General features: G+C 41.3%; 4 protein-coding genes across 10 annotated transcripts in view; all 4 read right to left on the reverse strand.

Annotated features, from left to right (window-relative positions):
* The window catches only part of LOC139753305 (NAD kinase-like), a 266986-nt gene extending 264140 nt beyond the window's left edge, over positions 1-2846 (reverse strand). The window contains exons 1-2 of one of the 2 annotated variants that reach the window (XM_071669605.1): positions 2786-2846; positions 1-167 (exon numbers count right to left, since the gene is read on the reverse strand). The exon at positions 1-167 is cut by the window's left edge and continues 69 nt beyond it. In XM_071669605.1, the coding sequence (XP_071525706.1) occupies positions 1-29 (29 nt within the window). In that variant the 5' untranslated portion in view covers positions 30-167; positions 2786-2846. Of the gene's footprint in view, positions 245-2785 lie in introns of those variants that run through there. The other variant, XM_071669606.1, reaches the window with a different exon arrangement.
* Positions 2847-15576: 12730 nt separating this feature from the next.
* On the reverse strand, positions 15577-35921 carry LOC139753307 (uncharacterized). The gene is given in 11 exon segments (XM_071669608.1): positions 15577-25270; positions 25389-25509; positions 25796-26075; positions 26363-26505; positions 26508-28812; positions 28930-29324; positions 29477-29834; positions 29987-30187; positions 31370-31503; positions 31830-31898; positions 35799-35921. Coding segments are annotated over 11 exon segments (13584 nt in total). The 5' UTR covers positions 35848-35921; the 3' UTR covers positions 15577-15741.
* Positions 35922-43941: 8020 nt separating this feature from the next.
* Positions 43942-73349, reverse strand: LOC139753308 (uncharacterized). Its single transcript, XM_071669609.1, is given in 12 exon segments — positions 43942-44292; positions 44295-54400; positions 54801-54925; positions 55096-55383; positions 55572-56218; positions 56325-58371; positions 58490-58884; positions 59041-59398; positions 59547-59747; positions 63117-63250; positions 65015-65083; positions 73213-73349. Coding segments are annotated over 12 exon segments (14658 nt in total). The 5' UTR covers positions 73262-73349; the 3' UTR covers positions 43942-44053.
* A 57763-nt stretch (positions 73350-131112) lies between these two features.
* On the reverse strand, positions 131113-141006 carry LOC139753309 (dnaJ homolog subfamily C member 4-like). 6 transcript variants are annotated; one of them, XM_071669616.1, is made up of 6 exons: positions 140955-141006; positions 139266-139415; positions 138087-138180; positions 135423-135604; positions 132587-132760; positions 131113-131364 (listed from the first exon to the last, which is right to left on the reverse strand). In XM_071669616.1, exons 2-6 carry the CDS (start codon positions 139367-139369, stop codon positions 131208-131210), a joined length of 711 nt encoding a protein of 236 aa, XP_071525717.1. In that variant the 5' UTR covers positions 139370-139415; positions 140955-141006; the 3' UTR covers positions 131113-131207. The 6 variants fall into 6 exon arrangements, with proteins under 6 accessions (XP_071525717.1, XP_071525716.1, XP_071525715.1 ...); XM_071669615.1 differs by having other exon boundaries at positions 140720-141006; XM_071669614.1 differs by having other exon boundaries at positions 140771-140994.
* Positions 141007-144179: the final 3173 nt, after the last annotated feature.

The raw sequence follows: 144179 nt of genomic DNA on the forward strand, positions 1-144179 counted from the left end.
TGGGCCAGCTGCATCTCATCCTCGTTCATGGTGGGGACGATCTGGACCCGTAAGAACGAGGCTCCTGTTGACTTGCGCCGTTGATCTTCACACTCCTCCTTATCAGCAGGGTGGTAATGTCACTCTCTGTGCTGTTATCTCGGCTGTCTCCTGTCGGGCGCGTCTTTCTGTGGACCGCAGCACAACAACATTGCCATCTACTCTTTATACTCACTACTGAGTTACACACACACAACCACACACACCCGCTGTTGAATACTGTACCCCACCCTACCTTTCTGTACTTCACACTACCACCCTACACCCCCTGTTGTATACTGTGCCTCACTCTACCCTTCTATACTTCACTCTACCGCTGTATACTTTACGATTGTATACGTCATCATACCAATGTACACTTCACCCTACCGCTGTATGCTTCACCCTACCATTGTGTATATCACCCGCCCGACCACTGTAAACGTCACCCTACCACGTCTCGCAGGATGCTGCTTGCTACCACCACCACCACCACGCTCACACACCTCAGCCTCACTTGGATGTCAAACCAGAGTTGACCCACTGTGGATCGTGTGGTTGAAGTCTATGGAAGTGCGACAGTCGGACTGTGGTGGCTGTCTGACTAAAGGTGCGACAGTCGCATTGGGGTGGGTGTCTGAACAGAAAGAAGTGCGACAGTTGTACTGGGGTGGCTTACTGTCTGGGGATGAGGCACAGGAACCAGGGTGGGTGTCTGTCTCGGGGTGCGGAAGTTATGGCAGGGCAGGGGACTATCGAGGGGGGCGACACTTGCTGTGGGGTTCGTGTCTCTCGGGAGGGGGGGGGGGGCTGCTGCTGCTGCTGCTGCTGCTACAGTTGCAACGGATGGGGGATGTAGCATCATGTGCGTCTCCCTCAGGGTGTGACATCTGTAATGAAGTTGGTGTTTGTTGTCTGGAGGTGCGACGTTTGCATCGGGGAGGAAGTCTGTTTTGGAGTGCGAAAGTTGTGCCGAGGTAGTTGTCTGTCTGTGGGAGCAACAGTTGTACCAGAGTGCGCCGTGTTTTGTGGGGTGCGACAGTTGTATCGTGGTGGGCGTCTATATGGGGATGCGACAATTGTACCAAGGCAAGCGCCTGTCTGGGGGGTGCGACGATTTTACCAAGATGGGCATCTGTCCTGGGGGGGTGCGACAGTTATACCACGGTGGGGTGGGAGGTGGAAGTGAATCCTGGGATAGTGGGAAGAGTAGTCCAACCATGGAGCTATAGTTGTCCCCTTCATGCAAATATACGGACTCCTCCTCATCGTCTTCTGTTCCCTTATGACTGGCGAGAGGGGAGGGTAGCAGTCTCTCTCGGGAACGAGAGGTTGACCTACTTGGAACCTGAAGTGGTTGCCAACGAGAGCATGAAATCTCTTCACAAGACGGTAAACGATTCTCGGTCTGGTAGACAAGTCCTGCTGAAGGAGAGACGTATGTTTCCTAACGGTGGAGCGGGGACTGAAGCACCTTACAATGTGATACGGGGAACCCTTCTATCATGCCCAGCTAAAATAGCTGCCAGAGGGGCACCGCCAGGGATACCTCCTGCAGTGCCAGGGTCGGGCAGGGAGCACCGCCAGGGGTATGTGCAAGGGCCAGGCAGGAAGCACCGCTAGGGGTACCTCCTGCAGCGCAAGGGTCAGGCAGGGAGCACCGCCAAGGGGTACCTCCTGCAGCGCAAGGGTCAGGCAGGGAGCACCGCCAGGGGTACCTCCTGCAGTGCAAGGGTCAGGCAGGGAGCACCGCCAAGGGGTACCACCTGCAGTGCAAGGGCCAGGAGTGCCATAGACGGACTACAAGAGTTTTTAGGGTGCGAGAATCAGGTGTTCCCTCATGGCGACGGACTGAGACCTGACCACACAATGGGAGCTGCGACAAATGGGTGGGGCAGGTGACCTACAGTGGGTGGATCAGGGAGATTACTACTAGGGTGGGGCAGATGACCTACGGTGAGTGAAGAACATATTATTAAGATCAGTACAGAGAAATGATGACCTATGAAGCCATTCACCAGACCGTATGAACCCACACGCACGAAAAAAAAAAATATATATATATATCCCTGCGACGTACGAATAGGAAATTTATGAAAGCTCTGGTCACAGTCGTTGATCAGGGAGTGTTCTAAAACAGGATGGTCGAGGGAGAGCCGTGCATCCCTCATCACAAACGGAGCGATAGTGTCAAGTGCTACCACAGCATCAACCCGTACAGCTTACCTCACCACCTCATAATACCCAGTCAAGAGCTCAGCGCATCGTCATCACCTTCAAAACAAGCAGTGTCCTTATATGTAAAATTCCTCATCATATAAACATACCATTACTTCGGCTTTTATCAGTTCACTTGACGGTTTGGGTATAAATCAACAGCGTTACTTTCGGTTCGAAGACATCGCCAGTGACTTCACTTTTTCATGGCAATAAATAAGACATCAACAAAACGACCCCGTGGTACATACTGTAAGATAGCATCGCATACTCCGTTGCTGTAGTAAGTCTGTTCAACCTAAATGTAGTCAGAAGGCCGGACAAAACTGATCACACTAATACAGAACTGATCTCACTAATACAAAACTGATCACACTAATACAAAACTGATCTCACTAACACAAGACTGATCGCACCAATATATGTACAAAATCTGATTCACAAATACATCTGATCAAACGTGAGGTGATCCCCACCGCCCTAATATTTCCTAAACATTAGCCAAGTCAGGCAGGCCGGTGGACCCCAGGTGCAACACACGCACACTCACACACACACACACTACGTGGAGACACCGCGCGTGCGTACTCTCTATCGCTCCAATACACACTGTTGCGTCCGAGCTCTCCCCTCTCCACCTGCCGCGCAGGTCCCGCCTACTGACCCAAATGCCCCACCCCCTGACCCACAGACCCCGCCCACTAACCCAATATCTCCACCCATTACCTGCCTCTTGGCTCCGCCTTCTCTTCAACGCTCTCTCTGGCTCTGTTAACAACGAGAGGCCTAAACCCTTTATTTATTAAACGCCCATAAAGGTTGATTTTGATCAACTGAACCGAACAGAAATATTATTTATGATCTTCCTTTCTCAACAAGATGTTTATCTGAACATTATTGAAAGATAAATGGCGACTGCAACAACCACCTGACTCCAAGGTACACGACCAGCGAAGGTGTGTGATGAGACGGGAGGAGCTGACGAGGCTAAAGACCAAGAGCTGTGGCGAGTCGGTAGGCACTTTTACTGACACTAAATCTAAACATATATTCATGACTTGCACACTGTTGTTGTTACGTGAAAAATAAAAAAAGAAATAATAAAAAATAAAAAAATAAAAAGAAATGACCAAACCTGGATAACTGGTATGGAAGTGAAAGGCAACCGGTTCACGTGTGGAACTGGTGTATGCTGGAGGCAGACTCTGGCAGCCTACCCGCTATGAACACACACACACACACGCACACGAACCAGGACCCCTCGGTCTCTGCTGTGGTCTATAGGATGACCTCCGGCCCTTGCTATAGGCTGCGGACGCCCCCAAGCACACCCAGGGTTAATTTTAACATTACATTGCACTCGGAACAGAGACCATCCTGGAGGAGTTACTAGTGACTATGAATGGTAATTATGAGCCCAGCTGATGAACGGTGGACGTCAGCTACCTTATAGTATTGGATCACACGCTTATGTACATCGGGATCTGAACCGATGCTTCTCAATTGGCGACTATGCGGACGTGATGCTCCGCTGCAGAACTGGGACGGCGCCATCGGTCGAGAAGGGCTGGGTGACTTCCAAGGGTTCTTCCAGACCGGCACATGAAACTGCAGAAAATTATAGATAAAGAAGTGATCAGCGATAGAAAGTAGGGGATAACAGGAGAAATGGGTATGAGGATCATCTCCCATTACTGCCTCATGCTTGTCATACATATGTACAAATGATCGACTAACGTTTACAAGCGATTATAGTTACGAGGGAATCAGACATATTCATCCAGGAAGAATTCGAAAGGAACGTCAACATTAGATGAGCAGTGGGGGCGAGTTCATAGCTCCAAACCATCACCTGCTATCTCCCGTCGTGTGCCACAGCCTCAGCCAACACCTGCCACAGCACCAGCTAAAACCTAATGACGGTAAGGGGTTAGACACATTGCCACCTCAGCCTTTTTTCTCACTTCTTCCATCTGCTGTGAACTACTGTCGTAGTTTGGTTGAGAGCTCCTTCACAAAGCCCTCCAAGACACACGGCAGCACACACAGGAGATTTACTGGTTCCATATCACATCCTTTTCGGCTAATATCTTTCATGCCTTGTAATGTTATATAGCATGAAGCCGCCACGGCACCTGTTAAATGTCTGGTGATATACGTATCGTCATACAGTTCTTATCAAAATTTTTGTCTCATACATGTTTTGCTTATGTCGCAGATGAATCTTGTCTGTTAACGTTGATTTCAAATCACATGAAAAAGGTCATATTTTCAAAAGCGTCATCTTTGTACCTGAGATCAGCATGACAAAAACAGAGATAGCATAGACGGGCAGAGCTCGGAAATGACTGGGAAAATGTACGGTGATATGGTAAGTAAAAATACACCACGAATGATTAATTTCACCAAGTGTAATTCATAACAGTAACTTCCCTCAGTTCGAATATGTTTAGCTTTGGTGTCGAAGCAAGAAAATTATGTGCAGTCGTTCCTCTATAGACAACAGAATATGGGTATTCACCTTAGATATGAATACTTTCAACACTCTTGAATGTTTTGAAGTCGCATCGCAACTGCTTCAGCCTTACCGTTTGCCTTTACTTGGTAACTTTTGGCAATAACATGGTCAACATTAACCCAATTTTAGTTACATCACCTTCTTACCCTATTCTTTTTCTTATATTCTTTGTTTTTTATGATTGACATGCAAACCATCCAACCAAATAACGATTACAGAGCCTAAAGCGAAAACTCTTTGTACACATTGCACACTTTTTCACTTCTCGTACGCAAGCCACCTGACGAGGGAATCTTTCAAGAACTGGCTTATGGGTCCTTCTGGATCTTTTGAAGCGATTTCTTTAAATGTCTTCCATGAAAATTTCCCCACAACTTTTAGTGTGCATATTCTCTCTGATAAGCTCTTTCATAAATATCTTGCAGTCAATCAGACATTTTCTTTTTCTTCAGCAAAAACTCACAGCATCCTTTATCTTATAATATATATATATATATATATATATATATATATATATATATATATATATATATATATATATATATATATATATATATCATACTTATACTTTGTCGCTGTCTCCCGCGTTAGCGAGGTAATATACTCTGACGGTTCGAGGACTGAGCTTGCTGGAAGGTACGACGCATTCAAGGGATAGGTCTAGCGATGTGGCATACAGATAGGGACGACATGGTGTCATTGGGTTGAACCTGAGTATATGTATGAAGCGGTCGCTTGCAGAATAAGATCTTGTACATATATCTGGAGAAGGTTGAAAGTGTTGGCAATGCTAGGTTCTAAATGTCATGACTATTATGTATTAACATTCTTACTGTATATCTATGCACTTATTCTATGTTAGCTGAGACGACGCTATATCTTAGCCTAAGCTAGTTACCCATTTTAACGACCAACCACTAGGGATGGATGAACAGATGGGTTGCCTAGGGACCGACTGCCGCAACCAAGATTTGAACTTATGCGCACGATCCTGAGTGGCCCATGAATGCGTTATGGCCAAGAAAACTAACCGTTACACTCTGCAAGCATATTCATAGTTATTGCTTGATTATATATTTGAAATAATCAATACTCTCAGCACATAACGTAAGTCATTACAATCTTCTTTACATCTAATTACACGTTTGTTTAGTCTACATAAATCATTGCGACCTTCTTTACATCTAATTACGTATTTGTTTAGTCTTGTTTTATCGTTTGAGCGTAAGAATTTAAATAAGCGGATTGCCAATGTTGCCGGCAACGTCTTGTTGACTTTCTAGTCTTTTTAAGTGCTCTGTTACCAGAACGGTAGGATTTTAACAAAATACAAAATACATCAAAACATGATGAACGATAGAAGAAAACTTAGGAAGGATTATAGACTTTCCTTCATGCATTTGATAGATCAAAAACGAGTCTACCCATCACGCTCTGCCTGTCTGTGATTGGCTGCTGGCAGGCATGGCATGGCTGACTCCAACCTGCAAGCCGCTGCATCACAGGAGGTTTGGACACGTGTCTCCACAAGCAAATTGTTAGAAAATTACCATTTTCTCATCAAGTATGCCTTCACTGTTATCTTCAGGTAAATTCTACAAAACCGATTTAGGATAAGTTACATACTTAAGAGGTGATGTTAGCTTGTTATTGTTTCAAACTGCTGTGTTGATGAGTTAGTGCAAAATACCGCTTTGTCAGCAACGCGGCTCAATGAACTGGAAAGGCAAGTGTATATGATTTGTTACCCATCGCTCTGCTCCAAAATCTACCGGCGAAGTGGTTGATTATTTAGCCTGGCTGCAATCATGAGGATCGACAGGCGAGTCTATATAAGAGTACATTTAATAGACCAGAATATTTACGTCTGGAGCCCCAGTTTAAAATCAAGGTACATTTGTAATAGTTTCTTTATGTTCGGTCTGCGTTGACGGTCGTTTCGCTACTGAAAGAAGGTACGTGTTAGTTTGTTCAGTCGCAAGACGCCACCGTTGGGTGAAATACTATTTTGCCGACTAGCTATTCGCCATTATGTTCAATTCTTTACTGGATTTATATGCTTCCCTAAAGAAGAAAATGCTTTGCACATACCACCAAAATCCATTAAAAAACTACCAATTCTGATGAGATTTTTTTCTATTTTTTTTTTTTTACGTGTCCACTGGGGTTACAGGAGCTCATATGCGTCGCCATCTTGAAGCCTAGGTAAAAAGTTAGCTTGAAAACTATCTGGTCATCCATGCAATACCCCAACGCCATCTAACTCGTAACTTACCAAGACTTGTTCCTTAATGTAACACGAAGTTGGTGCCATGGGATGTAAACTATGTCGACCACGAACCACTTGGTATGATAATGAAGACATCACGGCGCCGACTACAGATGAATTATATGCTTATTTGGTAATACTGAAACTACCCAGTCATCATTTTACGAAACATGTTGCCTTACCATTTAGAACAAAAGTGTAGCATTCTTCTAGAATCGGGCAGATTTGGGTAATTCAAAATAATTTTTCCTTCAGCTTTCAATGGAACACACCACATAAACACTCGGTCGGCCACTTTGGCGCCAATCCTTTGTGAAGCATCATCCCCACAGGGAGTTGCACTTACTATATCTTTGTTGCCCTTTTATCTTTTAGGCTAAAAAAAAAAGGTGATGTATTATCTATCAAGATATTCAACAAGTTAATTGTGATAGTACGTAATAGTTTGATGTTTTCAGCACACTGCTTGAAAAAAAAAATACTGGAACATGTCGCGTCTGCGCATTGCGCAGGCGCGACACTCAACACTACTATAGAAAGCCAACAAGTTGGGTTCGGTTGCTGGGAAGACGACCAGTTTGGAAAGTTTTTAGCCTTTCAGTTTCGTGCTGCGTTCATATCAGTGTGTGAAGTTTAAGTCAGCGCAGACATTGGAGAAATGTTATGGATGTGAGACGGACTTATCGCTGCTGGCGTTACTCTCCAAAATGGTTCGTCCGTCTTGGCAACATCCTTCCCATCCAGGTAGTACAGGTGACGGTATACAGTTATGATCTTTCTTGAATTAAGTGGAGTAACGGGTTTTGGGGTTTCTGAACTAATTGGGAGGGAATTGTTGGAAGATTTTTGGAAGTGCGGCGAGAAGTGATTTCCCAAACTATATTGGCCAGCTTTGTGTGGTTTACAGATAATGGGAAAGTGATTAATTATGTGCGTAAGCTTTTGTTAGATATAGGGTTTATGGGGTGAGGCTTAGGTGAGGCTTATCTGCTATGATTACACTGGGGATTTAAGGTAGATTTTCATGTTGAATTCACATTTAAAGAATAACACAGAACACTTGCTAACAGTAGTCTGCTAACACTCATGACCGGCATGAGACCAAGATACTTAGATGTGTGGGCCAAATTGCCAAAGAAGTTATTACTTTACATTACTTCAGTTTGTTATGATGGCACTGCTGTTTAAGAAGATACACGTATGTGGTAATCTTGTGCTGATGTGAATTATGAATAGCGTGGAAACCGCTGGTATTGATAACGTACAAAATTGGCCATGCTATTCTCTACAAAGTAATGATTTACATAGTTGATGGAAAGATATGTTGTCTTTTTTTTTTTTTTTAGAAAGTTAAGTATATACTATAATGTTATTGCAGCCCAAAGAATTCTAAGTGCATAACGAACCAAAATGTTTCTGCGTAGCGGTCATCTTTACAGCTGGCAAGAATGGTTATCAAAAAAGTATTGAAGTATTAAATCCATTTTAGTTCTATGAATGGCTAGATAATGAATAAAAAAGATATTTATAGCAACATAGAAGCGTCAAAGAATGATATTTCTCCAATACTTCACGGTTATTTGATTATACCACAGTTCCAGATTAAACTGACTTGTTTACTAATGAGAATTTTAACTACTTCATCTCCTTTTCCATTACTGATTCAATAAAGAAAGATGCTACAGGCTTTACAAATATGACTGAATATATGCGATATTGTAGTTTTATTTACACAACTTTTCTGTACTTATTTATTTCAGATATCTTGTATTTTGTGTAGTCAAGTGATTAAACCATGTTATAACATATAGACAACTTTTCTGTACTTGTTTATAACAAATATCTTGTATTTTGTGTATTCGAGTGATTAAACCTTATCATAACATATTAATCTGCTAACCTTGGTATGTTTCGCTGAGTTTCCCAACGAGATAACACTGACAGAGTTACTTTCTTGAAACATTTTTTGAAATTCTATCCCAAGTACTCATTCGGCAATTCTCATGAGTACTTACAACTATTCATACACTAATCCATTTTGGCTTGGTTGCAATCTGTTCGCTGAGCGTATAAACGGTTTCTTGTTCAATTTACCACTTGCCTTGGTTCCTTTCATTGACGTTACGCATTTCGAGATTTCTTAAAATTGGCCATCTCCCTACTACGATTCTTTTGCCTTACATTGTGTAGAATATAACATTTTCCTGCTTGTAAAGTTTGAATTGTCACAAAAAAAAAAAAAAATGCACTTGTATTCATGTATTCTTCATCTCTGGTGATTGATGTTAGTACTCTTCATATATTTTCTTCTTTACTTTTTCTGGTAAGCTAGGGATACAGATGGTTGTGTCAAACAATTATTCGTGTATTTTTTCACTCGATTATTGCACTTAAGATATTTCCTTATCAGTGTTTGCTGCTCCACTTAAACACTTGCTTTCACATTCACCTGGTGAGATTATTTGTTGATGGTCATATTCAACACTTTTCACGTATTAAATAAGAGAACTGCCTGTTTGTAAGTGTTAACGGCACTTATGAGGGGGAATGTGTGCAGATGTTGAAGCTATCTCTTGAAGCATGTTCAAGTCACATAATTGTGATGTTTTTGAGAGTAGAAGTGTATACTTGTGCTTTTTCTTTCCACTTGTTTAAATCTTGTTTCTGCATTGCTTGTGAACAGACTAATGCTATATGCATTTAACCCCCCTTGTAATTTTCTTCAGGTAGCTAATGAGCATATGAACGATATTTGCAAAGTGCGCCCATAACCTATTCCTTAAAATGCAGCCCTGTATGTGTGTGAAGACTCTGTTACCTGAGGTAATGTAACTGTTTTCTTGCATTAACCATGCCAGCTGTATGATATACTATGTGCATTTATTTGTTTATATCTGTTGGTAGAACTTTCATACTAAAAGCATGGTGTTAATTGTGCATGTATTCCCTTATATCCATTGGTTATACTAACAGTAAAAGCATATTATTACTGGATGATTCCTTCAAGTTGTTACATTGCAAGCAAGAAGTCATTACTTAGACTGAATACTCAGTCTTTTCACCATTGCCACTTTCTTTGATTCCAAATGTGCAACTTGCTCAACTAGAAATCAGTGCAGTATTGCATAATAGCTTTATCTCCAGTTTGTCACCTTCTCAGCAAGTTCATAAACACATGCTTGTTACAGTTACAATTGTTTCCATATGAAGCTTTGAGTATGGTTTTGTATTCAGTGATTCCAATTCATCAGGCATTACAAATAGACCAGATCATGTTTTTCTAACCCTTGTTAAAACTGACTTCCAAATGAATATATATATATATATATATATATATATATATATATATATATATATATATATATATATATATTATATATATTTTTTTTTTTTTATACTATTCGCCATTTCCCGCGATAGCGAGGTAGCGTTAAGAACAGAGGACTGGGCCTTTTTTGGAATATCCTCACCTGGCCCCCTCTGTTCCTTCTTTTGGAAAATTAGAAAAAAAAAAGAGAGGGGAGGATTTGCAGCCCCCCGCTCCCTCCCCTTTTAGTCGCCTTCTACGACACGCAGGGAATACGTGGGAATTATTCTTAATCCCCTATCCCCAGGGATATATATATATATATATATATATATATATATATATATATATATATATATATATATATATATATATATATATCATTCATGGGGATAGGGGAGAAATAATACTTCCAACTTACTCTACAAGATGCTTCATCCCATTGTATGTTAAAATCTGGTGTGTTTATGGAAAGTTGTTAGCCCAGGTTTGTGGTGTGTAGAACACAAAACTGAGAGGCAGTAGCCAATACGGCTAACAAAATTAATAGCCAGTCCTAACTATTTGACGAGAGAATTTATTAGTCTATGGGGGGGCCATGTGACACTGGAAAAATAATTTTGAGGACGTTTACTCAGTTTGGTTGAAATTATAACTAGTGATTCTTATAGTGTCAAGATTAGATGCTGCATGAATGTAATTTCAAGAAGGAAGTAGGGGCAGGGGGGTTCCAGGATTTATTTTTCAGACTTCAAATACTGGATCATTAGGTGTCATGGCTGCACATAAACTTCAGTGAAATTGATTCATGTGCACAGTTGCAATTATATCTGTAATGACATGAAAAGGATTTTGCAAAATTTATCACGTACCTCGTATAATGTGGAAAGTTTACTGCTCCACAAAAACTGCATTTCCGATTTTTTAGTTACCTCACACTCCTGCTCATTTTTTTGTTCTCTTCCTTTTTTTTTTTTTGGAATCAATTAAGTGCTGAAGGATAATTTGTATTAACCATTATAGTGAAAGAAAGTTTTCTTTTTTAAGGTAATTTTCTTGTGAAAGCCATTGCAATTTGCACATTCAGTATGAAGTGTATATTTCTCCATAACTGAATACGAAACATTTTGAACATCTTACAACAGAGAATGCAGGGTGTGGCTTTTTGAAACCTTAGATGGTAGTAGACCTTGGACTTCAGTTCAGACTAAGGAGGTTAATGAGAATCTTATCACTAGTATGTCTGACAACCCGTCCTCACTTCATGATTATCTTTACCTTCAAAATCTTAATCCGTATTACCTAGAGGCCATAAACTTTTTATAATTTCTGTGAAATTCTGGTAGATAGACCAAATTCTGCCATAAGGATGCATTTGCCCCTTCATGAGCGGGAGAGAAAACTTACCCTGCGATTTGCCTGTCTTTTTATTCTGACTGATGAATAGTGGATGCTTACCTCGGATTTAATTGAAGTTCCTGTGTTAAGTTCTTTAGGTGACTTTTATATGATATACTTTGACGACGGGTGAGGTGCTGATAGCTCTAGTCACTTGGTTAGGATGATTGAAGTCTTTCTTCGACTTCGCCATGATGACAGCCTACCGTTCCTCTTTTTTGGACGCTTTCATATGACTTCAATTCCTTCCGTCATAGTTAGTGTTGACTTGGATCTGCTGGAAGTCCGGACGCCGGTGCCAGACGCAACCCCTAATATTTACCTCGATCAGCTGGGAGACCGCAGTCCGCACGCTAGTGCCAGACGCACAATTAAGTCATAATTCTTCATTACTCTGTCTAATTTAGTCACAGTATAATACTCAGTGTGGACCCAATGTAGTTGAGATATCGCAGGCCTGGTGGTTTTCTTGGGGTGGGGTATTGTAGCCTCGTTGTCACTGCTATGAGCGCCCTCCAAAAATGTTCTCGGCTCTCTTGAAGATAAGACTTACCGCCATTCCGTCAGACATTAGACACCAATTAGCACTTCACTGAACTTGCCTTAGGATGACTGAAACTTGCAGTTTTGTGGCCAGTTAATTGGACTGTGCCTGGTTGGGGAGGGGGTCATGTTCGGCACTGGTGGAGTCGCCTCATTAACTGTGGGGGTGTACATTCTACCGAAAGCATTACTGACATCACCTGTTAACGTACATCTAATTAAAGGTCCCATCTCCTTATGTAAAGGTATCCATATTCAACTCAGTAGTTACAACATGGGACATACAACTGCTGAGCAAACAACTGCATTGTTCCTAACCCTCTGGTCTTTTAAACGTGGACAGACCGTGACTTGACATCTAGCTAACCCAGGGTTGGCACACAGGTCCCTCGTTTCTAGCCTCAGCCATCCCAACCTCGCTTGGTGTTACACTCTCCTCTGAACAGCTTAATAGTAAAATGTACGCAGTTTAGTAGTATAGTAGTGTACAGGACTTCAAGTTTCACAGCACAGTTGGTATTTAGGTATACAAATAACTACAAATCGCGTATCTCCCACATGACAGATATTCCACAAGAGTGTTAAAGACATCTTCATACCATTTAACCTCTTCTTGGTTAGTAAGACTGGTTAAAGATATCTGAATATTATTCTCTCTCTCTCTCTCTCTCTCTCTCTCTCTCTCTCTCTCTCTCTCTCTCTCTCTCTCTCTCTCTCTCTCTCTCTCTCTCTCTCTCTCTCTCTCTCTCTCTTTCTTTCTTTTCTGTGGTATAGTATGATTCAAAGCCAAGTTATTCCATGTTATGTTTTTTTTTTTCCCAAGTGGCTTTGTATATGGACGCGATATGAATTTTAGCTATAACTTTTACATTGGGTAAATTTGCTGAGAAGTAGATTTTTGGTAGTAGGTGTGTTGTTCTGTGTGTAATACAGAGTTCATTCTAAGATATAGTTCATTTGTGTGAAACGTCTGGTTCTATTTCTGATGCTTGATAATTCCTCATAATATCCCCCAAATTTATGTTATCGTTTTTTATAAACGTTTATGAATGGTGAGCTAAAAGTTAAGTTGTTTTCTATGGTTTATTGTCTGTTTTCATAACAGTGCTTCTGTCTTTTCTCATTTACATGAAAATAAGTCTATTATAGACCAGATTGAGGTAATATTTTGGTAAAGGATGGAAACAGTGTGTGTCCCATACTTTCGAAGTTTCCAGAGTTAATGATATTGCTTAGTGTAATAGCGTTAAATGTCTTTTGTAGTAAGTCCGTGTTTGATTTTAATTTTTACTGCTAAGGGCTGATGCAAAATCAGTTAACAGTACCCATGACCTAACGAGAGAATATGAAAATATTTTGGAAAGGGGCAGGTGATAAGAAGTGAATACCAGAGCAAATGGTTGCATTAGTGAGTGGAGCAGATGTTTAAGTGGTGACATGTGTTTGAAGAGATAGAGTGAGCGGTTTGACAAAATGTTCAATATATTAGACGATGGGTAGGCAGATATGGTACGGTTGGGGCAAGATGGCATGTGGAGTAAGAGAAACCTGTTGAGTGGTATGGTGAAAAAAGAGGAAGTGATGAATACCTATCATAGGACGAAGGGTGTTAAAGCATGAGTGGATTGGACCTCAGTTGAGGTTCTTAAGGACGAGGATGGCAGTACTCTTGATCGGGTTGTCAGGTCACTCAGCGTTTTGATTGGTCCATGATAAGGTGCCCCAGGACAAAAAGAATGCATGTTGAGTGCCGATATTTATAATGGCAAGGGTGACAGATATGAGTGCACGAATCACAGATGTATAAAGCTGCTGACTATACCAAGTAAACTGTATGGGACTTTGGTGATGGAGAGAGAGGGTGGTGCCATGCGGGAAAGTGTGGCCTTAGGGAAGTTAGAGGATGTGTGGACTAGGTGTTTCCTTTGAAGGATATTGGTGATAGATATATAAAGAGACTGAATAATATGTAGCATATATGTAAAAGAAACAAAAGCCTTATTGAAGGAGATACGAATATGAGATAATTGGAAGTTTTTCTATGGAGAATAAGTTATGTGTGCGAGTAGGAATGGGGGAGGGTGGGTGGTTACCGGTTGAAGATGGGTCTGAGTGAAGGGCACGTGATTTCACCTTGGTTGTTTAGTCTGTTTGTGGACAGGATGGTGAGTTAGGTGAATGTAGAAGTCTGTGTGTGTGTGTGTGTGAGAGAGAGAGAGAGAGAGAGAGAGAGAGAGAGAGAGAGAGAGAGAGAGAGAGAGAGAGAGAGAGAGAGAGAGAGAGATCTACAGTATACTGGAGGGAGCATGTTCTAGAGGAGGTGAATTAGTTCCTGTTTGCAGATGATACGACTCTGGCGGCGGACTCCAGAGAGAAACTTTAGACGCTGGTGAAAGATTTTGCGAGAGCGTATGTTAGGCGAAAGTCGAAAGTAAATGGGAACAAGATCAAGGGAATGAGGTGCAGCAGGGGAATGGGGCAGGATGGTTTGATTGTAAGTTTGGATGAGAAGAAAGCGAAGTGCTTTAGTTAAGGTGGGAGTGAACATAATAGCGGATAGGAACGTAAGGGTTATAGTGAGTGATTGGGTGGGGGGCTAAGGGTGAGGGTGCAAAAAGGAGTATATGGAAGAAAACGTCTGTCTGTTAAGGTAAAGAAAACGTCTGTCTGTTAAGGTAAAAAAGATTTGTTTAAAGGGATTGTAGTGTCAAAGGTGTTGTATGGGCGAGACCCTTGGACCATGAATGCATGAAGAGCATTGACGTGTTGAAGTGAAATTGCTTGAGGTTAGTATATGGTGTAAGGCAGGTTGATGGTGAAAAATGACGATTGTTAGAGAGATTTGTGGTTGTAAGCACACTTTGATTGAAAGAGTTGACCAGCCCGTGCTGAAAGGTTTCGTACTTAAGAGAGAATGAATTAAGGAAGAATGACTTAAAAGATCAACGTGCCAGAAGTGGAGATAGGAAGGGGAAGGGAGAACCAAGAGGGAGGTGGAAGGGTGGAGTGAAGGAAGGTTTTGGGCATAGTGGGCCTGAACATTCATGAGAATGAGAAGCGTGCATGGAATAGAATTAATAGGATCGATGTGGTGTACAGGGGAAACGTCATATCACTGGGATGATCTAGGACCTATAAAGCGGTCAAAGTAAACCACGGCATAATCTGCGGTCTTGGCTGCCGTTGGAAGGCTTCTAGTTATTCTTGACCGCTTGAGAGTAAGAGAGAGAATGGATACTTGCGTTTGATTTAACAACGTTACTCCGTTCAGATGGGTGAGGAGAATCAGGTGTGCAAAAACACTGGTTTGTTGAAGATGTTTAATAGCTTTATGTACATTAATATGATATGAAATGACCTACTTTTACATGTGATATGAGGGATGAAACATGTTTGAAAGAGGTGTTAACTTCGTGATGAGGAAGTACGAAGAGGATAGTTTCAGATACACTACCGGTGTCAAATATCCTCTTATGAAAGAACCGTAAAGAACGAAGAGTCTATCCTGAGATGGAACTTGCTTTTGAACATGTTAGCGTCGTAGTAACCTAGACTTAGCTCATAGGGCGGCTTGATCCTCAGACCCAAGTTAGCGCCATAAGAAGCATTGTGAAGGTCCACGTCGACTGACACACTTGGGGCAAACACGTTAAGGGGAACTGTAATCTTGGCATTAACCCTCTCAATTTTTTCCGTCGGAGTTTCGACTCTTATATCGGCCATGATTCTGTCTTGGGTATTACTCAAGTGGGTCTCAACAAGGAACTTGACCGGTCCATCAAGACTGAGCAAAATATTGGTAATGTCATCCTTCACGTAATGAGCAGCGACGTTTATAATGTTGTATCCTTTGTAGGGTGTTGTAATCCTTAGGCTGGTGTTGACATTATAAGGAGATGAGAACTCTACACTCAGGACGCCACCAATGGTGTTCTCGCCGTAATTAAGAGCCATCATGAGCTTCATATTTACGCCCATGTCACCAGTAAGGTGAGCCTGTACGCTGACCTGACCACTCGGAATGAAAGGAGACTGTACTAAAGCCATTATTCTCCTCTCTGTTGTGTTGTAGGTCATTTCGAAGGTGTTGACGTCATCAGCGTGTGTTGCAGTGATGTGCATTTCAATAATTTCTCCGAACTTCATGGCAGCTGCGAAATCAAGTCTGTTGATATCCTTGTAGGGCGTTTCAATGTTAAGGGAGAGCTCTCCACCAACTTCCGTCATGACAATGTTGCCATCAACAGCATGCCTGATTTCTCCCATTTGAAGCTCAGCCTTAAGCAACAAATTTGCTCTCTCTCCACTTAGCATTATATTGGCGACGTAATCTTCTGTAAGAAGGGGAGACGCCAATTCAAGTGTCACCAAGCAGTCGGCTGGCAAAGCGTAAGTCAAACGCCAAGTTACACGAGCCTTGTGGATCCCTTCAGGAGTCTCAACGGTAAGTGATGCGACAGCTGCTGCCAGTTCTATAGTAGCATTTATTTTGGGGAGGATTGGGGTGTCGACCTTTAGAGTTCCAATGATGCCAGCTGTTGTATCCAGCTCGAGGAACAAAGAGTAAGTCTCTGAAGTGGTGAGAGACACGTCGAAGGTAATAAGATCGTAAGAATCATTTGGGAGTAAGATGTCGAAGTTAAGTTTACGTGGTCCTTCCACTAGATTCGACTCCAGTTCCATTCCTCCCTGAATGCGATTACTAAGTATAATGAAATTTCCATTTATCTTGTGGGCTTCTTCTCCAACCATGACGATAACAGTGCCTTCGATGTTATCCAGAGAAGGATATTTTGCTTCAATAGAGAGTTGGCGGTGCACGGCTGCCAGTAAGGTATCGAGGTTGAATTTGAAGGTAGAATCAGCCTTGGTGAATTCAGCAGTAATCTCGCTGTCATTAATGGTTAATTTAGCTTCTAAGGAAGTTGGTTCTACCATTTTGATGCTAACATTCACAAGAAGACTCGGTACAGCTTCGAAGGGTGTGACTATTTCGACTGTTCCCTGGTATCCTTCAGCAAGTGACGTGCCAGCTAGGTTGCATTTCAGCACAAGTTTTGTGTTCGAGGGAAGGAGCGCCTCAGCATGAGCCACAATACCACTGTCTGCATTAGACAGTGTGAATAATCCTCCGATATTTTCCAACTGAGGGAATGGTGTCTGTATGATAAGTTTACCTTCAGAGTACTGCAGCCCCTCAGACTGGAAGAGGAAATCGATCAGGAACTTGTTGCCAAAGATGTCTCCTTCTAGTAGTAGTCCACGCTTAGTGTCCTCATCCTTAAAGTCACCACGAAGTTTCACGTTGTAATCATCAATACCGGCTTCGACTGAGATACCTTCCTCTGTGACAGATCGTCGCACACGCAAGCTATGTTCACCGGTGAAAGGCGAAGTCAAACGGGCTCTAACACCTGAGTCATAAACAAATTCGGCTTTGAGTTTTTCGCCCACCACACCCAGTAGAATATCAAGACGGGTAACAAATTCACTGTTACTCTCGAATCCGTAACTTATGTCGTAGCTTAGTCGTTCGTAGCTAAAATTAGGGATCACTAATGAGCCAGAGAACCCTGACTTGAACTTATTCTTCCCCCGGAGAGAGAAATTAATCTCGCTGGCCTGGCTGTATCCCACAGTCACAACATATCTTTCATCATTACGACGAAATGTCATTTTTATTGGGTGTGACATGCTACTACCCTCTAACTTGACCCGTACGAAAAGAGCCTTTCGTGCCGGCTTTTTAAAAAGATTGCTTATCTTCAATCTAAATTCATTTAGTCGTACATCAAAGTCTACTTCCAATGCTTCGGAACTGAGTCTTGCATCCATTGTAATTCGTAAGCTTTTTAGTCTGTCAAAGGAAGTATCCCCTACAATGTCAAAATACAGCCCATCTCTTGTGAGTTGTGCTCTTAGATTAAAGTCGATTATGATATCATCAAACTGAAAGAGAAAGCTTGCGAGTGGCCTGTTATTATTAGTCCTACGGTTGAAGTTCCTATTGTAAAAAGCGGTAATTTGAATTTTTTCCCACCCCGGAGCTCTGAAAGACAAGTGAAATGATGACCTACTAGTCTGAAGATTAAATTTGCCTTCCAAATTATACTGGATATCGTTTCTCTTAATAGTAACAGTGGCAGCGTAATTTCCCCATTTAGCTTGGACGTGTAGGGACTTCAGCACTTCGAAAGGTGTCGTTAGCATAAGTTCTAAGGAGCCTTCCCATATTCTTTTAGAATTGAGTATGAACTCCATATCAACCTTTCTTTCACCTCGCGCGTACTGGAGATGAAACACCTTCACCTTACCAGAGCGGCTGAATTTTGATTGTTTTCCCATGGATACTTCGAGGCATTCAAACTTCTCGAAGGGAGTGGTAAGCTCAGCTGAGATTTCATCAGAAGTTATATCGAGAATGAATGCTATAATGGTGTCATTCCATTCAATTCCAGAGGAGTGGTGGAAGTATTCAGTGTAGTTAGAATTAACATACACTCTAGCATGAGAGAGCACGTTGAAGGAAGAGTCCATGATAAGCTCACTTTCGAAATCTTCGGGGGTCGTCTTCCTGATCCATTTGATATTCAGGTTTTTAGGTTCGGCGTCAGGGACAACTCTGGAATATTTCGCTTCCACATGATTGTCGGTATCGTTGGAAATATCGTAATTCACTGTAATGTGAATGTCAGCAAGATATATGGCCTTTACCTCAATGTTTCCATTTAGGACGTCATAGTGTGCACTGTGGCCCCATTGAACTTTGATATATTGTTCTGTTTCACCAATATTTGCAACTGCTGATATAGACCTGCTCGTTATATCCCTAAAGTCGTGTTTAAGTGTAAACTTGACAGTTGGAAGACCTGGGATGTTCAATTCTGCTGTATTTAAGGAATCCTTAGGGTAGAGGCTGGCAAGATTTATGTCTATTTTAGACTCCATGCCCTCTATCTTAATCAGGCTGTAAATGACGAATTTATCATTGAAGTCGAAATTCCCAACTACGGAAAGTGAACTGAAGTTGGGAATGTTAGAGGATGCCGACCATGCGAATGTAACAGAACGTCTTTCAGCATGTCGACTGAATTCCTCAAGGTGGTATCTGCCTTGATATTCTCCGTACATAAATGTTCCTTCAATTGTGAAAATACCGTCAACTCCCATGTTCCATTGAAATGTAAGCAATAATTCATTTGCCATGAAGGGTCCAGCTTTGAAACCTCCTTCAACAATAACATTTCTAGTACCACTGAAAGTGGCTTTCAGTTTTAACATTGCGTAATTAGACTCTTGTCCTACCTTTATGTAATAGTCATTTTCCTCCCTTAGGATTCTCCATTGAAGGAGAATATTTTCCGCTCCTGTGTTTGGAGTCAGCAGGAGATCAGATTCATATATGCCAAGCTTACCATGAACTATATATTGTATTTCTCTAATTGTTAGTTCAGCGTGAACTTGCTCCATATCCTGCATGTTCCAATTCCCAGAAATACGTTTCCAGGGAGACTTCATCGTATCAGGAGTTGTTATTCTCATATCGATGTCACCCACTATGTTGCTGTAAGCAAAGTCCAATTCAAGTTTATACAGTTTGCTTGGTTCAGGTGTAAATTCGATCATGAAGTGTTTACGTTCCTGAGTCGTGTCCAGCTCAACGCTAACATTCATCGTCAGTAGTGTGTTTAGGACTTTGTTATTAGATACGTCATCCAGTGTTCCTTGTGCTCGTAAACCTGTTTCTGATGCATCAGCCCTAAATTGTTGGTCCGTTGAGACTCCCTGGTTCCTGACACTGAAGTTCACAGAAGAATATCCATCTTGTTGGTAGAAGATTATTGTCTCATGATCATCTCTGCGCGCGTCGATCTGCAGGTGAGCCTTATTGTTAGCGATGTCACCGGTAAAGTCTAACTTTAGAATTTCTTCGTCGTTAATTTTTGTTATGCTGAGTACAGTTAATAGTGGGTGAGTCTGAATGTGGTATTCACTATGGAAGTTCCTGAGGATCTCAAAGCGGGATGTGATTGTGATTTCTCCCGAATAGATACCCAAGTTGACGGATCCTTCAGTATTTTGATGTGCATTAGGAACAAGAAGATGACTCTTAATGCCTTCGTACGGGCTGCATTCAAAAAGAAAATGGAAATTAGACGATGAGGATATATCTAGTTTTGCTAACAGCATCATCATATTATACTCAAGATTTATATCCACGGTCCTGTACTTCTCGGAAGGTGTTTGAATGTGCAGATGCATTTTACCCAGCGCACCAAATGTAAGTGAACTGTTGATAAGTATTCTTTCTTCAATAATATCCCCAGTAGAATATCCATGCAAGGTCTCCTCATCCAGTATGCCTGCAAGAGCCAAATACTTCCCTCCCTGGAATTCGCTTTGAACTTCAACACTCACAGCATTTTCTGTGTCTTTCTTTTCCACTGAAATGATGACATAGTTATCATTCCTTCTCCACTCTGCCTTATAAGTCCTGTCGTTGATTTTTGTGATTTCCATTGAAAAATCTTTTGCTGGTTCAAATGGAGTTTTCACTTGGAATCTCACAGAATTAAAGCTTGTGAGTAGTGAGGCCTTTGCTTCCTCACTCATCATTTTGAATTCAAGAGATCTCTTAGCACGGTCTAGGGAACCAAATAAACCTAAATTATGAAGACCAGTGATTGGAGTTCTCAAATTAAAGTCTATTGTGCTTCCAGTCAGTTTACCAGAAATTGCGACTGCCCTCACATTTTCATCTTTTTCCAAGGAAATTTCCAGCATCTTCTCGTCGTTAGTAAAATCTGCTAAAGCTGCAAGCTTAACATTAGTCCATCCACTGAACGGAGATGTGAGGTCCAACTTAAAGTTTGCAAGTTTTTCTTCAATATAACCAGCCACAAAAAAGTTATACACTTGCTCCCCAAAAGTAATATAGGCTGCAACCAACTCATCCCTATTGTCGATATCATATTTGGCCATGACGGACGTATTTTCCAAGGAAGGGAAGGGTGTAGTTGCTTGAAGGTTGAAGTTGGAGGCTCTGGCCGACGTATTGAGAGTTCCCGTCAGAAGATAGTTGTTCTCATTGTAGATCGTGTGTACGGTGATATTCTTGTTGCTTTCTGTCCAGTTGTACGTAGCAGCCAGAGAAAGTAACTTTAAGGTTTCAAATGGCGTTGTCAGCTCAATCTTAATGTTCTCTATGTCATAAAGACCATGAGCTGAGAATATCCAATCTTCTGAAGGTAAATGGATGTTAACACTAGCGTCCAGAGTCTTGTTTTCTTCGTCCACACGTAAGGTATATTCAGCACCTAAAACTTCAAAGCCTTCAATTGGAGTATCAATTTTGAAGGAGCCACCCTCAAGTTTATGATATGCTTCGACCCTGACGGTCTTAGCTAATTCATCTTTCAGAAGAGAGATCTCAGCAGATTTAATGTCAGAGATGAGGTCATATTTGACGTCAAGCATGAGCCTTTTCAATCCATCAGTTGAAGTTTCTAAATCCAGGCGGAGGTTGGAGTTTAACCGAGTGAAAATGGCATTAACTCCAAGTGCAACTTTGTTTTCATTTTTCTCAATGTTTAGCAGACATTTGATGCCATTGTTCATGACATCTAATTTGCCTCTTACTTGAAATTTTTGTATTGTCGGAATAGGAGTTGACAGCGTTAAGGAAATAGATTTGTTTTTAAGGGAAAAATCGGCATAGAAATCAAACCTCTCCTTTCCATTTTCCAAATTGACCTGAACTTTGTGTTGATCCTCAGCAACTGTGTAGTCACCTACCATTTTCACTGTCTCAAAGCCTTCAAATGGAGTAAGAATGTCAAGTTGGACGTTGTTGTCGTTAACTTTTGCAACGACAGAGAAGTTCTGGACTTCGCCCTCAATCTTCACGTCCATATCAGCTGTTTTAACTCCACTTGTGAAGTCATATTTAGCATAAACCTCAGCGGTAGTGTATCCTGGGATAGGAGAACTTATTATCACCCTCACGAATCCTGTTTTGTGAATTAACTGACTCGTCACATCAGCAGAATATGTAATGTCGTTTATTGTGAGTGTAACGTGAAGGCTCTTTTCTGTATCGATGTTTGACTCCAAGATTAGTTCAACATTAGCAGCATCGGCAAGTGGTGTCTTGATGCTTACTTTGAGCTTGGGTTGATTGTTGAATAGAACATCACTGCTAATCTGATAGCTGTCATCTCCATGCAGTAACTCAGCGTTTGCAATCAGGTGGTTATTTTCGTAAGTGTAGTCACCGTTCAGTGCAGTCTTTTCCCACCCAACAATTGGTGTAGTGATTTTACCAGCAATAGCATTCTCATCTATGTTGAACTGGGCCTCATATGTGTTTACAATTCCTTCCTTGTCGTAGACAAGGACTGCCATGTAAGGCATGGCGGTAAAGTCAAAGTTTCCTTCGACAGAAACAGCAGTCCAGCCAGTAATAGGGGTGGCAATTTTGGAGATGACATAGCCTTTCAGAGGACTTTCGGCAGCAGCTTCCAGTTGCCAACTGTAATCAACATCGTTGACATAAGCCTTTACTTCTGCAGTTTTTATAGCACTCGACATATTCCAGTGGGCTTCTCCGCCTAGCATCTGCACACCTTCGAATGGTGTGGTGATATTTGCTGTCATTTCATAAGCAAGAGGATCAACAAATGCTCCACTGAAGTTAAGTTCTGCGGCACCATCGTTGAAATTGATATGAATTTTTTTCAAAGTCTGAATATCGTACTTAATGCTGATATTCATGTCACTATTTTCGATGAAGTGAGAGAAGAACTTTATTTCAATATTAGCCTTTGTACTTTGGTAACTCCAGTTACTGGAAAGATTCACCTTTTTTCTGTCTATGATTATGTCGAGAGTAAATTCATTCTCATTTAGTGTACTGTTAAGCGCATACTTTCTCGAGTCGATCATGAATATAGAGTTGACACTGAATGGTGTAGTCGTGACATTATATTCACCGGCGAATGAAATATGCCGTGCAACATCGAAAGGCAGCTCAATATCTAAAGACCACATTGCCGCCAACATATGACCAGAGAAGTATCCCGTCAGTCTGTATGTTTCATACGTACTTACTGCTAAATGTACCATTTTCTTATTGGAAACAATATCATAAACGGCTTCAAACGTGATCGGTTCAACGAGGTAAGTCGAATGGATTTCAGCACGAGCTCCCACCTTTCCCTCTTCCCATCTTCCACTTACATCCACCGTTGTTCTGTTAGTTCCGTGGATAACCACGGCAGTAACAGCCTTTTGCGGTTGGAAGTCGATATTAAGTTTATAGCCTAGAGGCTGCCAGAATGGAGTAATAAGATTAGATTCGGTGTAGAAATACGATGTGTCAAATTTGGCTACGGAAGCGATTTCAATAATACTTCCTGGTTTATACTCGATTGTGAGAGTCGGCTTGTATTCGATCCCATCGTCTTCGTGGTGAAGGTCAACCATGATAGTTTCAGTCCATGATGTTCCAACTATTACCTGAGCGTGGAACTGACGGGAGCTTTCAGAGATCCTGGGATCAATGGTTCCTGTAACATGAACAGCTTCGGTGTCCCTCGTGTATTCCAGCTCATGTACATAAGCAGTATCAGCGTGTGTCATTTTGTTTCTAAGCTTATATACATCATTAACGATAAATGAGTTCTCCCAGTTGAGTAAGTCGATGTAGTTAATTATGTGATCAATTTGCACAGACACAGTGTCTTTGACAAGTGCAACCTTAGAGGCCCAGGTGTTTTCGCTCCTCTGGCTTTCAATGTTTATCGCAATGTCTTCTAGTCCACTTAATGTAGATGTCATATCGACTTGAAGATTAACCAAGGTGTTAACAGTGTCAAGAAGGCCATTTACAGAGATGGTAATGTGGTCGTCATTGACAGTAGCTTCTACTGCTGAAGTAATCTGGTTATCAGCAATTTTGTGATTTAAGGAGAGGGTGGCATTGCTCTCAGGTGTGATTAAAGAGGTAGTTAGTGCTATGTCTTCTCTGGAGATGATGTGGCCCTCAGCTTGCATGTTTACTGTGCCGGAAGTGATCCAGATTCCGGAAATTTCGGACTCTGATGTAAACTTCTGACCGTCATACGTGTGGGCAAGAGTTATAGTCACAGGAGATGTGAAGGGTGTGATGAATCGCAAGTCTCCTGTGATGGCGGTTGAATCCTCTGTAATGGTTTTCTCACCGTTCACGTTGAGCATTATTTTCTTCTCACCCACCTTACCTTCAGTAACCAAGGCTAGATGAGTACCATCGTAAGTATATTTGATATTGCCATCAATCTCTGGTAGAATAGTTGTAGGAGTTATTATTTTAAGTTCAAGAGTTGAAGTTTGCACTTCCCCAATCTCTATCTGACCCATTAGGGTAATGGTGGATACCTCGGCACCATATTTTGCCTCCAGACTGGTAGATAAAGCTGTGTCAACAAACTCGTGGTGCAGAGTAACGAGTATTTCCTCTGTGAAAGGAGAGATGAAAGTGGCACTTGCATCAACACCGTTTTCAGAAGGAGTAACTTGGAAGTTACCCTTCATCTCTTTGTCGTTCCACAGTCCATTGATATTGGTATTGATGGTGGTTTCAGCCATGGTATGATCCAGTATGAAACTAATACGCTCGAAACTTTCAAAATTGCTACTGAGGTTAATTTCTGTATTCATTGCATTGTTAAGGAGACCTGGCTGTAACTTGCCATTGATTGCCAGAGACATCAGTTCACTGTTCTTCCATGTGACTGCAGCACGACTGTTAATCTCGTAGTCCTTCACAGAGACTGTGAATATGGCATCTTGCTTTTCCCAGCCTATGAACGGTGTTTCTACTGTAGCAGCCAAAGACTTGGTATCGTCGAGTGAGTAATGAACACTGGCGAGCATTTTCTTGTTGGGAGCCCACATGGCTTCCATTTCCACTCCATTATCAAGAATTTTGCCAGAAGCCGACAATTCTTTCTCAGCGAACCTACAGTGAAAACAGTTATTGCAATCATAGCATAATAAATGAGATGAAATCGTTTGTCACACTTCTATCTAAGACACTTGGAGAGATATCTTTAAGGATATTTTAAGTAATTACTTACTTTAGGGTTGCAAGAACTTCTACAGGTGAGATGAGTCCGTCAACAACAATAGCTTTTGTTGGGTCAACGTCTCTGTCCCATTCTGCGCTCATATGTAGTTTCTTGGCTTTTTCAGCTTCTACTATCTGGAAGGATTATGTAGATGGTCACATGGCTTTAAAGATAAAAGTATTCCTATTTTACCACAGTCCTAGTTCAGCATGGAGGTTGTATTTTTTTTAAAAGAAAAATGACTGCTAATGGGTTGTAATGCCTTAGAATCATGTGTCAGCAAATTGATATCAGGAAAGAGTAATTTGTTTGCATAAAGATTTATAGAACCATTGAGAAATTAATCAGGAAAATTTCATGTATAAACAGAAAAGTAGTTAGTCTTACGTAAGTATAAATAGGAAGGTATTTAGTACTTACATATGCATTAACCAAGATGTGTTTGATTGCACTGATATCAACGAGGATTGAAGTACGTGTTCCCTCCATCTTCAGGGTGTAGTCTTGACTGTTGAATTTTATCTTGAGGTCAGCGGTAGCTTTTCTATTATCAGCATAAATGCCAGAACTGATCTTCATCTCATAGACTGAAGACTTGAGAGAACCGTCAACAGCAGCATTGATTTTGCCTGGCACAGATCCGTTCATCAAGGTTCCGTCGAAAATCCAACTTTCCTCTCCATAAGTACCAGTCACCTGGAAATTGTCATTTAGCTTATTTCTGTCATTAGATCGTCTTCGTGTATCATGTTCATGAACACCTCGAGGAAAAGGTTTTCAAAGTATGGCATTACGCTTGATAGACAATGTGTGAAAGATATGAGTGCTAAAAGCGTCAGAGGAAGTGTTATTTCTCAGATGGTTTCAATAGGATTTTTTTTTTTTTGTTAGGTTCTCATTCAGGTACCTAGTCTATACTGCCCGAGTAAGGGGTTGCTTGATCTATCAGGAAAGTTCCAGATAATGTTAGATAAATGTTTTACCTGGGTCTTGTAGTGGCCATCATCCACCTTAGAGTAAACAAGACTGATGGCATAGTCCTTCCCAAGTCCAGTGCGAACGTGGGATTCAATCTTTAGCATGTTGCTGTCAATTTGAACCTTTTGTGAAGCAAGATAATCAATTCCCATGCTGGACAGTTGATTGCCAGGTAAACATTAAGGTCTTTGTTTTCACTTTCATTGTTGTAATGGAAGATTTCTTGAACATTCCAAACTGTTGCTCCATGAGTTACCTTCCCAGTGCTTTCCACATGTTCATCGGAAATCATGGTTTGGCAGTCGATAGCCAGTGCCATGTCTGCAAATTCTGTGGATGTCATTTCAAACTGGACGGAGTATGTGGTCAACGAGTCATTGAGTTCCTTCTTGGCTAAGGCAAAGTGTTTGATCAAATGGGTTTCTTCAGTAAGGCTGTATTCAATGTCAGCCATGGACGATATGATAGATTCATGATCAGATATCTTTCCGCCGAAAGAACCATGAGCATTGATCATTTCGCCACTGGAAGAAGCCAGAAGTAGAGAGGGCTCGAACTTTATCAGTCCCTCTTCGTGTGTTTTGAGTCTTGTTTCCAGTGTGTATGTTTCGTTTCTCTCCATTATCAGCTGAACCTTGAGACTTTTATCATATTCTTCCCATACATACTCAGCAACACCCTGGCCAGACGCAAATGGTGCGTGAAGATCGACGGTTATTCTTCCTTCAAACGTGGCAATAGCAAGAGATACCTTGTGGTCCACTTGAGACTCTGGGGTGTCGAACATGAGAGTCATTTCGTTTTCTTCACGAGTAAATCGCAAGGCGTAACCGGTCTGAGTGTCAGTTTTCTGAAGATGTATATGTGCAGCAAGAGGTCCTGTGTAAGGGAAAATGTGGCTACTAGAGGAGCTTGGGTTGTAACTTAATCCGGTACATAGTTCGACACCGGCAATTTCCCTGCAGTCATCGTACACAGCTTGGTTTTCTACTTCTTTTTGGATCTCTTGGTCATCTGTCAGGTAGAAGAATTTAGTGCTAACGTCGATTATCTCGACTTTCTCTTTAGGTGTCTGGAGGGCAATGTCAACAAGTTGACCTCCGTTTATTTGGACTCTGCCATCAAGGAAGGTGGACGTGTGGAGAGTAGAGGAAATCTTTAGGCCAGTGCGAGTGACATGAGCATCCACGACCATGAGGCCATCCATTTGTATGGCTGCAGAAGGATGGAAATGACCCTCAACGGTAAAATTCTTCAGGCTTTCAGCCTCAAAATTACTGTTCATTCTGAGGGCAAGCGTTGCTATACCCTGAGCAGTGAGAGTCAGTGGCAGGCCAGACACTGTAGGGATGGAGTAATGAGTATCAATCAGTTGGTGTGATTTTGTATAGTCGACCTCACCTTCACGAGCAAGATCCATTAAAACCTCCAATGGGTTAGAAGCTCCAGTACTCTTCATCAGTTCCTCTAAGCCATGGAAATGGTTATAGTATAGTTCATTGCCAAAGACGCGGAGGTAATAAGATCCTTCTGGCTCATCGGTTACTTTATCAATGATTCCCTCAAGAGTTGTAGCCTCTGCGTCAGGTTTGGCTTGACGCATGGTTCGTAGCATACCTTCTACGGTCTCTTCTGGGAAATAACCATCAGGTCCAAAGAATCGTTCAAGATAGGCTTCAAAGCCTTCAATCCGACCTCCAATCTCAAAGAGATTGACGGATTCGCCAAAGAGGTCAAGAGTGAGGTCGAGCATTGCAGATCTTGGAAGATATGATTTCCTAGAGAAAATGACATTGCTTTCAATAGCTGCTCCTGCATTTAGTTCATTCATAAAGAAGGAAGACTCAAAATTGCGAGAGAACTTTAGAGCTTCTGTGCTGAATTTCTTTTGGAGGAGTTCCTCACCAATCATTTCACGTACCCACTGTTTGCTTGCAGCAGCTGACTCTTGCATGTTGGTAAGGTGAGTCCAGATGAAAGATCCAACTTGGTTTACACCTTCTGAGGTAAGACGATCCTTGATAGTGTTGATGATAGTAGGAGTTGGGCATGTCATGACAGCAAGGTAAGCAGCAATACGAACTTCGGAGTCTTGTGTTTCGTCTTGGAAAGCGGCCAAAAGGTTTGAGCGATCATATTCACAAGGAGTGTGTCTCCAGGCTTCAATAGCGGCAACTCGGACCTCCATGGCGTTATCTTCAGTATAGCATCGTTGTAGAATGGGCGTGGCATTAACCCAGTGTCCAGCATTTCGGAGAGCTTTTAGAGCAATTAAGACTTTCATCTTTTCCGCTTCATTTATGGCAGCACAGCCAGATCCAAGTTGTGCTTCGATGGCTCGAAGAACCTGTTGAACACCTGCATCAGCCCCACAGTCGGAATGTAGCTTGCAGTAGGTGTTCACAAGTGCTGAGGTTCCCAACATTGCTTGTTGACTGGGAGTCTCCATGAGCGGCTGTAGGAAGGATAGCAGTTTGTCATTAGGAAAATCGTCGGATTACCTTCTAGGTTTATGAGAATGAACGAAGAAATCTTTCATATATCGCTCAGAAATTCTTTTTAAACTACTTACAACAAGGGCAGTAAACATGTCAGAAGTTGGGTTCTTGAAGAAGGCAAGTGAAGTAAACCAGACATCAGCTTCAGCAGGTGTCATATCCCCACTCATAACCATGTCCTTAACCACACCAACAGAAGCAGCTGTTCCGACCAGAGGCATAGCGTCAAGTAGGAACTTGCGGGAATGTATGTCTTCGGTGTTAGTATAAATAGTGCTGAGCGTTGGGTAGTCTAAACCCTTGAGGGAGGCTACGAGAGTGGAGAAGAGGGCAGGAACCTCAGGACGGATTTCTTCATGTGCTGCAATCTCTAGATCGCTCAGAAGCTTCTCGATGGCCTCAATCTGAGTCTCTGCTTTGGAGGCAACAGTTGGCTCGAACACCAGAGGTCTTGAGACGATTTCGTTGTCTGATGAATAAAAAGTTTTAGAAATATTAGTGTATTGACATTGGAGGGAAATAATATTTCAAGGTTTGTAGAGCAACCGAATCTGGTACAAAATACATTTGATTTCTGACAAAAAAAAAAAATACAAATTTTCTATAGGAATATAAACTTACCGGGAACTGGGAGGGCTGGACCGTCCATAGACACAAGTGACAACGTGGTCTTTACGGTGGTCACAGCTCCACCCTCGACGCTGGAGAAGGGGCGATACTTGTGGATCTCCACACACTCTGCTGTCCTTAGGACTCCTTCTTCTATTCTTTGGATACACTTGTTCTCACTGTTAAAGACAGAGAGGCTCTGCACGGGAGAGTCAGTGTCGTATGGCTTGGAAGCAATGTAGGCTGCGGGTTCAGGTCGATTAGCGCAGGAGGAGAGGTCTTTCACCTTCTCGACAGTCATCACGTTCTCTTCCATGAGACTTTTATAATGAGTCACACAGACGCCAGAAATGTCAGTCTCTTGGACGTCCTGGAAAGTTATGGGCCATGGAATAGATAACCAACTTTTCACTAATATCAACAATAATACAAGGCTAACTGTGTAAAATTTGTATGGTCTTCAGAGCATATTCTCTCCATTTCTTTATACGAAGAACAGATGCACCTGAATAAAGAACGTACCTCTTTATCCTTGCGAGTCATGGAGTTCTGGAAGGTAGAGAGAACACCTCGCTTTATGTTGAGGACCCAAGCAGGCTCGGACACCTCGCCGCAGATGCTCTCCACGCGACCATCTTGGAATGAGAAGCGCAGGGGAGACTTGGTGATGGCGGCAGCGAACTCCTCCGCGTGGGACGAGCCCTCCAGAGTGACCTCGGTCAACTGAAATATCGACAAGATCGCTCACATCCCTGATACTCATCTCAAGGTTATGAATACAAATATTGTCTGCTTCGGTATCAGAATGATGAGTCGTTTCCTAAATAGTTATATGATCAGAATAGCTTTATGGTACGTCTGTTTACAATAATGACAAGCTATGTTAAGTCTTAACTTACTCGGTTTATATAAATTGTCCAGGGTAGCTCAAGAGTGTCACTGGAATCATTGTTAAGTTTCAACTTAAGACTGACCTTATCTGTATATGACTGTAATTATGACTGGTCAGCTTTAGCTTAAGACAATATGATATGTGTATCTGGAGCTCAGACTGTAGTTTTGGCATTAGTCATCTGAAATTCAAGACTTTCAGTGAAGTCTTGTAAGTTGAGTCTCACATATGATTATCACTTGAGTGAAATGAATGTTAAGCCGATGGCCGTAACCAGGATTCGAACCTGTGCGCTCAACCCTATGGCGGCCCATGATTGCGTTACGGTCAGGAACGCTAACCGCAGCGCCACCTTTGTCATTTGTCATTCAGAACATTCACGATCTTGGTCAGTTGTAGTACAAGATGGTGATCAGGATGTGTGAGTTTGGATCCTAAGGGTATCCTTGAAACCAGTAATGCATGCAACCATGACCGCTGATCTCAAGTGAGGTACTCATTTCAGAGGTAAGACTTTTGCTACCGTGGTAGTCAGTCACGACACCCTTGACATCGTCTCCACAACATAAATGACGAAGGGGGAGACATGGCCTTTGCCTAGCTCCTGGTGAAAATGCTCAGTACATATCCTGATAACGTTACTTAATTGTAATGCTGCGACAGAATGAATGTTCTAACTTGCTGTTGTCCACTGTTTGGATGTTCAAATGCAACATAGGATCAACTTTCTTGTTCTCAAGAACATCTGGGTGGAAAAAGAAAATAGTTCCACCCTTTACATGTCTCTTCCATTTATAGGTTTCATATGCAGATATGATTCGTAATTCGATGAACTCTCTTTAAAAAATGCAACTTTCCCCAATGGTAATTTTCTCGCCATGATACCGCGGTTATCTTTTTTGAGAAACTTGAGCTTGCATTTGCTGAACATCTTTACTATCTAAATACACACACAAAAAAAATCATTTTGGTGGCCTCACCAGTTGAAGGCTGACAAGACATCAAGAACTCACCCTGAGAGTGTACTCGCAGGGAGCGGTGACGTCAACGTGAGCGTTGGCCGTGATGTGCATGCGGGCGTCATCATCGAAGGTGCCCAGGAGGGCGGTGGAGGTCGTCACGGAGTATTGGTATACATAGCTCTTTCCTGGTTTGTGGTGGAGGGTGGAGCAAAGGTAAGAGTTACATTACAGTTGTACATATTAAAGATTACATTTTTCTCTTAAGTAGTGAACTACAAAAATAGCACAAGCTCGTTGTTGAGGAATCCGATTTTTCTTTGATATTCCGGTAGAATAAGATTATTGAAATTGTTCAGAAGGAAATTTAAGATCATGCTCGTAACACCAGATGAAGCTACTGTAGCTCTTGTGCTAATTCTATGCAGTATCACTGAAGAGGATTTGCATGCTTCTCAGTTACAAGATAATGCCAGTAATATAACATCATAACAACAAACTCGTGGATTCTCACCTGTTTCATAGGAAAATTGGTTGGCATCTGTGCAGTGGACCGCACACGTCTTCCGCAGACCCGTAGGTACTGAAAAAGGAACACATTTGAATCACGAAGGCTGCCAGAATTCTATACAACACTGGACATTATATCAACTGCTCTTGTACTCCCCACAGAACACGTACAACTTTTCGGCCACCCTGTATTCATAGGTTGTCAATGGGATTGTGGTTTGTGACAACACTTTGCATATGTATGATTAATAGTGTGATGTCTCCCCCCTTTTGTAAGGCTTTCGCTTCATATTTCATCCGACTTAGCTTTTACCAATATATTACATATTCCATTTGTGTTGCAGTTAAAGTGGTTTCGTCAGAGGGCATTAGATTTCGGAACCATACGTTAAAGTTGACATCGTCTAGTTGTAGCGTACAGTAACTTAAGAGACTAAAATGTTTGGAAAAGGCCTTCTGGTAGAAAGTAAGTCTTGATTAGTTCTCAAAACATAGCAGAAAGTAAACCTTCGTGCGGTCCTTATTCATTCTTACATTGTAATTTCCGCTTTGAAGTATCGCATCCGCTCCTCAAGTACGGTGCAATAATGTTATTTGAGCGAGTGTTTGTAAGGTCTTGAAACTCTGAAACTCGGCCGTCTCGAGGACGCAACCAACCCAAAGATAAAATATCACTCGGCCGTCTCGAAGACACCACCAACTCACCTAAGATAAGATGCCACTCGGCCGTCTCGAAGACACCACCAACTCACCTAAGATGCCACTCGGCCGTCTCGAAGACACCACCAATTCATCTATTGCACAGCACTACACACTGCTGTTAGGCTACCTCGCAAGGGGCTTATGTCACATTACTCATCTCTTACGCAAGCTTCACTGGGGCCCTTTGGCAGTTTGCTCCTCGGCAACCACTTGCTTGAGCTCCTACCGTAGTAACTAATGGAAAATGTAACGTTCTCTACATTATTACCTTGCCCCTGTTTGGAGGAGCAGTACATGATTCATCACTGTCGTCCAGAGGAGCCTACCGAATCCGAGTATGAGTTCTGCACAGGGGCTTGCACCTTTTGCATCACAGTATTGCAGCATATAGAGACGAATACCCTCGTTTGATACCAGACAAACTGAGTCACGGCACAGACATGATTTATGATCCCGATATTTGGATGGTGAAATATACTACATTATCGTTCCTGGTGCCTGACTTGTGTTGTGCACCATACTTATTCCATGTTCTTCACTGACTCGCTCAGGATTCCTGCTGCTTTTCCAGCGTTAGACAGTTACATTCTGAGCAAATAAATTTAACTTTTTTTTTTTTTTTTGCGTAACTCGTAGTGATCAGCATTCAAATGTCCGTTCATGGGATGGTTCATGAAGCATTGCGCAGCACTCATCCTGGAAACCTCTAGCTTGCATGTCTAAATACCTCAACCCAGAAATGGTTTCCGGTGATGTGTCAGCACTAGTTTTGATGGAACTGATTTTTCAAACCCTGTAAATGGGTTCCCGTAGATATCCTCGGTGGTTACCATTCATGCACCATTGCGACTTCTTTTAAAGAACACTGGCTTCGCTTCAGGATACTACTTAGTTCGTAGCCATTTCAGATAAATCGACAGACTGTGTTCTTCGTTTTAAAGGCAGAGTGATCTCGGGACTTATCCTTATGGTGAATTAAAGGACGTGCTTATCCTTATGGTGAATCAAAGGTACTACTTATTGCACATACATTGTACCACTGAGATATCCGTAAAAGCTGTTTTATATATACATATAATGCAGATGTGATAATGACTCCCTGAGTGAAAGGGTATAAGAGACTCACAGATATCACCAAAGACTGAATTCTTTTTTCTTTTTTCTTTTTTTCTCAATCTGACATACCAATTCATTCACGGGGCGAGTAGGTTGTCGCTTGATGAAAATAAAGCACCGGAAAACAAGCTCAGTGCTTCAGTTTCATCGAGCACTTTGGAGTTCTCTCTCTCAGATCACTAGAAAGGATGTAAGTGGAAGCTGAGGCGGTCACTTTTCGAGACCGGCAGAGTTGCACATTTGAATCTTTCAAAAGTGGTATGGGACCTTGCTTTTATTGGAGATTATTCTCTTCTTGAATGAATCTGAGAATAATTTAAGATCATACCCTTTCATAGAGCTGAACGTAATCCCTTTCAGGAAAATGGAACTGTTATCCGCTGAATAATATGATATATAGTCTACGATAGCTAAAATGACACCACTTAAAACCGTGTTGTGATACCTTATTCATCCCGCAATTTCTGTAGACTTGAACCTTATGAGACTCGGACTGATTACCTATGGATGATTTATACTCGAGGTGCTCACCCTTACACAACTCGTTGTCCCCTTTCAAGAAACAATGATGCCTCATCTCCATCTCGTAAAGGTGTTTCCCTTGATATGAGCAATTATCTTTTTAAACGCCTCACCCCCCCCCCCCCCCCCCCCCCCCATTACCTCACCTCCACCCCTTCACAGAATTATCTGTGTCACCACCTCACAGAAATGGGGTAAAGATCAAATGATTTACCGTGAAGAGAGAATGAAGTTTACAGAGACTGAAAAAAAAAAAATGGTCAAGTACAGGACAACAGTAACACCTATGAACTTATGTTAATTGCACTCCACAGGCAGGTGTTAAAGACTGCAAGTCTCATTGTTTACGATTCCTATTTTACCAGCATTTTTACTTCTTGTGATGTCCGCACCTACCAAAGTAGTAAAAAAAAAAAAAAAAAAAAGAATATCCGTGAATTGACTTACTTGAACCCCGCAAACTTTTCGCTGCCTTAAAGTAAGTGAAACCTTCTTTGTTTTATGATCGTCGTATAATCCTTTGTTGAGTATACATGCATTATTTCCTTATTATTGATATGGCATAGAAAACCGAATATTTCGCAGGCTGCTCTATTGCCAGCATTCTTAACACATTGAATGGAAACCTCCGTTGCACTGGCAAGTTTCTTATATTAGAATTATTGCAACACTTGACACACTTCTTATGCATGACAACAAATCTTTGAGAGAGAGAGCCAGGTCTTCCATCATAAATGTAATAATCTATTGTGCGTGAAAAGAGTTCGGCATAAGTTAATGACTTGCACCTATGGTAAGTAAACCCCTCGCTTGGTTTTTATAAAGACCCGGTTTTTATACATTGATTGGTATGTAACGTAAAGATGGCAAGCATCACATATCCACAACAGCAGCTACCGGTACCCATCAGTTATTAGCAAGGCCTCATTTGTCATCCGCATGCTTTACTGTCTCTTCAAATATGACGACAAAGATCGTTAACTGTTGAAAGTCCATGATAGTACAGGCAAGCTTGCAAGACAGGTGGGAGAAACACATTTAGCACATTTAACCATTATAACGCTAAACTTTCAGTGGCGTGAACAGTCATCCATAATTGTTTCCTATTATAATCTTTCCATCTCAGTTAAGCTTGGGAAATGCGTACTGTTTGAGGGACAGCGGACTAGGAAATGCAGATAATCCAGTAACTTAACGTAAAATCTTTAGCACAATTATATTGGTACAGTAAGCATTATATCCCATGAACGAATCTAACTCGTACAAGAAACACAAACATTTGTACTGAAATGTGGAAGAAAGTCTTCTGGAGGCTAAACGTCGAAAGTACACCAATCTACACCTGAAGTTAGCAAAATGTAGAGTTTGGATACCAAGTAAGGGGGGAAAGCAGTGGTTACGACATACTTCGCAAATTTGACAGGTTTTATCACTTGTATGTCAGGTGTGGACACATAAGCACTACATACTTCAAATTACGTTACTTCGGGCACCTTGGGGAACAGAACTGACGATTTCTTTTTTTCTAACTTCTACAGCACTTACTCGCCCAGTGGTTGGGAAGAGTTCGCACTATAGATTTCACTAACTCTTGTAATGTAAAACGGAGATCACTTCGTAGATGAAAATTTACCTGCTAGAGCGGTGGCGGCCAGGCAGGTTAAGATGAGAGCTGTTTGCATCGCGACTCACGCTGTCCTTAGACAGGTCTAGTCGGAGCTACAGTGGCTACTCATACCTTCCCTGCCGTGCCTTATATACCCCTACGGCAAACGCGTGGGCAAAGTCTCACGACTTGTTATCAGGGTTCACGAGATAATCATGGAAGCTTATCTAACCTCTATACTACCAAAACTTCATTCTGTATGAAGTGACACTTCGGCCGGTCGTCTGGTTAAGAAGATATAACCAATTACCAAGAGAGATGATCGTTTAAAGGAGCGTAGTACCAGGGTCAATAAAACGACTGTGATATCTCAGACTTTTACTGTAAGTCATTTCCGGCAAGACATGCCCGAGTCAAAGCTATTTCGAGTTACAAGAAAGAAAGTAAAAGGAAAAGAAGATAAGAAATTAATCAGGCTGCGCCGGTGTCACTAGACCTGACTCTTATTAAAGAAAGGTTATATGAATAAAGACAAAAAGAGTGAAGAGAATTCCACGGCTTAGCTATCCTCGTTTCGCATGGCCAGTCTCCCGACAGGAAACTGTGGGAAGCAGCACCCAAATGCGTGCAGCGACTCCAAGCCTCGGGTGTGGGGACAGGCAGACACCTTACGAGAACAATGGCCAGAGCAATCCCTGAAGAACTGAGAGGGACAGCAGCAACATCGCGACGTTCGGAAAGAGAAGACTGAAAAGAGGTGATGTCAGGAGAATTAATGAGGGGTGGAGGATTTGCCACCCGAGATGTGTGAGCAGTATTTCATATTCGGGCGAATAAAACGCAGACTAGAGTAGACTAGAATAGTAGTGGGTGGTGGGATGAAGATGACGTTGCCAGCAAAGAGAAAAGAGACTTGTACAGGCGGGAAAAGACTGCAAATGATTGGGAAATGTACAAGAAAAAGTGGCAGTAGGTTAACAGGCAGGTGCTGAGTTGACAGAAGGGTTAAATGAGAGATTGTGTGAGCTGAAATCAGTAGAGAACGAATGTGAATATCGGTGAAGGGGGCAAATGAGGAAGTGTTAGCAAATTGTGGTATGAGGAGGACATGGAGTGAGAATTTCAGAGGATTGTTCAAATGTGTATGGATGTAGGAGGTATGCGAAGTGAGTCATGGAGAGTGCTTTTGGGAAGAAAAAGCAGTTAGAAAGCTACTTGTGTAAGATGAAACTTGTAAAGCTGCTTGTATATGTGGTATTGCAGTTGAAAAATTCTGAAGAGAGAGGGTGACTATGTTGTTGTTTGGTTAGTTACGATTATCATTCTATGTAAGGATCATCATGAGGTGCCTGAGGATTGCCGGAATGCATGTTTAGTGCCACTGTGCAAAGATAAGGGAGACAGGTGAGTGTTCGATCTACAGGGGTATAAATTTGTTGAGTTTACTTGGTAAGCTGTAAGGGAAAGGGGTAACAGAGTTACTCTTGCACAGACCATCAGACTGGGGAGGAACATTGTGATTTCGGAGGTAGTAGAGGATATGTGCATTAGTTGTTTGCTTTAAACAATTTGTGTGAGAAATAATTCGACAAACAGAAGGATTTGTATGTGGCATTTACGGATCGGGAGAAAGCATATGTTAGGGTTGATAGAGATGGCTTGTGTAGGAGCAAAGCTGCTATTACGTAAAGTCACATGGTTTGTCACCACTCGCAGCCCTTTCTCATTTACCTACCTCCCACCTTACGCATGCCATACGAATCTCTCGTACATATCAGCACTGCTTCCCTAAATACCTCTCATTTCCTCACCCACTCCTTAGCTTCGTTTGTTCTCACATTTTGCCATTCTACCCGCATTCTCTCCTGGTATTTTTTTTTTTTTCACACATTCCTATTTGAAGCTCAATTACTTTCTCTATTATTTTTTCACCCCTGTATCCTCTTTTACGTAAATCTCTACAAATCTTCACCCTCGCCTCCACCAGGTAATGATTAGATATCCCACCAGCTGCCCCGCTCAGCACATTCACATCCAAGAGTCTCTTTTTCAAGCCTGTCAGTTAGTATATAAACCATAAATGCCCACTAACCATCTATCGTGCTCATTTACGTATACTTGTGTATGTCTCTTTTTGCACCTGGTATTCCCTGTCAGCAGCCCTTATTGACCACACACCACCTTAAGCTGTTCACAGTTTCCATTCACATTACTATATAGGCATGCATACCCCGTACAATAACTAAAATTACCACATTACCTTCGTATTTAAATTGCCCATCAGCAATAACCAGTCTCTCATAAAAACTGCTGATACTGACTTATTTGCTCTCAGAACACCTTCCTCTCTTCATCTTTTTTTCTCATGGCCAGGTGCATAAGCACTAATAATCACACATCCCTCACAGTCCACTTCCATTTCACCCACAGTCTAGAACTCGCTTCATTACACTTTCACGCGCTCCCACAACCGCTGCGTCAACAGTAGTGCTACCCCTTCCTTGGCTTTTGTCCTTACACCAACCCCTGACTTTAATCCTATACACTTCCAAACCGTTCTTGCCCTTTACCCTTGAGCTTTGTTTCATTCAGAGCCACAACATCCATTTTCTTTTCTTCAAAAATACTGCATATCTTTCCTTTCTTATCTTAGTCACGTCTACACACATTCAGGCACCTTAGCCTAAAACAATGAGGGAGATGAGCAATTCTCTCTTGGCTACTGTTCCATCATGCAGAAACTGAAATACAAGATTTTTTTTCCCCAGCTCTTTCCTCCGCCATCATCAATTGCCTTCAACGAAACGCAGGGAATCCGTCGGTAGAATTCTTACTCCCTGACCTCATAGAGGAAAACAGTATATATATATATATATATATATATATATATATATATATATATATATATATATATATATATATATATATATATATATATATGTATATAGTTATATATAGTTATATATAGTTATATATATATATATATATATATATATATATATATATATATATATATATATATATATATATATATATATAGACGGATTTGATTTGATGGTTACACAATCGAGTAACGTTGGCAGATAACTCAGTGATATCGTGATCTGTGATACGCTCTCGAATAGTGGATGAAATGTATCGTTATGTAAGATCATTTTATATAAACTGTAGATACATCTCATGTAATCTCGATACCCTAATTGATAACGAAAGAAACAGGGCTGGTAACACAATTGCGAAGGGGCTTTTGATCGACAAAGTTGGCACGGAGAAGGTATGACCTACAGGATAAGATAGATCAGAATAAAGGTAATGACGTGTACCAAAACCGAAATGAGGAGAGGAATCCTCGACGCACAAAAACAGATCGTAAGCGAGCTATGTTCCCTAAGCATGTGTTTTTTTTAGAACCCGCATATTCATTATTTCAATTAATTCAGATAAATTCTCTTGAAGACGACTCTGCCTCTGAAAGGTGTAGAGGATACAGGACCAGAATTACAGCTGAAATACGTAACTCTCCATGTGTGTGTGTGTGTGTATACATGTCATGGTAAAATACTAAGTTTTCCATCATTTCACGCATAGCACCTTTTGTTTTTAAGACGACCTATTTATCTTTACGATTACTCCAGGACCTCTTTCTTGAAAAGGTCTTGGAGAAACTGTAGAAGCCGGCAGCCACGTGGAAGATGAAACACAAAGATCCGAGCACTTTCCTTAGATCCACTGCATCAGAGAGATAATGAACATGGGTAGGATTGTAGACATATGTTGACACGTAAGGTGCATAACCTGTGAGGATCAAGCGAAAGCCGAGTAAGAAATGTGACCACCTCAGGCAACGGTCAGGTCATGGATTAGCCCGTAGACTTGTAGAGGTAGACAGGTCTGATTATTGGGGAATCCAATGAACGCATGTCCAGCCTGATGCAGAGATTGTTTTGAAAACTGTGTTTTATGATTTAAGGTAATGTATGTTATTTCTATATGTGATTAATGAGATTGAATTCTCAGAGCTGTTCTAGTCAATAGAGTGGCTCTAAGTATCCCATATGAAGGGGGTCAGAGCCTTTGATAATTGTCCGACACGAACACTCTGTCTAGTGTTTGTGTTCAAGTTTATGAGTTGATCCAGAACCTGACTCTTGTCATAGGTGGTCACATTTCTTACCTGACCTTCGCCTAACCCCCGCCTGACGGGTGTTATGCGCCTTACATCTCAGAGATGTCTAAACCTACCTATTCTCATTATCTTTATGCCTTTGATGAAGTGAATACTCACAAAAGTGCTCGGATCTATATCTCATTTTACAGGTGGGTACCAGCACACACACACACACACACACACACATATATATATATATATATATATATATATATATATATATATATATATATATATATATATATATATATATATATATATATATATATATATATATTCTGATAGCAGGCATTTCGTTTTCTCAAAAATTCGTAAATCCTATCCCTTGTCTTTTCTATTTCCGTTTCATAATTCTCTCTGTATTTCAATTAAGACCAGACCTTGATGTGGACTTTTGTCCGTGAGGGGAGCCTTCAGTATAATTGAAAAAAAAAAAGATAAAAAGCTTCCTGAAAAATGAAACATGAATCTGAGCGTTTTCGTGTGTGTATATTCTCTTGATCAGGACATGTGTACATAGGTTTTACAGATGAATGAGACAGGTAAGACGTATGACCTCATCAGGCAAAGGTCAGATGAGAAATGTGATACTTAAGGTCACCAAACAGCTACTAAACTTGTACATGTTGAGAAATATTTTGATTGTGAGGTAGTACAATTTAGATGTATTTTAGAACGCTGTTGAGATCACTGTATAATATGTGTGATGATATTAGATGATATTCCTATCTGCGAGTGGATGACGTCTGAGACGCGTTGTTCCAGTCAACAGGGTATCTGAAATATCAGATATATGAAAATAGAACACATGATTATTGTCCAGTACAAACTTTCTACTGATATAATCTCATATTGATTACCTTTTTTTCGTTTCATTTGTCCCAGTTACTTTTTTTTTCACTTTTCGGATAGTGTCTGGCAGTCATTTGAATATTCTGGCAATTTCTGTTTTCTAAAAGCAAGTTCCTCTCTGTATTGCTGTTTTCATATGCAATATTTATATTAGATTCCTGAAGTGGTTGTGGCAGTTTTAGGGACTTGTGAGACTGTAGTAATAGAAGGTTTATAGTAGTAATAAATAGTAGTAGTATAAGGTTCAATGTCTTTCGAGTTGAAAAATGTTTCTCTTGTCACTGTACAAAGATTTCTCAGTGAAGGTCTTGGCGCCATCGTAGTTTCTTATGTTTTGCTGACTTCACCATCAAGAAATTCGCTCCTGAAAATGCGATATGCAACAAGTGTAACACAGAGGTGAATTTTACTTCATCCTGGTGCGTTGCGTGAAAATTGTAGATATGACCAGACATTTTAGGTTTCCCTAAAAGATGCTGAACTTGAACTGGTTCATATGTTTGGGCACAGAGATATCCATAAAGGCGAGATGCCCTCAAAGTCTTCTTCAGAAGGAACGAGACTGTTAGAATTATTTGGCCACATACAGATTACGTCAACTACTGAATGAAGCCATTTGGCCCCTTGTAGGTATGACGCTAGGAAGAAATCTACCTTCAAAAAAAACTCCCTGTAAAGTTCACTCAACACTGCAGAATGGGTTTTCCATATCGTCATGCCGAATCACTGGAGACAGTACTCGTTGCTGAAGTTTTTTTTTTCTTTCTTTTTTCTGATACGGCATGGGCAACTGAGACCCTAATCAAGGCCGCCCCAGTAATGCACTTTCTCTCATATATATATATATATATATATATATATATATATATATATATATATATATATATATATATATATATATATATATGGAAATAGTACCGACTAAAGGGTTCTGTGTGACTGGTCCAAGTGAACTAATAGTTAGTCTTGTTGGGTTTGCGTGTCTTGATCAAACCGTACATGTACGGGAGTGAAGGAAAACTGTTGACTTGTTTTATCGAGGCATTATCACCTCTTGAGTAGATGTTTCACATTAAGACTGAATTGACTGTTAACAATCTTTGAATACCCTCACCTTTAGGAGTAAGACTTTACGATGTTGATTATTTTGGATTTCTAGGATAGGGAGGAGGATATGGTTATGCCGAATATATTAAATACACAGTTGAATTCCGGCTTTGAAACTGAACAAAGGGAGGCCAGCAACACTTGGGAAGGGATCCATGGAGCAATTACGTTTTTGCTCAATGGAATATAATGGGGTTATTGCTTTCCCATTATGAGATTATGCACAGGACCGAACTGAGAGAGGAAGTTTGCTAAATATGAGAGACAACGAGCATTAACAAGCGGGGGGAGGGGAAAGCGAGTTGAAGAGGAATCATCAGCATAAGGAAGAAAAGGGCTAAAAGTAGAAGAGAGATCATTCATGGAGACAAGAAAGAGAATTGGCGATAGAACAAAGCCTTGAGAGACACCAGTGCTGATAGGATAAGAGTGGGACTATTGCAGTGGAGCGGCCGGAGAGCGAGCTTTGGATTAAGGAGCAGAGAGAAGCAGGAAACGCAAAGGAAGGAAGTTTATAAAGCTTTATAAAGATTTGGTTCTCACCTTACCAAATTGCATTGGAGTTCTCGAGGGCTGCGATAACATTTCACAAATACGTGAGAAAGGAGAACCAGAAATGAGCCCATAGAAGAAAAGATCAGTAGATATAATATTGCACTATCCTTGCTGGTGGTCAGAATTAGGTTCTAATTGTTTGGAAAAGCGAGAACTGAAGAGAGTTTCAAAGACTTTGGAGACAATGAAGTTCAAGCAATGGGGCAATATTTGGAAAGGTTAGAGCAGTCTTCTTTCTTAGGGATAAGCTTCATCAAGGCATGATTCCTAGAAGGAAGTGTCTGGATTTTTTTTAAACAGAGACGAAATGGGCGACCAAGAATCGGAACAAACCTCATAAGGACACTCCTTTAGGATTTGATGGAGTCGATTTCGAAACAGCTCGACTTTTCAATTCCTCCAATTTGATCTTAAAACTTCCCTCAGGCCCCGTAATCTTAATCTTCTTTCCCTCTTTTACAGATGTTCCTTTGGGTTCTTTATTCAAAAACTAGCTGGCTGTGTGCCCCCAGACATTAGCTACACCACGTAATACAGGGCAAAGCAATGCATCTTATGACTACTGCGTGGACTTTGACAACTCAAGAATGAGCTGTTGTGAAGTCTGTCTTTCCCTACATCGCAGTCTACGGAACTCGTTACAGGTTCAGGTCGTTCTTACCACTTCCATGACCCTTTCTGAAAAGGCTTTGCTTTTATTCTTCCTCCATAGTTATTAGATTATATTTCATATTCCCATCTTGTGGGTCGTTTTAGCCCTTACTCAAATTTGATCTGAAGCCTGGTGTCGAGAGAAGATTAATACATTATCGGAGCCTACAATATAAAAAGAGATTTGCCGTAAAGATTTTTTTTTTTTCAAAAAAGCCCAAATTTGGATATGAAAATACGTTGACTGCTATCATACCGTGCTTACTGTAACGTTGATACCTATTTTACCACGGTAATTATATTGTACAGCACATTTGATATGGGATATGTATCTTTTTTCATGGTTATATATTTGATACTCTCATAAAGCTGCCAGACATGGTTGCAACGGTTGGTCGATTGGGCTTCTGTCAGCTGTCAGGTTCATTAAGGCGGCTACATGCACCAACCGAAAAACTCTTTTAACAGGTACTCAGGTATTAAGGATCATTTCAAGACGACGTACACTCTCTCTCTCTCTCTGGGTAAATGGGCCAGGATGCAATGGTTTTATACTTACAATGATTATTTTGTGAATTTCTTGTATGTTATCTGGCCATCAGTTATGCACTTAGTGATTTACTCATACCTTGTCCTTCTGATGATTCAGTCATGTTAAGGATATAGAAATTTTTTTTTTTTCATTTATAGATATTTTTATTGCAGATACTTGTATCACTAATATTTCATATCCTACATACATGGTTATAGAATAATTATAAGAATCTCACATATGAGCTGAACTGATAAGTATACTCATAAGTGAACACACAGTGTTCCATTATCACACATATAATGCTAAACTTAAGTGGGACTTTCCGATTACACAACTAGGTTTTGAGATGTTGAGAGGAACTGTGACTAGAGGCTGAGCTGCGGTGGTAGAATCTGGTGATGAAGACAGTTGCTGTTAGACAAATGCAGACAAGAATGAAGAGTCAGTCCTCAGATGGAACTTGCTCTCCATCATATCGGCCAGGTGGTAGCTGCATGCCAGCTCGTAAGGCGCTCTCGTCCTGAGGCCTAAGTTTCCGCCGTAGGAGGCGTCGTCTAGATATAAGTAAACAGACATCTGGGAAAAGACATCGCGTTTAAAGTCTGCAGTGAAACCATACTTATGACTAGGCAACGTTAGGAACGCCTTCGGGCAAATTTATACAGTGGAATATCTAATTCAACCTCAATATTCTTAAAATCTTCAAAAGGAGTTTCCATACTAAACTTAGCCTGAAGTGCATCATCCATGTTGCTGAAATTGACGTTCACTTTGAAATTAAATGGTTTATCTAGATTCAGAATTATACTAGTGACGTCATCTCTTGTATATTGGGCCTGGAAGTACATCTTCTTGTAACCCGTGAAAGGAGTTGCAACTCTCAGTCTGATTTGAATGGCCTCAGGAGAGGAAACCTTTGCATTAAGAATACCAGAAATAGCTTCTTCAGCATTCCTGAGGGTCATCTGCAACTTCATATTTCTCTTCACGTTTCCAGTAAGTGCGGCTTCAGCTACAGCTTTTCCAGTAGGTATGAAGGGGGATTCAACCACTGTTAAGAAGGTTTGGCTCTCCTTGTCAAAGACAAGATTAAACTTATTGATTTCCTCTGCCAGTCTGCATAGTACCTGAACCTGAACCTTATCCCTAAACTCCAAAGAAGCTTCTAGTGTAGCTTTATTGATGTTCAAGAACGGCGTATCGATGCTTAAGTCAAAGCTACCTTGATTTGTCGTCATGGATGTCCTTGCCTCAAGAGCATGTATTACGCCACCTGCACTTAGCTGTACCTTGGCCATAGTCTTTTCAGTGTTACCATTCAGCGCGACACTGAAAATGTATTTGTCGTCAAGAAGAGGAGACATTAACTCAACGTTTGTCATGCAGTCAATAGGCCTCTCCAAAGTCCCACGCCAAGTCGCCTGTGCTGCATGAGTTCCACTGGGTGTCTCTATCATAAATTTAAAACTCGTTGTTGTTAATTCACTTGTAACAGTTATCTTGGGGAAGACTGGAGTATCAATTTTTCCAGTGAAGTTCATTCCAGTCCTGGTATTAAGCTTGAAATAGATGGAATGAGTTTCGTAAGCAGTAAGAGCCATATTGATAGCTACATACTCGTAAGTACCATTTGGTACCGAAATGTCAAAGTTAATCTTTGGTGTTCTTTCAAGCAAAGTTGAATTCAGCTCCATTCTACCCTGCACGCGGTTGCTCACTACGTTTAATTTGCCATTCATCCTGTGTGTCTGACCTGCAAAATTAACAACGGCAAGACTCGCTTCCAGATTTTCCAAAGATGGGTAATTTGCTTCAGCGTAGAACTGGCGATGAACGTTCATAATTAGAGAGTCCAGCATGAATTTGAAAGAAGATTCACCGAGGATGTACTCGAGAGTTAATCTATCGTTATTGATAGTTAGTTCCATCTTCTTATTTGTAGTACCCAAACCTTCCAACGTGAAAGTTGATTTTATTCCTCCATACGACCCTCTCGAGTGGAGAGAAAGGGTGGCAGTCAACATCTCCGGGCGGAGCTCGTATTGAAGCTGCATTACATGCGTGTTGTATGGTTCAACAATTTTCAAGTCCGCTTGTAAGAAAGACAGAGCGACCATTTTAAAGTTTGCCGTTATAACAACACTAGAGAGGTGATAGAAAGGTGTGTGCAGTTCCACTTGACCCTGATATCCTTGACTAAGTGAAACACCAGTAAGGTTGCCCTTTAGTGTAAATAGCTGACCTGCCACATCAATTTTCATGTAACCAAATTTCCTGTTCATGTCTATATTGATCTCACCGGTGAGTTTCGGCGTTTCAAAGAAAGGAAGGAGTACCTCAGCATGAGCTATGACCTTGTTGTGTTCATTAGACCATGTGAATAATCCTCCCATTTTCTCCATTCCCCAGAACGGTGTCTCTATGATCAGTTTACCTTCTGAATACCGCAGTCCCTCAGACTGGAAGAGAAAATCAAAAAGGAACTTTTTACCAAATATATCTCCTTCTAATATTGCGCCACGCGTAATATCTTCATCCCTGAACTGACCCCGGAGTTTCAGATTGTAGTCATCGATGCCAGCTTCGGTGAAGAAACCGTCTGAAGAAAGAGATCGTCTGACACGCATGCTATGGTCGCCGATGAAGGACGAATTCAGACGGGCTTTAACACCTTCTGAATCATAAACAAAATTCGCCTCCACTTTATTGCCGTCTTCATCCAGTTCAACGACAAGATCAATTTGGAGCTCATCATCACCTTCGAATCTGTAGTCCACATCATACTTAACCCCTTTATAACCATAATGTGGGATGTCAACAAAGCCACTGAATCCAGACTTAAAGTTTTCCTTGCCCTTGACAGAAAAAGTGAGCTCTTTTTCTTTCCCATATCCCACAGTCATGATATGTTCTTCACCTTTATGCCCTAATCCAAAGACTAAAGCCGGCAGAGGAGTAATTGAACTTTCAACCTCGTTTTTGAAGTAGTACCCATTATCTTCATATCTCTCGAAGCTGTTTTTAATCCTGAATGAGAAGTCATTGAGAATCAATTCAAAGACACCATGACGAACCTCAGCATTTCTCTCAGAGTTTAACTTAAGATGGATTTCTTGCAGAGTGTCAAGAGCAATCTCTCCATCAATTTCAATATAAACTCTGTCACTGTTACGGAGACCATGCATGTTGAACTTCATACTGTTAGTCGGTAACTCGAGCAGAAGACTCGCTACCTTCTGAACATCAGTTCCAGTTCCCTGAAGAAAGTCCTCCACATCGTATAGCGCGGCTATCCTGATGCCTTTATTCTCCGATGTGTTGAGGTATACGTCAAACCCTGTTTTGCCTTTTTGAAAATCTATGTCGCCCTTGATACTGTATACTTCTCCTTCATCATCATTTCTTTTAATTGTACCTGTAAAAGTATTTGATTCCCACGTTCCTTTTATAACCATTTTCTTGATCTCGTCAAATGGTGTGATAATTTTGATTCGAATCTTTAACTTGTCTCTTTCCATCTCTTTCAAGTTAGCTGCAACGGTAAAGTTTCTTGAGCCACGCTTATAATTCACATTTAGACTCTTAGCATTACCCTTTTCAATGTATTCTACATTTCCTTCCGTTGATTCAAAACCTTCGAAAGGTGTGGTGATTTTACAAGAGACTGAACTCGCACCTATAGCTAAAAAGGTAGTTACTTTCTGGTCTCCCCATTCAAGTACAAATGTGAGTTCGAAATCTTCCGAAAAGGAAACAGTTGAAAAGGCACGGGCATTGGGCACCCCTTCGATGTTAGATTTTATGGCAACTTCATTTTCAAAATGAGAAGGGGTTTTCATCTTGGTCCACTTGATATTCAGTGTTTCATCAGTATCCGTTCTGGAATAGTTCGCCTCGGCATGAGCTTTGCTTATATCTCTGACATCATACTTTGCTTGTATAAGGATATCTCCAATGTATATTGATTTTATGTCAATGGTTCCTTCAAATTTATCACGAGGTTCAGTTTGATCCCAGTTAACCTTCACATGGGATTCGCTTTCACCCATCTTTGCAACAGCTGAAATATACTTATCAGCGACATTTGAGAAATCATGGGCAAGTGTTAGTTGAAAATCTGCATATTCATTTAGGACTGGTATATGAAACCTTACAGTATTAAGAGAATGCAATGGTTGTAGATCAGCAAGGTTGACATTAATTGTTGACTCGATACTGTCGGCTGTGATCTGTGCAGCAAACACTAATTTATTGTCAACATCATAATTTCCAGTCACAGAAATATCTTCATAATCAGGGATATTTGAATTTACTTTCCACATAAATGTAGCAGCCTTAGCTGCATTTCGATGATGTTCTTCTAGACTGTGAGTGCCTCGATACTGTCCACACTTAAATGATCCACTGTGAGTAAAGGAACCGTCACCTTCTATGTCCCACTTTGACTGAAACAAGAATTCGTTTTGCTGAAATGGTCCTGCCTTGAAACCACCTTCTATATCAACATGGGAGATATCTGTGATATTTCCCTTCAGTTTAAACATTGCATAGGTCGACTGTGGACCAATCTTCAAGAAGTAATCAATGTTTTCGCCGTCATTCATTACTCTCCACTGAAGGAAGATACTTTCTTCATTACCTTCAGAAGTAAGAACTATGGTTGACTCATAAATCCCAAGTTTCCCACGGGCGTTGTATGTTTTGCCATCAATCGTAAGGCTCAAGTCAGCAGCTTCTAGATCTTCGACATTCCACCTGCTAGAAATACTTGATGTCATCTGGTTATAATCTGTAATTCCTATACTGAAATCGCCTATTTCAGGCTCTTCAGGGTTGATGGTGTACTCGATGTCTATGGCATAAACAGTATCCTCTCTTGGACCAACTTGTATATTTATTGTTTTTCGTTCTGTTCTTCGCTCTATTCCAATATGCATTCTTCTAGTGATAGGCGGTTGTATGAAAGAGTTCGTGATGACAATGTCTGCCGTGCCATAAGTGGGTAGACCGTCTGTTCCTGTCAGGTCAAACTTGTATTCCTTCGTACTTGTAACACCATGGGTTGTTTGCTCTAATGTCAAAGCGACATTGATTTTGGTAAAGCCTTCACGGTGGAGATGAAAGGTTCCGTGAAAGTCAGGTCCGTAAACGTGAATCATCGTATGAAGTGTTTGAGTTATCCTGTCACCCACAACTTCAAGAGTAAACAGGGTCTGACCGTTCACTGTTATTTTATGAGTGGCCTTTATCGCCGACATTTCATCGTTTAATTCGGTTGCGTATTCCTGGTGGTAGCTTCTCACCGCATCAAATCGGGATGTGAAAGTGATATTTCCTCGCTTAGGATTGATATTTACATTTAGCTCAGTGTCCTCCACAGGATTTGGCACAACAAGTCGAGACCGAAGGCCAGCATTCTTCTCGAATTTAAACTCGAAACTGAAATTCGAGTCCGAAGAATGTGCGTTTATCTTTATTGATTTCTTTCTCCATTTATAGGTAATCTCTCCACTTACTTTGCCATAGCCATCATAAGGCGTAGTAATTTCGAACTCGAATTTACTCCTGTAGGTGTGTGTTCCTGTGAGGCTGATGGAGATTTTATCTTCGTTAATAGCACCACTGGCATACGCTTCTAATGAATCCTGATCAAGCATGCCAGAGAAAGCCAGGTACTCCCAGCCTTGAAGCTCACTCTTTACTTCCACAATGAATGATGGTTTCACACCGCTTCTTTCTACTGAAAACTTTAAAAAGTTATCATTTCTCCTAAATTCACCTTTGTACGAATCGTTACCGCTTTTTTCGATATTCCAGCTTATTTCCTCTGCCCTTTCAAATGGAGTTTTTAAGTGAAGCGAGACTGACTGAAAGCTTGTCAGTAGTGAGGCCTCTGCTACGTCACTCGTCATTTGGACAGCAAGAGATCTCCTGGCTCGATTCAAAGAGGCGTTAACATCTAAATTATGGAGACCAGGGACAGGAGATTTAAAGTTGAATCCTGCAGTACTTCCTACCAGTTTTCCCGATATAGCGATGGCCTTCACATTTTCATCTTTTGCTAGAGATATCTCTAAAACCTTGTTCTCTTGAGTGAAGTCAATTGACGCTGCAAATTTAACATTAGTCCAGCCATAAAAGGGAGAAACGAGATCCCAATTGAATTTTGCACGGTTCTCTTCGATGTAGCCTCCTGTTATAAAGTGGTAAGAATGCTCACCAGCAGTTAGCTGGGCTGCAATTAACTCATCCCTGTTGTCTAAATCATATTTGATAAGCATAGACACATTGCGGTAGTTCTGGATTGGAGTTGTAGCTTGGAAAGTGATTCCAGAAGTTCTGGGAGAAACAGTAAGAATGCCATTGATCATGTATCTGTTCTCGTTATGGACAAAAGTCAGTGTACCGTCTCTCTGACGCGCATTCCACTTGAAAGCAGCAGAAACATAAACATCCTTGAAATCTTCAAACGGTGTTCCCAACTCCAAGAACATGTTGTCAGCATTATAGGATACATGTACAGAGAACATTCTTGAGCCAAATTGAATAAAGCTTTTGACATACATCGCGTCAGAGTCGAAGCTCCCCTTAACTGTGATTGTATCAAATTCCTCGAATGGGGTCTGGAAATTGATCATAACGTTGTCCTCGCCATATTGTCCATAAGCTGAGAAAATCCACTCTTCCGAATTCTGGGTGATCTCAACATTAGCATCCAATCTTCTGTTAATCTTGTCCACAGACAAATTATATTTAGCGCCGAGTACCTCAAAGCCATTGATGGGTGTTTCGATTTGGAAGGAACCATTGTCAAGGCCGTAATTTCCTTTCATGCTAATGGTCTTGACGAAGTCATCCTTCCGAATAGAGATATGGGCAGATTTAGTGGCAGAAATCAAGTCATACATGATTTGGAAGATGAGTTTGTTCAGACCATCAACGGGAGTATTGATGACGACAGTGAGACTAGACTTGAGTGGAGTGAAATTCCCAAGAATCTTGGATTTGAAAACTTCACGATTCCTTTCGAAGTGTATTAAACCTTTGACGCCTTGGCTGTTAAGGTCATATTCTCCCATAAAAGTAATGTTCTGTGTTGGTGCAAAGGGGGTTGATAACTTGAACATGAAACTGTTATTGGCTAGAGCTCCCTCAACATGGAAATTGTAGTTGCGACCGCCTTTAAGAAAGGAAGCTGTGACACTGTGTTGGTGACCGTCAGTTCTGTAATCGCCAGTCATTCTCAGATCTTCATACCCTGTAAAGGGAGTCGTGATGCTGATTTCAACAGTGCTTTCCTCGACTTTTGATGCCACGGAAAAGTGTATGTTTTCAACTTTCAAGTTCATGTCGATTGTCTTGACACGACTTGTAAAATCATATTTTGCATAGATCTCAAGAACAGGATATTCCGGGGTAGAGGAGCGAGTCTGGACTTTAAAGAATCCAGTTTTATCCATTAACTGTCCTTTAAACTCAGCAGAGTAAGTTATGTCATTTTTAATGAAAGTGATACGGAAAGCCTTCTCTGTGTAAGCTACGTTTGCGTCTGCTGTTAGCTCAACATTGGCAGCAAAAGTAAGTGGAGTCTTTATTTCAACATGAAGTTTAGGGGTTTCGGCATGAAACAGAATGTCACAACTAACTTCGTACTTTTCAGATTCTTGGTTGAATTCAAGATTTCCAATCAGGTGATTGTTCTTGAAGTTGTAGGTACCTTTTAGGTTAAGTTTTTCCCATTTCGCTATAGGTGTTATGAGATCAGCAGTGATGGCATTTTCAGTTATCGAGAGATTTCCTTCCAATTTCTTAAGAACTCCCTCTCTCTCGTATAAAAAGACTGCCTTGTAAGGCATAGCGCTGAAATCGAAGTTACCCTTCACAGAGACAGCAGTCCAACCTCTCAGAGTAGAAGTAATTTTGCAACTGGCATATCCTTTCAAAGGACTCTCAGCAGCCGCCTCCAGTTGCCAGTTGAAACGTAGGTCATTGTGGTAAACCTGAATTTCAGCACTCCTTATAGCGTCCTTTACATTCCACTTAGCTTTTCCCCCAACAGCCTTCGCAACTTCGAAGGGAGTGATGATATCTAAAATAATTTCAGGACTAAAGGGGTCAGTTAATCTTAGAGCACCTTTAAAAGATAATTCCTCTCTACCGAAAGTGAACTTCGATTCTATCGTTTTGAAGTTGTCTTGGAAGCTGTAAATAGTTTCAAGAGAAACTGTTTTGTAGTTGATGTAAGGAGTAGTGATGGTAAGTCCAATCTTTCCATCGCTACGTTTGATATCCATGGTACCATCTAATTCAATTTTATTATCATTTCTTGAAACTGAAGCTTTAATTGCAGATTTAGAGACAAAGAAAGATGCATTTAGATTTTCCCAGCCACTGAAAGGAGTTGTCCCTTCAAAAACGAAAGTGTCCCCCTGAAGCATACCAGTTAGGTTCATATGTTGTGTGCCACGAATGAACTTCACATTTGCCTTGTTATTTTCAAAGTCATACATAACATAAGCTGTCATGTCATCGCTTTCGTTCACTGGAGACTGGAAATGTGCTTGGATGTTGGCATGCGTACGATTGAAAACCCAGTGGCCTGAAAGGCTACCCTTCTTCCCATTGATGTTCATGTTTATGAGAAACTCGGTAGGATCAATTTTTCCTGTGACTTCGTAAATGTTCGAGTTTAACTTCAGGGCTGTGCTGACGATAAATGGGAAGTCCGTAGTATTATATTCTCCACTGAATTCAACGTGGTTGGCTGCCTCCGTTGGAAGGTCTGTAGCCAAAAACCACTTTGCATTTTTCAAATGACCAGAAAAGGATCCAGTGATTTCATATTTTTTGTCCAAGGACACAGATAGATAGAACTTCTTCTCTGGTAAGGTGATGTCAAATGATGTTTCCACAGAGACCGGGACTCTTAGATATGAGGAGTGAATTTCCAGGTAACCTTCCAATTTACCTTGGTCACAGTTTCCACTAATGTTGACTTTGGTTTCGTTAGCTCCATGAATAAGAGTAAGAGCACCAGCTTTTCGTGTCTGCAAGTCGAGGTTAAGCCTATACCCAAGAGGTTGCCAGAATGGGGTCGTTAGATTAGACTCGATGTAAAATGAGGGCGCAACAAACTTGATGAGCGTGGCGAATTCAAATATACGCTCAGACAAATATTCGATTCTAATGATAGGGTTATACTGTACCCCATCATCTTCGTGATGGAAATCAATCTTGATACTCTCATAATACTTCCATGGTGTGGTAACAATGACTTGAGCATCTATCTTGTGTGATTCTTCAGAAATTGTTAGGTCAGTGGTCCCTTTCACGTAAAATGTTTCACGCTCCCGTGTGTACTCCATTTCATAAACAAAGGGAGTGCCAGTATGAGTCAGTTTGTTCCTCAGCTTGTATTTTCCATTGACATTTAAGGAGTTTTCCCAATTCAACAAATTGTGATAGGATAGGAAATGATCTATATTCACAGACTTGGTACCTTTCACAAGTATTGCCTTGGATGTCCGCGTGTTTCCACTTTTTTTACTTTCAATTTTCAAATTGATATCATCCATACCACTGTACGTAGAGGTAACTTCCCCTTTAAGGCTAGTAACGCCGTTTGGTGTATCTATATCACCATTTATAATGACAGAAAAACGCTCATCATTAAGTGTAGCATCTACAGAGGAAGATATCTTGTTGTTGGCGATCTTATGACTAAATGAGAATGATGCACTTGCAACAGGACTGCTGATATTAGCAATGAAAACTATGTCATTCGTGGAAATCATGTGTCCTTTAGCATGCATCTTGACGGCGCTAGAAGTAGACCAGATTCTGGTCATTTCGAAGTGGGATGTAAACATCTGACCGTCACATGTGTGGGCAAGAGTTATAGTCACAGGAGATGTGAAGGGTGTGATGAATCGCAAGTCTCCTGTGATGGCGGTTGAATCCTCTGTAATGGTTTTCTCACCGTTCACGTTGAGCATTATTTTCTTCTCACCCACCTTACCTTCAGTAACCAAGGCTAGATGAGTACCATCGTAAGTATATTTGATATTGCCATCAATCTCTGGTACAATAGTTGTAGGAGTGAATATCTTCAGTTCAAGAGTTGAAGTTTGCACTTTCCCAGTCTCTATCTGTCCCATTAGGGTAAAGGTGGATACCTCGGCACCATATTTTGCCTCCAGACTGGTAGATAAAGCTGTGTCAACAAACTCGTGGTGCAGAGTAACGAGTATTTCCTCTGTGAAAGGAGAGATGAAAGTGGCACTTGCATCAACACCGTTTTCAGAAGGAGTAACTTGGAAGGTACCCTTCATCTCTTTGTCATTCCACAGTCCATTGATATTGGTATTGATGGTGGTTTCAGCCATGGTATGATCCAGTATAAAAGTAACACGCTCGAAACTTTCAAAATTGCTGCTGAAGGAAATTTCGGTTTTCATTGCATTGTTAAGGCGACCAGGCTGTAACTTGCTATTGATGATGAGAGACATCTGTTCCGTGTTCTTCCAAGTAACTGCAGTACGACTGGTGATCTCGTAGTCCTTCGAGGAGACTGTGAATGTGGCATCTTGCTTTTCCCAACCTGGGAACGGTGTTTCTACTGTAGCAGCCAAAGACTTGGTGTCGCTGAGTGAATAATGAACACTGGCGAGCACTTTCTTGTTGGGTGCCCACATGGCTTCCACCTCCACTCCATTATCAAGAATTTTGCCAGAAACCGACATTTTTGTCTCTTCCCCATACCTGTGATGAAAATGGTGAAATATATATACATATATATATATATATATATATATATATATATATATATATATATATATATATATATATATATATATATATATATATATGTGTGTGTATATATATATATACATATATCATTAGCAGTAGAAAAAAGTGAATGAACCATTATTTGGTCCAGGCCACGTTTTAATCAAAATTAAATGTTTTGTTTAGAGCATATTTAGATTAGTCAATCTTGAACACTTATGTGGTAGGCAGTCTTAAGAGGAAATCAGCAATGGAAAACCATTCAAATCTCTGTTCTTAATGTTTTCCTTTTCTTTGGCGATATTAAGGTTTTCCGAGTGTCTTACTGTTTACCGCTGTAATGAATAGTGTGAATTCATACTAAAGGTCTTACTTGAGGAGAGCTTGAACCGCTGTTGATGACAGTTGCCCATTCATCATAAAAGATTTTGATGGATCGACGTCCTTATCCCATTCAGCACTCACGACAACGCTGTGTGTCTCGCCATCGTTCTGGACCTGAAGAGAATATGCCGTTAAGCATTATCGACACAAGTGTCAAGAGTAACCTTTTACGAAATGCGTAACTGCAAAAGAAAAGGCTGTGCAAAGTCTATCAAAAAGAAAAAAAAATTCGTAAAAGTATTCGCATATTTTGGACGAAGTATACGTAACATTCTCTCACTTACGTAAGAATTGACGAGGATATGTCTGTAGATGTTAGCGTCAACAGTAATGGAAGTGCGCGTGCCCTCCACCACCACCATCATCTTTCTATTATTGACGTTACTTCTGAGGTTGATTTTGGCTTTCTCTTCGTCACCATATATATCCGAACTGAATGTGATTTCGTTAGTCTGGGACTTGAAAGAACCTTCCGTGTTGACACTGAACACGCCAGGTACAGAGTTATTCTTCAGAGTACCTTCTAATATCCAGCTCTTCTCTTCCCCTCTGATGAGGACATTACTAGCTACCTAGAAAGTGTATTTAGATGAATTTCAGATTTCTTTGTTAAAGGAGTGTGTGAGATTGATTAGTATTTAGTCTAAACATTACATGATTTCATTTGTTTTTGCCAAAATGCTGGAATTATTTTCACACTATATTTACAAATACGCAGTATGTCATTTACCACGTAAACAAAAATTTCTGATACACTTACTTGCACTGTATGATGACCCCTTGCAATCTTGTTCAAATGAAACTCCACGGTAGCTTTCGCGTCCGGAATCTGAGTCTCGAGACGTCCTATTACTTCTCTGTCTTTTCGCCCACTAAGTTCAGCCTTGAGTGAGCAGTCCTTTCCAGGGGCCAGCCGAACCTGAGACTCTCCAGTTAGGTAGTTACGCCCAATCTTGAATTCCTTTGATATCAAGAAATCAATTCCATGGTAAGGACAGTCAACTGCCAGACGAAGGTTGAAATCACGTTGGTTGTCTCTGTTGTTATATGACCAGAGCCCCTCGAGGTTCCACGTAACAGGCCCATGGGTTATAGTGCATTTACTTTCCACATGCCCAGTGGAGATCAGGTTTCTGATGTTAATCGCTAAAGCTCTGTCTGCAAACTGTGTTGGGTTCAGTTCAAAGTTCACTAAGTAGGATACAGCATTTTCAGTCACGTCTTTCCTGATAGTGCCAGAATGTTTAATCATGTGTTTTTCACCTCCGAACGAGCTATACTCAACCTCGGCTTTGGTAGTCACGAAGTTTTCTTCAAATCCTAGTTGGCCATTACCGTCGATTTCGAAAATCGGGGTTTCCAACAGTGCGTTCACACTGGCAGAGTTCTCTTCACGGTCATATGATGCTGCAAAGAGCAAATTTGATACAGTTTGAATTCCATAATAGTTTAGCCATTTGATATGATATACATTCAGTAATAAAAACAAAGAATGTCATATAATTATACTTACCACGAAGGACAATTGGAGAACGAGTCACTTTAGATACGGTTATATCAGCACCATACTTGGCATCACGTGCGTTGGCTTGCAAAGTTCCCACAACATTAAGTATTTCACCTCTAGGACCAGTCAGGAATAGATGTGGTTCAATTATCATGACACGATTTCCACTTGTCTTAATTCCAGCATCAACTTTGTACCTGTTACTTTCATCTATCGTCAGGTCGAATGTTAAACGCTTATCATTCTTTCGCCAGTCATATTCAGCATTACCTTGGAGGGACCTGAAAGGTGTACGAAGGTCGATATGAATTTCTTGTTCAGCCTTCATGAAAGCAAGAAATATCCTTTGGTCCGCTTGAGACTCTGGGGTGTCCATCAAGAGAGCTATTCCATTTTCTTCACGAGTAAATCGCAAGATGTATGCTGAATGTGTATCAGTCTTCTTGAAGTACACACGAGCAGCAGCGGGTCCTGAGAGGGGGAAAATCGGACTGCGAGGAGAGCTTGGGGTGTAACTTAGCTCCCCGCACATTGCAATGCCGCTAAATCCGCTTGTGCAACCTTCATATTCTACCATAGCTTCTGGTTCCTGTTGGACCTCTTTGTCACCTTCTAAAAAGAAGAATTTAGTCTTAACATCTATAACTTCAATTTTATCTCTCGGTGTGTTAAAGGCAATGTCGGCAAGTTTGCCTCCTTGGATCTTAACTCTGCCATCAAGGAAGGTGGACGTGTGAAGGGTGGAGGAAATTTTCAAGCCAGTGCGGGTAATATGAGCATCTACGAACATGAGGCCATCCATTTGTACGGCTGCAGAAGGATGGAAGCGACCCTCAATGTTGATATTCTTGAGGTTTTCAGCCTCAAAAGTACCATTCATTCTAAGGGCAAGTGTTGCTGTACCCTGAGCAGTGAGAGTCAGTGGCAGGCCAGATGCTGTAGGGATGGAGTAATGAGTATCAATCAGTTGGTGTGATTTTGTATAGTCGACTTCACCTTCACGAACAAGATCCATCAAAACATCCAATGGATTAGAAGCTCCAGTACTCTTCATTAGTTCCTCTAAGCCATGGAAATGATTGTAGTGTAGTTCATTGCCAAAGACGCGTAGGTAATAAGATCCTTCTGGCTCATTGGTTACATTATCAAGGATTCCCTCAAGAGTTGTTGCCTCAGCATCAGGTTTGGCTTGACGCATGTTTCGTATTATACCCTCTATGGTCTCTTCTGGGAAATAACCGTTAGGTCCAAAGAATCGTTCAACATAGGCTTCAAAGCCTTCAATCCGACCTCCAAATTCAAAGAGGTTGATTGATTCGCCGAAGAGATCGAGAGTGAGGTTAAGCATAGCAGACCTTGGCAGAAATGATTTGCTTGAGAAAATGACATTACTCTCAACAGCTGCACCTGCATTTAGTTCATTCATGAAGAAGGAAGACTCATAATTGCGAGAGAACTTAAGAGCTTCTGTGCTGAATTTCTTTTGGAGGAGTTCCTCACCAATCATTTCACGTGCCCACTGTTTGCCAGGAGCAGCTGACTCTTGCATGTTGGTAAGGTGAGTCCAGATGAAAGATCCAACTTGGTTAACACCTTCTGAGGTAAGACGATCCTTGATAGTGTTGACGATAGTTTGAGTTGGGCATGTCATGACAGCAAGGTAAGCAGCAATACGAACTTCGGAGTCCTGTGTTTCGTCTTGGAAAGCGGCCAAAAGGTTAGAGCGATCATATTCACAAGGAGCGTGTCTCCAGGCTTCAATAGCGGCAACTCGGACCTCTATGGCGTTATCTTCAGTGTAGCATTGCCGCAAGATACCATTGGCGTTTATCCAGTGTCCAGCATTACCTAGGGCTTTGAGTGCAACTAGTACCTTCATCTTTTCCTCTTCATTAACGGCACGGCAATCATACCCAAGCTGAGTTTCGATGCGCCGAAGAACCTGCCGAACGCCTTGGTCGGCAGTGCAGTCAGGTTTGATTTTACAGTAGGTATTCACCATTGATGATATTCCCAGCATTGCTTCTTGGCTGGGGTTGTTTTCAAGAAGAGGCTGTAAGAAAGTAGAGATTTCTTGTTAATACATTATCGTGATTCACCTTATCTTTAAAATCAGTACACAGGTATTCTCAAATAAGCTTGCTGATTCATCACATTGGTTCTATACTTACAGCAATAGCAGTGAACATATCTGAAGTGGGATTCTTGAGAAACGCCAACGATGTAAACCAAATATTTCCATCAGCTTTAGTCATGTCGCCATTGAGGAACATGTCCTTCACCACACCAACAGAAGCAGCAGTTCCCACAAGAGGCATAGCATCGAGGAGGAACTTGCGGGAATGCCTGTGTCGGGTGTTAGTGTAAACAGCGCTGAGCGTTGGGTAGTCTAAGTCCTTGAGAGAGGCTACGAGAGTGGAGAAGAGAACAGGAACCTCGGGACGGATTTCATCATTTGCTGCCGTTTCTAGATCGTTCAGAATCTTTTCCACTTCTTCAACCTGAGCCTCTGGTTTGGAGGTTGCAGTTTGCTCGAACACCAAAGATTTAGAGATGAACTGATAGTCTGCTAAATGAAATAATGAGAATATGTTTATAAAAAAAGAAGTCGATGGAAGATCATAGTCTTAACTGTATTTCCAGGAATATTGGGTGATGCATACATGACTTTATTTTCTTCTGGTAAAACCTACAAAAGTCTTTGCTAGAAATATAAACTTACCGGGAACTGGAAGGGCTGGACCGTCCATAGACACAAGTGACATAGTGGTCTTTACGGTGGTCACAGCTCCACCCTCGTCGCTGGAGAAGGGGCGATACTTGTGGATCTCTTCACACTCTGCTGTCCTTAGGACTCCTTCTTCTATTCTTTGGTTACACTTGTGTGTGCTTTTGAAGATAGGAAGGCTCTGCACGGGAGAGTCAGTGTCGTAAGGCTTGGAAGCAATGTAGGCTGCTAGTTCTGGTCGCTCAGTGCAGGAGGAGAGGTCTTTAACCTTCTCGACAGTCATCACGTTCCCCTCCATCAAACTCTTATAGTGAGTTACACAGACTCCAGAAATGTCAGTCTCTTGGACGTCCTGTGAAATATAGGCAATGGAGTAGTTTTTTTTTTTCACTAACGTCGACAACAGTATGAATTTATGTGGTTGAAATGTTTATCGTCCTGAGGGTACATTCCGTATATCATGTACACGAGGAACACTTTTATGGGAATAAAGAGCGTACCTCTTTAACCTGGCGAGTCATGGAGTTCTGGAAGGTAGAGAGAACACCTCGCTTTATGTTGAGGACCCAAGCAGGCTCGGACACCTCGCTGCAGACGCTCTCCACGCGACCATCTTGGAATGAGAAGCGCAGGGGAGACTTGGTGATGGCGGCAGCGAACTCCTCCGCGTGGGACGAGCCTTCCAGAGTGACCTCGGTCAACTGTAAAACCATAAAATTCAGTCTCATACTTGATACCCGCTTGGGAGCTTATCGTGTTTCATTTTCCCCGTGGACTCATAGGAATATATATATATATATATATATATATATATATATATATATATATATATATATATATATATATATATATATATATATATAATTATGTATGTATTGGAAAGCAAAAATGGGTATGTTTGAGGAATAGTGGTTCCAACAACGTTATATGGTTACGAGGCGCAGGCTGTAGATTGAGTTGTGCGGAGGAGGATGGATGTGTTAGAAATGAGATGTTCGAGGACAATCTGTCGTGTGAGGTGGTTCATCGAGTAAGTAATGAAAGGGTAAGAGAGATGTGTCGTAATAAAAAGAGTGTGGTTGATAGAGCAGAAGGGGGTGTATTGAAATGGTTTTGTCACATGGAGAGAATGAGTGAGGAAAGATTGACAATGAGGAAATATGTGTCAGAAGTGGAGGGAACGAGGAGAGGTGGGAGACCAAATGTGCTTGGGAAGTGAGTCAGTTGTTGTTCGCTGATGATACAGCGCGGGTGGCTGATTCGTGTGAGAAACTGCAGAAGCTGGTGATTGAGTTTGGTAAAGTGTGTGAAAGAAGAAAGCTGAGAGTAAATGTGAATAAGAGCAAGGTTATTAGGTACAGTAGGGTTGAGGGACAAGTCAATTGGGAGGTAAGTTTGAATGGAGAAAAGCTGGAGGAAGGAAGTGTTTTAGATATCTGGGAGTGGATTTGGCAGCGGATGGAACCATGGAAGAGGAAGTGAATCATAAGGTGGGGGAGGGGGCGAAAGTTCTGGGAGCGTTGAAGAATGTGTGGAAGTCGAGAACATAATCTCAGAAAGCAAAAATGGTGTGTATATATATATATATATATATATATATATATATATATATATATATATATATATATATATATATATATATATATATATATATATATATATATATATATATATATTATCCCTAGGGATAGGGAAGAAAGAATACTTCCCACGTATTCCTTGCGTGTCGTAGAAGGCGACTAAAAGGGAAGGGAGCGGGGGGCTGGAAATCCTCTCCTCTCGCGTTTTGTTTTCCTAAAGAAGGAACAGAGGAGGCGGCCAAGTGAGGATATTCCCTCAAAGGCTCAGTCCTCTGTTCTTAGCGCTACCTCGCTAACGCGGAAAATGGCGAATAGTTTGAAAAAAAAAAAAAAAAAAATATATATATATATATATATATATATATATATATTAAGAATATATGGTGTGGGAGGCAAGTTGTTAGAAGCAGTGAAAAGTTTTTATCGAGGATGTAAGGCATGTGTACGTGTAGGAAGAGAGGAAAGTGATTGGTTCTCAGTGAATGTAGGTTTGCGGCAGGGGTGTGTGATGTCTCCATGGTTGTTTAATTTGTTTATGGATGGGGTTGTTAGGGAGGTAAATGCAAGAGTTTTGGAAAGAGGGGCAAGTATGAAGTCTGTTGGGGATGAGAGAGCTTGGGAAGTGAGTCAGTTGTTGTTCGCTGATGATACAGCGCTGGTTGCGGATTCATGTGAGAAACTGCAGAAGCTGGTGACGGAGTTTGGTAAAGTGTGTGGAAGAAGAAAGTTAAGAGTAAATGTGAATAAGAGCAAGGTTATTAGGTACAGTAGGGTTGAGGGTCAAGTCAATTGGGAGGTGAGTTTGAATGGAGAAAAACTGGAGGAAGTGAAGTGTTTTAGATATCTGGGAGTGGATCTGTCAGCGGATGGAACCATGGAAGCGGAAGTGGATCATAGGGTGGGGGAGGGGGCGAAAATTTTGGGAGCCTTGAAAAATGTGTGGAAGTCGAGAACATTATCCCGGAAAGCAAAAATGGGTATGTTTGAAGGAATAGTAGTTCCAACAATGTTGTATGGTTGCGAGGCGTGGGCTATGGATAGAGTTGTGCGCAGGAGGATGGATGTGCTGGAAATGAGATGTTTGAGGACAATGTGTGGTGTGAGGTGGTTTGATCGAGTAAGTAACGTAAGGGTAAGAGAGATGTGTGGAAATAAACAGAGCGTGGTTGAGAGAGCAGAAGAGGGTGTTTTGAAATGGTTTGGGCACATGGAGAGAATGAGTGAGGAAAGATTGACCAAGAGGATATATGTGTCGGAGGTGGAGGGAACGAGGAGAAGAGGGAGACCAAATTGGAGGTGGAAAGATGGAATGAAAAGGATTTTGTGTGATCGGGGCCTGAACATGCAGGAGGGTGAAAGGAGGGCAAGGAATAGAGTGAAGTGGAGCGATGTGGTATACAGGGGTTGACGTGCTGTCAGTGGATTGAATCAAGGCATGTGAAGCGTCCGGGGTAAACCATGGAAAGATGTGTAGGTATGTATATTTGCGTGTGTGGACGTGTGTATGTACATGTGTATGGGGGGGGGGGGGGGGGGGGCATTTCCTTCGTCTGTTTCCTTGCGCTACCTCGCAAACGCGGGAGACAGCGACAAAGTATAAAAAAAAAAAAAAAAAAAAATATATATATATATATATATATATATATATATATATATATATATATATATATATATATATATATGTATATATATATATATATACATATATATATATATATTCTTTTTCTTTCAAACTATTCGCCATTTCCCGCATTAGCAAGGTAGCGTTAAGAACAGAGGACTGGGCCTCTGAGGAAATATCCTCACCTGGCCCCCTTCTCTGTTCCTTCTCTTGGAAAGTTAAAAGAAAAAACAAGAGGGGAGGATTTCCAGCCCCCCGCTCCCTCCCCTTTTAGTCGCCTTCTACGACACGCAGGGAATACGTGGGAAGTATTCTTTCTCCCCTATCCCCAGGGATATATATATATATATATATATATATATATATATATATATATATATATATATATATATATATATATGCGTGTGTGTGTGTGTGAACGAATGGGGCCTTTTTTTGTCTTTTCCTAGCGCTACCTCGCACACATGAGGGGGGAGGGGGATGTTATTCCATGTGTGGCGAGGTGGCGATGGGAATAAATATAGGCAGACAGTTTGAATTATGCACATGTGTATATATGTACATGTCTGTGTGTGTATATATATGTGTACATTGAGATGTATAGGTATGTATATTTGCGTGTGTAGACGTGTATGTATATACACGTGTAAGGGGGTGGGTTGGGCCATTTCTTTCGTCTGTTTCCTTGCGCTACCTCGCAAACACGGGAGACAGCGACAAAGCAAAATGAATAGAATATGAATAAATATGACAATGTACATACGTAGTCATGATATACTTTTTTTAATTTCTGAAACAAGTATTAGGTGGTACTTATAACTGTTATAAACAAACCCGTTGTTGGGTTTGACTTATCATGAAGAACTCACCCTGAGAGTGTACTCGCAGGGAGCGGTGACGTCAACGTGAGCGTTGGCCGTGATGTGCATGCGGGCGTCATCATCGAAGGTGCCCAGGAGGGCGGTGGAGGTCGTCACGGAGTATTGGTACACATAGCTCTTGCCTACGGGTGAAAAGACTGGTGTTAATCTGGTGTTTCCTCAGACCTTCATTGCTTGCATATGGTAACATGTGAAACATCCCACATTCTCACTTAAGTTTGGAAAGGATGGTGGTAGTCGGGTGGTGGCGATGTGTAACAAGGTTCAGTATCCGTTCAAAACTGGAAACAAGTTTTATGAAATGGCAAATGGAGAGAACAGCCGAGTGTTAGTTTTGCTCGTGTATGAACCCTTCGACTGCTTTACAACCTCCTGTCTCAGCTTGCATTTTGCCTATAACAGTTGTGTAATACAACTAATGAAGGTTTTGATTTTCATCGTAATTCATTTCCTGATCACTTTACAGCCGGAAAAAGTATATATATATATATATATATATATATATATATATATATATATATATATATATATATATATATATATATATATATATATAATCTGGTAGCTCGTGACAATGCCTATAAGCATGAGTGAGGTGACTCGTTCATCCTGACCAGAGAATGTGGTTGATAACCTAACCTAACCTAACCTAACCTAACCTAACCTCAGCTGGACCATGTGTAAGGTGGATTGTTTACACCCACCAAGTTAAATGTTGGCTACGTCATCCACGCGAGGGCTCTTTTTCAAGTCGCGAGGCTATTGATACACCCCTCTTCATTTTGAATTCTTCAGTGCCTGTGACTATTTGATTTGATTTCGCTTAGCTGATTCGATGGATCATTCTGTAAGGCTGTCAGTGTATCGGTCTAGTATTCATCCTGGGGGTGGGGGAAATAATATAATGGTCTGGTAACTGAGTGTGACTATATAGCTCTTTTGAACAATCGAGCCAGAGGCGCCGGCTTCCGCTGTCGTACAAGAGATGATGATGTTGTACCGTGCGGTAAATAATATGGTGTAGCTGCAAGTACTCTCACTTCACGAACGTCCATATTGGCTGTTCTCTGCTGAATGAATGTCTTTATGGAAAGTTGATATGAATCATATAAATGTTTTTCATCGTTCTGTTAGTATTATGATTATAATTGTTATAATTTTTATTATCATTATCATTATCATTATTATCAATTATATATATATATATATATATATATATATATATATATATATATATATATATATATATATATATATATATATATATATATATATATATATAAAGCAGTATTCGATAAGTAATTTGGAGGCAAACCTTTCTTCAGCTCTATGTGCAGATATATTGTGCCTCTACTAACGTAGTGACATTACCTGCCACTGAGTCTTTACTTGACATTGCTAGCCACAATCTCTCCCTTGAAGGCAAATGAGCAGTGGTAGTTGTGATGGTGGCAAGCACCAGTGGAAGGGGTGGTGATGCTAAGTAGTGGTAATTGTGGCTGTGGTAAGCAGTGGCTGTTGTGGTGATTCTATCCAATGGGTAGTTGTAGTGGTAGTAAGCAGTGGTCGTTGTGGTCATAGCAAGCGGTGATGATTGTGGTGGTGGTGGTGTAAGCAGTGGTAGTTGTGACGAGCGTAAGCACTCAACACCAAGATGGGCCAGAACGACTGTTGCTAAAACATCAGCCTTGACTTAAACCCTTTGAGCAGAGAACCACTACTTGTTCTTGAGCAGGGTTACCCGTGGTATTAATTCTGGCATAATAACTTGTGTAACTGTTGATGACCCTTGAATCCAACAGCAACAACAACAATGACAATCAAGGATTATTGCCAAGGTTCGTGCTAGAATCAGTCGACGTAAAGTATGCAATATATATATTTACCTGTATCGTAGGAAAATGTGTTGGCTTCAGTGCAGTGGAGCGCGCACGTCTGTCGCAGACCCGTGGGCCCTGGAAAAAATTAATGATGGGATGTAATCACTATGGATATTATTGAGGGTGGAGAGTGTTTGATTCTCGAGGGAGATGAAGTGACCTCGTACTCTGACGGGGTTGGCGTTGCATAGAAATGCCAGGAGGTCACAGGAGCTGAAATGATTTTAGATTTGAGTCGTATATGAAGGAACCTAGATGCTGTAGGTGAGATGACTTATATAGGAGCTATATAAGTGTGCTCAGAGGTTACTGTTGGTAAGTTGACTCGGTGTATAAGATTCATACATCAAGGCTTCTGAAAGGTTATTTACAGTTTAAGAGTTATGTATACGTGTCTGAAAATCAATAAAGTTAACTTTATGTAAATGAGATTATCGTTAGACTGGCTAAAGTAGATAGTGTACATGAAATATCATTACAAAAACATTCCACAAAAGTGCAAAGCTACGAGGTGGTGTAGATAGAAATAACATTTCAAGCCCGATGTAGTACACAACATACAGTATGTTAACACTGCCCAGGTGCTGGCACAATTAACCTATGTTTCATCTTCGCAAAGATGAACTTTTAGCCAATAGCCAATTTTTACAAAGATATTGCATGAGATAGACGAAGCCAGCTGCGATAGTTGATAGAATACATTAAAAGCAACGAAAGATGTAAGTATAACAACGATATTGACAGTGGAACAAGTGAAGACAACAGCAATAGGGTGTCGAAGATGAGATAGAGCAGTGTTTACCGCAAATGTGCCAACCATGGTCAGCAACTAAGTCAGATGACCTTAGTGAACCTGGACCACACCACTCAAGGGATAAAAAAGTCCTACAGCAAAGTCCTACAGCAGTGAAGCTTCTGTGATCTACCCCGGAGCTTCTGTATAAGATTTGAAACTGAATAGGAGGAGAAATGTGACGAACCAATAGGTAAAAGTTGCAATGGAGATTGAAAAGGCAATACGTTAACTGGGCTTAGTATTCAAATAACTGTGCTCGAAAAGAAAGAGAACGTACAATGTGTGTCAGAGATATAGCGTTGAAGGATGGTGTCAGCGTTACCCATTACGGGGAAAGCATTACCAACACTGCCCAAAAGCCTAGGACCCACAGCGTTACCCATTACTGTGAGAGCATTACCAACACTGCCCAAAAGCCTGATTACTGTGAGAGCATTACCAACACAGCCCAAAAGCCTAATTGCTGTGAGAGCATTACCAACACTGCCCAAAAGCCTAATTACTAATTGCCCAAAAGCCTAATTACTGTGAGAGCATTACCAACACTGCCCAAAAGCCTAATTACTGTGAGAGCATTACCAACACTGCCCAAAAGCCTAATTACTGTGAGAGCATTACCAACACTGCCCAAAAGCCAAATTACTGTGAGAGCATTACCAACATTGCCCAAAAGCCTAATTACTGTGAGAGCATTACCAACACTGCCCAAAAGCCTAATTACTGTGAGAGCATTACCAACACTGCCCAAAAGCCAAATTACTGTGAGAGCATTACCAACATTGCCCAAAAGCCTAATTACTGTGAGAGCATTACCAACACTGCCCAAAAGCCAAATTACTGTGAGAGCATTACCAACATTGCCCAAAAGCCTAATTACTGTGAGAGCATTACCAACACTGCCCAAAAGCCTAATTACTGTGAGAGCATTACCAACACTGCCCAAAAGCCTAATTACTGTGAGAGCATTACCAACGTTGCCCAAAAGCCTAATTACTGTGAGATCATTACCAATACTGCCCAAAAGCCTAATTACTGTGAGAGCATTACCAACACTGCCCAAAAGCCTAATTACTGTGAGAGCATTACCAACATTGCCCAAAAGCCTAGGACCCCACAAACCTCGTCAAATTCAGAAGCCAGCAGTGTTTACAACAGCAGAGTCTTTCATTTTCATGACTGCAAGGAAGAGCTGTTACACAGGGCTACATTCTGTGACGTGTGTGACCAGTAACAGTATGTAATATTATCAATGGTAGTGAAGAAAAACGTTGCTAACGTTGGATGGTCACTTAACGCTATAATATCATCTACTATATATATATATATATATATATATATATATATACACACACACAAATATAGTGCATATGGACGCGAACTTTTCATAAACACAAAATGCCCTCCAACAGTAAGGATTCGAACCCAGCACCATTTGCGTGATTGCTTGGATACGCTAACAACTCGGATATGATCGCCCCTAATAGATGAGAATAAGTTGGGCGAGGAGTTGTAGAAACATCTCGTCGTGGGTATATGTGGAAAGCCTGTAGTCAACGACCATCCTTGTTCCCTTACATTCCATTTTATTATCATTATTATTATTATTATTATTACTTTTGTTATCATCATTATTATTATTATTATTATTATTATTATTATTATTATTATTATTATTATTATTATTATTATTATTATTGTCATTATTATTACTGTTATTAATAATAGTAATAATAATAATAATAATAATAATAATAATAATAATAATGATAATAATAATGATAATATCATTATCATTATTATTATTATTATTATTATTATTATTATTATTATTATTATTATTATCATCATTATTATAATTATTATTATTATTATTATTATTATTATTATTATTATTATTATTATTATTATCATCATCATTATTATCATCATTATCATTATTATTATTATTATTATTATCATTATCATACATATCTGAATTTTCTTTAGTTTTAGGAACTCCATTCAAAATTTCATCAGGATCTTACCCCCTCTCGGTAAAAAGAAAAATGATATTCTTTAGATAAGAATTGTACACCGGACGCTGAACACCTGGATATCCAGTAGGTTGCCTGTCATAACCAAATTGTTCAACTCACTTATTTCACTCAGAAGAAAACGTTACGAATGATAACAAATCATTTCAAAACTCTCCCCTCGGTTGCATTCTATTACCCGAAGTCATCAACTTTTATATAAATCTACTGTTTTCTCATTGTGGGTGATCAGTCAGTTGACCTCCGCCATCGTAGACTGATATCAGCTTGGCTGGGATAACGCGTAGCGAATGTTGTCAAGTCTTTTTACCCGTCCGCTGCAGATCCGAGATTGACTTGGGTGTGTGTGTGTGTTTATGGTCGTAGCCGCTCCTTCGGGAGAGCTACGCTGAGTTGATCGTTGTGGTTTGGTGCTCCACTCGGGTCGCGAAGGCTAAGCTTGCTGTGGCCGGTTCCTTAAGCAAGGCATTCGTCACTGTTGCCGCTGTGCTGTAATCGTTCCTTGAGTCCTGTAATCAGAAGCCAAGGATGACGAGCAATAAATCCTGTATTCTTGTAAAAGCCGGAAAAAAATGAAAATTGTCAGGCATTGTACTCCGCTTGAATGTTGATTTGGGCGCCTTCTCTCTGATAACTTGCTTCTGCGGGAACAACAGCTGATAAAGCATGACTTCGTCAACAAGATAAGGAGATAACGCAACATCCCGGGTTGATACGGAGGTCAAGTGAATGCTTGACCCCCACTGGGGATTCTTTTTTTCTTTCTTTCTTTTATCCTGCAGTCAGTCAGTCACTCAGTCATCGCAACTGATAAACTCCTGAAAACTTAACTCTTACGACAGTTATCACTTTCATGGATTATTTTCATAGTGACTATTCTATCTCAACTTTGTCGTTCACTGGTGATCCCATTTCACGACTGTGATGTAAAGAACCAACAAAATGTGGTCCGGGGTTCAATGCGCGTGGAGAACTGGACTAGATTGGATGTTTCACGACACATCCGGTGCCTGAAGGTCAGCCTTATACTGTTGGGCAATATCCAGGCACACGGGTCGTGGCCGCCATACCCACACGGACCGTCGTCGCACACTACACATACTTCAGCAAGTTATGCTGTGTTTGAAAACGTAGGAGAAACTTTCATTGGCAACGTTTCGTCAGATCTAAAACTATAACGTTCATACTACGTTATCAGCGTGGACCCACTTCGGAAGCCAAGAACATTTAAAAAAAAAAAAAAAAAAAAAAAAAATATATATATATATATATATATATATATATATATATATATATATATATATATATATATATATATATATGAATAATCCCTTCATAAGTAATCAAAGTACATTACAAGCTAAGCCTCTACTATCATTATTTTCTACCACACTGCAAATGACGCCACTTTCTACCTCCACCGGACTTTCTCTGGTGCGTAGACCTTAGGTAAACCCCTAACCATTGACCCACTGAGTTTGACCCGTCCCAACCTCACTACCCTGCATCAGCTTCGAGGGAACACGGTCCGCGGATCAACATAATAATGATCTACGTGACCTCTCTCACCTGTATCGCCTTAAAGATGTCATTTATTCCTGTTTTATTCTTTGTAATATGTGTTGTATTTTCAGATCAGCTTGACTGTGGATGGGCAGTGTTCGTGTGCCCGAACGTCTCATGTATTACAAGAATTAGTGACATTGAATAGAGGACATTTGATTCACGCTTTATCTAATGAAGCAAAGCGTGTGGTGAAAAAGATTGAAAAATATCGATAGAAAGCTGATAAATGTTAAATATGCATTGGTCTTTAACAAATGATATATATATATATATATATATATATATATATATATATATATATATATATATATATATATATATATATATATATATATATATGGATGTTTGTCTTTGGGCAACTACATACATTTTTCCCTCATTAGCGAGGTAGCGCCAGTCTCTCGTTGTAATGCATAATGTAATGATACCATCAAGATCATGTACACAAAACACTGTGGGCACAGATGTAACGTCCAGCGGCCCCGATCATTGGTCCAGACAGCTGTTATTTGTCGACCATTCCCAACAGCCTCTACTGGCAGTGTTGTGTCCTACCATCTGCTAAGAGACACGAGATTCCTAAACGATGATTCAAGAAGTATCATCCTCTTATGAACCACTAATAATCTAATGTTATCAAATTAGCAGGTAAATGTAAAACATCATCATCGTCATCATCATCGTCTGATACGAGCGATGCAGTCAAGAAGACATCGAGCACCATCTTCACATTGGCCGTTCATCATTAGGCGTAAGATCAGACTTTCAGAATGAAGAGACGATATCTTAATTCATACCCGCATGGAGAACTAGGCAGCTTTTTGAAGGTATGGTGGCGTCAGGTCAGTCATCTGTCACTTCAACAAGAGTGGTTATACGTCCGAGGTTACGGCATGGTATCCGAGGCTCACAGCAATATCCTGAAAGGTCGCGTTCAAGGGCTAACATGTGGGACCTCATCATTCAGGCTACTGAGAAAGTCACCGCATGAATGCGACCATCCAATAGGGGACATGAGACAGGTCATGGACTGCGTCATGCGTATATTAAATCAGACGCTGGCTCTATAACATCACCTGGATTATATATACTGGTGTCAGCGTGACAACAGGTGTACTGTCTTGTTGTGACTGTTGCTGCTTTTCAATCGTGGCCGCTTGAGTGTTGGTGCCACACACTGCTGCTGCTGCTGCTGCAGCTGGCCACGGGTTATGACAACCCCCATGACGGCCTCACTGTTTGTGCCACACACACTAGCGCCAGCGGCAGTGCTGTTGGCCATGGGTTATGACACACATCCCCCATGACTTCCTTATCATTGGTGTCACAGTAATAGAGTAATATACAGTGATTTTTCTTTTTTCATGAAATATGTCCCTCGAAAAAAAAAAAAGACAAGTCATTGCATCGTGAGGGTTTTTTTTGACGTAAATGATGAGCTGATCAGAACCACAGTTTATATGGTAAACAGAGTGATGAAAAGACGATTTTCATGTTTGATGTCGACTTGTTTATGTACAGAGAAACATCCAAGGATTGGCAGCTGTGATACCCCGCTTTCCTTGAACAGCTAAGCTGTGAGGCTGTCTTCCTTCTTTTGTCTTCCCGTCTTCACCTAACCTAGTGTATCTTCCCGTAAGAGGCCTTACTGATTTCTAGTCTCTCTCTCTCTCTCTCTCTCTCTCTCTCTCTCTCTCTCTCTCTCTCTCTCTCTCTCTCTCTCTCTCTCTCTCTCTCTCTCTCTCTCTCTCTCTCTCTCTCTCTCCAACTTTAATCGTCCGTGTCATGTTGGTCACCGTCAAGAAAAAAAATAAAATCTCGTGTTAAGTGAGTCATATTGAGGGTGTGTAGCGGTGGATACATGGCCAGGCCGTCTGTGTGTGTATGTGTGTGTGTGTGTGTGTGTGTGTGTGGACGGGATGTCAGTTATAGACCCCCTCCCCACCCACTCCTGCATCCCTCACACACACACACATACATACAGCGTTGGTATGCTTCACCACACACACCTCCGCCTGAACAAAGCTCACGTCACGGGAGTGGAGGAGCAGCCCCGTGTCAAGCTCAACACACACACACACTCGACCAGAGAAACCGGGAGGGAGGGAGGGAGGGAGGAAAATATATGTCGTCAATAAATGGTGGATGTGAAGCAGCAGACCCGCGGTGAAGCGTTACGTCATCATCAGGAGCGGAAGAGAGTAAATAAAGGGATGGAGGAGGAAGGTTGGTGGGTGGGTGGCTGGCGAGCCAGACCCTCCACCAGTAAAGTTAATGTATGCTGAGGTCATGTGACCCCCCCCCCCCCCCCCCAGCTACCGCTCCCTACTGGCCGCCTCGCGCCACACACACACACACACACACACACACACACACACATATACACACCACCGATATACAACTTCTGGAACAATCTCTCTCTCTCTCTCTCTCTCTCTCTCTCTCTCTCTCTCTCTCTCCCACATCCCAAAAGGAACCGTGTTCGTACCACACCGTAACAAGCGTACGCTGTGCTATCCCTCGTTCAAACCTTCCGAACTCATTTACCGTCAATGTTGCTTTGTGGCCAGAGTCAGTCCAGGCTCGGCATAAACCATCGTTACCCGTTTAAAAGTAAACAAGCGACGCATGGGGGAGCAACCACACGGCAGCGCGACGCCACAACTGCGCATTACACCCACAAGAGACCATTGCAAGAGTCTCAGCCTAACCCTGGTAAATGGCCAGCATTGCTGGAGGTTGCAGCCGCGGGGTGTGTGTGTGTGCGCGCCTGCGCCGCCGATGGTCGACACACAGCTCACCTAATGCCACCGCAGGCCACACCAGGCGCTCTGAAAGTTCTACCACTACCAGCGTTACGGGTTGTTGTTACAGGTTGCGCCTGTAACATCCAATGATCTGCCCGCCAGGACGTTAGAGTTATCCCCCCCCCCTTGTAACGCCCGAGAGACATCGCACCACTGTCTCCCTACCACAACCTCCAGCAGCACCAGACACACCAAGTGTCACTCAGATACAAGACTACCAGTGCATTACAGCTGGTACCTGTTACACACGAGACATTACAGCCGGTACCTGTTACACACGAGACATTACAGCTGGTACCTGTAACACACGAGACATTACAGCTGGTGCCTGCAACACCTGAGACGTTACAGCTGGTGCCTGTAACACCTGAGACATTACAGCTGGCACCTGTAACACCTGAGATATTACAGCTGGTACCTGTAACACACGTGACATTACAGCCGGTACCTGTAACACACGAGATATTACAGCTGGTACCTGTAACACCTGAGACATTACAGCTGGTGCCTGTAACACCTGAGACGTTACAGCTGGTGCCTGTAACACCTGAAACATTACAACTGGCACCTGTAATACCTGAGATATTACAGCAGGCACCTGTAACACCCGAGACGTTACAGCCGCTACCTGTAACGCCAAAGCCATTACAAGGAAAGTCACATGTAACGCCAGAGACATTACAGCTGGAAGTAGTACCACCTGAGACATGACATTTGGCACCTGTAACGCCTAAGACGTTACAACAAACACCCGTAACGGCCAAAACATTACAGCTGGAACAAGTAACGCCCGAGTTATTACATCTAGCACCTGTAACGCCCGAGACATTACATCACTGTCACACTTGAGTATCTACCAGCCAGTGTTACAGCCAGCACTAATGACGGCTAGGACACCGCATCACTGTCACAGCTGGAAGATCTACCTAGCAGGGCGTTACAACCAGCACTTGCACTTGTAACGCTGGAGACACATCACTGTCACAGCTGGGATGAATTTACCTGCTAGGGCGGACGCGGCCAAGGCGGTGAGGAGGAGCACTGAACGCATGGCGTCGACTCACACTGTCCTCGGACAGGTCTAGTCGTTGCTCCACTGGCTACACTCCCCTCCTACTTATGACTTATATACCCAAAGCACAGAGGACCGGGGGTCCACTGCCTCAATGAGTGCCACCAGTGCCACACCGAAACCTAACGCTCACGCAGCGTTCATTCTTACCCCCCCAGCGGAGGGGTCGGGTCTTCGTGAGGGACCGAAACACGACGTTAGCTTGTGAAACAAAGGTTGGCCAGGTGACAATCAGCTGTCATGTGACAAATACTCCAATGATTGACCCCCCACCCCCACCCCTACCCCCTTCCCCTGACCCTTCTGCTGGCTACGGACATGCCTACTTGTGGATATGCCTAGTAAGGACGTGTCTACATGTAGGTATGCCTACTAAGGACATGCCTCTGTTTAGGTATACCTAGTTAGGATACGCATGCTTATAGACATATCTAATAAGAACTTGCATATTTGCCGACGTCTTTTTTTTTTTTTCTCGTGGATATATCTAGTAAGGACATGCCTACTTGTGAATATATCTAATAAGGGCGTGCATTGTCGGGTATATACCCAATAAGGTCATGCCTATTGGTAGATATGCCTTCTGAATATGCCTAGTAAGGACGCGTCTTGTACATATCCCTATATCATTACCTGAATTATGGACGCTTTTGAGAACGTTCGTCCATGTTACTAAACCGTTATTCCTTCGTGATTTACACAGGTGAGGTGCCGCTGGTGAAGGTTCCAACATATGGACATAACCCCATCTTCAAACACGCGTATTAAACACTTTTGAAGAAAGCCTAGATGTGAACGCGTCTACCCACTACTAATCTATGGACATGCTGCGATCATATCTATTGTGGACGTAACCAGTTTTAGAGATGTACATATGCATACCTATTTGTGGTTATACCTATTATGCAGACAACAAACCCAAGGACGAATTATTGTGGAACATTTTGCTTGGATAATGAGTGTGTTCTTGCTCTTCAACTTATCTGCCTCTGGAGTTTTTCTCATACGGCTGCTCTATCAGGTGCACTTTGCCTGCTGTGATAAGCATTCTTTCTTTGCTCTGAATAACGTTCACCTAATTTACCACCGGTATAAAAAAATTGGTGATAAGCGCGAAGACTAATACGTTGCTGGACGGAGAGAGAGAGAGAGAGAGAGAGAGAGAGAGAGAGAGAGAGAGAGAGAGAGAGAGAGAGAAAGTGGAAAAACTGCCAATAGAGAGGTCCAGTAGTCTTCCACACTGTCCGTTGCGATTCAGTAAAGTGTCGCGAGTTATTGAGACTTCGTTAAGAGTCTGTCGACTTTGCTTGCTCTAAAGGTAGACCCTGGAAAACCTATTTCATCGTCCAGTATGAGAGACGATGATTGATGAGCCCTTCCTGGAATGCCCCAGACTACGTACAACATTCATATCCAATCCTCTGATAGACAGAACCGTTGGAGTTATTATTAAGGATGACAATATCATTGTCAAGAGGTTCTTGTCTCGTAACGTGCCAGCCTCGGTGGGTAAGCATATGCCATCACGCTAGGTCACCACCACCTTCCAAGGAAGAGTCTGGTCACACCCGCGTATGGCGGTGAAGGTCAGCCACATGTATGGAGGCGAGGTCAAGTGGCCCAGCGAGAGAGGAAGTTGATATTGTCCTGTGCGACGCCAGTCTGCAAGAACGTAGTGCGCGGTCGAGAAATTCTTCTTCCGTCATCTAGCGTCATGTAACTTAACGTAACGTAATCTGAAACTAACGTAACGTAATCTGAAACTATCATGAAAATCTCGGCTGTGCTGTGTGTAGCAATGGCCACACTTGTTGACGTACTTATAACCATGCACTTGTGTGTGTACAGAGGTGTTTGTTGTGGTCATCCTTATTTGTGGACATTTAGATTTTTTTAAGAACGTCCTAGTTATGGATATACTAGGAATTACTTATTGATGAAATCCTGTGTGTACAGCAGTGAGAGAGAGAGAGAGAGAGAGAGAGAGAGAGAGAGAGAGAGAGAGAGAGAGAGAGAGAGAGAGAGAGAGAGAGTTCTACGCTCGTAGGCCCCATTTCTAGAACTTTTTACGTCATCAAGTATCATTTAAACTTCCGTGGTAAATCGCCGGTATTCACTCAGTGTCCTTATTGAGCTAACCTGGTTCAACCACCATCCACCACCCCTCACATTATAACAGCGCTTCTGTGCGGTCTACAAGTCTCTTGTCCCAGCTATTTGTTATGGCCTCTTGTTAGGCAGGTGATGCATCTCGTCAACAACCGTCCGCTGTCAGCATCGTCCTACCGGTTTAAAGACTCGAAGGCTGCACTCATGTTACCCCTCTTTATCTCCCCCCTCTCTTCTCCATCTTGGACAGACGGCTTGCCCTCAGCCTTTCATTTAGCCAAGCTTTCTTAATTGAGAAACCTTAACTTTTCTTCTGTGGATCCTCTAAATCAGATCTTTGTGCCTCTTTAGGTGTGGCGGTGACTGGAACTGCCAGGCGTACTCCAGTCTTGGTCTGTGTTGCGAAGAGCTTCTAAGACGTTTTCTCATCCATAGACGTCATTGCAATCCTACTCTTTGTCAGCAGATACCATGATCCGTCATGGTTCCCCTAATATGCAACTCCGCCGACAAATGTCGGCACAATTGACCCCTATAGGTCTCTTTTATAGATTCCTGTGCCCGCACCCATTTGAGGAAGTACGCCTCAGCAATCTTTACGTGCTCACATACCTACTCGTGGATACGTATGGCTTCGGATAGGCGCAGTTGTGAATGTTGCTTGTGGAATCTACCTCTTAAAAAGATACATATCCATTTGTAGAGATATTTGTAGATATTTCTTTTCTTAGACTTATATATACTCTGTAGGTAGACATATCTGCACGTGGACATTACTGGATTCGAAGGCACTAGTTGATATACCTACTTGTAGATATGATTATTTACAATGACACCCGTCATTATACGTGTTTGTAAACATAATTAGCCATGGACTTCCGTATTATCTTGCATACCTGTGGATAGAGCCATTGTTGGATATGATTATGAATATGCCTAATGTTGTGATTAGTTCTGGACGAAACTTGGAACACATCTGCTACGTACATGTCTTTGGCTTTACATGCCAGTGGTGTATATATATATATATATATATATATATATATATATATATATATATATATGTACGTGCCAGTGGTAGACAGGTATACATACCACTTGTAGAACTGTATTCATACCACTGGTAGACATATGTAAATATGGCTAGAAAAGGGCACATGCCAATGATAGACATGTGTGAATCCCAGTGGTAGAAAGGTGAACTTGCCCGTGGTAGACATGTGTACATGCCAGTGGCAGACATGTGTATATGCCACTGATATACATGTGTACATGCCATTGGCAGATATGTGTACATGCTGGTATCATACATGTGTATAAAGGCCAGTGGTTTCCCAGCACTCGAATCCTAAGTGAATATGCAAGCAAGTGATGCTAAACGTATGAGAGAAATGAGTATTCAGGACATTAGACATCCTTAAAGTAGAAGAGGAACTACGTGCTGGGCTTCATGCTAAGGTCCAGATGTCTGTTGGTCGATGAAGGGAACTGTGACGAGACGGGAGGGAGAAGAGATTATCGAAAGTAGGAAGGCTGTTAGACAAGAAGACATCAGTGAGATATTGAGGTATGGAGATGCACATCAGGCATGTACAACTGAAGAATGTTTCTCTTGTGTACTTAGGGATTATACAGAAACACTTGAGAGGCCACTTGAGGTGTTCTTTAAAAGACATTGGCAGAGGTCAAGGCCCATAGGAATGGAAGAGAACAATTACCATAACTGGTTTTAAGAAAGTCAATACGATCTGAGAAAGATGATCAGAGAATAAAGAGATGATTGTTTACAGAGGAGGAACTACTAAAGTGAGAGACGAAATGGGTTTAGAGAAAAGAGCTTATGTTAAAAGAACCTTAGAGTGACAAAAGATGCATGTCAGAGGAGGTATTTCGAACTGGATAGAGGAGGCACTGGTGGCCTAAAGGTTTCTGTCTTGGGGGGGTCGCTGTCATTGCTGACTTAGGTAGATGACTTACCAAAAGGAACTGAATTATACTTGTGTATGTTTACAGATGATGCTGGAGCTATCAGAACAGTAAGGTGTATCCAAGATTACAACAACCAACAAAAGCATGCAGACGATATCCAGTTATATACATGGTTGATGAGACTTTAGCCCCGACCAAATGCATAATGATGAATTGGACCACCGTAAGATAGCCCCTCAAGAATGTGTCTTGTCGTCTGTTCTCTTCTCCACATGGATGATATTTCTTCAGATTCTTATCTTAATCACTCCTAATGCTGCTGATACCATTTTACTATTCTTCAACTCCAGCTTTCTTTCCCTCCAGACTCTGATACTCGTTCCCTTTCTCGCGTTGATCATGTCTTCTTTCTCAGGTCGGACCTTTGCGACATCTTCCATCGGAAATGAAAACCTGATTCAGATAGATAGCGTATGAACGAAATTTCTACCAATATCCTTATATTAGTGTCCCTCACTCCCTTCAGTTGAATTTCAGTTTAAAACTGTTGTGACATACAAAGTTTGGGCGTAACCACACCTTCCAATCTCTCCTGGAAACCCTACAATAAGAATCACCTAGTCTGCTTCCAAACGCTGGAAGGTTATTTACAGTGGTGTCGTAATTATTACTCTTGTGAGCAACTGTTATGCCTCTACAGTTTTTTTTTTTTTTTTATCCAACGTATTGTGAAGCTACTCCTCTCATATCTTAAAGTGGTTCTTCCTCAACCTCTATATAAGCAAGAGTGGAGTCAAAATTCCTTCATCTCGTCGATTCTCCAGACGTCACCTCGCTACCCAACGCCTCTCTGTCTTCCGGGATGTTGCTGCCCTCTACTTCTACAGGTGAATATTCTATTCGGCCGCTGTTTTGGGGGGAGCTGTCTGCTTGCGTCCTTGCCACCAAGGCTTGGATCTATATCACGCGTTTGATTTTGCTTCCCTTAGTTTCTGTGTGGCGACAGTCTACACGAGGAGTGACTGACAGTTATGCCTCCTTTCCTCGAACACTAAGATTGTAGAATCCTCATCCTTTTATGTTAACCCCGTACCTTTAACTTTTATGCTTACCCCCATACCTTTAACTTTTATGTTTACCCCCATACCTTTACCTTCTCTACCTTTAAGAGTTAGGTTTACAAACGCCTGAGAAATTTCGATGAAATTCCTCATTCACTTTCTCACACTGTATTTCATTTCTAGCCGAGATGGCATAGGATGTGGTATATCTTACCTGTACCATGTCGGCCAGTAGGATAAGAAAAAAAAATGAAAGTATTGCAAGCCTACTTTATTTCCAAATTAGCTTACACTTTACTGATTTGGTCACCCACTCTGAGGAGACAAATTTGCTAAAGAAAAAAAAAATAAAGGGGGTCCGAAGATGGGCAATAAAGATCGTACCTAAGACGATTTAAAGAAGATATGGAGATGAAATGTAGAAATAATGATGAGTAAATGGATGACGTTAGGGAATATTAACTGTGACGGAGGCATTGGACAGAAATTCAAGATATCAAAATCCGGATAGACATGTGTCTGAATGTGTGTTTAAGATCGTGCCCAACAGACTTGCCACATAGGTCGCATTTCATCGACTTCTATTTCTAATGATAGAACTCAAAAGGAAACCGTGTATAAGCAACAGCATTTATCAGCAAGATATCACTTTGACATTCAAGTAACCTAATGAGCATAATGTATTAACAGCCACTGCATCCATCGTTGGGGTGGACTGGGTTACGTTGACTTATGTAAAGCCTTGTTTATTTCAGCACAGACCGAACGACTGTAAAGTCAAATGAAGCCAAGAGAGGTATGAGAAAACTTGGTGTCTACCCCAGAAGGGTGACACCATATGAGGCCGAACCGGTGATTCTGACCCTTGCATGAGAACTCCCGCAGCTTCAGGGTTGCGCTCCAATCTGGAGCAAGGAAATAGACTCCTTTGGAGCGTCAAGGTCGTCGACGACACTGTACTTCTTACTTGCTGTTGACGATGATACAACCTCGCTGTGTGGCCATATGCAGGCCGGGTCCGGTAATATATATATATATATATATATATATATATATATATATATATATATATATATATATATATATATATATATATATATATATATATATATATATATTTATATATATATATATATATATATATATATATATATATATATATATATATATATATATATATATATATATATATATATATATATATAATGCGTGTGTGTGTGTGTGTGTGTGTGGAAAATACTCAGAGAAGCAGAAGTATCTATATGTGGATCTGGAGGAAGATTATGACACGGGAAGTAGAGATGCTTGTAAGAGGTGTTAAGAATACCTATACATGGTGTCGGAGGAAAGTTACAAGAAGCGTTAAGGAGACAGTATCCAGAGAGTAAGGTATGTGTGCGAGTGAGGATGGGGTGGTTAAGGGTGTGTGATACCACCATGGATGGCGTGGCGAGGGTGGCAAAAACGCGAGGGTCCTGGAGAGAGGAGACTGTCTGCAGCCCACTGTGCGTGGGGGAGAGCCTGGAGGGCAAAACAGTTAAAGTTTGCTGATGACGTGGTTCTGGTCGAGTGTGGGAGGGTGTGTGAAAGGAGAATGTTGAGAGTTGATAGAGATAAGAGCATGAATGTAATGTTGAGTACGAGAGAGAGAGAGAGAGAGAGAGAGAGAGAGAGAGAGAGAGAGAGAGAGAGAGAGAGAGAGAGAGAGAGAGAGAGAGAGAGAGAGAGAGAGAGACGACAGTGTGAGGACGAAGATGAATATGTTTGCTGGCATGATAAGTCTTATCGGTGATGTGTGGACGCGAGGCATACCCTCATTAAAAAGAAAAGTGAGGAAAGTGTGAATGTGACGCAGATGAAATATATATATATATATATATATATATATATATATATATATATATATATATATATATATATATATATATATATATATATATATATATACACTCTGAGGTTGGGGAGAAAAAATTCTACCTCCGTATTCCCTGCGTGTCGTAGAAGGCGACTAAAGGGGGCGAGAGCAAGAGCTGGAAACTATTCCCTTCTTGTATTTCAAGTTCCAGAAGAGGGTACAGAATAAGGAACCAGGCGGGGAGTGCTCATCCTCCTCGAAGGCTTAGTCTTGGTTTTCTGAATGTGTGTGGATGTAACCAACATGAGAAGAGAGGAGAGATAGGTTGTATGTTCGAGGAAATGGAAGGCATGCAAGGAACAGAGTGAATTGGAATGATGTAGTATACTGGGGTCGACGCGCCGTCAGTGGATTGAACCATAGCGTCTGGGGTAAACCATGGAAAGGTCTGTGGGGCATGTTTGTGGGTAAGGAACAGTGGTGTTGGTGCATTACACATGACAGCTACAGAGTGGATGTGAGCGGATGTGACCTTTCTTCCTCTGTTTCATGGCGCTAACGCGTGGTGTATGATTTCCTCTCTTTTTTCATCTTATATGCGTATCTCTGCCTCCCAGCACTTTCTTCTGTACTTATCCTAAGTGCTCACCCTCCTTTCCTGCAGATGTCTCCCATCTGTTTCACGAGCGATTTTTTGTTTTTAATTTCCTCATTCCACCACTCACTACCCTCTCCCATGAATTCACATCCTACCCTCTTAATGCCACAAACTTAGACAGTGCTCTGTTAGATACCTTGCACTTATCCTCCACTCCCCTTCTTTCATTTACTAACCCTCGCCCTACGCCATTCTTCACTCGGCCTCGCCTGGGATCTTTGCACACAAGCCACTTGTCCAGGGTTTCTCACTTCTTTTTAACTCTTCTTGCCCACATACTTCATCTCCCGGTTTCCTGAACACACCACAATCTTTCACATTCACCCCTACTAAGAGATGATCAGACATTCTACTGGCCGCCCCTCTCAACACATTCACATCCAACAACCTCTCTTCTACACACCCATCCCTGAAGACATTATCCATTAACACCCATTGACGCCCCAAACCCTACTCGCCGTGGATACATAGGAATGTCAGTTTGGATAGACCACGAATTCCTGATCGCCGGTCCTCTGTTAGCTTTTCCCCTACATGTATTGACTCTAGGAGACCCCACCACATTCTCAGCTGACACGTCACCTGCCCTCGCAATCGCATCCCCTAGCACTGAGATTCGATCCCTTACATCACAGCTACCAAAGAACTCACAGTTCCTTTGAATCACATTTATTTCTTTCTTTACTCCTCCCATATCCTGGTGCATACGCGCTTATAGTTGCCTGCCTCTCATTATCTACTTTCACTGTAACCCGCATCAACCTTGAACTCACTTCCATGCGGTATTTATCACAGTCCTAGAACTCAGTCCACAGCAGAAGTGCCATCCCAATTTTTTTCGTTCTCGTCCTCTCACTCATCATGAACCTTGTCCACGCACAGACCTCGGACTTTACCCTGCCAACGAATTATTCCGCCTAAACCTTCGTCTTGGTCGCGGCAAGAGCCAGAACACACACGTGTCGCTCAACGACGGAACGTGCATGTTTTTCTCCCTCCTCCTCCTCCACGACGGAACGTGCACGTTTCTCTCCCTCCTCCCCCTCCTCCACGACGGAACGTGCATGTTTCTCTCCCTCCTCCTTCTCCACGACGGAACGTGCACGTTTCTCTCCCTTCTCCTCCTCCACGACGGAACGTGCACGTTTCTCTCTCTCCTCCTTCTCCACGACGGAACGTGCACGTTTCTCTCCCTCCTCCTCCTCCACGACGGAACGTGCACGTTTCTCTCTCTCCTGCTTCTCCACGACGGAACGTGCACGTTTCTCTCCCTCCTCCACCACCACCATACCACTGAGTCTGTCTGTCAGCCACACGTTATTTCCGTGGCATCGCGGAAATAACGCTCTATTTTCTTGATTCCAATGGTACGTGAGTCATACAATTCTGAAAAAAAAAAAAGAAAAATGAGGTAATTAGACATATATATCATGTGGAATACATATCCCTGGAGTGTGATTGGTTCCATGTGAACTGAATTAGGTGAATGGCTGACCGTATTACGCGGTTTTGTCACCTTTTTTCAGCCGTTATAAACCCCTTTAGGTAAGGTGTCAGTCACCTCTGGGAGTAAGCTTAAATCCCGATCTATGGACGTTTGTTCCCATAATGGGTTAAGATTTTTTTCCAAGACAAATATATATATATATATATATATATATATATATATATATATATATATATATATATATATATATATATATATATATATATATATATATATATATATTGGAAAGGATCACAATTTTGCGTGTGATCAAGATATTCCTATGAGTCCACGGGGAAAATGAAACACGAAGTGTTTCAATTTTCCCCGTGGACTCATAGGAATATATATATATATATATATATATATATATATATATATATATATATATATATATATATATATATATATATATATGTATATATATATGTTGTATGGTTGCGAGGCGTGGGCTATGGATAGAGTTGTGCGCAGGAGGATGGATGTGCTGGAAATGAGATGTTTGAGGACAATGTGTGGTGTGAGGTGGTTTGATCGAGTAAGTAACGTAAGGGTAAGAGAGATGTGTGGAAATAAAAAGAGCGTGGTTGAGAGAGCAGAAGAGGGTGTTTTGAAATGGTTTGGGCACATGGAGAGAATGAGTGAGGAAAGATTGACCAAGAGGATATATGTGTCGGAGGTGGAGGGAACGAGGAGAAGTGTTTTGAAATGGTTTGGGCACATGGAGAGAATGAGTGAGGAAAGATTGACCAAGAGGATATATGTGTCGGAGGTGGAGGGAACGAGGAGAAGTGGGAGACCAAATTGGAGGTGGAAACATGGAGTGAAAAAGATTTTGTGTGATCGGGGCCTGAACATGCAGGAGGGTGAAAGGAGGGCAAGGAATAGAGTGAATTGGATCGATGTGGTATACCAGGGTTGACGTGCTGTCAGTGGATTGAATCAGGGCATGTGCAGCGTCTGGGGTAAACCATGGAAAGATGTGTAGGTATGTATATTTGCGTGTGTCGACGTATGTATATACATGTGTATAGGGGTGGGTTGGGCCATTTCTTTCGTCTGTTTCCTTGCGCTACCTCGCAAACGCGGGAGACAGCGACAAATCAAAAAGAAAAAAAAAAAATTATTATCATTATTATTTTGCTTTGTCGCTGTCTCCCGCGTTAGCGAGGTAGCGCAAGGAAACAGGACGAAAGAATGGCCCAACCCACCCACATACACATGTATATACATACACGTCCACACACGCAAACATACATATCTATACATCTCAACGTATACATATATATATATACGCACACAGACATATACATATATACACGTGTACATAATTCATACTGTCTGCCTTTATTCATTTCCATCGCCACCTCGCCACACATGTAATAACAACCCCCTCCCCCCGCATGTGTGCGAGGTAGTGCTAGGAAAAGACAACGAAGGCCCCATTCGTTCACACTCAGTCTATAGCTGTCATGTAATAATGCACCGAAACCACAGCTCCCTTTCCACATCCAGGCCCCACAGAACTTTCCATATATATATATATATATATATATATATATATATATATATATATATATATATATATATATATATATATATATATATATATATATATAAATGTATATCCCTGGGGTAGGAGAAAGAGAACTCTTTCTCTGTATTCTCTGCATGTCATAGAAGGCGACTAAAAGGTCCGGCTGCGAGGGGACTGGAAACCCTACCCTTCTTGTCTTTCAATTTCTAAAGGATGGAGCAGAAGGAGCTGAGCAGGAACTGTTCATCCTCTTTGGAGACTCAGGCTGGGTTGTCTAGATATGTTTGGATGTAACCAAGATGAGAAGAGAGGAGAGATAAGTAGCGTTTGAGGATGGAAACCTAGTTGTACTGGCTCTCAGTGAAACCTAGTTCAAGAGTAAAGGGGAAGCACGGTTTGGCAATATCTTAGCAGTGAAGTCAGGGGTTGGTAAGAGGACAAGAACTAAGTTAGGAGTAGCACTACTCCTAAAGCATGAGTGTTGTTGTAGTGTGTGAAAGAGTATAGGAAGTGAATTCTTTACTGATGTGGATGATGAAGGTGAAAATGAAAGTGGATGGCGAGAGAGGGCGTGATTATTGGTGCTTATGTACCTAGCAAATGGAAGGAAGTTACTGTAATACCAAGTATGTTCATTGAATCAAGAGGTGGAATTACGGAACCGTCAAAGGAGAGACGAGAGTTGTCAGGAGTTTTTCTAGAGCTGGGTAGAAATTGGGTCTTGGAGGCATTAAACCTAACATGATTTTGTGTACTCCACTGACATAGCCTGTCCAAGTCTGAGTTTTATTGAGAAAGCTGTGTCAAGACAAGATGCATATCGAGTGAGAGAAGAGGGAGCAGAATTGAATTATGTGGATGAATGTAGTGTTGAGAGGGGAGGAAATCGTTGAAAAAAAAAAAAAGGAGAATATGTGTAGGAGACAGGACAGAATTTTGAAGGACACCGCTTTTGATGGAGAAAAGGAGGGAGGCTGATCCTTCAACAACCACAGAGATAGATTGGCCGGAGAGGAAGCTAGATATGAAGGAGCAAAGTGAGGGATGGAAGTCAGAAGAGGAGAGCTTCGAGATGAGACCCCGATGCCACACTCTGTCAAAAAATCTTATATATGTCTAGGGCAACTACATATGATTCCCCTAAGTCTTTCAGGGATGGTGACCAAATATTAGTAAGATAGGAAAGAATATCACCAGTGGATCTCGCCATACTGGTGCTCGGAGAGAAGACTGTGATTTTTCGTTGTTTAAGGATATGGGAGTTGAGGAGGGATCCAAACACTTTGGAGACAGTAGATGTCAAAGCAATAGGACTATATTTACAGGGATCAGAACGGTCACTCTTCTTAGGGATGGGATGTATCAAAGCATGTTTCCAAGGAGAAGGAAAGGTTTTGGTTTTTAGACAGTAACGGAACAGGCGAGCAAGCGCAGGTGCAAGTTCAGAGGCACATTCTTTCAGTACATCAAGACCATGAGCCAAGCTTGTGTCCACAGAAAGAAGTGCCTTTCAGACAGTCCGAAAAGAGATTACAGGAAGAGGCGTGGGATTAGTAAGAGGAGCATCAGGGGTGAAGGAATGTTAGAGTCATCCAAGGTGGAACCAAAGATAGTTGCTTTGTCAATGGGAAAGACAGCTATAATACCGTCAGAACGGAAAAGTGAGGGAGAGGTAGAGCGACAGAAGTTGTTGGAGACGCCCTTAGCTAAAGACCAGAAAGATCTATCAGTGGATGACGAGGAGAGGTTATCGCACTTCCTTTGAATAAAGGGACGCTTCACCTCACGGATAACGTGTTCGCTGCGATTACGGGCAGTGATAAAAGCCAAATAGGATCCAGAGGAAGGAGAAATTTTCCAAGCCCGATGTGCCTGACCCTTTGTCAGAATGGCCTCAGAACAGGAACGGTTAAACCATGGATTGGACGAAGAAGTAGTCTTGTTGGAAGAAGGGATAAATGCTTCCATTCCTGCAAGCGTAACCTCCTCTTTGCGTTTGGCGGAGGCAGAAGCATCACCACATAAGACACAGTAACTTACCCAAGCAAAATCAGAAAAGAAGTTACGTAAGTTATTCCACTCAGTTTTGTTCAAGTGCTAGTATTTACGCTTAGAAGGGGCTGCTGGAGGGGAAGGTGCCGTTAGAATACATACATTTATGAGAGTGTGATCAGATGAACCAATTTAGGGCGAGATTGTGTATTTACAGCGGGATGGACTAGAGGTGAAAAACAAATCCAGAATATTAGGCGAGTGGTCTCTCTTACATGGTTTTTCTCTTTTATGAAAACTTTTACAAATCTTCACCCTCGCTCCACAAGTTAGTCATCAGACATCCCACCAGCTACCCCTCTCAGCATATTTACATCCAAAAGTCTCTCTTTTCAGTTAGTATGTAATTCAAGGATACCCGATGACCATCTCTCCTGCTCACATACGTATACTCGTGAATGTTCCTCTTTTTCAAACCAGGTATTACCAGTCACCATTCCTTTTTCAGCACACAGTTTCATAAGCTGTGCACCATTTCCATTAATTATGCTAATCATCCTATGTCCCCCAATTATGCCCTTAAATGCTACATTACTCACCTTCGCATCCAAATTGCCCATCACTAACACCCGGTCTCTTACATAAAAAACTGCTGACACAATCACTTAGCTGCTACCACAGCACTTGCTTCTCATTATATTTCTTCTCATGGCAAGGTGCAAAAACACTATTACGCACCCATTTCTCGCCATCCAATTTCAGTTTTACCCACTTCAGTCTCGAATTTATTTCCTTACACTCTTTCACACACTCCAACAACTCCTGCTTCCGGAATATTGCTACCCCCTCCATAGTTCTTGTCCTCTCGCTAACCCCCTGACTTTACTGCTAAGACATTTCCAAACTGTTCTTACTCTTTACTCGTCGACTGTGTTTCACTCAGAGCCAGAACATCCAGGTCTCATTTCTCATTCTGGTTACATCCACACACATTTAGACACCCCGGCCTGAGCCTCCGAGGAGGATGAGCACTCCCATGAGCACTCCCTTTTAGATACCGAAAAACAAGAAAGACGGGGTTTCCAGTCCACTTGCTTCCGCCTCCTTTAGTCGCCTTCTACGACACTCAGGTAATGCGGAGGTAGAATTCTTTCGCACCATAAATTCTAATATATATATATGTATTCCTTTTTTCTTTCATACTATTCGCCATTTCCCGCGTTAGCGAGGTAGCGTCATGAACAGAGAACTGGACCTTTGAGGGAATATCCTCACCTGGCCCCCTTCTCTGTTCCTCCTTTTGGAAAAAATTAAAAAGGGGAGGATTTCCAGCCCCCCCTCTCCCTTCCCTTTAGTCGCCTTCTACGACACGCAGGGAATGCGTGGGAAGTATTCTTTCTCCTCTATCCCCAGGGATAATATATATATATATATATATATATATATATATATATATATATATATATATATATATATATATATATATGTATATATATATATATATATATATATATATATATATATATATATATATATATATATATATATATATATATATATATATATATATATATATATATATATATATATATATATATATATATATATAGAATAGTTTACTACATAGCTGCTGTGGGTGCAGGAGTTTCGGCACTGTTGATGTACTCGGAGAGTCTGAAACAGACAAACATCTAGTTGTATTAGTCTGGTATCAGACGGTTATTTTGGTCGAGTCATTGACTTGGTGTACACAACAAACACGATAATAAGATAGGACTTATTTGTTGTCCAAACTGCTCTTCAGATATACGTAAACAAGGTGTCGCCATAATGTCACTGATAGCCTTATATCATCATAGAAAATACGCAATTAGGGGCAAAGTTAAAGGATCAAGAGATATTATTGTGTACTGTTCTGTGTCGTAGAGAGCAAAGTCTGGATTCACGGTGGATAACTGATTGTGTATCTAGACTTTGACTGATGCTCTCCTGAATGAACTTAAACTAGTGTGTCAGGAGGCCGCTCATGTTGTGGTAACTCCAGTTAGTGATCTTAGCTGTGTATTAGGTAGATGAAGTGGTAATTCCAGTCGGTGATCTTAGTGGTATATTAGGTAGATGAAGTGGTAACTCCAGTCAGTGATCTTAGTGGTGTATTAGGTAGATGAAGTGGTAACTCCACTCAGTGATCTTAGTGGTGTATTAGGTAGATGAAGTGGTAACTCCAGTCAGTGATCTTAGTGGTGTATTAGGTAGATTAAGTGGTAACTCCAGTCAGTAATCTTAGTGGTATATTAGGTACATGAAGTGGTAAGCCCAGTTAGTGATCTTAGTGGTGTATAAGGTAGATGAAGTGGTAACTCCAGTCAGTGATCTTAGTGGTGTATAAGGTAGATGAAGTGGTAAGCCCAGTTAGTGATCTTAGCAGTGATGATAAGCAGATCTGGGCAATACCCTTAGTGGTGATCCTAACCGTGCATTGGGCAGATTAGGTGATCACCCCAGCTGGTGATCTTAGCCGTGTATTGGGTAGATTGGGTAATAGCCCCCACAGCTGGTAATCTTAGCCACGTCTGGGCATCTTCCACTCTCCACGCCAGGCTTGCTGGTCTCACACTATGTCTGGTCAACACGAAGCCACAAAGGCCAGGATTAATACCTCCTCCTCCTCCTCCTCCTCCTCCTCACATACGCAGCACAGGTGTCCTCCTACCTTGGCCTCTGGAGTGTACAGTGGTTCTTAATCTCTCTCCCGCTCCCAGTGCTTGTCTCTCCTCCCCCCCATTCCGCTACCTCCTTGCATCGGTTCGTCCGTGTGTTCGTGTTTGTCTGCGACTCGGCTGGAGGTTTGTGGAGATTGTATAATCAGTTCCTCCCGCGGCTGCCAGCGGATTAAGTTCAAAGTTAAGCACATTGCTTGCCTGCTACGTGCTGGAGAGATGTGCATGGGATATCATGCTGGCCATAGATGATACGGGAAAATAGAGAGAGAGAGAGAGAGAGAGAGGGGGGGGGGGGGAAAGTCATGTGCTGAATTCTGTCATCTTTTCACTTGTATTGATAAATTCAGTACATGTTTTGAATATCACCTTCTCTCACAGTTGTCAGTGCATTAAGCTGAAACCCTGTAGGTATATATATATATATATATATATATATATATATATATATATATATATATATATATATATATATATTTTTTTTTTTTTTTTTTTTTTTTTTATATACTTTGTCGCTGTCTCCCGCGTTTGCGAGGTAGCGCAAGGAAACAGACGAAAGAAATGGCCCAACCCCCCCCATACACATGTACATACACACGTCCACACACACAAATATACATACCTACACAGCTTTCCATGGTTTACCCCGGACGCTTCACATGCCTTGATTCAATCCACTGACAGCACGTCAACCCCTGTATACCACATCGCTCCAATTCACTCTATTCCTTGCCCTCCTTTCACCCTCCTGCATGTTCAGGCCCCGATCACACAAAATCTTTTTCACTCCATCTTTCCACCTCCAATTTGGTCTCCCTCTTCTCCTCGTTCCCTCCACCTCCGACACATATATCCTCTTGGTCAATCTTTCCTCACTCATTCTCTCCATGTGCCCAAACCATTTTAAAACACCCTCTTCTGCTCTCTCAACCACGCTCTTTTTATTTCCACACATCTCTCTTACCCTTACGTTACTTACTCGATCAAACCACCTCACACCACACATTATCCTCAAACATCTCATTTCCAGCACATCCATCCTCCTGCGCACAACTCTATCCATAGCCCACGCCTCGCAACCATACAACATTGTTGGAACTACTATTCCTTCAAACATACCCATTTTTGCTTTCCGGGATAATGTTCTCGACTTCCACACATTTTTCAAGGCTCCCAAAATTTTCGCCCCCTCCCCCACCCTATGATCCACTTCCGCTTCCATGGTTCCATCCGCTGACAGATCCACTCCCAGATATCTAAAACACTTCACTTCCTCCAGTTTTTCACCATACAAACTCACCTCCCAATTGACTTGACCCTCAACCCTACTGTACCTAATAACCTTGCTCTTATTCACATTTACTCTTAACTTTCTTCTTCCACACACTTTACCAAACTCAGTCACCAGCTTCTGCAGTTTCTCACATGAATCCGCCACCAGCGCTGTATCATCAGCGAACAACAACTGACTCACTTCCCAAGCTCTCTCATCCCCAACAGACTTCATACTTGCCCCTCTTTCCAAGACTCTTGCATTTACCTCCCTAACAACCCCATCCATAAACAAATTAAACAACCATGGAGACATCACACACCCCTGCCGCAAACCTACATTCACTGAGAACCAATCACTTTCCTCTCTTCCTACACGTACACATGCCTTACATCCTCGATAAAAACTTTTCACTGCTTCTAACAACTTGCCTCCCACACCATATATTCTTAATACCTTCCACAGAGCATCTCTATCAACTCTATCATATGCCTTCTCCAGATCCATAAATGCTACATACAAATCCATTTGCTTTTCTAAGTATTTCTCACATACATTCTTCAAAGCAAACACCTGATCCACACATCCTCTACCACTTCTGAAACCACACTGCTCTTCCCCAATCTGATGCTCTGTACATGCCTTCACCCTCTCAATCAATACCCTCCCATATAATTTACCAGGAATACTCAACAAACTTATACCTCTGTAATTTGAGCACTCACTCTTATCCCCTTTGCCTTTGTACAATGGCACTATGCACGCATTCCGCCAATCCTCAGGCACCTCACCATGAGTCATACATACATTAAATAACCTTACCAACCAGTCAACAATACAGTCACCCCCTTTTTTAATAAATTCCACAGCAATACCATCCAAACCTGCTGCCTTGCCGGCTTTCATCTTCCGCAAAGCTTTTACTACCTCTTCTCTGTTTACCAAATCATTTTCCCTAACCCTCTCACTTTGCACACCACCTCGACCCAAACACCCTATATCTGCCACTCTGTCATCAGACACATTCAACAAACCTTCAAAATACTCATTCCATCTCCTTCTCACATCACCACTACTTGTTATCACCTCCCCATTTACGCCCTTCACTGAAGTTCCCATTTGCTCCCTTGTCTTACGCACCCTATTTACCTCCTTCCAGAACATCTTTTTATTCTCCCTAAAATTTAATGATAGTCTCTCACCCCAACTCTCATTTGCCCTATTTTTCACCTCTTGCACCTTTCTCTTGACCTCCTGTCTCTTTCTTTTATACTTCTCCCACTCAATTGCATTTTTTCCCTGCAAAAATCGTCCAAATGCCTCTCTCTTCTCTTTCACTAATACTCTTACTTCTTCATCCCACCACTCACTACCCTTTCTAAACAGCCCACCTCCCACTCTTCTCATGCCACAAGCATCTTTTGCGCAATCCATCACTGATTCCCTAAATACATCCCATTCCTCCCCCACTCCCCTTACTTCCATTGTTCTCACCTTTTTCCATTCTGTACATATATATATATATATATATATGTATATATATATATATATATATATATATATATATATATATATATATATATATATATATATATATATATATATATATATATATATATATATTACCCCTGGGGATAGGGGAGAAAGAATACTTCCCACGTATTCCCTGCGTGTCGTAGAAGGCGACTAAAAGGGGAGGGAGCGGGGGGCTGGAAATCCTCCCCTCTCAATTTTTTTTAATTTTCCAAAAGAAGGAACAGAGAAGGGGGCCAGGTGAGGATATTCCCTCAGTGGCCCAGTTCTCTGTTCTTAACGCTACCTCGCTAACGCGGGAAATGGCGAATAGTTTGAAAAAAAAAAAAAAAAAAAAAAAAATATATATATATATATATATATATATATATATATATATATATATATATATATATATATATATATATATATATATATATATAATTCAGGAGGGGCATGTGACATGCTAATGGCCATATCTTTTCTCTTTTTTTCTTTTGCCACAGTCACATGTTGAACATACTTACACCTTCCAATGTTTGACAGACATGAACAAAATATACCTATTGTTAAAAAAATTCATCATCATCATCATCATCATCTTACGATTACGATAAGCTGGTGGTCCTGTGCTAGACGAGTGAGGTAATAACCCCAGTTGGTGATCTAACTCTCCCGTCTTATGGTTCACTCTCCTCCCTAACTATAGTCTGTCCCGTGTTAGGGGTGACTGACCTCTCTACTTACCCAAGGTCTATTCCGCGTTAGGGCGACTGTTTTCCCGACCTCCCTTACAGTCTGCCCTGCGGTAGAATGACTGGCCTATCTACCTCCCTTACAGTCTGCCCTGCGTTAGAATGACTGGCCTATCTACCTACCTTACAGTCTGCCCTGCGTTAGAATGACTGGCCTATCTACCTACCTTACAGTCTGCCCTGCGTTAGAATGACTGGCCTATCTACCTACCTTACAGTCTGCCCTGCATTAGAATGACTGGCTTATCTACCTACCTTACAGTCTGCCCTGCGTTAGAATGACTGGCTTATCTACCTACCTTACAGTCTGCCTTGCGTTAGAATGACTGGCTTATCTACCTCCCTTACAGTCTGCCTTGCGTTAGAATGACTGGCTTATCTACCTCCCTTACAGTCTGCCCTGCGTTAGAATGACTGGCCTATCTACTTCCCTTACAGTCTGCCCTGCGTTAGAATGACTGGCTTATCTACTTCCCTTACAGTCTGCCCTGTGTTCCAATGACTGGCCTATCTACCTACCTTACAGTCTGCCCTGCGTTAGAATGACTGGCCTAACTACCTACCTTTCCGTCCGCCCCGCGTTAGAGCTACCGCTTGCAAACAAATCTAGATCTTCCGGGTCGTTGTGATCTTTTCTTCTTTCCCTGCACAGCCAAGCTTTGGAGCTCTCTCTACCCTCTCGTGTCTCTCAATGATAGTTATGTGTCAGGACGTTTTAGTTCTTCCTAACTCGGCAACCGTCTGCCATGTGTTGCAGTGCTGGCTTGCACAAACGTCCAAACGAAGTACGCCATCTTAGGGTCGGGTATCGTTCCTTCCTTGGTCATAATTTGCCGCACCTAAGGATGACCATAACCACCCTAACTAGATAAATTGCTTACGAGGGAAACTCGATACTTTCTCGAGTAGTTAACCATCTGTCCTCCCCTCTAACTATATCCTCCCTACTCAGGAAACACCCTTCTCTTTAGTCTACCCTGTTCTGGGGTATGTTCTCCCTGCCAGACGTACACTCCGCCCCGTTTGATGTCTCAGCTCGAGGTACGGGTGTTCTCCAAGTCCGGTTCATGTCCTGGGTAGGGTGAGTGTGGTCTCCATCCCTGGGTATTAGTACGGTCCTTCCAACCCCACGATGATTGGTGTGTGACTCAGTGAATGTACGTCGTCCACAGAAGAACACACACAAGTCTTTGAAACTAAGCGTACCACCATCGCCAGACTCTTGAACAACAGAATGACTAAATAGATAGATAAAGATGGATAGACATATAGGAAAACTCTGGGACTTTAGCATAAGTGTTCACGGGTTGTTGAGGAGGAGGACAGAGTGAGTGAGGAGGTCACCTTCCGCTGGTGGAGCAGTGCGTAGCGGACAGTTCCCGTGGAGTGAGTCAGCCGGCAGGGGTAGCGAGTGCACGCGGAATATTGGCCCAATAAGCCAATTTCCTTCATGCGTGCCCCCTGCCGCCTGCCCGGGAAACTCCCCAGCTGGGAGATGGCGAGCCGTGGCAGGGTGAGCGCTCCTCCTGCCGCACTGGTTGTCCTCATCGCACTACCACAAGGGCCTCCTCTTCCTCCTCAGTGAAAAGATTTATCATCACGTGATTTCTATGTTGACAATAGTGATCTACACACACACACACACACACACACACACACTACACACATACACACACACTACACACATACACACACACGTGCGCGCGCGCGCTTTGGTCCGTGTTCTATTGGTTTTCGTGAAGGTCCAGACCTTGCTCACACTGGCGGCAACATTCAGTCTGCGTTAAGATATTGTGATTGTATATTTCGTTCCCTTTGTCTCTCCAGAGGTCCCGCTTTCGTCGTGAATGTATACTGACGCGCGCGCGCGCGCGCACACACACACACACACACACACACACACACACACACACACGGTGCTGCCCTCTGCTGCTGCGTGGGTGGCGTGTGATGATGCCACACCATCGGTGGTAGCTTCCTCGGGCTCGTCCTCCAGTCCTACCACGGGGTCGCCGCCCCCAAGCGAGGTTCACACACACACACACACACACACACACACACACACATATATACGGGGGGTAATCAAAAACTTGGTCCATCACAGTTGGTGCTGTTGGAGTGAGGGATAGAGTCTGGAGAAACCACCAGCAACTGTCTGGAAACGGTCGATGGTTTCAGCACCACGAGAACGCCCCTCCACACACTGCTGTCTCACACTCACAAACTGTTGACTTAAGGAGAAAAATGCCATTCTTGTTATACCACACACTTCTGTATTCACCTGAGCTCTCCCCCCATGATCTTTTTTTTCTTTTTTTAATGTTCCCATAAATCAAAATGAAGCTGAACGATAGAACATTTGATGACATTGCAACCGTCCATGATAAATGTGAAAGTGGAACTCGATCAGTTCACAGCTGAAGACTTGCAGCGATGCTTGCAAAAGTGGCAGAAACGTTGGCACATTTGCGTGTCATCAGAGAGAGATAAACACTGAAGGGGACTACTTGTAAAAATGCTGCATGCTCACGATTCTTTTTGATCACACCTCGTGTATATATATATATATATATATATATATATATATATATATATATATATATATATATATATATATATATATATGAATAAATACTGTGGTTACGGTTTACCATGTTTAGCATTTGTAGTTATAATTTATGTACTTTATACGTGTTGTTTTGAATGTGTCTCTGATCCCGTCTCCTTATGCGATCTCCAAAGACTCCCTGTTCTCCTTCCTTCCTGTCCGTATGTTTGTCCCTCATGAACATACGTCATTGTCGGTTCCAAAAGCCTTTTACACATTGATACTGCCACCAGCCACTCCCTTCGAGAACCCACTGGTGGCCATAGTAGGATTTCATGAGACCCAGAGTGACTAGGCTTCATTTCTTTTTATCATCTGCACTCCTTTGGATTTGCCAGGGAAATAGCCTCACTCAATCCTCTGTTTTCATCGATAAATGTCCTTTTATGTATGCACGAATGGATTATGCCTATACTAATGGATAAGTAGAAAAATAGTAAGCCTTTCCCCATTTTAAAGCCTGAAGCTCATAGGAGTTACATTTTTTTTGTGATATATTGAACTATTTTAGCTCGACACACACGGCGGGCGGTGATGTAAACAGTATCACTTTCACCAGCCCGAACTGTCGGTACCCACAGTCTCAACCTGGAACTAGGATCGAACAGACGAGTTTTATAACTCTCAACTGATTAGCTACATCCAAATGCTCAGTTCCTGATGTTATATCGCTACCACGAGAAAGGCGAGCACTTTGTTCGTATATATATATATATATATATATATATATATATATATATATATATATATATATATATATATATATCCACTTCTTGTCAGATATTTAGCTGAAGTAACGAGAGATGCGTCTATCTGTTAGTGATTCAGATGTGTTCCACAGAGCCTGTCTTCCTTTGGATTCCTGAAGGCCTGGTCGTTGGTGTCAGTGACGCTTTGTTCCATTACCCACTGGAATATCCTCAGGTGAAGAAGCCTAGCTAGAGTGGTAAGAGGTTAGAGGACGAGACTGCCGCTTGTAATGGGTAGGATGCGGAGAAAATGTGGACTGACGTGGACAGCGTGACGTGGCAGTTGTGGCTGGCGGTGGTTGGTGAGGATGTCAAGACCAGCCGGGATGGGACAGAGCTGAATTGTTATTCTTTCTTGACCACCACACCAGCGAATTTCAATGCGTAATGCGTAAGCCTTTCACGTACCACGTCTTTCACTGCATTCTTAATGGTGTGTCTCTCCATGTGGCTCCGGTGAGCCTTCCTTGCAAAGAGCATTTTAGTATCGTGTGGCTGAGTTCATTTTTCGTCCCTGCCCATCGACGTTGTGTCGGAGTTGAACATCCCGGTAGAGGTCATCTGCTTACATCACATCAGTGGAACTGGTGAGGTGGTGCAGCTTTAGAAAAGAGGACCGACATGTCCAAGTTATGGTATATAGCGATGATATCAGTTTGAACTGATTTCGGTATTGCCTGGAAAAATATTATACGACGTATTTGTGTTATTAGATTTCTTCTGCTTACCTCGGCGTACAGCACGTAACTTCGTGGATGTCATCCACAACTCACGCCCATATCATCATTAGCAAAGGCCACCAGAGTTTACAGAGACGCCCGCAAACCAGTGCAGTAGTGTCTACTTGCCACAGCCTCCCAGTCTGCCCCGCGTCTGCTGTACTTGCTTTAGCTTTGACATCAGCTGTTCCACTTCATTCACCAGCTGCTCGTCGTCCCTCAGTGACTGCCTCGGTGGACCTGGGTCACAACCCCGGCTGCTGCGGGTGCCGGGATATGTTCCCGGCTCCTGTGAGTACCATCTTTAGTAACGCAAGTTCCTTCCCCCTTCCTCTAACATCTGTCGCTCCCATTTCTTGTTGGTCTCGGCCTTGCTCCGTAGCCAACCCACATCCTGACATTTGCTGGAGTGATTCCTGCCCCTCAGCTGCTCAGATTCCAGTCCCAACTACCCCAGCAGTCCTAGGGTTTACCCCATATCGGCCCCGACCTTCCCCTAGTCCTGTCCTCAACTGCCCTAGTTCCTGTCTCAGTTCTCCCAAAGTCCTGCTCCACAGCTGGCCCGGGCCTCACTCCACCCCCATGAGCTGCCACGCATCTTACCCAAGGCTTAATTCCTAGTGGCATGGTTCCCGTCCCCAGCTGCTCAGGTCCCAACCCCACCTACCCTACGACTGCTTGACCCATATATAATCCTTCGTTACGCCGGTCACTCCCTACCTCCCTGTACTATACAGAGGTCTGACTCAGTTACGTCAGTCCCTACCCCGTCGCTCTCTTCCCAATTCTCGGTCTGGCAGTCCTCGGTCTTCGCGTGCCTTTCCTGGATCCTTCGACATTAGCCCCCCCTCTCTCTCTCTCTCTCTCTCTCTCTCTCTCTCTCTCTCTCTCTCTCTCTCTCTCTCCCCGGCTGCGGAAGAGCCCTTTCCAGCGGCCTCAGGCTTGTTCCAGCTGCCTTGGCTCCATTTCTGGAGGTGGAGCATGGCGATAGTGTACCCATTTTCTCTTGTACTAGCGGCAGTAAGGTGCCACATGCCTCACGACGCGGGCGAGGACGCCCCTTATCAGCGTTCACTGTGATAATGCAATGAAGACGTCAACACCCCCCCTTAGGAAATTTTGCCATCGAAACCTTTTAACAGTGACCACTGACCGATAACGGCGCATGACTGCTGCAAGAAGAAATGTCTTGTAAACACCTTTAATGGGTTTGAATACATTCCTGGTGATGGAATCCTTCCGTATGAACCACCTAACATGTTCGGCACCGATGAGATTGGTGAGGGGCAGAAGCTATCAGGCGTAAATCACGCACGCCATCAGTAAGGACCACAATACAGGATGTACAGTGTCCGTAGGATCAAGTTTGTATATGTCTCTGATAAGATTAAGTATTATTGCGCCAGGCTTGTGTGGTATACACTCTGCAGCCCCGTTTATATTATAAACACCATCGAATTATTATTATTATTATTATTATTATTATTATTATTATTATTATTATTATTATTATTATTATTATTATTATCATTATTATTATTATTATAATCATTTTATCATAATTATTATTATTATCATTATTATTACTATCAATATTATTATCATTATTATTATCATTATTATTACTATCAATTTGATTATCATTATTATTATTGTTGTTATTATTATTATTATTATTATTATTATTATTATTATTATTATTATTATTATTATTATTGTTGTTGTTATTATTATTATTATCATTATTATTATTATTATCATTATTATTATTATTATTATTATTATTATTATTCATGTTGTTATTGTTGTATAGCCCCAGTACCCGATTTCATAGAGCTCCTGTAGCGGCTGAGCTACATTCAGAAGCAGGGTGAGGATAGCCTTATTCTATTACCTGAAGATGAGACAGCCTCCCCCAAAGGTCACTTTTCACTAAAGGTGTAGCCACAAGCAGGTGGAGTCTGGTAGGTGCCATACCGTTGATTGTATGAGGTATACTTGATACCGTTGATTGTATGAGGTATACCTGATACCGGTGATTGTATGAGTTATACCTCATACCGTTGATTGAATGAGGTATACCTGATACTGTTGTTTGTTTGAGGTATACCTAATACCGTTGATTTTATGAGGTATACCTGATACCATTCATTGCATGAGGTATACCTAATACCGTTAATTGTATGAGGTATACCTGATACCGTTGATTGTATGAGGTATATCTCATGCCGTTGATTGTGTGAGGCATATCTGATACCGTTGATTGTATGAGGTATACCTGATACCGTTGATTGTATGAAGTATACCTGATACCGGTGATTATGTGGTATACATGAGACTGGTGATTGTATGAGGTATACCTGATACCATAGATTGTATAAGGTATACCTGATACCGTTGATTGTATGAGGTATACCTGATACCGTTGATTGCATGAGGCATACCTTACACCGGTGATTGTATGAGGTATACCTGCTACCAGTGATTGTATGAGGTATACCTGATACCGGTGATTGTATGAGGTATACCTGATACCGGTGATTGTATGTGGTATGCCTTATATCGGTGATTGTATGAGGTATACCTGATACCGGTGATGAAGTTCAGCTTCTGATAAGGTCATACATACAAGCTGCTGCTGATGAGGCCGATCGTACATGACACATACCGCTGATGAAGGCTAAATGATACGTGACTCATGCAGCTGATACACATCGTTGATGGCACATTTCATACACAGTTCAAGCTACTGATAAGCCATACATACGTGATAAGAGGGACAGTCAAAACGTTTTACGAAAGATGTATATAAAAAAAAAAAGAAGTCGGACTGACGCTTTTTATTATACTTTTCAATATATATATATATATATATATATATATATATATATATATATATATATATATATATATATATATATATATATATATATATATATATATATATATATATATATATATATATATATATATATATATATATATATACTCCAATCACCCTGCTATCTTCGCTCCAGTTATCCTCCAGTCTCCGAGGGTCGGACGCACCAGGCTGTCGTCGCCTTCGTAAACTCCTTATCACCCTCAAAGGAGCCACTAGGTGGGTGGACCTTCAAGTCTCGAACTAGATGATAATCAGCTGAGGCCAGGTCAGGTAAGTCACAGGGTCGCTTGCAATTACACAGACATGAAAAGCAGCTTTTACAGCACGGCTCTTGTGAAGCAGCCCATTTGTCGTGGAGCAGGAAACGTCACTTTCGGTCAACATTTCCCCTGCCGTTTCTACTCGATAGCATTGCACAATATCCCAATTACACCAGCCTTACTGTAAGGTGGAATGTCTCATCCTGCCGGTGATGAACGGTGAATGAAAGTCTGACACGGACGACGGGATCACTTGTAAGACCCTTGGACTTAGGAATGAGTAAACATCCTTGCACTGTAAAGATAGTGTAGGGTGTACCGGCCCGAGTGGGGTGGAGGTCTAGGCAGGAAGCAGGGTGGGTCAGGGTTCATTACAAAGGGCGGAGAGTGGACCAGTCAACGTGAATGGGTCTGGCGTAGAAGCTGGCCAGCTGAAAAGTCCACGTAGCGTTCAGGAAACCATCCAGCTTGGTTAGCTGCGGACTCTTAAGCTGGCTGGGTCTGTGCTGCCATGGCTGCCCGACGTGTATGTCGACTATGACTTCGCTTCTAGCATTCCTCATGTGACTGTGTGACCATCCTCTGCCATCTCCACCCTACAGGTATCTGAAACACTTACCATCCTCCAGGTTCACTCCACTCAGAGTGACACTCCACTCAATCTGTCTCCCCTCCTAAAACTTAATCAACCTTTTTTTTTTATCTACATCAGCTCCTAACTTTTTCTTTCGTACACATTTCCACACTCAGACCACAGCACCTGCAGCTTCTCACTTGAGTCTGACATCAGATCTATGTCAGCATACAACAACTGTCTCACCTCCCAGACCCGCTCCTTTCCCTGAGACAATTATATATACTTCCCTCACTAGTGCAGCCATCAACAGATTAAACAACCATGGTGACATCACATCCCCTTGTCACAGACCCACCGTCACCTTGAACCACTCATCCTCATTTCTTCTTACTCGCACACTCGCCTTACTCTTTCGATAATAACTCCTCACTACGTTTCGTAGCTTTCCTTCCGCACCATATTTTCGTAAAAGCTTCTACAAAGCATCCCTATCAGACCTGTTGAACATTTGTTTACAAAATCTAAAACTGATTCCAAAGATTGAGAGAAGTGAAGCAGATTTTGATATCAGTCCTGAGCCAGTTTCAGTCATCCGTGACTGACTGCAACGTGGAGCTAATGAGAAGGAACCAGACTTTTCACCAGTAATCTTTTTGCTGGACTTTGAGAAATGGACTGCCAGGCGAACTGGCGCACACATTCGTAGCCAGGCTGGTTCAGACCTCCGCCATTCTCCTTGTGACACGAGAAATGACGGAGGACAAGAGGGAGTGGGGCTGGTGTGTGGCTGGGCCCGCCAGAATAAGCCATTACTGTGGCGCACCTTGTTGAGGCAGTCACCACCCATTGTCTGGGTATCCTGTATCACTCTGTCCTCGCCCCGCTCCCGCCCACATATACATTTGAGCATACACACACACACACACACACACACACACACACACACACATACGTCGACGAATGTATGCCATAGATGTACCCGTGTACTCCACATACACTTGCGCGCCATGAACAACATGTGTCCTTCCAGATAACAGCTTCATGTAGCGTTTACTCAGGCAAGAGCATAACAAATACGCACCTAAGATATGTATACAGAAAGTCGTTTGCGGTCGAAATTATTTCCCAAGGGATGTGCATAGTGTAAGGCGCCGCAGGTGTGTGTGTGGAGGGTACGGTCCACCACCACTACAGTACAGCAGATACATGCTGGTCCATGATGCTCCTCTGGTGAGGCTGGGACTTGAACACGCTACCCTACCGTAATGGTTTTACCTACCGCTCCATTATCAACCTACCCCCACCACTTCCACCTACCGTGCTAACGTAATACATTTCTCTACTTCTCCGCTACTTAGCTCTACTGCCACCCACGACACTGGCGTCATGTGAGTACTCATCCCTTGCTACGTCCCGGCCAGACCTCATCTGGAGTCCGCCCTTCACTTCTGGTCACCAGAGCTGATCAAAGGAGCTTTTACCCTCCCTCCACCACCCTCAGGTCTAATACCCTGAGCTTTATTGTCCTCGGCTCTGCTACCCCTCTCCTCTGCTGCCCACTACTCTACAACCCTCGCCTCTGCCGCCCACTACTCTACAACCCTTGCCTCTGCTGCCCACCACCCTACAACCCTCGCTTCTGCTACCCACCACTCTACAACTCCCGTTTCTGCTGCCCATTGCTCTAGAACTGTCACCTCTGCTGCCCACCACTCTACAACCCTCTCCTCTGCTTCCCGCCATTCCATTATCCTCTGCTCTACTACCCACCACACCACTACCCTTGGACCTGCTAAACTCGGCACTAACCATCCACTGCTTTCCTAACCTCCGCGCTACTACCCACCACACCACCACCCACAACACTATTATCAGTGTCCCTACTTCCCACCACAATAACAACCCCCCAACCCCCCCTACCGTACTCACCCTCCTCATACCAATCACCCACCACAGTAGTCTTTCTTGACGCCCTGTGCAGCAGCTGAACTGTTATCGTGACAATAAGATTTTACCATTAGCTTCTGTAAGCCAACGTGATTGGTGGCGGACTTTTTTTTTTTTTCTCTCTCCTACGGTTATCGTTATCTTGACTAAAACAAATATTATTGTGCGGTAAGATGTAAGGTTTGTTCCCAGTTTTTACAGGAACGTGATGGCGTATGTTGTTTCAATAGGCTATGGCAGGAAAACACACACCCGTCCTTTTGGCAGAAAGGCCTGGAAGTGGGCGAGTAAAAAGATGATATTGAGATTCGATTTTCCCTTCGGGATATAAGCTGGATTCCGATACCTTTTTGACCATGATGCTAAGGTTCACACGCCTTGGCCACCACCTACTTGACCTGAACGGTGACAAGCAGTGATAGTGTATCTATGGCTGTGATAGCTGGTCCTTGAGTGTCAACCAGGTGGCGGAAGAATGGCGCAGTTTTAGGTTAGAACGGGCGACCGACCCGTACAGTAAGTTTGGTTATTGTCCTCACTTGGACGTACACTGTGTCTCAACAGCCACACGTTGAAAGGAGTACAGATATGAACGATGATGCTATCTAACGGTTGATTGAATCAACTGAAACCTATGGGCTGGGATTAGACAGAAATCACTCACCGTGTAGACAATGGGACTGTAGAAGGGGGATGGGGGTTCAACAGACCGTCTTTACATACATTGGTGTCATTCTGCTGAGTTTTGATGATGATCATAGTGGTTGGGACGGAGGGTTGCGGGAGGGTTAAAGCTGTCTGAGTTTGGATGGACGGGATGCGGATGTGGTGCTGAGCTGCAATTCGGGGACGACGAGGTATTTTGAAGTGTAAGGAGGTCATGGTGGCGAAGATGGTGCAATGCCTTCATCCCAAACTATTCGCTGAGGTCCAGATGGTGGTCGGAGAGAGTGGAGAGGACCGGTGTATCGAGCGCCTCTATATAATTCGTCCAAGAGGGACCAAGAATGACCTTACATGCCATTATCGGCATCTTTTCCAGTAGCCCCTGTCGTGTGGGGGATAGAGGGAGGAAAACAAAGTGAGGGAGGCATAGGCTGAGTCTGGGTAGATGTTTCTGAGCTCAGTCAGGTGCAGGGAAGCCAAGTGTGTTAAGGCTGAATAAGTCAGGCTAGACGGAGGATATGACGATGTTTGTTGTCGTGTTCCATCCAATTTGGTTTATCGTCTAAGGTGACATCGAGAAGTTTGGTGGGACCTTGGGGGAAGGGGTGTGTGTGTGTGTGTGTGTGGGGGGGGGGGGGGGGGGGGGGGGCTGGAGGCTAGTGAGCCAGCAGGAGTGGAAGAGTGAGGCTGACTTGCACAAATGCTGGCATGGTCTGGTTGATGATGACATTGTTACGGGTCGTCCAGAGCTGCAGGCTTGTTCTGGAGGATGATGTAGTCGAGAGAGCTGTAGTCCACTGGTGACAGAACTGTCGACGTCTGTCCAAGGGCAACCACTTTGCAATTATAACCGAAGCAGATAGGGCCAATGCAGTTGTAATCATGAATAATCAAAATTATTAGTCGAAAATAAATGTTCTAAGTGACAGTGCAACATACTTCAAGCTTAGTTAAATAGATGCACTAGACACGGTTAGATTGCTCACTATTACAGACAGCTGAAGTTGTTGGAAGGTAATGATTCTCTTGTCAATAGCTTTACATCATTGTTCCCTTCATTACCATATTTGTACGGATTTACCAAAAGACATCAGCCAGACACGTGGATTTCTTTGGATAATCTTGGTTCACCCGTTTCAAATTCTGTGTTTCTTTTAGATATTCCGATAATATATTCTGTCTCTGGCCTGCTCATTAAGATTCACAGACGTCTCTTCCCCTGCTCAACAGTTTAGTACATTCCATCAAATTTACCATGGAATTAGAAATGATTATATGTAATCATTACCGGCCTTCATGATCCACTGTCAAGCAGTTACGGACGACCCACCATTATTCATTATCACTCTGTACATGACACAGTTAGACATTAAGTACCTCTATCGATGAACCTTGGGATGATACCACGCAGATGCAGTCCAGAATTCATGGATGAAGAGTTTGAGAATAGTCACAATCCTGGGTTCAAAAAGTATCCTAGATAGAGAAGTCTCATAATTAGGCAAAGAAAATATTTTGTAACATTACCCTAAGCCTCATTATAATACCAAGAACCTCTTAGTTTTGCCCTTTAGTGATCATTTTAACCTATCTCCCCCAGCTTACATCACAGGGGATGAGCAGAATCCTAGCCCGATCATGGTGGGTGGAGGCAGGAGTGGGATCCCTCTTGCTTTCCACGTTCACTGCCCTGCAGCAAATTCTCGCCCACCTCACTCACATTCCAGACCATCGCAGCTTCATCCCCAAGAACCTTGGATTGGTTCTCACTCCTTGATCCTATGCACTATACATCCACAGTCTCTCCCTCAGCTGGTTCATCCTAGCACACTCGAACTTCTCCATGCTCCATGCGCCTCGTCCACCGGTTGCACACTAAACCCTCACACTGGCACTTCCATAGTCCTGATTGAGCTGAGATAAAGAAAGAATTATTTTTTTCCCCTGAAGGAAGATTACTGCCTGTCCTTGAGATGTTCCCTACCCTCTCATTAATCTAGTACCAGAGGTTGTTGTGGTGGTGGTGGTGGTAATAGAGGCATACTACATGCCACCTCACATCCTCAACAACCGTCTCTTCCAGTCCATAATTCGACCCTAATTATTCAGATGTCATTTGGGCAAGGAATCTGGTATACTGGACTTGGAAACACTGTCATTACGACCCATTATTTTTTTTTTTCACCTCTGGCCAAAATCATTGCAAATGATGTTTTCGCAAGGAAAGAAACCCTCCTTTATCTACTGGAAGCGTGACAACCTACCACCATATTGTACTGGCTCGTCTTCCTGGTCTATGACCAAAATTACTTCTCTGGTTCCAATTTGAGTTACTCTTACTTTTTTTTTTCTTGACTCGCCTCTTACTCATTCTGTTCCCCTCCCTATTAAACTCCCTTCGTTTAGTCCAAAAAGCACTTTCTACTCTAGACAATATATATATATATATATATATATATATATATATATATATATATATATATATATATATATATATATATATATATCTTTTTTTCTACTACTTTTGCGAAATGTAACTTATATTACGGAAATGATATACACTTCCTTGTATTTTTTTTCGTTTTTGAGAAGGAAGTATCCAAGAATGTGATGAATAAAGCTAACTCAGAAAGATTAACGAATGCCTTCCATCAGAAGCATTGACGTGGCCTCGCTATTAATGATGAAACAGTTGAAAGGTGGTCGGTCAGAGATTAGATTAAGGGCACCACTTGTATGGTCACAGTCTACTGTGATAAAAGCCACTTACGTCCCCTTATACAACGATGGTCGATTATCTTGTACAAAATATAGAATGTAGCTGAGGTTTGTCGCATGTGATCATATCCTGATGATCGATAGATGTTTTATATAAACATCTATCGTCATTTCCAAAACAGAAAACCACATTGTTGTATGGGGGGGGGGGGCAAATCAACTGCGTAGAAACGAATTATCTGATGAGGGAACACTGTAAAAAGTCACTGCTACAGCAGTCACCACTCGGTCCAGACAGCGAGGAGAAAGATACACCTGAAAACACTGAAAGAAACACAGTGGAAAGAAGAACGCTCAGAAAGGAACCAGACCTGCACAAAGCCCATGGACCAGATGGTAGGTCTATACATGTGTACTGAGGCATTTTCCAAGCCACTGCTTTGTGTTCCTTGACATCTGCCTCAGCGATGGCAGAGTTCTAGCCAAACGAAAGAAAGCCAACGTAACACCAGTATTCAGAAAAGGTGATAGAGAAGTAGCCCTGACCTGTAGACCAGCACTGTCTCGCATGACCTGCAAGATAGTGGGGCAATTTTCAGAAAGCGGTGAGAGGATAATTTGACTGATAGGAGCTGCTTAAGTGAGGGATCAAATACATTAAAAAAAAGACGAAGAGGTTTTACGTGACATCTGCTGGGGTTTGTGATAATAAACATAATTTCTCCCATATATATATATATATATATATATATATATATATATATATATATATATATATATATATATATATATATTACCGGACTGCGCCTACACAAGGCTTCACCCGCGGGTGTAAAGTCAACATAAGCAAGGCTGTATCACTGTGAGTTTAGTCTCGTCAAAGAACTTACCACTTCCAAGGAGTCTACATTTCCCTGTTCCTGGAAGTAGCCCAGCCTTGGGTTACAAGAACCAATGGAAAGGTCTGGGTAACACTAGAACTCCGTCATAGAAATTGGTCCTTGGGGTAATCTAAGAACGGACACATCCATCCGCTAGCTGACATGTGCAATGCACCGAAACCACAGTTCCCTCTGTCCACAACCAGGGCCTCGCAGACCTTACCATGGCTCTCTCTCTCTCTCTCTCTCTCTCTCTCTCTCTCTCTCTCTCTCTCTCTCTCTCTCTCTCTCTCTCTCTCTCTCTCTCTCTCTCTCGTCTCCCCGGCAGCACGTCGACCACATCCCTGCACTCCACTGTATACACCGTGCACGGCTTGCACCATCCAGCATGTGCAGGCTCCAGGCGTTCAAAAGCTTATTTATTACATCCTTTCTTCCCAATTTCGGTCTACCCCTTGTATTGCAACCTCTAATTTTGACACACACACACACACACTCACACACACACACACACACACACACACACACACACACACACACACACACACACACACACACACACACACACCACTCAGGAAAAAATGATAGACAATAAAAAAAAAAAATTTACTGAATAGATGTGAAGGTTGGGAAGTCTCGTGTGACCTTAGAGTTGATGGGAGAGAGCGTCTCCAGGTGTCGCGAGGAGCAAGGGAAACACACACACACACACACACTCAGCCTCAACACCCCCCTTCCCCCCCTCCCCCACCTTAGGGGAGAGGGGGGGTCGTGAGGTCATCACCAGCCGGGATTACGTATGTCTGGCTAGGAAGAGGCCTGAGGCCAGCGTCCACTCCTGTATCTTATCACGAGAGATTCCGTTTGTATGTGACTTCGGGAAGATAGTGACCAAATTTATATAATAAGATTTAATCTCGTCTTCCTTGATACGACTGCCTGACCTGGCCATATTTTAGACGCAGCTCCACATGATGGTGAAAGAGAAAGAAAAAAAAAATCTTTGTTTAATGGAGGGGATGAGAGACAGACGTCAAGTAAGTTAATTCTCCTGTTTGCACTGCACCGAGTGTACAACATCAGCTACATCAGCACCGAGTCTGGTGTACTCCTTGGAAGAAACCTTTTGTGTTCGAGAGACCTTAGAAAGACCGTGTGATCTTCTCTGACCAATGGGAGAGCTTCACTGTCCCTCAGCTGTGGGTGGAAATTCAAACATGAGTCTAATCATAATATTCAGAGAGCTGTGTATTGCATTGTACCAGGCGACATTCCATGTCGTGTGGGATGATGACCAACAGGGAGATATTTCGGGTCGTGATTCCCGTCCAGATGTTGACATCCTCGTACGTCCCTGAGGCAGGATATTTGATAAGCCTCCGCCACGGACCCCTTTCGAAAGTGCCGCGAAGGAATGGCAGCCATTCAACACTGATACGCCTCACTGCAAACCAACAACAGTGGAGGCGGTGAACGTGGCTCCCGTACAGTGACCCGTATCATGTGGAGGAAACAACGATCAAAACTTCAAAACTACAAGTCACGAAAAAAAACACATCCCAAAAATGATTTGAGCCATTAGGGGCCCCTGAGGTATCCACGTCCATGTAAGAAGAGCTAATACACATCGAGCATCCGTGGTGACAAAACCCACAGCCTGTGCTGGCTGGCTGGCGACCACTCTTCTTCACAGGGGGGGAATCACTCCTCCCTTGCTGCTGGCACACGTGCGTGCCTTACCCTCCCGGTATAAAATCCTCAGTGCATTGACCATCTTTCCATTTATCCCCATATGTTCGTTGCATCTTCCGCAAGGTCTGTCTGCCAGCTCCGTCGTTCATCCAGGTCTATATATATATATATATATATATATATATATATATATATATATATATATATATATATATATATATATATATATATGCCACACGTATTCCATTCTTCCACCACACTTATATGAGAAAAAAAAAGTACTTCTTTTACACTTTTCTTTTTTTTACATTTCTTGCTTGACTTCCTGCAATGTTTTGTGGTCGTTCTATCCCTACATCTCTCGAACAGGTCACTTTCCACGTCACCGATCTGTTTTTAAACTTGTGTGTGTGTGTGTGTGTGTGTGTGTGTGTGTGTGTGTGTGTGTGTGTGTGTGTGTGTGCGCGCGCGCGCTCTCTCGGTCCATCTCATTCTGGGTTTGTGTACCAGACGTCTTCCTTCATGGGGACTGTGTAAATACTCTTGCCACATCTTGTCCTCCCTCCCCTACATCAGGCCCGCCCGTCCCCCAGAAACAGTCATCCACAAGCATCATCATCTGCAGGCAATGTCCTCACGCAGTGTCTCCCACAAGGACTATGCAGACACCAGCCTCGAAAACTAATGACCTTCACATGCCGTGTCCTTCACATGCCGTGTCCTTTATGAGCATTATCCTATACAGGCAAACACCTCTAACAGGCAATATCTTATACGAAGTATGCTATTCACATGCATTGTCCTCTACAAAGTATACCTTCTACGAGCAATATCCTCTACAAAGTATACCTTCTACGAGCATTATCCTCTACAAAGTATACCTTCTACGAGCATTATCCTCTACAAAGTATACCTTCTACGAGCAATATCCTCTACAAAGTATACCTTCTACGAGCAATATCCTCTACAAAGTATACCTTCTACGAGCATTATCCTCTACAAAGTATACCTTCTACGAGCAATATCCTCTACAAAGTATACCTTCTACGAGCAATATCCTCTACAAAGTATACCTTCTACGAGCATTATCCTCTACAAAGTATACCTTCTACGAGCAATATCCTCTACAAAGTATACCTTCTACGAGCAATATCCTCTACAAAGTATACCTTCTACTAGCATTATCCTCTACAAAGTATACCTTCTACGAGCAATATCCTCTACAAAGTATACCTTCTACGAGCAATATCCTCTACAAAGTATACCTTCTACGAGCAATATCCTCTACAAGTATACCTTCTACTAGCATTATCCTCTACAAAGTATACCTTCTACGAGCAATATCCTCTACAAAGTTTACCTTCTACGAGCAATATCCTCTACAAGTATACCTTCTACGAGCAATATCCTCTACAAAGTATACCTTCTACGAGCAATATCTCTACAAAGTATACTTCTACGAGCAATATCCTCTACAAAGTATACCTTCTACGAGCATTATCCTCTACAAAGTTTACCTTCTACGAGCATTATCCTCTACAAAGTATACCTTCTACGAGCATTATCCTCTACAAAGTATACTTCTACGAGCAATATCCTCTACAAGTATACCTTCTACGAGCATTATCCTCTACAAAGTATACTTCTACGAGCAATATCTCTACAAAGTATACCTTCTACGAGCATTATCCTCTACAAAGTATACTTCTACGAGCAATATCTCTACAAAGTATACCTTCTACGAGCATTATCCTCTACAAAGTTTACCTTCTACGAGCATTATCCTCTACAAAGTATACCTTCTACGAGCATTATCCTCTACAAAGTATACCTTCTACGAGCATTATCCTCTACAAAGTATACTTCTACGAGCAATATCCTCTACAAAGTATACTTCTACGAGCAATATCCTCTACAAAGTTTACCTTCTACGAGCAATATCTCTACAAAGTATACCTTCTACGAGCATTATCCTCTACAAAGTATACTTCTACGAGCAATATCTCTACAAAGTATACCTTCTACGAGCATTATCCTCTACAAAGTATACCTTCTACGAGCATTATCCTCTACAAAGTATACCTTCTACGAGCATTATCCTCTACAAAGTATACTTCTACGAGCAATATCTCTACAAAGTATACCTTCTAACGAGCAATATCCTCTACAAAGTATACTTCTACGAGCAATATCTCTACAAAGTATACCTTCTACGAGCAATATCTCTACAAAGTATACTTCTACGAGCAATATCTCTACAAAGTATACCTTCTACGAGCATTATCCTCTACAAAGTATACTTCTACGAGCAATATCTCTACAAAGTATACCTTCTACGAGCATTATCCTCTACAAAGTATACCTTCTACGAGCATTATCCTCTACAAAGTATACTTCTACGAGCAATATCTCTACAAAGTATACCTTCTACGAGCATTATCCTCTACAAAGTATACTTCTACGAGCAATATCCTCTACAAAGTTTACCTTCTACGAGCATTATCCTCTACAAAGTATACTTCTACGAGCAATATCCTCTACAAGTATACCTTCTACGAGCAATATCTCTACAAAGTATACCTTCTACGAGCATTATCCTCTACAAAGTATACTTCTACGAGCAATATCCTCTACAAGTATACCTTCTACGAGCATTATCCTCTACAAAGTATACTTCTACGAGCAATATCCTCTACAAAGTTTACCTTCTACGAGCAATATCCTCTACAAGTATACCTTCTACGAGCAATATCCTCTACAAGTATACCTTCTACGAGCATTATCCTCTACAAAGTATACTTCTACGAGCAATATCTCTACAAAGTATACCTTCTACGAGCATTATCCTCTACAAAGTTTACCTTCTACGAGCAATATCCTCTACAAAGTTTACCTTCTACGAGCAATATCCTCTACAAGTATACCTTCTACGAGCAATATCCTCTACAAGTATACCTTCTACGAGCATTATCCTCTACAAAGTATACCTTCTACGAGCATTATCCTCTACAAAGTATACCTTCTACGAGCAATATCCTCTACAAGTATACCTTCTACGAGCAATATCCTCTACAAAGTATACCTTCTACGAGCATTATCCTCTACAAAGTATACCTTCTACGAGCATTATCCTCTACAAAGTATACTTCTACGAGCAATATCCTCTACAAAGTATACCTTCTACGAGCATTATCCTCTACAAAGTATACCTTCTACGAGCATTATCCTCTACAAAGTATACCTTCTACGAGCATTATCCTCTACAAAGTTTACCTTCTACGAGCATTATCCTCTACAAAGTTTACCTTCTACGAGCATTATCCTCTACAAAGTATACTTCTACGAGCAATATCCTCTACAAGTATACCTTCTACGAGCATTATCCTCTACAAAGTTTACCTTCTACGAGCATTATCCTCTACAAAGTATACCTTCTACGAGCATTATCCTCTACAAAGTTTACCTTCTACGAGCAATATCTCTACAAAGTATACTTCTACGAGCAATATCCTCTACAAGTATACCTTCTACGAGCAATATCCTCTACAAAGTATACCTTCTACGAGCAATATCCTCTACAAAGTATACCTTCTACGAGCATATCCTCTACAAAGTATACTTCTACGAGCAATATCCTCTACAAGTATACCTTCTACGAGCAATATCCTCTACAAAGTTTACCTTCTACGAGCATTATCCTCTACAAAGTATACTTCTACGAGCAATATCCTCTACAAGTATACCTTCTACGAGCATTATCCTCTACAAAGTATACTTCTACGAGCAATATCCTCTACAAAGTATACTTCTACGAGCAATATCTCTACAAAGTATACTTCTACGAGCAATATCCTCTACAAGTATACCTTCTACGAGCAATATCTCTACAAAGTATACCTTCTACGAGCAATATCTCTACAAAGTATACCTTCTACGAGCATTATCCTCTACAAAGTATACCTTCTACGAGCATTATCCTCTACAAAGTATACCTTCTACGAGCATTATCCTCTACAAAGTATACCTTCTACGAGCAATATCCTCTACAAAGTTTACCTTCTACGAGCAATATCCTCTACAAAGTTTACCTTCTACGAGCATTATCCTCTACAAAGTTTACCTTCTACGAGCAATATCTCTACAAAGTATACCTTCTACGAGCATTATCCTCTACAAAGTATACCTTCTACGAGCATTATCCTCTACAAAGTTTACCTTCTACGAGCAATATCCTCTACAAAGTATACTTCTACGAGCAATATCCTCTACAAAGTTTACCTTCTACGAGCAATATCCTCTAAAAAGTATACCTTTTTACGGCATTACCCTCTACAAAGTTTACCTTCTACGAGCAATATCCTTACAAGTATACCTTTTTACGAGCAATATCCTCTAAAAAGTATACCTTCTCGAGCAATATCCTCTACAAAGTTTTTTCACAAGCAATATCTCAAAAGTATCCTTTCACGAGCAATTCCCCCAAAGGGAATTTTAAGCCCTCAAAATTTTACCTTCCAGAAATTACCCCTTCAAAAAAGAACTTCTCCCCGCCCCCTTTGTATTTTTTCCGGTCCATTTGGGAACAGGTTTTTAAACCCCCGGGGGTTCACTAATATTCCCGCCTTGATAATAAAGTAATTCCAGGGACTAGAATTACATAATATGTGTCCGTATCATGATGTCTGTTGTATCTGAGGTGAGATGGAACATGGCTTGGGAATGTTTAACCCTTGAATCTGGCCGGTCCTGAGGCAGTGGCCGGGCCGTTCAAGTGGTGGTGACCCAGCCGCCACACCAGCTAAGGAGCTACACCAGTTATCTTGTGACGTGTTACGCAATATGAAATGCAGCGGAATTTCCCCGAGTAAGAATAGAACATGATTTATCCGAAGATACGATGGACGATTGATCAAGCTTGAAATGGATTGAAAATTATTTATAATTTTTGTGCAATTTGTGGGTGATAACTACTGAGAGATTCGGATTATATCTGTATATTCTCTGGTTTACTTACTAAAGTTATACCGTCCTTTACTAACATTTTCTTTGAATTGGAGTCAGTAAAGCGAATTCAAATTTTATTTTATGTACCATCGGTCCTGTTTGATATTTTTCATTTCGTTTGATTGGAAGGAATTTCACATTCTTCCCTCCCCAAGTTACCAGGAGTAAGTACAAAGGACCATGAGCTGGAAGATGCTAAGGAAGGACGTAGGCCATAAAGGACTCACAGACTCTGTGAGTTCCATATGGGAATGTTTGTTCATCTTGTGTTGTGTTGCTATCGTCTGTGCTAGGCCGCAGGTGTGAATCCTAGGCGTTAGTTAGTCTAACACCTAAGTATGCAGAATTAATATGTCCCATTGACAAAGGTGCTGATATATATACGAGAGTGGTGTGATGCTGCAAGTACCCTTGTCTCTTCATGTACGTGGAAATGATGTTTAAGATACCGGGTGATATTCCCATGATGCGGTATAATGTAGCGGCTCTTCCTTGAGCTGCAGAAAGAGCAGGAGCTTTGAAGTCCTTTTGAATGCACCCTTCAAGAGAAAATAGCACCATAAGGTTTGTAATAGAACTGAAACGCTCCTAAGTTTATCTTCTACCGGGGAGGGACATGTATTTTTACCAGTGATATTTCTACATCCCTTGTTCACGCACCCTGTGACTCTGCGACCATTGTGGAGAATTTTCTCCTGAGTAAGGATGATGATCGCCATTGCCAGTCAAGAAATAAAGTTCTGTTCAAGGTATGGTTACCCTTAAAATAATCCACGCAAACAATGATTTTTCTTTAAGTAGAATAGTTAAACAAATAATATTTATCCATCGATCCAGAAAAGTAACTACTACTACAGTAGTTGATTCAGTACTCTTCGAGTATATGTCCTTGAAAGTTCAGCGGCAACAACAATTTATGTAAAATATCCTCATGATTATTTTGGTTTCGTGTAGGCGTTAGCAACGACCTTTGGGAGTTACGTAAGCTCTACTGTGGCCAGCGTCATGAGTGGAGGCATTGGTGTTGCTGACCAGTACGTGGGCCTTACTCCTTCTAGAAGTACTCGTGTCCCTCCTAATGACTCCTATTGATTCACCCTGTAGTTGAGAAACAACAGCTATGATTAACATGGATACATGTAATTCAGAAACGACTTCACAAAAAGTTGAAAAAGATGATCTCTGCCTAGCCACAAAATATGAAGTCATATGATCACCTTAGCCCATAAAAGTTAAGCAAGTTAATCTCAGCCTAGCCACAAAAAGTGAAGTGAGGTGATCTCAGCTTAGCCACAAAAAGTGAGGGAAGATGATCCCAGCCAAGCCACAAAAAGTGAATTGAGATGATAATTAGCCACAAAAAGTTAATAAAGATGATGGCCTAGCATCAAAGCCTTGTTTACGTGGTCCAGGTGATGTAAGACTGCCGGCAGCACAGGCGATACGTCTTCTTCCGGAAGGTTCTAAGATACGTAGATTCAACCTGACCCAACTTACCTGCTTCGGAACATGAGGCCTTTTTGGAACTCTGACCTCAGAATGTTAAGGTTGCCTCAGAAGAGCCAGTTGCCAACGAACTAGAAACTGAAAAGAACTTTTTGGTTCAACGTTTTGGTAATAGTATTCCTCCTCCTAGGTTGGCAACTGGTAAATTTTAAGGCCTTGTGTTTTGCGCTTCATACTCATTACTTGAAAACTTTACGAATATATTACATATGCGTTTAGTAACAGTAGTCAGGATTCATATATGACTTTGGCTTCAGGATTTTTATGACTATTGTTGTGAATATTGCAAGGATGAGTGGAACTTTCAGCTCTACCATTCATTTCCTTCCCAAGTCAAAGCATCTGCATAAACTATATGATTAGTTTCAACATTAGAGTCATCACTGTCTTCCCACCACTTTGTGTACTTCGTTACATCTAAGATTGTCAATTTGACACTAGTAAGAATACTTAGGCTTGAATAAGTCTTACATTCATGACTCAATTAAACTTCAAGCAAAGAAACATGCAAAATGAATTACCGAAAAAGTATCCCGTTGTATATCGGTTAGCGTTCCTGATCGTGAAGCATGCACGGGCCGCCTGTTGTCGAGGGCGTAAGTTCGAATCCTGGTTGAGACAGTTGGTTCACAATCGATCCAGCTGTTCATCCTCCTTTAAAAGTCTTGGTTGGTAAGATAGACACCTGGCATTGTCTAGGATATATATGTATATAGCGTTTATGAGATGGCCTTGATTAGGACATTCAGTTGCCCGTGCCGTCTCAGCTAACGAGGAAAGATATGTATTTTATAATGAATAAAACAACGGAATAATTTGAATGTTGCGAAATAAGTTACCCGAAGTTCACAGTCCCCGAGATCACACACAAAGAAACACATGCCGCACTGGACGTGGCTCATGGCAGATGCGCCTTGACCAACCAGAATGGCTCCACCATGTTGGGGTAGGTCACCTTGCTTTGGAATTTGGTAGGCTCTTCTGGTTTTGTGCTGTTGTACATCCCAGTAAGGCAGCTGCACCAGCTTCTTGATGTTGCCCATAGTCACTTTTGCGTGTTGACCTGGCACATCGACGAAGCAAATGTCGTTTTCGTCGATAACCTGATGGGAGGATTCTTGTCCCTTAACCTTATTGACCAACCAGAATGGCTCTATAATGGGGCAGGTCACCTTGCCTTGGAATTCGGCTCTTCTGACTCCTGCTCTCGCATGTCCCAACGAGGTTTCTGCAGCAGCTCCTTATTTCTTTAACAAAGAGTGTACTTCGGTTACTGTCTTTTCCACATGGAAAACTGGTAACTGTTATCATAATCACACAGCCACAGAATTATCATATACACTGCACACCTGCTTCCCGGGATAATGTAATGTGCAATTCATCTCATTTAAAAATTTAACACTGACATTAGTCTCTTAAACTACTGATTGCTATTGGTCGTTCGACATTTACATTCAACATGAACTTAGAGTGGCATAAGTGTAATTGCACTTTTAAGTAAGACTCATTTCGAAAAGAAAAATATATGTACATTTTTGTATCCATGATTTACACTGTAATGAAACGACCTTGCAAGTGTCAGTGATTTACACTAGTGACCCGTGAAACCACCTCTTAAGTTAGTGATTTACACTAGTGACCCATGAAACCACCTCCTAAGTTACTGTGATTTACTCTAGTGACCCATGAAACCACCTCGACGGTAAGTTACAATGATTTACACCAGTGACCCATGAAACCACCTCAATGGTTACAGATTTACATCAGTGACCCATACAAAAACCTCATTAGTTACAGCAATGACAAGTTTTTGTAAGAAAAATAATCTACAAAAGCATATTGATTTGTTTCATCGAGCAAAACTTCCTTAATCATTGCTGCTAGATGTTTCATGTTATCAAATATCATGAATCTATTTCCATTCAAAAAGGGTCGCCGTTCATCATAAACTTAAGTACAACTGTTGTGTTTAAGGAAGAATTCGCCTAATATTAGCAACTGAACACCCAAATAATTCAAAAGCTGCTAAGTTCTTTAAGATACAATGTTTTCTCATACCACTCTTTTTTTTCAACATTTCATTATTGTCCTGGCAATTTCATAACCCCGAACCCCATCATGCACCTCGACCCAACCCGGAAGAAGCGCTCGACGCAACGGGAGATACAGAAGAATTTATCCTGTAGTGATCCAGTGGTTCGTGATTAATTATTCCAGACTGAAATGAATAAGGTTGAGTAACGCCTAGATCATCCTTAGTGATGGATATGTCTTATGTGAACCTTATCAGCGGCAAGATAAATGCGTGACAGGTAATCAAACCCTCTGATAATAATCTCCAATACTGACTGAATAAACAAAGTTGGAATATGCTTTACGGATGGATGTGTCACACGTACTGTTGTTTACGAGTCAGGGATCCCGAAAGATGCATCACCTCGGTGAGGTGGAGTAGCAGTTGACATGACCCCCAGCTCATTTCTCCTTTAGGGAGGGCTAAAGGAGAAATGAGTTTGTGTTAATAAAAAGATGGTTATCAAACCATCCGACTGTGGACCGTAACATTTAGGCATTCCGTCAAGAACCTCATCATCCTCTCTATATACAGATTAGCTGATTACGATTCTTTTTTACACAGGATGCCGCAATCTAAAGGCATAAAGCCGCAAGGTATTATCTGTTAAGTAGCTTTACTTTAGACCGACCTTACACACTGACTGAAACTACTTATAATGATGTGCGGAGTTTATGATAGGCTTTTGGTTTGACATTCTTAAACCATGCGACAGGAGACAACTGCTAGGGTAAAAGCTTATTGAGGGTTGAAAGGGAGATTATATTTCTTATCTTTTCAGGCCCCCAGCTGGATAACATGCTTATTTGTTAGCCCCCCCATCCCAGCGCGTCTGTTCGTGCGTGCATCCCCGATTTTGTACACCATATCTCAAGACTTGGGAGATTGGATATCGCCCAAACTTATTCTGCAGATACGACACACACATACACACACACACACACAAACACACACACACACACACACACACACACACACACACACACACACATACACACACACACACACACAGTTCTATACCTGGTAAAGTTTTCGAGGTCTTATGAACTAAAATGCTGCTAAATACAAATATTTATGCTGGTTAAATATGAAAAATTGGGTCACTGGATTTCGACCAGACTTGTATATATAAGATAGGTAGGTCTATAGCTGATTAACTTTTGAAGTTGGGAGTCAAATGTAAGGGGTCACAAGGCCGTGTAGACTTAGAAACTAATGAATGATTGTGTTCTCGGTGCCTGTAGAGTGGTTCAATGGATCTAAAGGTCAAATTTTCAAGGTCAAGGGGGTTAAAGGTTATGGTCATGTAATCTTACATAATAAGATCTTACTGAAAGACTGTGAACACAGTATCTAAGACTGGTGTCATGAATGGGGACCAAACTTCCATGACACACTATATCACACGAAAAGGTCAACGTCTTAAATTTTGAGGCGGGGTCAGAGGTCAAGGCTACAAAGTGATATTCACTAGGGAGATAAGAAAAAGAAATGTGCTGTAGGCATGAAGGCTTTGTAAACAATTTCTTTTAAATATAATGTCTTTTGTAGGCTATAGCATCTGGTATCAGCACATGCCATATGTACAACAGCAAAGATTACCACATTACAACATGCTCTGAGTTGGTAGGAAGTGAAACAAGGACTTAGAACCGTAATCCGACTTTATAGGAAGTGAAATAGAACTTCAAATTCTTACATGGGTAACACAACTGCCTCCTTGGAACTCGTCTGACAAAATCACAAATAGTTTCTGGCCTGCCATACTAACCTCTTTCACGCGTTAACGAACAGAGATATATGACTGTTTTCAGCCTTGCATTACTGATCAATCTCCTGTAGATAGAAGACTGCACATGAGCGTAAGGTAGACTTCAGTAAATGAAAACTGAAGATCGGTAAAGAACCAGGGCGTCTAAGACGGCCCAGGAGAACCGTGTGGGATCTGATTGTGGACAGGGAGCATTATTATACATAAGTAAAGAATGGATGTGAGCGGATGAGACCTTCTCTTCATCTGTCCCTGACCTAAACGCGGGAAACAACCAACAAGTCTGAAAGAAAGAGACGACAAATCTAGAGAATCTCAGGAAGGTAGGTGATGGCCTTTGTATGTGAGCCAGCCCCGTCGCCGACGACCTTATAGGGTATCGCCGTGTTGAAGGTGGCGAGAAAATGCTGTAGGTCATAGGAGACGTTCCCTCGTCCTCGGGAGAGGTCGTCCGTAACACTACCATCACTAAAAGTTCTCTGCTCTCATGAATACATTATGCAACGCGTAAAGTTCATGATGTCCGTAATGAATACATTATGCAACGCGTAAAGTTCATGATGTCCGTAATGAATACATTATGCAACGCGTAAAGTTCATGATGTCCGTAATGAATACATTATGCAACGCGTAAAGTTCATGATGTCCGTAATGAATACATTATGCAACGCGTAAAGTTCATGATGTCCGTAATGAATACATTATGCAACGCGTAAAGTTCATGATGTCCGTAATGAATACATTATGCAACGTGTAAAGTTCATGATGTCCGTAATGAATACATTATGCAACGCGTAAAGTTCATGATGTCCGTAAAAAGAAAAGAAAATCGTTACAGGATCGCCAACAATGTGTCTTGGCCATTTTCGGTTGATTTTTTTTTGTTTGTTTGTTTGTTTGTTTTATTAGGGATAGTATGAATGAATATCCCAGATAATAGAAAACGAGGAAACTGATCAGCATGGACTTTCATCGCTTAACGTATTTATTGCAGAAATGATATACGAACGAGCGAGAAGCATTCAAAACACGGCTTCCTGTCTTCAAATTCAAATGCTGCAATACCTGATCTGGGAAAGAGATTAATCCAATAATAAAGTGTTACTGACAGAGATACTTCGTGCTACTGTCGCTCACAAACAAAATTGTTTCTGTGGCCGCTATTGTTGACATAGAGTGGAATTCAGTAAAATATCTAGATTGTTAGTTTTCCATTTACCACTATACCAAGGAAGTATACTTTGGTAGTTTCCTCTGGTTTCGATCACATTACAGTAAGAATTTGTTATGAAATCCTTTACTTAGGTATTCCCAATTAATTGCCTTATATAACTGCAGGAAAAAAAAGTTAGTATGCAAAGTACGAGATGTCGATTAGTAAAATAATCATAGATATACAATGGAGTGGAAACGGCAATACTCCACTGGATCCTTTGGAGGCTGCTTGTGATAGCGAGAGATAAGAAATACAGAGGTTAATCTGAAGGCCGTACAAAGCGCGGTAGGTGATATATGGAAAAATACAGTAAACATATCTTAATGCCGTTGTAAACAACGTCCTCTTCGTCAAGTGAGATGCTCGTCAGCTGTGGTGGCGCACCCTGTACACCACAGGATCCAGCCACGTCAGCGAAGGAGCTTAACTGAGTCCAGTTCAGGAGTAAGTGGCGGGGATTGGAGAAGGAGGAGGAGACGCGGGGTGGGCTGGGAGGAGTGTGGACCGCCGCTGGTGAGGGCCTTCCCCTCGGCAACAAGGTAGTACACCAGCACTAAGCAATATAGCCCTCCAGCTCAATTGCAGTTAATCATAAATGCTATTCAGATGACGTGCCTTCACTCTTGACAAAGATTACCTGTGCAGTTATCATAAGTGTACATGTGTTACCAGGCGACTGATCGGTGACTCAGGCCAGCACTTTAAGTTACTTGGTTTGATATTACTTGGGTTATCAGCACACCCTGGTTCTTCCTCAGACTCTGACCCTACCCAGAGATACACCACATACACACTATCTCTCTACCTCATACACACTTACTCTCTGACCTCCTTTGTTTCAGACGTGTCTCATCCCCGTGACTCACACTTGCTGTTACATTTTGCCTCATCGAAAGCAAACTTGTACCACAACACCGATTTACAATAGACCTCATCCTTAAGTTGTTCATTCTGCCCTTGGAGCTCCTTTGTTGAGTTCAGATGATACCGTGTTTATTGGCAGTACAATGCATCGGTGTTGCTCTCCTGGAGTGGAGTATGGCTTTTGTTTTACTTTTTGCACACACACACACAACACACACACACACACACACGGGGCCCCACGAGAGTAAAACTCCCTCCCCATCCAGTACAAGTAGGTGATTACATACACTTCTCAGAGATGCTAAAATGTTGATAATGTGGTGTGTATACTTCAATCACAAAAATATATAGACTGAGAAATCTGGATTTTCAAGAAGACATGTTTAATAATGAGGGTGTACATAAGAATTTCCTATGCCAGCATGTCATCGAAGTTACTAGGATGAGAGGAGCTGACTCAACTATCATTGCTAGATCTTATCTTCGCACATACTAGTGTGGAAGTTAAATATATCGTACGTGATACACCAATTGGAAGAAGTGATCGTGTAATGCTTAAGTTCCATTATGTGGTAAATGACGGTGTTAAAAGAGCAGAAATGAGACTATTCAAGGATAGATATGATCGTGGAAACTACACAGAACTAAATTCTGGGGTAACATAATTTGAGATATGGAGTTCAGTAACCAGGAACTGGTTCATTGTGGGGAAATGTTATAAGTGAATTTTGCAGTGAGGAATGTGTGGGGAAAATCTCTGCGAAATCTGCATTGGAAGGAGTAGGAACTCAAATACAGAGTGAAGATTGGGAAAGGGGGAGGAGGATTGTTTCATTACAAGATGTCAGCAGAAAGCAAGGGAACTTCGAGATGTGCTATAGAGAACACATAGGCAACAAACACTCCAGCCAGCTAGTATTTGTTAACTGTACGAGAACAAGGAACGAGTATAGCAGGATACGAAGAGAGGAACGAGGGAACTTTGAAAACAAAATATTGTGGGGGAAAAAAAAAATTAGCAGAATACCCAAATCTTCTTAAATTCATCTAAAGTCAGCTGGTAATTAGAGAGCAGCTAATCAGGCTAAAGGATTCGGAGGGAAGTGTTGTACAGGATAACATAAGAATAATAAAGTGTCAAGGTCAACAGTGTCTTCACTGTGGAAGACACCATAACCTCAGCACTAATCGGATGGAATAGGGGGTAGGGGTAGGTTAGGAAGCACTAAGATATCTGGAAGACATAAACAGAATAAGGAGCAGACAGCTTGAGTGAGGCTACATACTGTTTATTCTTCCAATGGGCTGGTACGTGACTGGGGAGGAATTAAGACAATCAGAGTTGTTGCGGACTACAGAGAACAGCCAGAGTAAAAGAGCTCTGGGTCTATAATACCTTTGTTAGTCCAGTTGGTTCGAAGTCGGTCGCACCACAAGAGCAGAAACCTTTTCAGTTTCCAAATGAGCTTGGCTCTCATTGATTCCTGTGAATAATCTTCATTCATTACTCATAAAGTAAAAAAAAAAAAAAAGATTAAAAAAAAGGTGGTGATAAGGGAAGGAAATATTTCAGAACCACTGACTAACAATATTCTATATGATAAAATTTTGATCCCTTCTCTGGTTCCGATTGAATCAACCCGCGCAGTATTGATACCCTCTTTGTGTGTGTGTGTGTGTATATATATATATATATATATATATATATATATATATATATATATATATATATATATATATATATACATATATATATATATATATATATATATATATATATATATAATTTTTTTCATACTATTCGCCATTTCTCGCATTAGCGAGGCAGCGTTAAGAACAGAGGACTGAGTCTTTGAGGGAATATTCTCACTTGGCCACTTTCTCCATTCCTTCTTTCGGAAAATTAAAAACGAGAGGAGAGGATTTCCAGCCCCCCACTCCCTTCCCTTTTAGTGGCCTTCTACGACACGCAGGGAATACGTGAGAAGTATTCTTTCTCCCCTATCCCCAGGGATAATATATGTGAAGCGTCTGGGGTAAACCATGGAAAGTTGTGTGGGGCCTGGATGTGGAAAGGGAGCTGTGGTTTCGGGTATTATTACATGACAGCTAGAGACTGAGTGTGAACGAATGGGGCCTTTGCTGTCTTTTCCTAGCGCTACCTCGCACACATGATGGGGGAGGGGGGTGTTATTCCACGTGTGGCGAGGTGGCGATGGGAATAAATAAAGGCAGACAGTATGAATTATGTACATGTGTATATATGTATACGTCTGTGTGTATATATATGTGTACATTGAGATGTATAGGTATGCATATTTGCGTGTGTGGACGTGTATGTATATACATGTGTATGGGGGTGGGTTGGGCCATTTCTTTCGTCTGTTTCCTTGCGCTACCTCGCAAACGCGGGAGACAGCGACAAAGCAAAATAAATAAATAAATATATATATATATATATATATATATATATATATATATATATATATATATATATTCTGTTGTAATATGTCACGATCAGTCTATGGCCCTGACAACTACATGAGTGTTGCGTTAGATGACAGGTGTTTTCCTGGACCTTTTCTCGTGTTACATTTAGACCCGATATTATCTATTCACCACGTCACACTGACACTACTAATTACTTCTTTGAAATTACATATATTTGCTGTACGTGGCGGGAGTTTTACTATCGTCGGGGCCTCATCTCTCTCATCCTCTGTCACAACTTGAATGTGTGTTTGGTATCTGCATTAACCAAGTCCCCAGACAGACGTGTTGTCATCCAAAGTTAGACAGAGACAGGGTGGAAGTAATATCAAAAACCACGGCCAAAAATAGACTGGTTAGAGTCAGAACCGAAGCAAAAGACACAGATTTAGTGCACTCAAGACTCAGAGAGCGACAGGGAAAGCCATATCCTAGAGACAAGTAAAAGTCAGACCCAAAAGCAGTTTGTCAAACCAAAGCCAGAGGAAGATATGTAACCTTAAAGTTGATTACGAGGACAGTTAGAACCACAGCCATAGGGAGATAGTCAAAATTGAAGCTGGAAAAATAAAGGGACACTTACAATTTCTGTATTAGAGTCAGAGATACAGTCACAGCGCAAAGATGGAGCCGATGTTAGATAACATAGTGAGAGATGTCGACTGTACCAAGACAAGAGAAACATTTGAGATGGGACAAATTAGCACAAAAACCAATAACCACGACTTTGGAATGACCTCTACCTCCCGGACACCAAACTGACCACGTGACACCCGACCACCCCCTCAGATACTGCGATAGCCAGTCTCCACCGGTGACGATCGGACAAGGGAGGCGTAATATCGAGGCATTACGGCCACTGAGATAATTGTCGCTAGGTCAGGGGAGGGAGGGAGAGTGACTTGGTCACCAAGCGGGGGGGCTCCTCCTACTACATGAGATGGTTACTGTCATCCTCTCGCACTCCATGTTAAGTGACTCTCTCTCTCTCTCTCTCTCTCTCTCTCTCTCTCTCTCTCTCTCTCTCTCTCTCTCTCTCTCTCTCTCTCTCTCTCGGGTCACTCATGGCAACGAACACTTATAAAAGTATGATGCAAGGAAATAGATTGGACATTTTGTCTTGCTCTTGCAAAAGCATTTGGCAAGGTAGACCACAGAATTTTGCTAGAGAAAGATGAACAAAATACCCTGGCTAAGATAGGAATATGGGTCAATGAGTCTCCAACGAGCAAAAGTTCAAAATAGTAGCAAATGGGACTATGTCTGATAAAGACGATCTATTTGGGCTACCGTAAGGAATGGCGCAGGCAATCTTTAATGTGGAGGTGACCACGACGAAATTTAACAGACATGTATGAACAAAAAAGTTGTGCAATAAGGAAGAACATTGTATGAAGGCCGGAGAGAAAAAGTGATTCAGAGCTGAACAAATGTAAAAGATTTGGATGTCATCATAAATGAGACGTTACAGTTTAGAGAGCCCATAGAGAATATGGCAGAAAGCTAGTCATGTAAATGTTCAGCATTTGAATAAGAGGCACATGTGAATACCGGTGTGTAATGTGGCCACCAGCAATAGAAATAGAAATAAACAAAATCAGGGGGAATGTGGGAGCGCTTCACAAGCAAATTCGAGGGGATGGAACGAATGAACCACCAGGAATGGCTGAGAGTACTGCATGCAAATAGCCACGAAAGTAGTGAAAGATGTATGATAATCGAAGCGTGGCAACGAATTCAAAGTATTACAGAAAATATTTTTAATGTGAAAACCTTTCGACAAGGAAGACACAGTCATTAAATCTTCAAGAGTACCGTGGAACATACCGATAATAAATCAAATACTGTCAGAACTAGGTGACATGCGTGGAAACATTTTCATGAAATCTTGACATGTAGTTGAAATCAATCCCAAGTGAAACAGGGATAGATAATTATGTAATGCAGTTTGCCACTGAGAAGTCTTTTTCGTTAAGACGTGCTGTGTGTGCATTGCTGTAGCCCATCATTGCAAAATCTTGTCATAGGTACTCGTAGGCTGGTGCTGGCTCTCTCTCACTCTCAGCAAAAGTTAAATCCAAATATTGTGCATTAATATGCCGATATAATTTGCCACCATGAATTTAAAAAGAAATCGTGATATAGGATTACTATTCAAATTTTTTCAATAAACAGTTATGAGAAAGGGCGAATTTCCAAGGACTGGAAGATTACACAAACTAAAGTGATGGATATGTGCAATGAATTAATATCAAATTAAATTTTCCTCAGTGTTTGGAAATGCGATAAAAGATATGATTTAAGAAAGTATGACTCGAGAATAACTTAGGAGTTTATGAAAGGAAAGTCCTCACAGGTAGTCAACAGTAGTCAACATTAAGTTCAATGGGAAAATACCAAATTTACCATCACTGGTGACTGGAGAAGGAATATTAACCAGGTGTCTCATCCCGTCGCATAAGGCAAGTAAGAGATGGGGAAGGACCGGAGATCCTGGCCTCTTTTATTGTCACTCCAAAAAGAGCTAGTCTCTCTCTCTCTCTCTCTCTCTCTCTCTCTCTCTCTCTCTCTCTCTCTCTCTCTCTCTCTCTCTCTCTCTCAAAGGCTCAGCTTGCCTGTTCCAGACATTATATTGCCAAGAGCTGCTGTTAAAATAAAAAAAAAAAAAAAAGGGTGGGGATGGAAAGATGGCAAGTGATATCTGTTAAGACTTCTAGAAAAGCTTTGATAACATTCGAAATGGTATGTTGCTTCATAGAATTAAGTATTTTTGTGTTGCTATTGAAAATATAACGACTGAAGAGCTGTAGTTTTAAACTAAAATACGCGAACTATTAAGTGTTACTTTTTTGGTACACAAGGCCCAGTGTTTCGCCAACTTTTTTATCATGCATACAAAGTGACCCTCTGTAATTCGTAACACATAAAGAGCGATATAGTACTGGTCTAGATATATTTTTATTTCATCACCAACACCACTATATATCCTCAACTCTTAAAAGCTGTCTTACAATCCTATTTATCCTTGCTTTCATCCGCAATATAAAGGATTCTTTCAAACTTCAATTCATACACATTACAGCACAATACATTAATGTACATATCAAAAGTACAATCACTTGAATCGAAGGAGGACAAAGAACAAACAAACTATATCAGGAAATAATAAACTGACTGAAACTAACCCTTTGCATAGAGCAAACAGGTAAGAAGGCGTAATGTGGTTAGGTTACATCCTGAAGGAACCAAAGTTTTTTTTCTGTCAAGTTAATGTTCACTTACAGAACGAAAATGATCATCTAGTTCCCTCTTAGTCGAGTGTTGTTTAAGCAGTATGGCATTACCAGGTAGCTTCTTCCAGTCTTCGTTTTTCCTTTTATCTTTAACCCACTGTTTCATGTTACAGAATCTTTGTGTACTTTGGATACTGAAATTGTACGGATGTTTTCATGTTTCTGGATTTCTCTTAAAACCCATATCAAGTCACCGTAAAGCCTTTGCTGCACTTGATGATAGTTTTTTCTGTATTTATCATTATTATTATTATTATTTGGTTTGATTCTTAGCCCTGGTATTAATCTTGTTTCCTTTCTCTGGACTCTCAAGCTCGTCTTGATCTTTTGTTGATGTGGAGACCAAACCCATACTACATACCCAAGTTGTCCTACTCTCAAGTTAAAGAAGGTCAGTAATGGTGTCTGATATTTTGTAATAAAAGGTTCTTTTGGTGATTTCTAGTAAAGTATCGTTTTTTTATTGGAAGATAAATCTTGCACAGTAGATTTCAGATCAGATAATACTTCCTAGATCCTTCTTTTGAACCTTTGAAAGCACTTTTCCATACATTTGGTAATGTATTTGTAATTTCTGTGTTACTCCCAAAAAAAGCATTACTCTAGGACTCTACAATTTATTGCATTTACAACTCCTATGATCAGGTTGATGTTTTGGGTCCTTTGGGGTTATGTTTATTGTCGTTCCCACATATTATCCCACCTCTTAGTTTTGTATTAATGGCAGCTTGGTAATTTGACCAAATTGTATAAGCTAATCACTGAGTTTTGTGGTACATCAGTAGTGACTTTTAAAGATTTTGATATTCTTCAAAATACTACTTTTTTTTTGTATTAAGCTAGTCTTTTATCTGGATACATATATCAGAAGGCATACCAATACCAGGAGCTTTCATTTTCTATAATAATCTTTCATTTGGAATTACAGAAAAAAGCTCTCAAGTGACTAATTTTTGGAAAAAAAATTAAAGTTTGTAGACATTAGTTTAGGTCCATGCTCTTTTTATAATACAGTTACCCAAAAATATTGGTTTAAGGCCTAAATGATGACTTCCACACTGGTTGGACCTATATACAATCAGTGATTACTGAACCCTGCTTACATCATGAACAGCAAGAATAGATTAGATTTTCAATTCCAACTAGTGACATTATCAATTTGATAGAAGTGAAGAAAGATTGTCCTCTTTTAGCAGATAACCTTGTTACAAGCAACTAGGTTTTCTGATATTTGTCTTTATGTGCACTATTTCTCCCCTGCCTTTGTGGGCACATATTGATAATTTATCATATTTTTGCTGTTTGTTCTTGTGTAATTACCCAATTGTCCATACGATTTTTTTTTTCTTTTTACAATATAAGGGACTTAAATCCTTTAAATCACACATTCTTGAATTTTGTGATGTTCTCCATTGTCTTTATATTATTATAAAGTTAGTTCTTCATATCTGTTCTGAATCTCACCTTGCTCTGTTTCTGTTATGTCCTCCAACTGATCAAAAGAATGTTCTCTGCTGACCTCATGCAATCCACTGATTGACTTAAAAGTTGTAATCATGACTCCGTTTAGTCTTCTCTTTACAGTGTAAGTCTATGGTTGCTGACATAGCAACCTTTCCTTAGTTCTTTATTCATGGTAATGTTTCAGCAGCCTGCCATTTGAACCTCAGTTACACTATCTGCCTTTTATAAGTCATGACCAAACTGAATCAATATAGGTAAACAAGTCTCGGTGCTCAAAAATAATTTTTTTTCTAACATTTTGCTCATGCACTCAAGCACATTTCTTCTGATGGATTTTTCAGTGTCATGCTTGGCAGTATGTCTTCCAATTATGTCCCTCTCACAGGCAGATTCTTGTAATTACCTATTTCCACTGGATGGGGAGGGAATTTTACTTATAAGGCCCCATCTTTTGAATACTCTACTATCATGCAACCTCTTGAATTTATGTATGCTGTCTGTATTAACCATGTCCTCAGTCAACCAGTTCCAATCATCCACCTCTCGTACTCTATATAAGTACTTTTTCACATCCTTATTTACAAGTTTCTTACTTTCTAGTTCTGTCACCTGGTTCCCCTGTCCCTACATCTCTCAAAGTATTCTAGTGTTCACTTTGTCGATCTCTTTTAAAAACTTAAAGGTTGTGATCAAGGCTTCCCATGCTCCTCTCTCTCTTCCAAGGTGGGTAACTTTAAAGCCTCTAGCCTTTGCCTGTAACTTAACTCTTAATTCTGGTACTATCTTTGTAGCCTTTCTCTAGACCTCCTCTGTGAGTTCTTAGTGCATTTTCAGGTACAGTGATCAAACCAGAGAAGCAGATTTTGGTTTTTGCCTTATGTAAGATATGATTAACTTTGTAACTAATTCTCCATCCATATATTGGAAAGCTATTCTGATGGTTGTCAGCAAAAAGTTTGTCTCCTAACCTATTCTCATGATATGGGACTCTGGCAGTAGGTTAGGGATGATATCTACTCTTAAGTCCTTTTCATGCTTAGAATCTTGAAGCTTACTTTCTGTTTGGTAATACATATAGAGGCTATTTTTTGCTTTGTCTGATCCTTGATACTGTACATTTGCCAGATTTCCCCTGTTGGCTAATGTAATCCTCTTCAGTTTTCCTTTCCGCATTACTTTTGCATCATCTGCAAACATGTTCAGATAGGACTCTACACCTTTAGACAAGTCATTAATGTTGATCAAGAAGAATAATGGTTTCAGAACTGATCCCGGTGGCACTCCACTAGTCACTGCAACCCATTTGGAAAAGGCTATTCTGACGTGCATCCTTTGTTCCCTTCCAGATAATCTGTCAAGCTGAGGAATTCCCACTTATTCCTGTTTAGTGATTCTGCTTCATAAGCAGCCTCCTTTATGGTACAGTGTCAAATTCCTTCTAACATTCCAGCCTCCTGTGTGATAGTGTCAAATTCCTTCTGGCAGTCCAGATACAAACAATCCACCCAGCCTTCCTTTTTGTCCAGGACTGTGCTCACTCTCTCATAACATCCTTAAGAGGTTAGTTACACATGACCTGCTTTCCCTAAAACTGTTGCTGTCTCCCTCTTAGATTTTTCCTCAACAGAAAGTCATCCACTTGCTTTCTAATAATCTTTTTCTGAAAATTCACACTATGCTTGTTAGACCAATCTATAATTCAGTGCCTGTTCCCAGTCTCCTTTAGTATATATGACATTTACCTTTTTCAATTTCCTTGGCATTATACCTCTCACCAGTGACATCTTGAACAGTAATTCAAGCGGTCTGGGAAGCATATCTGCACACTTCTTTAGTACACATGATGAAATTTTGTTGACACCATGAGCCTTGTATAAGTCAAGTCCTTTTAATATTGTTCTTTTCTTGATATCTCAGTGACTTCCTGAAATAATATCACCAAAATATCAAAAGGACTTGACCCATGTGAGGTTCTTGGTCCTGATTATATTGCACATGTGCTAAAGAGGTGTGCTGATATGCTTGCTACTGTCTTTCTGTAAGATGATTGTCAGAATTTGATTTCATTTTTCTATGACCTTTCATAACATTACATTTGGTTGGGTTGAATTTCATGTAACTGACCACTACTCGAGTCTAAAAGTCATTTTACAGATTATTAGACTCATGAATACTTCATATTTCTCTCACAATTTTTGTATCTTTTGCATACATATTCAGGTATAATTCAAGGACTTTTGGAAGGTCATTTACATATATTAGAAATAGCAGCAGCCATATGACTAGGTTATATTTACCAAGTCTGATTAAAGCAATTCTAATGTGTCCTCTGTTCAGGAAGTTTGTAATCCCTTGAAAGAGCCCCCTCTTATGCTTGTCCAGATTTATATTTAGTTGAAAATATCAGTTGACTTATAGCTACTGCTCATTCTCTCAAAGATTCATGATACAAAACCTTTCCCTAAACTTGCATTGCTTTTTGTTAGGTAGTATTGTTCCTCAAACTCTTTTCCAAATCATTTAGAGACTGTGCTTTTCACTGGTATCAGCAAGTAGTGTAATGAATTTTCACAAGTGGCTCCCTTAAAAACTGACATGACATTTCCTGTTTTCTAATCCAAAATCCCATGATGATCTCAACACTTTCAACTGTTCTCCATCCAAGCTTTCAAGTCTTTGACTGTGATTAAACTCTGGAACCTAGCATTCATTCCTCATTACTTCTGACTAATCTCCATCCCATGTTAAAAGCATAAAGTAACATGTCTTAATTTAAATACACTTTGGAACTTAGCATTTGGCTCTTCCCTACTTGTCTGTCATACATCCTATTGTGGAAGTATTGGCAGTAAGCATTCTTCGACTGCAAATACACTGAAACATTGCACTCAGTTCCTCACTAGCTTTCCATTCATTTTTTTTCTAATGACCCTTGTCTCTCAATCCTTCAGTTTCATCTGTTTCATTACTTACGGCCCAGTTGATATTATGGAACAGTTTAAGGTTTGCTTTTGCTTTACCCATTGATATTGCACAACAGTGAAAATCCCAACAAAATTTGACAAACTCATACATGGCTGGAATAGCCCTTAAAAAGTCAACTAAACTTTAAACCATGTCAAAATTCTCACACAACTTCCCAAGCCATGCTACATCATACAGGACAGACCTAACAACCGATGTAGCGGCTTTATTACAGTGTATATAAGCTGAGGATGAATGTGACTGAACTAATAGGTAGTATACACCTTATCCTCTCTGTAAATGGGAATAGGATTAAAGAGGTTATAGCTTTATCATCCCAATAATCAGTTATTATGTCCTCAAACTGTAAATCTTTTACATGAAGTAAATTCAGTTCTGCTCTTGATGTTTCCTTAACAGTTAACTCTGAACTGGTGGGTAATTGCATTTCTTCAAAATGTCTTCATATAAACTGTAAGATATTGACTTGGAGTGTACATACAGCATAGAAAAAACATATAAATTGTAAGAATCAACTTGCAGGTGTAAATACAGACTTGTTAAAATTCTATGTGAAGGTAGTTAGTTGACTGAAAGGACAGGCTTAAGTTTATTGATATTTAATCTCTGATACATATTCACTTTTAAGGAACTACATTGTTATACCATTTTTTGTAAAGCTGCATATCATTCATTTACTAAAGCTGTTTGATTCACTTCTTTCTCTTAATAGCGCTATTTGCATTTCATTGCCATTGGTCAATGCTCGTTGTCTTGCCAGCTTATAATGTTCACTTGCAATTCTGTCACGTTCATTCAGCTGCTCAATGGCAAAGTCAGAGGCTTTCCTGAAAAGCATCAATTGTATGATATGAACATAATGAACATAAAAAACATCAGTTTTTAGTCTTTATAAGATATTTGTAAAACCCACAGAGTCATTGAGCTAAGATTATAAAGTATCATAAGAAACTTTGTCCATCCAGTACATTTTCTCCCATTATCTAACATGGCAACACATGTTGTCTCATTTAAGCATTTCTATTCTTGTATAATTACAGCCTCTCCATGTTTAAACCCTTCTTATATGCTCTGTCACAGTCTTTCCACCTCACTATCTGCTTTGCCTTGTGTTTTCTCAAATAACACTGATTCATCCTTCCCATACCTATTCTTTCCAACAGCCTACACTATGTAGTCTCCATATTTTCTTTTCAAGCCAACTTACTTCTCTTTTCCATATCTTGTTTTGATACCCTCATATCTAATTTTATGTACTCTTCTCACTCCAGATTGAAATTTTAGGAATGTGTATCCACAGATGGCAATCTTTCTATCATTCTCCTATTGTATAGCTCATGTTTACCTTTCATATACCAAGGAGGGCAAAACAATGTTCCAATATGTATTCTGCCACAGTCACAATCTTCTTTACTATCATTTCCTTCTTCAGCATCTTTCATTATCCTCTTCAATATCTTAGCATCAATTCCTTCATCTTCACTAAAGGTATTCATTAGGTACTTAAAATTTCATTCTCTCCTAATTCTAACCATCTAAATATATCTCATACCCTGCCTCATCCTTTTTCAAACACCACCAGCTTGCTCTTGTATGCATTTAGCTCACTCCCTATTTTTTAATATTCTTCCAGTTTCATTATTATCCTATTGTCCCTTTTCTATCTCTTACTCTGTTACACAGTGTCATATATGTACAGTGTCAACTCCATCTTTTTATGTCATACTCCTCTTTGCAACAGCTCCATCCCTGAAGTAGTATACTAACAAGGACAGGCATACACCTCATGAATCCTAAACCAAACTTAACATGAATCTGCTCATCCATTCCTCAGCTTGTCCTAAATTAGGCATTACTCCTTTCATAATTGTTTGCTGTTTAGTGGTTCTCATACTTTTAGAATAATGGCATTGTATCAAGGTATCATGAAGTAACACCATCTAATAATAAATATATTAAGAACACATTTTAAGACAAGTAATAAAGTGATTAAGAGCACTATGTAAGACAAAGTACTCAAAAACTAAGCAGACAGTGTATACAACGGACTTTGCAAAAAAGAAGTGCAAGATGGCACCAAGCATCATAAAGATGACAGCTCCTGCAGCAATGGAAGAGTTTGGCAACTTTTTTACGCCATGTATCCCGTAGTATGGCCGTCCCTCATACTTATGGTCTTCACTCTTGTCTCGCATCTCCCAGAGGGTTTCATCTTGGAATATACTGTGAACAACAGAGAATTTATCAAATTCAGAATAAATACCTGTTCAATCATTCGCACTTTCATAAACTTCCTCTGAATCACATCAAAATTTCTGAGATAAAACAGGAGACATAGTATACTGCACCAGAAAAAAGAATCGCAAAGGAATATGCTGTGCCATGTACTTTTATGTGTATGGGTGTGAAAAGGTATGGAGGATTAGTATAGAATCAGAAAAATTTTAACATTAAGAGACTATACTTTCAAAGATGATATGACAAAACTTAGAACTGGAACAAAATTCATGGATATTGTACTGTAAAGGCTTGAAATGCTTTTATACTCCAGGAAGCTTCCCTACCATCTACAAGAGTCAAAGGAATATAAAATCATCAGCACATTCTGGGAGAGGGTGAGACCCCCAGTGACAGATCTCTGAACATGGGCCTCTCCCAGGCTTCCTGCACAGCCTGGCAGCTCAGTCAGATACTAAGTTCTCATTTTCCTCTATATACCTAAACTGTTTTGAGAGCATAACAGTACTTTCGGATGAACAACTTGGGTATGTCACCTCTGAAGAGAACTGTAAAAATTTGCTGTAAATAATAAAAAAAATCTGTATATAGATCTTTTTCTTTCTTTCATACTATTTGCCATTTCCCGCGTTAGCGAGGTAGCGTTAAGAACAGAGAACTGGGCCTTTGAGGGAATATCCTCATCTGGCCCCCTTCTCTGTTCCTTCTTTGGGAAAAAAAAAAAAAAAAACGAGGGGAGGATTTCCAGCCCCCAGCTCCCTTCCCTTTTAGTCGCCTTCTACGACACGCAAGGAATACATGGGAAGTATTCTTTCTCCCCTATCCCCATATAGATATGAGAATAAAAACAAATGGTAAGTGTCAAGGGTCAGGTAGTAGTAGTCAGAAGGAATATTAGGCAGGAACCTCAGCAAACCTCTGCCAGTGACCTGTTAAGGGTAAGGCACTAAAGGCTAAGAAGTGGTACTGAAGTTTACTAGTTATGGAGGCTCTATTGCCATGGCCACCCCCTTGAGGGAGTTTCAGAATGGGACAGGCATCAGAGATATAGACAGATAGTGTACAGGTCAAATGACACATATAAACATGTAATTACAAGCAAAAATTAAGATTTATACTATGATTATTGTTCACAATATTAGGTCATAAATTAGGCAAGATTTTTCTAAAGAAAATGTGTAAATATCAATGTAAAATGAAAACAAACTATGTATTTTATTGAAAGTAGGTAATATATTCTAAGTGCATAGAATATACATTATTCATAAGTAGTGTAATCACGAGCAATAATTATCCAACCATACTGATATCATTTCCAAAACCACCACATTTTGAGTTAAAGAAGACATTTCTGAAGGGAACAGTGTGAAAATTCATTCAAGGTAAAAAAAAGTCATACTGTATATTTTAACAAGTAAAGACTTCACTGTATGCATGCAGTCAAAACATTTGTAGGTGGTTTAATTATGAAGTGATAATCATTCATTTACAAAGTGATTATTTCCCATTTTAACGGTTTATGAATTACTCTATTGCTGTGGCCACACCCCTTACGGAGTTCCAGGAGGGAACAGGCATCATAGATATAGATACATAGAAAGATAAGGTTTGCTTGAAGGGGAATGCATAAAAATCAGCATAAAATAAAAAGAACTATAAATTTTGATGAGTACAAGATAATAAATCGTAAGTGTTCATACTGAGGAATATTTTTAAGTGGTGTAGTTTGAAGCGATAATTATGGATTCATACTGTAACTATTTCCCGTGTTATCAATTTATAAGATAGTCAAGACCTTTCCGAAGGGAACTGTTTAAAAATGACATTATTAACATATGAAGCCACTGATGGAAAATTCTTTTCAGTTGGATGCCAATCTAGCAAAATCAGTGCCCAAATGACAATACACACAACAGATGCAGTGATGTGATTAGTACTAGGGTGTTAATGTCTTCATATAAAACTGTGTACCTGCAGTAATTTAGAATTAATGTATATATTGAGACATATGCATTTCAGTTTCTAAAAATTTGCAATGAAGGAGGCAAGTGTGGAGTGCAACAGCCATCAGTTTGCCCAGCATCCAAAACTTGGGATCATGGATACATGCAAACAGCTCATAGCAGCAGTAATTAAAATAACTGTAAAACAAAAAGGCAGCAGCACAGTATGACATACAAAACAGGACATTTGAAGGGAGGTGATGCCAAGAAAATTAATGAGATAGAGGATTTTTGACTTCACCCTGGTTAACAAAGAGGTGGAGGAAGAGCCACGCCAGATGTCTGAGCACTCGTCGATATCAGTGTATTTAAAACTGCCATTTAAATGAAATAGCTCACAAGAAAAATTATCACAGCACTTATACAACACCCTCAGCTTTTAGGAAGCAGACTTTCAGATGCTGATTATTTGAAGTTTCCAGGACAGAGCAGAGGATATGATTGTGCCCAACATATTCATAATATTTCAGGATTAAATTGTAGTTTTTTAAATTGAACAGAAAGAATTTAATGACTTAGAAGGAGATATGTGAATAAATTGCATTTTAGCACAGCTGGATTTCACTAGTTTACTGCTTCCCCATTCTGAGATACTGAAATATTTATATAAGCACAGAAAACTACACATTGACTACAGTACATACATTTTTTCTCGTGGAGCATCAGTCCTTATGCCACTATAAGTGTATTTGGGCTGTTCTTGACTTGCAAGTTCTGCATCGTACTTACAACGTAAGTGAGGTCTACTTAAGACTGAGTAAGCTTCATTCACAGCAACGAACTGTTGATGGAGGTTTAGGGACTTCGGATTTTTATCTGGATGAAGCTGTAAGAAAACAAGAAAATCTAAATGGGAGAAAATTTTTCAAAAACTTAAGGAAAGATGTCTTGATATTTACAAAAAAATTTCATTACACTGATTTTTATGGTAATGTGCATGTCCAAAAATAAAATATTGGTAATGCATATGAAATTTAAGCAAGCCAAAACAAAAAGAAAATATGTAGGCCACATTCTTTGAAACAGTGAAAGGCTATTTCTTCCTAACAGCATAAGTTGTCATGTGCTTTCATATAGTCAACCCACTGGAGTGACAGTAGCAAGAAAATACCAATAACTTGTAACTTCAGTGTCAAATGAGTAGTTATCAAGCTCAATGCTGCAATCTTTTATAATTCTGAGTTTGTGCCATCTCACCTCTTATGAGTCTGTAAATACATATCTCATCAGTTATGGGCTGCTTAGATTATTCAACCAAGGAAAGGAAAATAGCATGGAGAAAATTTTAAGATGAAAAAGCTGTATTCAAAATCAAAGCTATCTATCTAAACCTCTGATGCCTGTTCCAAATTCACCTCCCTCAATAGGTTAGCCAGGGCAACAGTCTCCATAAAAAGTGATCTCCAAAGCTATAGAAGAAACAAGGATAAACATTCCCTAGCAAGTAAGAAGACCCTAATATCCTTTAGACAACTTAGGATTATAAATTCTCAGTACTGCAAATCAAGGAATACGCTGACACCTAATGCAGAAGAGACTAGGAGCATCTGAGAGAGAAAGAACATCCTCAGTAGAGAGTTAAAGTGTCTTCGGCTGCAAAATGAGATTCAACCACTTGGACCATCATTAAACATATATGTCTGGCAGATGCTTGTCCACTAGACTCAACAACAGTAGAGCAACCTATCCACACAAACAACATCACATTGCAAAAGTGAGGTGGTGCACTGTCACCTTTCATCTATATTCAGTGACCACTGGTGAGTGCTTTGTCTTTTTCTAAAATGGCACATCCTAATCAATGTAATCTCATCTACGCTCGGAACGAATGTGGCCTTTTTGTCTGTTTTCCTGGCGCTACCTTTGAAGCAGAGGGTAGCGATGCTGCTTCCTGTGGGGTGGGGGGTAGCGCCAGGTATGAATGAAGGCAAGCAAGTATGAATATGTACAAGTGTATATATGTATATGTCTGTGTATGTGTATGTATATGTATATGCTGATATGTATATGTATATGGTTTGGACATATGGAGAGAAGTAGTGAGGAAAGATTGACAAAGAGGATATATTTGTCAGAGGTGGAGGGAACAAGGAGAATCGGGAGACCGCATTGGAGGTGGAAGGATCGTGTGAAAAAGATTTTGAGCGATCAGGGCCTGAACATACAGGAGGGTGAGAGGCATGCAAGGAAAGAGTGAACTGGAATGATGTGGTATACCAGGGTCGATGTGCTATCAATAGACTGAACCAGGGCATGTGAAGTGTCTGGGGTAAACCATGGAAAGATCTGTGGAGTCTGGATGTGGATAGGGAGCTGTGGTTCAGTGCATTACACATGACAGCTACAGACTTTTGGCCACATGGTAGAAGCACTAGTACAAGGGAAAATAATTCAGGAGCTTTAGACAGAATTAGTAGGTAGGACCAATATGCAGGAACATTTGGTAGAAATAGTCAGAAGAAACATTAGGTAGGAGCTTATGTAAACACTGCACTAGAGTTGCCCTCAGCCAGTGGCCTGTTAAGGGTAAGGCACTAAAGGCTAAGAAGTTGCACAGGATTTCTCTAGTTATGGAGAGACTATTGCCATGACCATCCCCTTAAGGGAGTTCCATCTGGAAAAGGCATCAGAGACATAGATCGATAGACAGACACATAAATGTTAACCTTCTTCCTTGCCAAACTCCAATACTGTGTATACATTAGCCTAGAATAGGCCTGATTTTCAGTATAAAAATATTACTTTAAACTTGGCATACCTCCAATCCAACATATGAAAACTTCAATCTAACAGTATTCACTCAGATAATCTTCAGAATGTTTATGTACCAAAAATGACAGAAAATAATAAAAAATAATGAAAGAAGTCTGGCAAACAATGTTGACAGGTGGCTAATTTGACTATTAAAAGTAAGGAACAATTTCTTAACTACCGTGTTAAATCCCTTATGCTTTCCTTTTCCATAAATGTCTTATTACCCTTAATGCCAATTATTTCCCTTGTTGTGAGTTACTATGGGTGTCAAATGACTGAGGCAGTTGCCTGATGTATCATTTAGGAAGGAGAGAAAAGAAATGATATCTAAGTCAATGATTAGACAAAAGAGGAAGAACAAATAGGAGAGCAGAAGAATGTAAAATAAATAGAATGAATGATTAGCAACGAAAATGGAAATATGGGAATCAACCACCTTTTAAAGATACAATAGTGTGGATTTCAGAATGTTATGCATTCTATCAAGTAAGTCCCAAAATGAATGTGACAAAACATACAACCTACTTTCTATGCTAATAGCAATATTTTCCTACCTCTTTTGATAGCCTGATAAAAGACTCTTTAATTTCAGCTGTTGTGCAATCTCTCTGCAACCCCAGCAGTTCATAGTAATTCTTATTTCCCATGCTGGAAATAAGATAGAGATGAATATCTGATTCAATATTACTTACATATGTAACAAATTCAAACTATATCAGCAAACGTCAGGTTATGCATGGTTATTCTGTAAACTTTCACAGAAATATTAAAAATTAGTGGAAATACATAAGAAATGTAGGTTTCGAAAGTTGAAAAACAATCTTTCTCTCTGAGATGGGTCTGGTGAGCATGAGATATTCCTTGGAAAATTAGGTTAGGGCCATTCCTGCCATCATCAAAATGGCTAGGAAGCTTTCTTTCACTCACCCTTTTCAGTTGATTCTCAAGTCACCACATGCTCTGCTCATCTAATAGGGTTCACCCTTGGCCAAACAGTGACCACCATGCTGACATCACCTCCCCACCAGCTCCTAGCCATCCATATCCTCACAAATCACAGTTCATGGTACTAACCCAAGGCAACCGCCAAAAGACACAACACAAAGGGTTTCAAAAAAGGAGGGGAAAATTAAGCAGGCCAAGAAAAACTTTGCAGAGCACGATCATGGGTAAAAAAAAATTCAACATTCAGAACCTACATTTCTCTTTGCTAAATTTATGTCTTGTGAGGATTAGAGGTGGAGGGTTACAGAATAGGCCTTTCAACTTTATACTAAAAACAAAAACTTGAATACCTCCACTGGCAAATCAGCATACCAAAACTGACTTTCTAGGATGAGGAATCTTCAAAGCCACATGGGTTAGATTCAAGTCTAAACTCAGCTACTATTTACACAGGTGGATGAAAGGTACCAAAGGCTGCTCCTTGATTTCCTCTAACGAAATGTTTCTGAGGATGAAAAGTAGAGGCCACCTTTCTCACAACATGCCACCCTAAAGCCTAGTCATATGGATACCTGGTTGTGGATTGAAGGCTGTGATTTCTGTGTATTACACATGACAACTAGAGAATGAATGTAAGCAAAAGGGGGCTTTCTTCATATGTTCCCAGAACCCAAATTTTACTTTGGAATATCTCATGCTTGCAGGACATATCACAATGAAGAGAAACAAGAATTTGTACCAGGACATCTAAAAATAACAAACAGAAACTCTGGTATAGGATTTCATACCTGATACTGCCAGCAGGTCTTGCAGCTTTGTACTGAAGCCATGGAAAGTTTCTCATAACCATCCTCTTACTGAAGATTATACGGTCCAAAGTTTTAGTTTGCATTTTAAGCGTAATTCAGATCTTCATAACACCAGTAGTAAATGATACTCTGAGGAGTGAGAAACACACAAGTTCAAAGGGCAAGTTAAGAATTATGGAATACTCACTCCAGCTGGCATCCTGTGAATAATAAGAGATATCTCAGACTACCAGGGTTTCCAAACCTCTAACCCCATGCCTTACTGGCAGGGTAAAAGCCTCTCATCCACGTACATACCCAGGATTTGGTGGCGTGGTGGGGTGAAATATGAACTCATGATAGTACTGAGAATCATCAAAGCTCACGCATTTTCAGGCTTCCGATCACTAACAAGCTTTTCCACTCCATCCCATCTCCAATTCTGTCTTCCCCTTCTCCTTGCCCCTTCAACTTCTGACATATATATCCTATTTGTCAACCTCTCTTCATTCATTCACTCCATTTTTCCAAATCCTTTCACTGCACCCACATCAGTTCTCTACACTATACTCTTAATATTACTACACCTCTCTCTTATCCTATCTTAATCAACTCTCCTCATACCAAATATTGTCCTTAAACATTACATCACTAACACTTTCACCTTCCTTTGTACATTCTGGGCTGTGGCCCATGACTCGCATTCATAAAACTGCACCAAGGTTACTAAACCTTCAACAAGTCTACAATGCATAGAGAAATCAATAAATCTTATGGGATCCTTGCCTAACTTTCCGTACCAACCAAGATTTAATTTAATTAAATGTTATTTGAGATATGTTTAATTGCTTTTAAATTTACATATAGTTGTTAGGAAGTCTATGCACTTTGACAATTTGTGAATTCACAAACATATGTGGTATACAGTCTTTATCACGGAGTCTGCACGCAAATACATCCAATAAATATTCTTCATTTAGTGGCCTGTACACTAATAGTGTCCTTTATACATTCTTCACCATACGGCAGGGCACAGCATGCATTTAAGTTTTATATATTTCGACAAATATACATCATAGTTACCCGAGAAAGTTATTATTGTGTTCTAAGGTTCTGTTGATTTCTACAAAGTGTTTCACCAACTTATACCATAATCAACCTTGCATTTTCCCTGATCTTCGTTGCTTCCTCATAAACGACTCCCTTACGTTTATACAGTACCTCTAAAGCACCCAGATGACTTTTGCTGAATGACATAAGTCCACTGATATAATTCACTTCTACTTAAATAGTGTCCTGAAAATATATACATGTATGTACTATAATCACCATTTTCCTAACTTTTCACTAGCCTTGTGTCATGGCATAACTAACCAACATGATCCCATCCCTCAGTAACATGAGGCAGTAATTACACATGTTAAGGATACTTTCCTTTCTTTCCCCCCACTTACAGATTTGAGAACACCTGAACCAGATCACAGTTAGCTGACCATTAGACTTGCCTCTTACATAACAAGCGCTAGATTTCAGGGTACACTGTGAATGACTTTTAGCCACTGGTATATTTCTTCTAGCTATGCCACCACCAATCTTGCAATGGCAGCTTATTTTGTAATCAAACAAGAGGGGAATCACTGCCCTGATCAAAAAGGCCTACATATGATAATGGCCTTGAACCAGTGCCACCTTGAGCCATAGTTGCTCTAGATGTTATGTAATAGAAGTATGGGTTATAAAAGAAAACGTTATCGATTTTTCATGTTAGTTATGCTATATTTCCCCTAAATGTAATTATAAGGAAACTGATAAATATCTTTATTGTGAATCAACTGGTGGCAGAAGTTGGCGAGCTAGAAATAGATATAGAGTTCTCTTTTTTTTTTCGTCATTACAACGGAACATTTCTACTGACATTATATCTAGTCCATTGTATAGTTTCCCTGAAAATATATCCCTTATATTGACTACCAGTGTTCATTATACTTCTTCTACTGGACATATGATTTTGAAATACGTCATGTGTGAACGTAGGAAAATATTGTGACAGCTTATTTATGACGTTTATTTTGACCAAAATAGATAAAATAATCCGCATTCTACTGTAAAAACGGAATGTGGTCTGATCTGCATAGTATATAAGGGGTACATGTGTAGTTTGGTCAGAGGCTGGCTTGTTTGCCTTGCATTCTCAAGAGTTGGCTTAACACCAAGTCCAGACACCAGACAGAAAGGTGGGAAATAATATATAAAGCGGCGGAGAGTTGTCGTCTCTAATTATTTTGGATGAAAACCTGAGTCTGACTAATGGATCAGAGCACACCCTTTATCTAATTAAATTCTGCCTTTATATGATATCCTTGTGGGCAAGGATAAATGAAATTTCAATAATTGGCGTCTTTACAAGTGACGTAGTCAATGACGTAGGGTAAGGGCCAAAGCATTTTAATTAGTATCATCTTTCATGTTCAACATAAGAGAATGACAGGGTCCGTTACTAAGCTAGTTACTATGGCCGGTAAGAGTGAGCCAAATAATGCATTGCATCTTATATATTGTGGAAGCAAATGTTCTTCTTTAACAGGCTCGGGATGTGAATGAAATAATTCTATGCTTTATTTACCTGACCCACCATACGGAATTAGAAATTGAATTAGCAATGATTAGATGGGAATTTCTCTATGATACTATAGCCTTTTTATACAATGCACTTTGATACATTTATCAATGAATTCCCTACTTTCTCCAAAGGCTTTGCTTGCATCATAGTCCACGTGGATCTCTTGGGATGATAACAATGTATTTATAACCTGGCGTGAAAGAGATGGCGCCATGTGCAACCACACTTCACGCGTTAATAGAAACTTTTTTTTTTCCATCCATCCCCAGCCATGATTCTCATTCCGGTGATACGGCGCCATACAACATCTCATGACCACATTCATAATTCACACTCCGAGTGTGAATGACCCACGGGCAGAGAGGGCCTTAGAAGCCAGCCACCGCAACCATAAAAAAAAAAGTTAGGTTGATTGACTGTGGACACAGCAAGATTTATAAGGGGACAAAACGGGCAATTGCCCAGGGCTCCCCTGAAAGATGGGGCCCCATTATAAAAAAAAAAGAATGAATGAATTGAAAAATGTGTTTACTGAGCCAGGATCTCGACTAAATTATGGCCAATTTTTCCATCAAAGCAGGATGTTCCTAAGACGTATTTAAAGTTAAACGACCTTGTTTACAGCCTTAAAAGAAAAAAAATGGTCGAAATGGTGAAAGCAGTGCTTGATCCACGGGATTGACAGAAACGTTTGTTCTCTCGCATGCGTAATTCCTTGCTGCGCTGTGGCGAAATTTCATTCAATTTGGCTGTCTTCAAGGTGTTTTGTTCGTGTTGCTCTGAGTACTAAATAAAATATATGAAAATCTGCTCTGCCTTTTCTGTCGAGTCACCGCTTGCTACACCACAGCCATGGGATCTGTTGAATGTTTCCTCTCTCCTGGAGCACCTGCACCAAAACCACTGGACGTGAATAATGTCTTTTCCTTCCAACAGCAATTCCTCCTCTCTCTTGCAGCACCACCAAGTGGAACTCTACAACGCCTCCTTTCTCCTGCAGCAAAAAACATGGGTTCTCGGCAAGTATCCCTTCTCCTATAACAGATCCACAAGACCAACAACATCTTCAGTTTCCTGCAAAGGAATCAAAGGACCCTAGTAGTCTTCTCATTCTTGCCCCACAACCATGCGACCTTAGGAACGTATCCTCCCTCCTCCAGCACCTGCAGTAAAAATCTAGGGACTTAAGACAATCGTCCTTCCTGCAGCTCAACAGTAGGACTTCAGCAATGCCTTCTCCTCCCAGCAGCACAACCATGGGACTTCAGCATCGCCTCTTACCTCCTGCAGCACTGCCATAGCACTCCAGCATTTCCCACCTCTCGCCAGCAGCAAAACCATAGCGCATCAGGAATGCCTTCCCTCCAGCAGCATAACCATAACGCTTCAGCAATGCCCCCCTCTCTCTCTAGGAGCAGAAACAAAGGACTTTGGGGAATTTCTCGTCCCTCCAGCAGCACAATCCTAGGGATTTCACGATGGCTTCCCTCCAACATCTCATGCATAGGACTTCCAACAACTTAACCAAAGGGCTTTAAAACAATGCCTCCCTTCCAACACCTCAACCAAACGACTTCAGCAATGCCTGCTGTCTTCAGTAGCACGACAGTAGGACTTTAACAGCAAAGCATAGGACTTGAATGATGCTTCCTTTCTCCAGTGGTATAACTAAACGAATTTAGAAATGCCTTCTTCCTTTTGCAGCAAAACAGTGGGACATCAGTGACAAATTTTTACCTATACCAAGGCCAAGGGACCATAGCGACGCTTCCTCTTTCGTGTAGCACAAACACGAGACCTCGGCAATGCTTCTTTATCCGTCAAGGACTCGCTTCTCCTGAAGGACTTTGTTTAACTTCACCTGCTCCTGCACAAGCACCATGCGACTCTTGCTTCACCTCCTATTCTTCTCTACAGCCACAGTAACTTTTGTACCTGCCGTTCGCTGATGGGATGCACTTCTCTGTACATATTAACATTTCTGCCAATCCATAAGGTTTGTTGAAGTGGGCACAGTTATTTTTGAGTGTTTCGAGTAACACAGCGGATTAACGATTTTCCTTTTTACATCCAATTGTGTCAAGGTATTCATCTACCGACTTCTTCCTTTTATGCCAGGAAAAACTTACACGCCATTCCTTCAACTTCTGACAATTCTCTTCATCAGTTCTTACACAAATTCAGATTTTTAAAGACACTTCGATCTCTTGACATTCGCGTGTGTCTAATCTCTTCATTATTCATTATTCATTAAATAAACTAAGAAAATGTTGATTTTATCCATCTCATATATA

Source organism: Panulirus ornatus, chromosome 14, assembly GCF_036320965.1.
Source record: "Panulirus ornatus isolate Po-2019 chromosome 14, ASM3632096v1, whole genome shotgun sequence".
Classification (NCBI taxonomy): domain Eukaryota; kingdom Metazoa; phylum Arthropoda; class Malacostraca; order Decapoda; family Palinuridae; genus Panulirus; species Panulirus ornatus.

Bases quoted from the DNA above. Each gene is read 5' to 3' on its own strand.
- LOC139753309 (XM_071669616.1), bottom strand. From the start codon at position 139,369: ATGCAAACTAAAACTTTGGACCGTATAATCTTCAGTAAGAGGATGGTT. The intron at 132,761-135,422 runs GTATGTACTGTA...TGTTGTTCACAG, and splicing joins GATGCTCCACGAGAAAAAAT to TATATTCCAAGATGAAACCC. The intron at 131,365-132,586 runs GTCCGTTGTATA...GATGCTTTTCAG, and splicing joins TTGCACTTCTTTTTTGCAAA to GAAAGCCTCTGACTTTGCCA.